Below are 144,179 nucleotides of genomic sequence, written 5' to 3' on the forward strand. Positions count from 1 at the left end.
CGTCCAGTCGCCATCGAAGTCATAAGAAACGGATTTTGTCACCTCAATGTATGTATACTGACAGCGTGATAAGGAGCATTAGGCAATAAGCACTATGTTGTTCTACAAATAGAACCAACGAATTAAGTGGACAAATCATCAAAATGGCAATATATTTATAGATTCTGCTCGTTGGATACAATTACTTTCTTTCCTTTTTATTTAAAAAGTTGTATATCTTGCAAGACATTTGTTCTGCTGTGCCCCTAAACGACTTATGACCTAGAATACGTACTTTGCACAGCAGTATCAATAGGCCATGCTTAAACTCTGATTACTATGATTATTATTGTGATTTTAATCACTATTTTATATACATTGCTGTTTGTATCGAATGAAAAAAATAAAATGAACATCATTTCTTTGAAAGAGAAATGGAAACCCTATTCTACATCTACATACATACTCCGCAATCCACCATACGGTGCGTGGCGGAGGGTACCTCGTACCACAACTAGCATCTTCTCTCCCTGTTCCAATCCCAAACAGAACGAGGGAAAAATGACTGCCTATATGCCTCTGTACAAGCCCTAATCTCTCTTATCTTTGTGGTCTTTCCGCGAAATGTAAGTTGGCGGCAGTAAAATTGTACTGCAGTCAGCCTCAAATGCTGGTTCTCTAAATTTCCTCAGTAGCGATTCACGAAAAGAACGCCTCCTTTCCTCTAGAGACTCCCACCCGAGTTCCTGAAGCGTTTCCGTAACACTCGCGTGAAGATCAAACCTACCAGTAACAAATCTAGCAGCCCGCCCCTGAATTGCTTCTACGTCCTCCCTCAATCCGACCTGATAGGGATCCCATACGCTCGAGCAATACTCAAGAATAGGTCGTATTAGTGTTTTATAAGCGGTCTCCTTTACAGAAGAACCACATCTTCCCCAAAATTCTACCAATGAACCGAAGACGGCTATCCGCCTTCCCCACAACTACCATTACATGTTTGTCCCACTTCATATCGCTCTGCAATGTTACGCCCAAATATTTAATCGACGTGACTGTGTCAAGCGCTACACTACCAATGGAGTATTCAAACATTACAGGATTCTTTTTCCTATTCATCTGCATTAATTTACATTTATCTATATTTAGAGTTAGCTGTCATTCTTTACACCAACTATTTGTTACTTCCTATGCAGCAAACATTTTACATTCTACGTATTTACAAACTAAATATACTGTGGTTTAGTTTAAACTGAGGGCTGTAGGAGGAACTGATTTTTCGTAGATCTTAAGCCAAAGAATTTGTTAGATGTAAATACGAAGCACACCAAAGTTACAGTACATTTGCTCATTATAACAGTCTACATTTCAAGCGTGCCGTATTGAGTTCTATCACCTTTTCGCTAGTGCCACACATCCTCACATTCTTCGCTCGTTTCCGAAGCCAATTAAGGAACAATTCCAGCAGTTCGATCTGTTGTGGCTTTTTTACTATTAGGTAGACAAGTAAGTAGACAACAGCTACAGATACCTCATATTTTAGTCCTCTCGATCAACATCTGCGCTTTGCTATCATCCAGTTTCAGACTATTAGCAATCGAGAGTTGACTGAGCGAAGAATATTGCACCGGCGCTACGAAGAACATCTCTGGTTCTGAAAGCCCGAGTCAGATCTGTGGCGTGAATGTTGGGGTCCGCATCTCTGACACTCGGCAGCACGTGCGAAGGTAGGTAGGTAAGATAATGCATTTCGCAAGCATGCCTCTTTAATGTTTTTCCTTTTTCTATTGCTTTTCAAATGTAGAACACCAAATAAATACTGAAAAAACGTGTAACAGTACTACTCCTGCAGATACTCGTAATTTTGGTTAATTTAAATCGATTAATGCTAGTTCCGCATTTAATTTCTTCGTAGTTTGTTTGTTATAGCAAACGACTCCACAACTATTAACTTCGAAAAGTACATTTTAAAGGAAATAGCGGTACTGAGGCAAATTTTTCGTAGCTTAGAGTGCTACCGAAGAAGTACTGTTTTATTACATATTTGTTAAGGCTATTTAAGGAACGCTGTATTACGATTAAAACCTTCTGATTATCGTTTATAAGAACATATAAACGTTAAACGACACACGTCGTACTTGCGCATGGAGCGCGTGTTATCGATCCGGCGTCCAGCAGACAAGCAGAATGGCAACTTTTGGAATGAGCGAACACGAGTGGGAGCGTATTATCCACGAAACGTCCGCAACCATAGAAGTGTTTCAAAAAGATATTCCTGTTTAGTAAGGGTTTCAGTAGCACAGTAATATCATCCATGATGATCCATGATGACAACAACAAAATACATGGACGCTAACGTGACATTATCGCATTTAACCTCCGGTCAGGGGAAAACAAAAATAAATTTATTCCCAGCGTACGCAGTAAAGCTTGTTTCGTATGCATATCACGTTAAAATACAGGTTTCCTGTAGCAGGTATTGCGTTGCTTTAAGTATTGCCTAGTACCGGTGTCATTGCAGTAGTACTCACTACTGGTAGTAAGGTTAGTCGCTCGTCACATTTCGCTTAACCGTGAGGCTTCAACGACTCAATTTCTTTGAAAAGTAAGGCTATTTAGCGTTTCGTTTTTATTTTCATGTGCGTATTTGTATTAGATACGTTTAATATGTCGATATAAAAAATATATACATTGTTATTTAAGTATGAAATCATCGCAACGGCTGAGATATCGAAAACCGAATGAAGTAACTCTCTAGCAAGAAATAAACCATTTTGTTTTCCTATAAGCAAATTTACTTTCTAACGACGCATCTCTCGACATTCTTATTGTGCAAATCGCACACAAAGCGAATTAACATTAACGGAGTATAGACGAATTAACTCTAGTTGAGGGATTATTTTAGGAAATAAGTGCCGTTAAGTGTTGGGTAACCAGCCAGCACGTGCCGAAGTAAACATGCTGTTTGATCGATTTACCGATTTCTCCCGACTGAGAACCGGAGCGAAGCGAGGCAGAGCGCAAAAAAAAAAAAACCTAAAGGGAATTGTAATTTACATACCGCTACTCCCAAGTCTCGGTTGGTGCCATCGGTGGTGTAAACAAATACTTGGCCAAGTGCGAGTGCTGAGGGTTCGTTACAAGCTTAGTTCATCCACCGTGGAAATCGAGAATCTCAATGATTTTTGCCTGTTATCGATATCGATACTGGCAAGATGTTGGTCCCGGGAATTCTAAGACCTTTTCTAATCTCTATAATAGTTCCTCAGACTACAAAATGAAGCGAGCAGGGGACTTCAGTTTCTATATGTAGAGAGAGAAGATTTAATAAAACTTTTTGATCTACTTGCTAAAACATGACTACAACTTACATTGTATGTTTCTGTGCAATAATATTCCTCTATTACGCTTTTCACCGATGATGAACGCAATGTACATTCAAAAGGCTAAAGTTTAACAAGTTTCAGATTTTTACTTGTACTGTGAAATCTTGCTTCTTGCAGAATTTCATGATTCAAGATCAACGGGAAGTAACGCTATAGGTTTTGATGACTGAGTTTGTCAGTAACAAAACATGTGTCATGAATCACCGAATCTTTTGACTGCGCTGACTTACAAGCTTAAATTTTTGACACCACCAAGAGACCATAGACCTTAGTATGTAACATAAATTTGGACTTGAAACGTCAAACTTTTCTTAAGAAAAAGGGTCTTAATAGGCGAACAGACAAACAGGCAGATGGATAAAAAGAAATGACAAAAAATGTTATGTAAGGGTCATATAATTACAGATGAGTAATTTTCGGTTTTTTTTCCTTTACCTGTACTGTGAAACCTTTCTTCTTGCCAAATTTCATGATTCTAAGTCATCTGGAAGCACACTATAGGTTTTGATGAGTGAGTTTTAGAGTATAAAACTGTGTGACGTAAATGGCCGTATCTTCTGACTGAATTGACCTAGAAGTTTAAGGGTTTTTCAGCGCCAAGGGTCTTTAGACTTTAATATGTGACTTAAATTTGAAGATGATGTCTACACGTTCCCTAGAAAAAGGGTTCTTAACATTCGGACAGACAGACACCGACAGACGGACAATAAAGCTATACTATAATGGTTCCGTTTAATCCGAGAACTGGCCTTTTGTGGGAGGTTAATAATATTACAAGAGGTGTAGTCGTGGTACCTAAGACAAGCTATACACTCTGTTAATCTAAGCAACTACGGCAGTTCTGGCAGACGCAAAGGATCACCCCGGCATGGTTCTGGTGGTAGGAAACATTTCCTGAAACTATTCGTATTTGAAATGAAGACTGAAATGAAATTGAAATGCGAGCGGTAAACAGTTCAGAGAGTATCTTCCAAAATTTGGTGCTACTGAAGAATGCTGAAGATCAGATTTTTTTTCCTTTATTGCATTTCGATTCGGGGGGCGGGCTGTCAGCAGCGTAATATGCTGCTTTACAGCTTACAGAAAAGTTAAAAACACAATGAGAATATAAACAAAAAAGGCGATAAAACGGTGACATTATGAAAAAACGGTAAAATGGCGGAAATTTGTGGAATTTAAAATATAAAAACACTGCGGTGACGATGCGGATGAAGACACACAATAAGTAGACAGGTACAAACAAACAAACACAAGGCGACAGTGTGGTTTCTGTTCGCACGAGATCAAAAACACAACTAGCGACAGTATGGTGGCTGTTCGCAACACTGACAGGGGACGCACAACACTGAACACTCACTTAAAACAGCTTTGTACAGGTGACACGACGGCTGATGATGGGAGGGGGGGGGGGGGTGGACAAGCACCGGTGAGGGGAGAAAGGGGGGAGGAGAGGAAAAAAGGGGTGACGCGAGAAGGAGTGGGAAAGGCAGTGGAGGGGAGAGCAAAAAGGACTCGGGGAAGAGAAGGGAGGCAGAGAGAGGGTAGACGGGGAAAAAACAGGATAGAAGGGGGGGGGGGCTGAAGATTAGATGGATAGTGCGAGTAAGTAACGATGACGAACTGAACCGCGTCAGAGGGAAAGTTTTGCGGCACAACTAGACTAATAAAAGAAGGTGTAAGTGGAATGGGCCCGTTCTGAGCCATCAAGGATTATCTAATGTGATGGTTGAGGACACAGTAGGCGGTAAAAAGTGTAGAGGGAGCACAATACGGTAAGTAAAGCTGACATAAATCCTAAAACTGGTAACGTATACTGTACGCAGCATGTCGTGTCTGCTCGCCACACTTCCGCCAAGCGATCAGCCGTCGGTGTTCTTGGATTTGATCTTACATAGACAACCAAAGCATTTATTTCTTGATTTCGGCATAACTTGGCAACATGAAGATGTTCAAAGAAACGAAACCAGTCATAACACAATAAATACGTAATAATGCGGCTGATGTAGTTTTCATTAATCATTACTGGTAAAAACCGCCACAGCATTTTACTATCGTAGAGTCGGCAGACCCCCGACAGCTGGCAGCACTGTTGCCAGCTTTAAACGGAACCACACAACAGCTGCAGGCGGAAACAATAGTCCTGTATGGAGCTGCGACAACACAAAGGCATTACCATAGAAACGTTTCGTTGACTGCTATACACGTGGTCCTGTTGGATGTAGTAGTAAGCTGTTCTCTTTCATCAACCTTTGAACTCACACAGCCGGTTATAGGGGAATCTACAGTGTAACGTAGATTCCGAACAAAGGCGCCGCTCTGCATTTTTCACAACACACATTACTAGAGAAGAAAGAAGTAATCGGCGACAGAAAACGGATTAAAATCGCTGTAAGGTAAGTAGCCATGCTGATGCTTCGAAGTGCACGTGAAAGACTAGCGTGGAGAACAGTATCAATCCCGCTTGTGGACTGAAGACCACAACATGGAACGGGAGTGCATGACATAATGCTGCCTTGAGGCACCATTGTATTAAAGAGCTATTAAGAATGCGACATTTTTGGTACGATTTGTACAATAACAATTAAGAGAACTGAGACGTAGGCAATAAGTATGCTCAGTAATGCTTTATAGACAGGTTTTATCTGAAGTGTTTTGACTGTAGTCGCATTTATTGTGATCGTACTGCTCCTCTCTTTGCGTGTCCGGTGTGCACGTGCAATTCTTTCTCATTGGAAAGCGGTCATCAAGCTAGGCACGTTTTCTTCTCAACGTATTTACTTTATAAAAGAATATTATTTAGGAAAAAAATACATTCAAGTTATTTCTCAGTAGTTGTACACGAAATTTAATTTTCAGTTGTTTTGTCTTGTGTCTCGACTACTACCATGATTTTTATAATAACTTAACACTGCTGTCCGTACGTCTCGTACAAATTTATTCGCTTGGCGGGGATCTAGTGAAGCAGGGGATACAACCCGTCGGCTTTGACCAATGACATCATACATTAGTCATAGTAATGTCTTCACTTCGAGGCATAGATAATAAAACAGATCTGTGCTCCGGATAAGCGCTATCATTGTACATTAAAATAATTATTCGTAATGATATTGATGTAATTTGGAGTATTAGTTTGTTATTGTAGAACAATATTTAGTGTCTTATTTTCATTATAGGAATGGATTTGTCTGTTTGTGGGTATGTAATTTTCGTTACTGTCTGTCTACGCGAGCTTCGGTTATTCCTCGATATTTCAGTGTGGTAAGTTCACTTTTCCATTTGCTTCTTTCACTGTATTTCACTATTTTGACATATTTCACTGTTTTATTCCACCAATATGTGAATTTTCGTGTTGTGAAGTACGTAATAGAAATTTCTCAGCTGTCGATCTTCTTTCGTTTCCCAGTACTAGTATCAGTGACACATTTTCGAATGTGTACTTGCTATATTACAGGCGAAACCCCCGACACAACTAAAATTTGTTTCCCGTCCTTCACTTCGCGTTTACACTGACGACACAACTAAAATTTGTATCCCGTCCTTCACTTCGCCTTTACACTGACGCTATGTACGTCAATCGGCGAGCAAGATAACAAATGTAACGAATGGGATACTATTAGCGTCCAAGCCCAGCTAGCACTCAAGCTTATTTCAAGGTGGATATTGAGTTTCCGTTCAGTTGAAAATTCAAGATTGAAAAATCAACCTGTTACACAGCTTGTTTCAAGGTGGGGATTGAGTTTAGGTTCAGTTGAAAATTCAAGATTGAAAAATCAACTTGTTACACAGTTTACATCAAGCTGTAAAAATTTAGCTTGAATTAAAATAATTTTCCCAAGCTTGAAATAAACTGTAATTTCCCTGGAAGGCTGTACAGCAGATGCGCGCGCAGCATAGCTTCCATAGACGTCCACGGGAAGCGCCACAAGCGTTTATAAGCCGTGACGTAAGGGTGTTGTCGTGTGTGACGTCATGACGGCGCGGCGTTTGGTTTGAGTGTGGCTGTCTCCAGTTCTGTTTTATCTTATTTTATTTACTTTTCTGAGCCTTGCTATGTTTACGGCCATTTTACCTTTGTGACGCGCGTTAATGGTTGTGGTTTGTTGACAAGTTTGTTTTATATTAGAAAACAGTTCGGTACGTTAATGTTACAAATGTTAAATATTACGTAACGTAAAGTTACGTTTACGGCCATTTTACCTTTGTGATGGGCGTTAATGGTTGTGGTTCGTTGACAAGTTTGTTTTATACTAGAAAACAGTTCGGTACGTTAATGTTACAAATGTTAAATATTACGTAACGTAATTAATTAGGTTCAATAAATTCAGATTAATATTTATATAGCTTAAAACAAGCTGTAAATACCAGGCTGTATTCCACGTGTGTAGATACAGCTGGAGCCAAGCTTGATAAGTCAAGCTTGAAATATAGCTTGAACTCTGCCAACTTTGATGTTTATTTCAAGCTAGAATCCAGCTAACAGGCTTGAATATTCCAGCTTTGATCAAGCTTATATACTTGAACTTTACAGCTGGAAACAAGTTTGAAACCGACTTACTGTGCTATCTGGGAGGCAACAAGAAAACTGTACCCCATAGTGATGTACGGGATACAAATTGTACATGTGTCGTCTTCTTGTCTCCGTGTAATTCAATTGAGGTACAGGTTGCAAATGTAACTACGTCTATTTCCACCTTTTCGTTTCCAGTGTACATATATAGAGGTCAACGGAAGTCTGGTATACATATATTACTTAGTAGGTCCTTCTGTCATCAGTAGTACTGATGTAACAAAAGACTGTTAATAATAGCGGAGACGAAATAAACAACACATCTACAATTTGTATCCCGTTTTCCACTTAGGGTTTGATACATCATTCAAGTGAAGAACAGGACATAAATGCTAGTGAAAACGAAGAAATCGACGTACGCTGAACTTGTATCCCGTACTGCACTTAAGCAATACAGTTCGAAAGAGTTTCGAGATACAACTGACACACATGTAACGAGATGTATTCTTTGCTAGTAATATATTTCATTCATTTCTTTCCATTGTATTTTGCGGAGAAATACTAAGATACAAACACGCGATATCGTTAACGTGGAAATACTACTGGCCCTTATATATGTGAAGTACAGTTTTTCCTCTCTTGCATTCCTTTGTTTCTGAACATTCTTCTCAGCTCTTTCATCTTTGTAATACATGCTCTCTGGCCAATTCTGACATCATTGGTCAAAGCCGACGGGTTGTATCCCCTGCTAAACTATACCCGGCGGCGCTAATTCGGATTACTTGTCTTGTCGGCGCGCGAGATTAGCCGAGCGGTTTAAGGCGCTGCAGTCATGGAGTATGTGGGGCTGGTCCCGGCGGAGGTTCGAGACCCCCCTCGGACATGGGTGTGTGTGTGTGTTTGTCCTTAGGATAATTTAGGTTAAGTAGTGCGTAAGCTTAGAGACTGATAATCTTAGCAGGTAAGTCCCATAAGATTTCACACACATTTGAACATTTTGAACTTGGCTTGTCGCCGGCCTCTTGTCACCTTTCCGTTGATGACAAGCTTCAAACGCATTGACTTTTGCGCGCTTTAATTTTTCCGGAAATCCTCTATTTTGCTGTATCGTTCCACAAACTCGAATTTTCTTTTCAAGTAACTTCTCTGCAAGTTCTACACTGTTATAACAATTATCCATGTAGAGGTGATGCCACTTTCCATAAGAATGTGTCAATAGTTCATCACTGTTCTTGCTAAAGGTTTTCCAGCGCCGGAATATATCTTGAATGAGTAAATGTATCCCGTATTCGAATCACACAGTATCCGAATGAGTATGCCATATGATTGTAAACTTTAAAATTCAACTGTCCACGCCAACGGTATCATTCCTTCATCAGTTGAGATGTTTTGACTTAGATTAAAAGTTTCTTTAAGCTTTTTGGAAAAATAAACAATTACAAATTGCACCTTGAAAAACCGGTCCGCATTATCCGGTTTATTGTTGTTGTCGGAAAAATGTAAAAATGATAATATTTGTCTGCATCGGTTTGGGGCATCGTTTTGTGAAATATCGGTGTGTCTATCAACAGATTCGTTGGCAACTATACTTAAGACCCAAAGAAACGGGTACACCTGCCTAATTCGTGCATGGCCCACGCGAGCATGCAGAAGAAGCACAACACGACGTGGCATGGACTCGACTAAGGTCTGAAGTAGCGCTGGAGGAAATTGACGCCATGAATCTTGCAGGGCTGTCCATAATTCCATAAGAGTACGAGGAGGTAGATATCTCTTCTGAACAGCAAGCTGCAAGGCATCCCAGATATGCTCAATAATGTTCATGTCTGCGGGGTTTGGTGCCCAGCGGAAGTGTTTAAATTCAGAAGAGTGTTGCTGGAGCCACTCTGTAGCAATTCTGGACGTGTGGAGTGTTGCATTGTGCTGCTGGAATTGCCCAAATCCGTCGGTATGTTCAATTGACATGGATGGATGCAGGTGATCAAACCGGATGCTTAAGTACGCGTCACGTGTCAGAGTCGTATCTAGACGTATTAGGGATCCAATAACACCCCAACTGCACACGCCCCACACCATTCCAGAGCCTCCACCAGCTGGAACAGTCTGTGGATTTTTGAGGTTGTCTCCATACCCATACACGCCCATCTGCTCGATACAATTTGAAACGAGACTCGTCCTAACGGGCAACATGTTTCCAGTCATCAAGAGTCCAATGCCGGTTTTGACGAACCCACGTAAGGTGTAAAGCTTTGTGTCATGCAGTCATCAAGGGTACACGAGTGGGCCTTCGGGTCCAAAAGCCCTTATCGATGATGCGTCGTTGAATGGTTGCACACTGACACTTGTTGATGGCCCAGTATTGAAATCTGCAGCAATTTGCGGAAGGATTGCACTTCTGTCACGTAGAGCGATTCTCTTCAGTCGTCGTTGGTCTCGTTCTTGCAAGATCCTTTTTCGGCCGCAGCAATGTCGGAGGTCTGATGTTTTACCGGATGCCTGATATTCACGGTACACTCGTGAAATGGTCGTACGGTAAAATCCCCACCACTACCTCGGAGATGCTGCGTCCTATCGCTTGTGTACCGATTATAACACCACGTTCAAACTCACGTAAATCTTGATAACCTGCCGTTGTAGCAGCCGTAACCGATCTAACAACTGCTCCAGACACTTGCTGTCATATATAGGCGTTGCAGACAGCAGCGCCGTATTCTGCCTGTTTGCATATCTCTGTACTTGAATACACATGCCTGTACCATTTTCTTTGGCGCTTCAGTATATATCCGTGCTCGCTTTTGTCTACATGAACGGGTTACTCTCAGAAACTACTATAGCGATTTTTTGATACTCGCAGCGGACTGACGCCACCGCCCCGACGAATACTGAGCGGCCGTGGAAGCTTTTGACTCAGGGCTCGCACTGTTAGGGGTTGCAGTCGGACAATACGCTCACGCCTTTAGACGGTGCAGTACATCACCGAGTGGCATGTGCTGCTTAAGACCTTTAATTTATATGATAGTAACGATATTCAGTTACCTAACGTTGTTCTCTGACTTTTATCTTAATCTTACTAAACAAAATTACCGACACCGTACGCCAAACATGTCATTCGGCCTATGTATTTAGTGCTACCCGTGCGAAGAAAGAGCGTCTCGCTAGTTTATATTATAAATATATATATTTACAGTGACTTGCCAATCCTTAAACCAATCGTCATTCCTCTGCAAGACTTCCTTTATTTTATTAAAATTATGTGGCATTGCGACACTCTCACAAATAACAACTTCAGAAAACCGTGAAGAAATTCCGAATTTATCCACTAGTTCATTTACACATACTGAAGAAGAAGAAAGGATTCCTGAGATACCCCCTGATATAAATGCGAAAGTGTTACCGGTGCACGATTTTATGCGCGAATTGAGCTCTCGTGTATGTCCCATAAATGTTCGATTGGGGTGGTCGGGGAGGGGGGGGGGGGGGCAAATCATTCGCGTGAATTGTCTAGAATGTTCTTCAAAACAATCGCGAACAGTTGTTGTGGCCCAGTGACATAGGTGTTCGTTATCCATAAAAATTCCATCATTGTTTGGCAACATGAAGTCTATGAAAGGCTGTATATTGTCTCCAAGCAGCCGAACATAAACAGCACCCAGTCCTTTCCGCGTGGACACAGCCCACACCATTGTGGAGCCACCACCAGCTTCGACAGTTTCCTAACAGATGGCTCTGAGCACTATGGGACTTAACATCTGAAGCATTCAGTACCCTAGAACTTAGAACTACTTGAACTTAACTAACCTAAAGACATCACACACAGCCATGCCCGAGGCAGGATTCGAAACTGCGATCGTAGCGGTCGCGCGGTTCCAGACTGAAGCGCCTAGAACCGCTCGGTCACACCGGCCGGCGCACAGTTTCTTAATAACTTGGGTATATGGCTTCATGGCGTCTGCGCCACACTCGAATCCTACTATCATCTCTAACCAACTGAAATCGGGAGTCATTTGACCATGTTACCGAGTTGCAGGCAATGTCGTGCAGTTAACAGAGGCACTCGCGTCGGTTGTCTACTGCCATAGCCCATTAACGCCAAATTTCGCCGCACTGTTCGAACAGTTACATTCGTCGTACGTCCCACATTGATTTCAATTGTTATTTCACGCACTGCTACTTGTCTGTTAGCACTGACTACTCTCCGCGTCCGACCATCCTGATTTAGGTTTCCCGTGATTTCCCTAAATCGTTCCAGGCAAATGCCGGGATGGTTCCTTTGAAAGGGCACGGCCGACTTCCTTCCCCGTCCTTCCCTAATCCAACCTCGCTGTCTGGTCTCCTTCCCCAAACAACCCAACCCAACCCAACTGACTACTCTGTGCAAACGCCGCTGCTCTCGGTCGTTAAGTGAAGGCCGTCGGTCGCTGCGTTGTGTGTGATGAGAGGTAATGCCTGAAAGTTGGTATTCTCGGCACCTTCGTGAACTGTGGACTTCGGAATAATGAATTCTCTAACGATTTCAGATGTCCCATAAATCTGGCTCCAACTACGACAGCGCATTCAAAACCTGTTTGCCGTCTTGCGGCCATAATCACGTCGGAAACCTTTTCACATGAATCATCTGAGTACAGCTGATGGCTCGGCCAATCCACTGCCTTTTTACACCTTGTGCACGCGACACTACCGCCATTTGTATAGGTGTATGTCGCTATCGCAAGACTTTTGTCACTTCAGTGTATATTGTGAACAGTGACGGTCCTCGATAGTGCTGAAGTTGCTTCAACATACGTCAGTTTCGTTCCATTAAAGAACACATGTTTGCCGGCCTCTGTGGCCGAGCGGTTCTAGGCGCTTCAGTCCGGAACCGCGCGGCTGCTACGGTCGCAGGTTCGAATCCTTCCTCGGGCATGGATGTGTGTGATGTCCGTAGGTTAGTTAGGTTCAAGTAGTTCTAAGTCTAGGGGACTGATGATGTCATGTTAAGTCCTATAGTGCTTAGAGCCATTTGAACCATTTTTGAAGGAGACATGTTGTGTTCCTATCTGTTCGGAAGTTGTGAACATCTTAAACCTGATGAGATATCCCGTAAGGTCGTAATTTGTTCACTAAGCGCCAGTGCGGAACTGCATAGAATGAGTTTTGAAAGTCAAGTAATACGTCCACGTCATCTTCTGGATCTCACAGACGAACTGAGCTTCACAAGACTGCTGTTTGCAGTATCCATGTTGTTATCACAGAGGTGATTTGAGTTCTCCAGTGTGGTCATAATATACAAATACAAAATGTATTCTATAATTACAGAAAAGATTGACGACATCGGTAGCCGCTCAAAGTTATGCGTTTTTCTCCGACGATCCTTTTTGGAAACGGGAATTATATGCGGGTGTTATTTTTTTTTTCCAATCCCTTGAAACACTTCATTGCTTTAACGATTTACGAAAAGCTTACGCCAGTTAAAATTACTGTTACAACCAAATAAGTCGTTGCTCTGTGATTATTAAATACTGTTGGCAAGATTACTACCTTTCGACAGAGCGCCGTTGATATTTTCTATTGTTATTAATGTGCGCCGTTGAATCACAATTTAAAATATAAAATAATTCGGAGCTAATAGTCTTACCCGCAGTAGGTTTACCTGGTACCTTACGGCCATCAACTGTTGTATCTGGGCTTGTTGCTTGGTTGATTACATTTTTCTAGTTTTATGTACATATGTACTGTTTAAAGATTTAAACAGTTCACTGATAGTGACCGGACCAAATATCTCACGAAATAAGCATCAAACGAAAAAACTACAAAGAACGAAACTTGTCTCGCTTGAAGGGGAAAACCAAATGGCGCTATGGTTGGCCCGTTAGATGGCGCTGCCATAGGTCAAACGGGTATCAACTGCGTTTTTTAAAATAGGGACCCCCATTTTTTATTACATATACGTGTAGTACGTAAAGAAATATGAATGTTTTAGTTGGACCACTTTTCTCGCTTTGTGATAGATGGCGCTGTAATAGTCACAAACGTACAAGTACGTCGTATCACGTAACATTCCGCCAGTGCGGACGGTATTTGCTTCGTGATACATATACATTACCCGTGTTAAAATGGACCATTTACCAATTGTGGAAAAGGTAGATATCGTGTTGATGTATGGCTATTGCGATCAAAATGCCCAACGGGCGCGTGCTCTGAATGCTGCTCGGTATCCTGGACGACATCATCCAAGTGTCCGGACCGTTCGCCGGATAGTTACGTTATTTAAGGAAACAGGAAGTGTTCAGCCACATGTGAAACGTCAACCACGACCTGCAACAAATGATGATGCCCAAGTACGTGTTTTAGCTGCTGTCGCGGCTAATCCGCACGTCAGTAGCAGACAAATTGCGCTAGAATCGGGAATCTCGAAAACGTACCTTATTTCTATGCACCAGGAATTGCATGGCGACGAATTTGAACGTCGTGTACAGTTCTGCCACTGGGTACAAGAGAAATTACGGGACGATGACAGATTTTTTTCACGCGTTCTATTTAGCGACGAAGCGTCATTCAGCAACAGCGGTAACGTAAACCGTCATAATATGCACTATTGGGCAACGGAAAATCCACGATGGCTGCGACAAGTGGAACATCAGCGATCTTGGCGGGTTAATGTATGGTGCGGCATTATGGGAGGAAGGATAATTGGCCCCCATTTTATCGATGGTGCAATGTATGCTGATTTCCTACGTAATGTTCTACTGATGTTACTACAAGATGTTTCACTGCATGACAGAATGGCGATGTACTTCCTACATGATGGATGTCTGGTACATAGCTCGTGTGCGGTTGAAGCGGTATTGAATAGCATATTTCATGACAGGTGGATTGGTCATCGAAGCACCATACCATGGCCCGCACGTTCACCGAATCTGACGTCCCCGGATTTCTTTCTGTGGGGAAAGTTGAAGGATATTTGCTATCGTGATCCACCGACAACGCAGAACTATTTGCTGTTGAGAGGAATGTTGTTTACGTATTGCCAAATGCATTGAGGTTGACGGACATCATTTTGAGCATTTATTGCATTAATGTGGTATTTACAGGTCATCACGCTTTAACAGCATGCGTTCTCAGAAATGGTAAGTTCACAAAGGTACATGTATCACATTGGAACAACCGAAATAAAATGTTCAAACGTATCTACGTTCTGTATTTTAATTTAAAAAACCTACCTATTACCAACTGTTCGCCTAAAATTGTGAGCCATATGTTTTTGACTATTACAGCGCCATCCGTTTGACCTGTGACAGCGCCATTTAGCGGGCCAACCATAGCGCCATGTGGTTTCTCCCTTCAACCGAGACAAGTTTCGTTCTTTGTAGTTTTTTCGGTTGATGCTTATTTCGTGAGATATTTGTCGCGATCACGATCTTTTTTTTTCTTTTTTTTTCCTTTATTGATTTTCAATTCCCCCCAAAGGGGGCGGGCTGGCAGCAGGTTAGTACGCTGCTCTACAGCCTACAGAGTTTTATTTTAAAAACGGAAGAAGAAAAGAAACAAGAAAAACAGGCGATAAAACGGTGACGTAAAGAGTAAAATGGCGGAAAAATGCGGAAAGTTAAAACAGAAAGCAAGAGGGGTTGGCAATGTTAATAAAAGACACAGGAATCAGACGAGTAGCATAGTACATACAGAATTAAAAAACACGGCGACAGTCTGGTTTCTGTTCGCAAGAGATAAAAAGCACACCCAGCGACAGTATGATGGGATTCGCAACACTTCCCAAGAAACACAACACGGAACACCCACTGTAAAACACTTACTGTAAAACGCTGGACGAAAAGGTCGGCACAAAGATGACACTCCTGAGCCAAAGGCACATAGGGGGGGGGGGGGGCTGGAGAAGGAACCAAGGGGGGGGGGGACCAAGGAGGGAGAGGACTAATAAAGGGGGAGAGGGGCAGGGCAGACGCGAGAGGGAATGAGAGGAGGCAGAGGATGGAAATGCAAAGGGACTCGGGGGAAAGAAGGGGGCAGAGAGAGGGGAGGTGGGGAAAAAAGAGGATGGAAGGGGGGGGAGAGGGAGCCCAGGAAAAGGACAGAGGAAAGGAGGGGGAGTGAGGATCAGAGTTGATAGGAGGGATAAATGGAGGGAGAGAGGGCATCATCCGGGAGGGGGAGTTCATGGAAGCCACCTTGGGAAAGGAGATGTAGGGTGTAGAGATGGAGGGCAGGGGGGACACAACAGTGAAGACGTGGCAGGGGGCGGGGATGGGAGAGGAGAGGAGCAACCAGGGGGTGAGGGGGTTCAAGACGGCGGGAGGTGTAGAGGATGTGGATATGTTCGAGGAATAGGAGCAGATGGGGGAAAGGAATGAGATCATAGAGGATCCGCGTGGGGGACGGGAGGCGTATACGGAAGGCGAGGCGGTGTGCATGATGCTCAAGGATCTGGAGGGACTTATAGAATTTGGGGGGGGGGGGGGGCAGATATCCAGGCAGGACTGGCATAACAGAGGATGGGACGGATTAAGGATTTGTAGGTGTGGAGGATGGTAGAGGGGTGCAACCCCCATGTCCGGCCAGAGAGGAGTTTGAGGAGTCAGAGGCGGTTGTGGGCTTTGGATTGGATGGAGCGGGCGATCACGATCAATAGACCACCCTATATATATATATATATATATATATATATATATATATATATATATATATATATTCTCAGACCTGTTGCAAAATTTGATTGTGTACAGACTAATATTTTGGTATATCCTTTACATACATTCTTCCGACTCAAGGGTTGGGAAGACAACAAACGTGTGTATTTATGGTTCCGCACCCAACCGTAATCCTGTACCCTGTACCTTGGGCTCGTTTTTGGGTTGAGAGAGTTGCCTATTCTGAAGCGCGCCCCTCACTCTCTCTGTCGGAGCCTGGATTGCTCAATCCCCCGGAACGTGGCCTAGCCCTCCCACTCCCCCTCCTACTTAACGATAAATCCAGGCTTGAGTAGGACTATATCACATATTTTGTGTTGAACCGTTCAGATATAAGGTACATCGCCTTCGCCCTGTTGAACGATTGTAGTTGGTATTCTATTCTGCTATCACTTTGTCTCGATATTTGCAAATTCGACGTTCGCTCCATGATTGAAAGAGGAAACCGTAGTGACACAATTTTAGAAGACTGGATTCACTGTTTCTGCCTTCCAGTGTCACACTCTGCGTCTGTCCCTCGGCGACTGAATAGACAGTGCTGATCTGTTAACTGACTTTTCATAAGAACTTGATCTGAAAGAAAATAGGATTTTTCTTCAGATCGGTAGGCAAGATTTTGCTTTTGCATTCAGTCGACAGTTTATTTTGGAATCGTTCGGCTTACTTTTTTTTATGGTTCAAATGGTTCTGAGCACTATGGGACTTAAGTTCTGAGGTCATCAGTCCCCTAGAACTTAGAACTACTTAAACGTAACTAACCTAAGGACATCACACACATCCATGCCCGAGGCAGGATTCGAAGCTGCGACCGTAGCGGTCGCGCGGTTCCAGACTGTAGCACCTAGAATCACTCAACCAGTCCAGCCGGTGTTTGTTAACATTTCTTTGACTTAATTTAAATTGTGATCATGCTCTCCTTCATTTCTGAGTAATTTTCTGACACAGCTATTGAAACCAAGCGGTCTTTCGTTCCCCCCTCCTGCTCCCCCCCCCCTCTCCCCCCGCCACCACCACCACCACCCGCCACCTTCTGACACACTTACTCGACACATGTATGTTTAAACTGTGTTGTGCAACACTATAGATTTTTATCCATTGGTATTCCACATCTTCGTCCCCAGAGGTCAGTGTTTGATTCTGACTACTGAGTGTGCAATCTGCTTTCCGTTACACATGCTAAGAAGAATATTTTTCTATCTTTGGCTGGCTCTGAGCACCATGGGACTTAACTACTGAGGCCATCAGTCCCCTTTCTACCTTTCTTATCATTCTTTTCACACGTGTACTAATTGATACCTTAACAGCCTTAGGCCCGTTTCATACTGGGACACTGGTGACGGTCTCCAATGACCGTCACCGACAGAGATACATTCGTTTGAACTGGAGCGTTCACATCGGGACACTACACTGCCTCACCGAGCCACTGTGACCCAGCAGTGACTCACCCTCGCCACAGGTGAAGGGCAGGGTCACTGTGTTCACGGCAATCACCGTCAGACATGCATTAGTTTGAATTGGAGTGTTCACACTGGGACACAGACCACAGACACAGCACTGCAGATTTACCAACATAAAGGCAGTCATTTCTGAGACAGTACCGCGAAACATTGGATTGGATTGTTCTGGGGGAGGAGACCAAACAGCGATGTCATCGGTCTCATCGGATTAGGGAAGGATGGGGAAGGAAGTCGGCCGTGCCCTTTCAAAGGAACCATCCCGACATTTGCCTGCAGCGATTTAGGGAAATCACGGAAAGCCTAAAACAGTATGGCCGGACCGAGTCCAGTGTGCCAACCACTGCGTCACCTCGCTCGGTCGCGAAACATTCATTATATGTTATACTGTACGCATTGTAGCCATGAGTTTAGATTTCATTAACACGGAAGATTTTATAAGTGAAGTAGAAAGTCGTCCCGCTATTTGGGACGTCAAAAGCGATGACTATAGGAACAAAGTGGTGGCTAGGAGGGTGGTAACCTTCAAGCACATTTGCATCCCTCGCCCCCTTTTCTTTTGCGTCTTAAGGTGTTCCGCCATATGGTCCAAAATAGAGTTAAAATATTATTCTTAATTACAATTATATTTGCGCACATGTGGCTACTACAATAATGAATTTTATTAATTTATTATAATATTATTGAGGTACAAGTTCCTGACACACTGTAATTTTAATTGTAAGTTCCAGTCAGTTCAGTGAATACAATAATGTGACTTCTTACAGTTAACATAGTAATAATTGCACAATACACATCATAAATACAATCCCAGATGAACAATGAGGCCTAACCACATTAACGATCACGTAACATTTCTAGCAATTACATTTTTTGCTGCTGCCAAGCCACTTCACCTTCAGGGCCAACGAAGTAGTTTGCAAAGTCATCTACATCTACGTGATTACTCTGCTATTCACAATAAAGTGGCTGGCAGAGAGTTCAATGAACCACCTTCAAGCTGTCACTCTATCGTTCCACTCTCGAACGGCACGCGGGAAAAACGAACACTGTTCGCAATATTTCCTCCACGGACTAAACGAGGTGACATGTCCTGCAATCTCTGAATAGTTAACGTATCCTCAAACGACATAATGAGTATAAAACAATCCTTTCTCCAGCCGATCATGTAGCAGTGGATGTACGTGTAATAAACATTTTGTCTTTATTCTCCTCCTCCCCCTCCGTAGAAGTACCAACAAAAGTTCCTCCTCGCTCGAGTCCATTTCACTAATTAATCAGTTGGCAATACCTGCGGTGTCTGACACTGATGATCCAGGAGTGTTCACCACAATTACCGGTGACCGTCACTGGCGACCGGTACCAGTGTCCCAGTGTGGAACGGGCCTTATGGTCTCTTCTTCCTCTTTTTTCCTGGTCTTATCCAGTATCTGTACGGCTTGGCATGTGAACATGGGTTTGGCAATGTTAGTGGTAGAGGTTGGCCTTCCAGCCCTTCCTGTCAACATCCCTTTTCCTGAGGACGGAATTTGTGTACCCCATCTGTCCATGTGTAATATTATCCCATGGGAAAGTGTGTGGACGTTTTCGAAATGTTTCCGAACCGAGCAACTGAGGCGGGACATGAGTACCAGCCCAGTATACGAGCTGTGTGAGAAAAATAATGCGACTCATTGTTTATCTACCAAAGTTTTTATTTTTTTCAAACAACAATACTGTCCCGTTCAAAGTAGTTCATTTCGGCAACTACACACCGGCGTAGTCATCGTTTCCAATCTTGGTAGCAGCGCTGAAAGGCTTGAACTTGTGCAGCCTTTAACATGTCGGTCACATTCTTTTCAATGTTCTCCAGAGTCCAAAAATGACGTCCTTTTAGATCATTTTCCAGTTTCGGGGAAAAATTTCGCAAGGACTCAGATCACGTAAAAACGCGGCCTGTAGGACATGATGAACATGGCAGTCTGACATGGAGCATTGCCATGATGCAACATCCACTTTTCCGCAATATCCACTCTCACCCGATTCACCCCTTTCCTCAGGCTTTCGAGGACAGTTTTGTAAAATACTTGTTTAACAGTTTGTCCTGGAGGAACAAGAGCATGCATAGGTTCGACGTTTTCGTCGGTTTTTGAAGCTGAATGTCTCCCTCGGCGAGGTTCATCTTCAACGTGTTCTCTGCCTTTCAAAACCGATTTGTGCCAGCGAAAAACTTGTGCTTTTGATAAGGAATGTTCTCCACAGGCCTGTTTCAACTTTTCGAAGGTCACTCTCGCGGGTTCCCCAAGTTTAACATGAAACGTGATGTCATAACGTTGCTCTAAATTCCACTGTTCCATTTTCGTAAAAACACAACTTCACTGTTAGCGCTCTCAGTATTCGCGTGGTGGCTGTAAGGAGTTGAAACTCGGACTGAGTATCTGGAAGGGATGAACACATCGGTTTACACAAGTAGAGCAACACAGCATTCGTGGGCTATCCGCCCGTGGTGTTTCCGACCCTTTTCAGAGGTTTCGCAGTTACTGTGGGACTTCCGACCAATTTTGCACCTTTGGTTCTCCGACCAGAGCCTCCCCCTTTGTTGATTTACGCCAGTCGTTCGCCAGCAGCGGTGTGTTGTCACCACGAGACTTTTGTAGGCCTAAGTTACATGAGTTCTACACACTGTGAGTGATGGAATTAAAGACAGCAAAGAGAGTGAAGCGGCGTCTTTTCAAGGATGGTCATCGCTACCAGGTGCACACAAAATGTGATGAGTATACGAACTGGTTGTGCGTGAATTTCGAACGGAGTAAATGCTAGGGCCGTTTAAAGTGTGCACATGGCAGAATCGTGGCTGAATAGCAACATTCTTGCCCACCTGACGAAGCAGATGTGCTGATTAAGAAACGAATTCGTAACTGCAAATAGAATCCACCAAGGAGCCGCAGTGAATGTTTCCCAAATTTTTTACGTTAAATTTCATGATTTGAAAGATAAAAGGTTTAGATTTCGTCGCAAATATGCCAAATTATGAGAACTCCAGGATTGGATTGTGTAAAACAAGATGGAAAGCGACTGGTACGACGCAGAACCCTGGCAGTAGTTCAGAGGTTCAACTGAGTGAAAATATTTTGAAATTAACTGAAGGTAATAGTTTTTTGAAAACTGACGATGGTTCTGTTCCTCGGAAAGCATCCCGGTTGCAATTTTCACTTCGACCAATATCTGTGTCAAAAAATACAAGAGCTGGGTTTAACGGAGGAATAAAGGGATGGATAAGAAGTCCGATTGTTTTGCTGCATTGTGCCGCAATGCCACGTCTTCCACCAAACAGTGTTGATGGAGTGTGGATCGTAATAATGGAGGAAATGCCCAGTGGAGAAAAGGTCCGAAATTCGCAGGTATCAGTGGATGGAAAATCCTAATATACCAATTGAAATGTTTTTAACCAAGGCAGAAGACCACGAATTTTGTCGAAGGCTGATATGGGAAACTAAATCACTCAATAAATCAAAAACATCCGAACGCACTTTCTAATAAATAAGCTGAAGAAAGAAGCAGTAAATGTTAAATTTGAAAATATAAAAGATTCTATTGGCCTTCCTCTTCCAAAACGTAGAAAAAGATACTTAGATTTTGACAAAAGCTTAAAAGACATCATAAGAATTTAAGAGGAGTTTAAAATCCATGGCTGTCTTATACACTACTGGCTATTAAAATTGCTACACCAAGAAGAAATACAGATGATAAACGGGTATTCATTGGAAAAATATATTATACTAGCACTGACATGTGATTACATTTTCACCCAATTTGGGTGCATAGATCCTGAGAAATCAGTACCCACAACAACCACCTATGGCCGCAATAACGGCCTTGACACGCCTGGGATGGCGTGTACAGGTACAGCTGCCCATGCAGCTTCAACACGATACCACAGTTCATCAAGAGTAGTGACTGGCGTATTGTGACGAGACAGTTGCTCGGCCACCATTGACCAGACGTTTTCAATTGGTGAGAGATCTGGAGAATGTGCTGTCCAGGGCAGCAGTCGAATATTTTCTGTATCCAGAAAGGCCCGTACAGGACCTGCAACATGCGGTCGTGCATTATCTTGCTGAAATGTAGGGTTTCGCAGGGACCGAATGAAGTGGAGATCCACGGGTCGTAACACATCCGAAATATAACGTCCACTGTTCAAAGTGCCGTCAATATGAACAAGAGGTGACCAAGACGTGTAACCAATGGCACCCCATACCATCACGCCGGGTGATACGCCAGTATGGCGATGACGAATACTCGCTTCCAATGTGCATTCACCGCGATGTCGCCAAACACGGATGCGGCCATCATGATGCTGTAAACAGAACCTGGATTCATCCGTAAAAATTACGTTTTGCCATTCGTACACGCAGGTTCGTCGTTGAGTACACTATCGCAGGCGCTCCTGTCTGTGATGCAGCGTCAAGGGTAACCGCAGCCATGGTCTCAGAGCTGATAGTCCATGCAAACGTCGTCGAACTGTTCGTCCAGATGGTTGTTGTCTTGCAAACGTCCCCATCTACTGACTCAGGGATCGAGACGTGGCTGCACGATCCGTTACAGCCATGCGGATAAGATGTCTGTCATCTCAACTGCTAGTGATACGAGGCCATTTGGGATCCAGCACGGCGTTCCGTATTACCCTCCTGAACCCACTGATTCCATATTCTGCTAACAGTCATTGGATCTCGACCAACGCGAGCAGCAATGTCGCGATACGATAAACCGCAATCGCAATAGATTACAATCCGACCTTTATCAAAGTCGGAAACGTGATGGTACGCATTTCTGCTCTTTACACGAGGCATCACAACAACGTTTCACCAGGCAATGCCGGTCAACTGCTGTTTGTGTATGAGAAATCGGTTGGAAACTTTCCTCATGTCAGGCCAGCCGTTGTGGCCGAGCGGTTCTAGGCGCTACAGTCTGGAACCGCGCGACCGCTACGGTCGCAGGTTCGAATCCTGCCTCGAGCATGGATGTGTGTGATGTCCTTAGGTTAGTTAGGTTTAGTTAGTTCTAAGTTCTATGTAAGATACATTGCAGGGAGAGTTCACACTTGTGCAATTCAGAAAAGCTTGTGTTGGTAGGAACTATCCGACCAAGATGTCACTGGCTGTGAAGCAATCATTAAAATGAAAAATACTGTGTTGGGAAGTGTATTCAGCATCTGGGTGAGTCAGCTGTTTCTTGGCCACAGTTTGTCAGTGGTCACTCATGCAGACAGGCAGCTTGTTGGTTGCTATGCCCATGTAGGACACAGCACAGTCATTGCAGCTTAGCTTGTAGATCGCATGACTGGTTTCACAGATAGCCCTCCCTTCATGGGATAGATGGTACTTGTAACTGGACTGGAGTAGGTGCAGTGGTGGGAGGATGCATGGATCACATCTTGCTTCTGGGTCTGTTGTAGAGATGGAGCCATGAGGCAAAGAATTAGGAGTGAGAGTTGAGTAGGGATGGATGAGGATACTGTGTAGTTTCAGTGAGACCCTGGATGTATTTTGAGAGAAAATGCTTGTCACTACAGATGCAGTGGCCACTGGTAGCTAGGCTGTATGGATGGGACTTCTTGGTACAGAATAGGTGGCAGCTGTTGAAGTGGAGGTATTGCTTCTTTCTCCTCTCTTACTCCAGTTCACACACACTAGCCTCACTACTCTAGTCACATCTGCTGTCCATCTTCTTCATACATGTCTACCCATTGACCTCCATCCCACATTATGGGCTATTTATTTATTTTTACCTTTGATCTCATTGTGTTTTCACGTCGATTTCAGTTTGTTTTCGCATTTCTCTACCGACCTACTCACTCACGTTCCATCTTGTTTCTTCATACTTAATCTGTTCAGACCTTTTTGTGATTTTCCCCACCTATCATGACGTATTTTCCGGACGTTTTCTCTTCTATTTAAGCGTTATTTACGAACTTTTAGGCGTTTTTATCTTCCTTCCTTCTGCACAAATACGGAAAATTTTCCTTATTCCTAGCCAGAATCCACTCCCACATACTATTCCTGCATTGCTGCCTGGCTCGTGTAATTCCCCCAAATGGCCTGACCATCAAATTACTCATCTCTGGCTGCCACTCTTCCATCCACAATAACCTTCTTCTGTTCAGATTCCATCAATCCTTAACCCTCACCAACATAGTCCTGCAAAACCATATAAATCAGGCCCAAACGTCCCCACAGTACCTTCTTTCCATCCATAAAATTGCTGTACAATCCAAAATTCCTGTATCCCATCTCACACACTGAAACTTTTGCCCTCCAGAACTAGAGCATCAGGCACAACACCACCTCAAAAAAACCCTCCAGCCTGTTCACTTCCTACTCCTGCCTTGGATTACCACCTTTATAACAGCATCCAAACCTCCCACACATCCCCTCATTGCTGACAAACTCTGCCTCACAGACCTACTATACTTACCCCACCATCAAAATCTCCCTCCCTCCACCATAAAAGATCCAGAACCTAAACAGACCCAAAACTCAATCATGAACCTTTCCTGCAAAAGCCTTAGTCCCACAGAAATATCAGTTCTTTCCAAAGGCCATACCTTTTGCCCCACTCTGAAATTCTGTCATGCTGGACTTGTAAAAGACCCTCTCTCTTTCTCCCAGTCACTACAGTGGAAACACTTTTTCACCACCAACCCTACCAACCAGACACAATCCAAAACCAATATTGAACCCCTTCTAACTCAGCTCACTCGTCCATTCAACCATGATACACCTCCACTGCCCCAAGTCACTCGCTCTTGACTTCCCAGAATTTCTTAATCTCAAAGCTTGCTTCACCATCATTCACCAAACACCTCAGCGTACAAGCTAACCTTACATCCACAGAAAGAACTGGTATCCACCACCTAAAAACTGATCCCAATCTCATAATTCTGCCTACTGACAAAGGCTCCAACACCATTTCTTTGAACTGAAAGGACTTCCTGGTCGAAGAACTCCACCAGCTGTTAGATTCACCCACTAATGAACCCTGCCACAGTAACCTCATTTCAGAAATCCAGCAGGATCTCCAGTCTCTCCTCAAATCTAAAGCCCATCCCAGAACATCTCCCTGGAGTTTATCTCTCTCCCCATCCCTACCACTCCCCGAACTCCTGCCTTCTACATGCTTCCTGAAGTCTATAAACACAACCACCCAACATGTTTATTGTGGCTCAACACTGTGCCCCCCCCCCCCCCCCCCCCACCACCACCCGATAGAATCATTTACCCATAACCTACCTGCCTACATAAAAGATACCATTCATTTTCTCAACTGACTCTCCGTTCCTTTACCACACTGTGCCCTGCTCATCATTACTGATGCCCCCTCACTTTACACAAACATCCCTAATGTCCATGGCCTTTCCACTATTTGAACACTCCTTTTCCCAATGCCTGATGGATTCCCAACCTACAGTCTCCTTCCTGGTCACTGTGACCAACTATATCCTCACCCACAATGACTTCTCCTTTGAAGGCATCACCTACAAATAAATCCAGGATACAGCAATAGCACCCGTATTACACCACCCTAAGGCAACCCATTCATGGGCCATCTAGAGGAATCCTTCGTAACCACCCAGAATCCCAAATCCCTCACTTAGTTCAGATTCAGTGATGGTATCTTCATAATCTGGATCAATGGTGAGGACATCTATTAGCATTCTTCCAGAACCTCAACACCTACTCCCCCTTTCATTTCATCTGGTCCTCCTCAACCCAACAAGTCACCTTCCTCGTTAGTGACCTCCACCTCGAAAATGGCCACATCAGTACCTCCACATCAGACCTACCAACCATGAGCAATTCCTCCACTTTGACAGCTGCCACCTATTCCATATAAAGAAGTCTGTTCCATACAGCCTAGCCACCTGTGGCCATTGCATCTGTTGTGACGAGTATTCCCCCTCAAAATACATCAGTGGTCTCATTGAGGCCATCCCAGACCATAATTACTCTCCCTACCTTGTTCGGAAACAGATATCCCCTGCCTTATCTCACCAGCCACCCACCAAGTCCCAAAGTCCTACTGTCGAGTCACAGAGGAGCATTCCCCTCGTGACTCACTACCACCCAGGACTGGAGCAAATGAATCACATTCTCTGCCAGGATTTTGATTACCTCTCACCAAGCTCTGAAATGAGGAATGTCCTAAGCACTATCCTTCCCAATAATCCTGCAGTGGTATTCCATAGCCAACTGAACCTACACAATATCCTCATTCATCTCTACTAAACCACTGCTCCCAAGCCCTTGCCTCATGGCTAATATCTCCATAATAGACCCAGATGCAAGACCTGTCTCACATATCCTCCCACCTCCACTACCTACTCCAGTCCCATTACAAGCATCATCTATCCCATTAAAGGCAGGGCTACCTGTGAAACCATTCATCTGATCTACAAGCTAAGCTGTAACCACTGTGTTGTGTACTACATGGATATGACAATCAACAGACTGTCTGCATGAATGGCAACCAACAAACTGTGGCCAAGAAACAGCTGAATCACTCAGATGCTGAACACACTTCCCAACACAGTATTCTTCATGTCAATGACTGCTTCACAGCCAGAGCCATCTTGGTCGTTCCTACCAACACCAGCTTTTCTGAATTGCACAGGTGTGAACTCTCCCTGCAATGTATCCTACATTCCTGTAACCCTCCTGGCCTCAACTTTCATTAGTCACCATCCTTCACTCACCTATCCTTTTCTCTGTTCCCACCCCATGGTGCACAATTTTCACTGCAGTGGGCACTTTTTAATGGTCACTTCTCCGGCATTTTCTCATTCATGAGGCTGCAAATGCATCAGGGCATGACAACAGTAGGGTGTGCCCACTGCAGTGGGCTGTGTGCATTTCAAACCTCAGGACTCATTGAAAATGCCAAAGAAGTGACCATTAACATCTGGCCACTGTGGTGGATGCTATGCGCCACAGGATTAATTTTCCAGAGTCAGCTGTTGTACAGATTTAGTCATGATATCACACAATGTTTTGGGTGTTAGACTTGTTTTTTCCTGTTTAGATGCAAACCGTGACATGCTCTGGTTCCATGTTCATGTATTGAGCTGTTTGTGTTCATACGGTGAATATTTTTTCTTATGTACATTATATTCTGCAGTATATATTCACAAGGGACAGTCAAAATTTCTAGCATCTAAAATAACTCAGCACAATACGCTTACTGCTGCTATATGTCATTATTCACTCAGCCTTTTTCCATACCCGAGACACAATCTGTGTGTTCCCAGCACTTATTCCCCAAAACACTATCCCATAAGCGAGGACTAAATGTATTTATCCAAAATAGGTCACTTGGAGGCATGAAATGTTGCAAACTGGAGCAAGAATTCAAAGCCTATAACAAGGTGTAGATACTCTACTTGCCAAAACCCTCAGATTTTCTGCCCATTTCAGCTGGCAGCCTATATTCGTCCAAGAATTTGGTCTGATTTACACTTTCTGGTACAGAGTTGACTTTTAATGTAGCACCGTTGTGTATTTTATTTAATTGGAAGCTCATACAGTCTGTCTTCTTTATATGTAGTGTCACTTTATTGTCCAGTGATCATCATTGAGAGCATCATTGGTTTTTTGTCAGCTGTGCTTGTGTTTCATGTGTGATCAGCATGGTGCTGTCACCTGCAAACAGTATTTTTTCTGCAGATTAACACTCTGTGAGAAATCATTAGTATAAGTTAGAAAGAGGATTTGGGCCCAATTCATTCGCCTGGGTAGTCCTATATTAATATATTTTGAGCCTGGTAAGTGTTTTACTAGTAATCTTCTTGAAGTACATGTAATTTCAGCTCATTTCTCTCTGTTTTCTATATAACACTCACACCACTAATTTCTCACACCTCTTATTCCTAGTATTTCTAGTTCATGTGATAGGATTCTGTAGTCAACAATGCCAAAAGCTTTTGACAGACCCAAGAAGGTGCCAGATATGTGTTCAGTGTCGTCCAGTGTTTCAAGGACAACATTTCTTAACTGTTCCATAGTAGACTCTGTACCTTCTTGTGGCCTGAAACTGAACTGTTCATTGCAAAGAAAGTTATGTTTAGCAACCTAGTACATTAATCTATTTTCATAATTGACACTTTTTATAACTTTGATTTTGTTAGTTGTATAACATCCTTATGGTACCTTCAACATACTTCAAATTCACCATGATGTGGTTGATGTACTGTTTGAATTTTGTTGTGTCTACTATTTTATATCAGTGTAAGTAAGCAGTCCCAAGTTGCTAGCAGTATAGGCTTTTTTTTCACACTTTGTTTATCTCACTCATTCCAAATAGTTAACAGACTGTGGTATATCTTAAAGATTGTGTACACACATAATAGCACTGAATAAGATGTATTATTTACAGAAAGATGGCCTATGATGATGTTCTGCAACACCTTGGAGATTTTGGACCATATCAAGCACGTATTTACCTCTTACTCTGTCTCCCAGCTATATCATGTGCACTTCACAAACTAGCTGGCGTGTTTCTGCAAGCAAAACCTAATCACAGGTAATGAGATAATATAATGTCCTTCATATTATGCAGATGCTACATTATACTATTTGCATCATTGTGGTTTCTTCTTTTATAATTGTAACCTAATTTCTATCTCACATCATTCTAAGTACGAATACATTGCCAATATGTTATGATTAATGTGGAGTGAATTATCCATAGTCAAAACTTCAGTGAGTTCCATGCATAATTTATAAATCATGATCAATATTTCAATCATGAATCTAAACCACTGAATGAAAGTGTCACACTGTTGATTCCATTGCTGAGGGCAACTAAACAACAAGTGGATCAGAGAGAAGAAGTTCATTTACTGGTTATAACAGCTAAAATTGTTGAAATTCAATTGGGTGAAGTTCTAGTTTTTTTTAAATGTACTTTTTTATATTATTTAGTGAACAACATTTCACACTGCAGCCATTCTCAACATTTTCACAGTGGCTTTTGCTTGCACACATTTTTCACAGAACATACTATCTCAGTTGCATGAATTTAATTACTATTTTAAGCATTGCTGCTTGGCTCCTGCTGTGCTAGATATCATGGGCTTACTGCAAAAATCTGTTAACTATATTTTAGAAAGTACTGAGAAAATTGAATTTTTAGTTCCTTTTTTAAGTTACAAATAATTGTGTCATCACAGGAATTATTCCACTGCAGTAATTAACTAATTGATTTATTGGTTCATCCTTTAAATCTTTCCAGATTGTGTGATACAGAACGGACACACACACACACACACACACACACACACACACACACACACACACACACAGTAATTATTTCAGCAGATACATGAATTTTAGCTATATCCACAAAGGTTCTTGAAATAATGATGTTTTGTAGAAAAGCTTAATGCATGACTGGCCAGTTAAATGATCATTTTTAATAAATAACAAAAAATATAAATATTGATGCTCTTATATGGTTTTGACAAACATCATTCAAGGTTTTTTTTTTTTCAATTTGTGCACAGCTGTATCGAAAACAAATCACTAAGTAAATGGAATCAGTATATCCAGTCATTTTATTAGATCACTAAATGATTATAAAAAATGAAGAAGCTATTTTTTTCCTGCACTTTATACATCTGCATCACTATTGTCACTTTCTTCTATACCAGGTTCAGGAACTGTGTTGGTGGCTGCAGTTGAAGTAGGAAGAGACTTATACTAAGTACAAAATTCCTCAGGAATGACTCCATTTTTGCATCAATGTAACAGTCACTTCTTTTTCTTTCCACTTATTGGCAGAATCTTAGGATGAAGATCTTGTAAGTCAATATTTCCATATTTAAAGGATGTCGTTTACCAGATGTATGTATTTCCTTATAATCTGATGAGTGGTTGTATCTGTACTATCACTCTTGCCTTGAATTTTTGGTAGCAAAAACATTTCACTTTTAGCCCGTTAACTTTATTTCTGAGACTGTCACTACTTCTGTTTTTAATGATAGATGCAGAAAGTTTAAATAAATCCTTGAATTCTGCATATTTCAATTCATGTACTGCATAAGATGAACCTTTCTTGTTTCAAAACCTTTTTGATCTTGCTAGTCTGAATATGTGTAGTCAGTCCTGCAGGTTATAAAAAAGTACATATTTCTTTGCACATTCAGTTGTGCTATGCATGTGTCCACTTCCATGAATGTATGACAATATTCAAGAAACTTATTTTAAATAATGTGTAAATTTATTGTATGAACCAAGTACAGAAACAACGCAGCTATGTTTTGATTCCTGTTCTAAAAAGGTGTCAGAGAAGAATGAAATGTGTTTTAATTGAATCAACTGTGGGTTCTTGATGAAACATTGTTAATTAACTAAACAATATTATTAATGTTATTGCACAACCTAGATTTCGGGTTATAAACCCATTTTCAAGTACATTACTGATTCCCAAAGATGATAAACATCGATAAACATTATGACGAGGCAATGATAATCTCAACTTCTTAGGTATCGATCCATAGCTTAATGTACACTTACATCAATGACCATCTTTTAAACAAATTACATCCGTTATTACACATTTGCCAATTGTACTACAATGACCAGACTAAAGTTATGCATCAGCTAAGATATTTTTAACTATGGTGGACTGGGACCCAAAGTTTTTCTTCTACCCTGGGGTTGTGATCTCATCTAAAAGAGGTGAATAATTGAATTAGGTTTGCTCATTTAATAATAGGTGTGGGGATATACACATCTATTTTTTAATTTCTAAAATTTCTAATTGGTCGAGATTGGCCGCATTTTCCTCTTTGTGTAGGACTTCTACATCTATTGTGTATTTGTGATTATTGTTCAGGCAATGTTCTGCATAGGCTGAATCAGGCTTCCTCAATCTCCAGCTTCTGTGGTGTTCCTTAAGCCTGGTATTGATTGACCTCCACATCTGTCCAATGTAGCAAGACTGACACTCTCGGCATGTGATTTTATAAACACCACATTTTGTGATAGCTGGTTGTTTTTCTTTTGCATGGTTTACCAAAGCTCCACAAACCAGAAGTGCTAATCCGTCCAGTCGTACCTGCAATAGGTGCTCCAGTACACAAGACTGCCACGAGACTCAACATCATCTTGAAGAAGAAGCTGAGCTTCAAAGGGAAATATAGCATTAAGAACAGTTTGGATTTAGTTAACAAGTTAATAGATGTTAAAGTTCCAACAAATGCAACATTAGTCTCTTTGGATGTGCATAGCTTGTTCACATGTATTCCAGTGCGAGACTGTATAGATATTGTGTCACAATCGTTGTATTCACACAACATAACTCTAGAAGATCAGCTGAGCATTGCTAGTAGAGTGGAGTGTTGTTTAAATCAAAATTATTACTGCTTTGAAGGGAGCTGTTATCGGCAAATAGATGGTCTGACAATAGGCTCACCTTTATCGCCCTTACTATCAGAAATGTCCATGGACAAGTGGGAGACTGATTTTATGAAGAGAGAACCACTGGCGAAACATGTTGATAGAGATATGTAGATGCTATTCTTTGTATGTGAAAAGGTTCCAACAGAAAACTCCATACATTTGTGGAAAATATGAACCAGTAAGTTTTAATTGTAATTTCTGTAAATTAAACATCGAACAGTGTGTAGTTTCAGGGCCTATTATTGTAACGATATATAAGGGCCCGATTTTTGGTCATGAGACAGTCAGTCCGCAGCAGAATTTCAGACAAGAAACCTGTGGTGGTTACAACAACAACAACGCTTTAACTTCACTGTGAAATAAGTGTTACACTATTAGGCTGTGTGTTAAAACAATGACAGTGTCTGCTCCATACATACCTTTCTATTCTTCAAGAACAGTGAACTTTGTGGTTAGGTTTTTACTGTTCGTAGATGTTCAATAGTAAACTATTGTAGCAGTATGTGAAGGTTTGCCTGCAAACTATTAATGATGCTTATGGAAAGTTTGAACAATAGCACACTGGCCATGCATATATAATTGTTAATTTTTTGGGGGTTGTGAACAGTGAAATTAAAACATTGAAACACAACTGTGTGTCTGTCAGCTATATCATTTACAGTAGACAGTAGTTGCGCTTCCGCCCCCTATTTTTTCAGCCAGTACTTCGACACCGAGGACAATCAACGAAGAAATAAGAGAAGCAAAACCGTCACAACCCCAACACCATTGATAAAATTTTAGGTAAGAAGATGAAGAAGCAAGCCATGTTCCTACTGCTCCAATGACAAACACAAACAAACAGGTAAAGAAATGGTGCAGATTACCTTTTATAGGGAAAACATCTAATAACATAAGTAAAATCTTAAAGGCAAAGGGTTTCTGTGTGTTTTTCTATGTACCTCAGACAATAGGTGTTTTCTTGTTTAATGCAAAAGAAAAACAACCAGCTATCACAAAAAGTGGAGTTATAAAATCACATGCTGGAAGTGTCAGCCTTGCTGCATTGGGCAGATCGGGAGGTCAATCTGTACCAGGCTTAAGGAACACCACACAAGCTGGAGATTGAGGAAGCCTGATTTAGCGTTTGTAGAAAATTGCCTGAACAATAATCACAAATACACAATAGATGTACAAGTCCTACACAAAGAGGAAAAGGGGGCCAAACTCGACCAATTAGAAATTTTAAAAATTAAAAAAATGGATGTGTATATCCCCACACCTATTATTAAATGAGCAAATGCAATTCAGTTATTCACCTCTTTTAGATGAGATCACAACCCCGGGATAGAAGCAAAATGTTTGGCCCCAGACCATCATAGTTAAATATATCTTAGTTGATCCATAACTTTAGTCTGGTCATTGTAATATAATTGGAGAATGTGTAATAATGGATGTAATTTGTTAAAAAAATGGTCATTGATGTAAGTGTACATTAAGCTATGGATCAATACCTAAGAAGTTGAGATTATCATTGCCTTGTCATCATGTTTATCGACGTATTATCATCTTTGGGAATCAGTAATGTACTTGAAAATGGGCTTATAACCTGAAACCTAGGTTGTGCAATAACATTAATAATAAATTGTGAAACAAAGAAATGTCTTTTATATCTGGTCAAATCTGTTTATTGTATTTCATAACGCACGTACAGATTTCTGAGCTACCCCTAGTTCCATTTAGTTCCGTCCAGACAAAGCAGAATGCAACATTTTGCTCAGAAAGTTCACAGATAGTGAAACTGTATGCACATATTTTGAGACTATAGTACATTTGACTGACTTCGCTTCAAGGTGTTTGTAAGACAGGTTGTAAATCAAGTGTGGAACATGTAAATGTCTTGTTTGCTTTACATTTTTCTGTATCAGCAACTTTTGTTTGATTGCATTCATTTTTCCTTGCAATATGCTCATTTCCAAGCTTCATTTTCTTTATTGTTCTTTGCTTTCTCTTAACTCACATGTTTTTGACATTGATCCTTTTTAGGTTTGTGTGAGGTGAGATTGTTGTTGTGACAAAATATTATTTCACTTACTGGTTTGAAATCGTTTCATTCTTCCTCATACAGGGCATACATTTTAGATATCCTTAGTCTGGGGTCTAAGTACAGTCATTTTATGGATTTCCTAGAGTAGTGAGACTCCATTGTAAGAAAGTCTTCTATGTGTTCTTTAACTCTGCACATCATTTGGTTTACTTTTTCTATGTGGAATTCTTTTGCCTATGAAAAGTTCACTCTCTACCTTTCCTTTATATGCAGTATCAATAACATCAGCTGAAACATGTAAGGTTTTAATAAAGAAGATTCTGACTTTTTTATTGTCTTTATTTAAGTAGTGAATCTCAGAATTCTTACATTGTTTCATTGGCTGATCTGTACTTCATCTTTGTGCTGGAGCTAGACTCACAGTGTTACCAAAAATAAAATCTTTCTTCCTTGTATAATTGCAGTCCCAGAAGCTTCCACAAAAGGAATTCCTCATTTCATCTGAAAAAGAATCAGTTTTATACTTTTTAATTGTGTTCTTCTTCCATGTCTTGGGATCACTTTTATTCCATTTCGTTTATTTGCCACTGTTGTTCTCTTTTAGGGCACTGATTTCTTTAATCATGAGATTTGTACTGTCTGCATCACTGGAACATGGTTCATAGTCAGGATCCTTGACAGAACAATCAGAATCAAAATCATTGTCTTCAGCACAAAACCTGACCACTTCACTAGAATGACTTCCACCCCGCTTATCTGATACAGTTACTGCTTTGGTTTATCTTGTGCTGCTGTCCATGTGGGGACTTCATCATATACCCCGCTTGCATCATTTTTTATGGTTCCAGTTGATGCACTTGGAGTTTCAGACTCATTTCCTTAAAATAAAAATATGAAATAAAATTACTTCATACATTTTAAAATATCAGTGTACTGGAAGAATTAAATTCATGTTTAGAGTATCATTTTATTGCTTACTTGCACTTTCATCTTCATTGGGTATCATTTTCTTGGCCAATGGCACAATCAGGGCACTTCTTGAAATTTCTTTTAGAAGTAGACTCATTGTAGGAAACTGGCACAATGCTACTGCACTCACTGAACTCACAGCAGCTTCTGCTACAATGGGCATTTAGCTGTTCATGCACATTAATTACAGTAATCAACAATAATACTGATGTCACATTGTTGAAGTAATGTGACATTATTACAGGCCAACAATGAATCATGAGTGCTGTTGCCATCTGTTGACAATAATGTTAAACACATATTTACAACAGTCTGCTAACAAAATGTATCCTTGATACCTTTCCAGTAATGAACAATGATATTTATGTCATACTGTTTGTGTAATAATATGTTATTGTACACCAACTTCATATCACTTTTCTAGTAGTTGAAGCTAAGAAACAAAAGCATACCACAATCTACTTACAAAATTATCTCCATTTTATCGCATATCTTTTTCTGCTGAAAGCTATTAAGTGCATTTGATGGATTGTTGTTGTTCAAATAATTTCACTGACACTATCAACAAAGTACAGGAAAAATCATTTAAGTGTACCTGAATGATTTGTGCTGTACAGAATATTTAACTGTGCACTTAACAGATTTCTGCCTCATCTGTTGAACTTCTTAGCATTTAACTAGTTTCTCCAGATGAAACACAATCATTTTCTGATACAAACTGCATACGCAACCCAAAAATGACAAAATCTGCACTTAATGGGTTTTTGCAGTGAGCCCACAATATCTTGCAAAAGCCCTGAATCTCTGACAAATTTAGTAGTGTAGCAAGAAGTTTTCCCAGAATACTTAAAATGGAGCAAGGTAATGCCTGTGTTTAAGGAGAGGGTAAAGGATACCCAGGAAAATATAGACCCTGTTCTGTCTAAAATAGTAGATACAGTAATTAACAATAGAATGATAAACTTCATAGAGAAAAAAATCTTAAAACAGTGGTGGCCGGCCAAAAACTTGGCTCACAAACTGTGCCCTGTCTCACATGCCACAGCACTCAGACTGGCAGAATACTTCCCCCCACTGGCATGCGACACTGTCTGAGAGGGAGGAAGTGGGAGAGGGGAAAAACAGTGACCACATCGTATTTAAATGGCACTGCAGTTGCATTTCATATGGCTTGGTTTGATATTTATTTCTCAACAACACAGATAACAAAAAAAGTAATTTTCAGTATTATTTAATGATTTTTGGTGCACTGAAGACATAATATAATTTTCATGTGGTACAAACTGTCTGCATATGGACAGATTCAGGCAGTTTCACAGATTTCTGCACTCAGAAAGCCATTTAATTGTGACTTATTCAGTTTCATAATTGAAAAACGTCTTTGACACATATATGTTGATTGAAATATGGCAGCACTTTTGTAACCTCGTTACAGAGATGTGGAAACTCTACCTGAGGAAAACAAAATAGACATCCTGGACAGTTTTAATGTAAAAGGATTTGTCTTCAAAATGAGAATTACACTGCAGATCAATCAGTTGCACCTGCACATGCATGGGGCACTTTCAAATGAAATGGCATACTGTCTTGGAGACAGTTCAAAAACAGATGTGACATTGGCAGTATCCTCAAAATGTTTAGAAAACTATTGTTCTGGTTCTCTCAATGCTACAATGAATTCTTCAGATCAATTTTTTTAACACCAGTGATCTTAGACAGCTGGAATGTGTTTGTCAGAATTTGCCCCTTCTATTATGTGATTTTCTTTGTAAATGCATCTCCATCAACCTGGAAATAAGTTTTTCCACACTTCAATGTCTTACTATGGGCAGTGCTCAGCCAAGTCCACTTACAATTCAAGGTCTGCAATCCATTCTGGATGTTTTAATTTTCATTCCTGCACTCATTTTTTCATAATTCCGGAATAGAGGGTTTCAAATCAAGAAAGCATTTCAGGCATTCCCCTTGACTTAACCAGCATACTTCATAGTAGTATATAAAGTCTACATACCCTTTGTTCATTTCCACCAAAAACTGTTGCAACTGAAAGTGGAATATTGAGTGTGACTTCAGAAATTTTATTATTCATACCACCAATTTCTTCATGTGTTCCATGCCTGTAAATTTATCACAGAGTGCTTCTTGATTTATGGAACAATGAATCGCATCTGTCAGTCATTGTAATTTTTCACTCTTTCATTGTCTTTAAATGCTTTCTACATGGTATCATAATGTTGTTTCACAGCATATTTGCAGTACTCATCAATTATGCAACTGCATAATAGGCCTTTAGAATTCTCATCCTTCTCTTCTGCATTCCCATTCATTTTCAAAGGCAGGTGACAATAGATTGATACACTCCCTCTTTTTGTGCAAGTAGCACTGGACTTGTGAATGTCCTTCATACCACAAACAAATGGTGAAGCATAAACAGCACTGACACCATGATTCTGCCAAATCGAAGAGGATTTTGCTGACCAGAAAATGCCACACCACAATACTAAATGAAATGTTGTGAAGAGTTGAGCAAAGCTGAGACAGGCCAAGCCTCAACCTCCCTGCAGCCTGCACATCCTACTCACATGCAGTTTGGTATGCCGTGGCCAGCTCTGTCTTAATAAATGGAGCACAACATGGGTTCAGAAATGAGAAAAATGGAAAAGTTCATAACACATAAATGAGATTCTGGAAGCTCAGAAGAAATTATTAGGTTTATACTTACATCACTTCTAAGCTTTTTATTGTGCCTGCCACAGAATTGTTCTAGAGAAACTGTGCTGCTGTCGTATAAAAGGAAAAGATACAGATAGTACAATACTTTAGTGGGAAACAGGTAATAGTGAGTTGAAATAAAATATTAATCTGGAAGTACAGAGAAAAATGTTGGTATTCAAGAGGTCAAATATGCAGAAGTGCTGAAATCAAATTTTCACTCTGCAGCGGAGTTTGTGCTGGTATGAAACTTCCTGGCAGATTAAAACTGTGTGCCAGACCAAGACTCAAACTTGGGACCTTTGCCTTTCGCTGGTAAGTGCTCTCCCATCTGAGCTACCCAAGCACGGCTCACGCCCTGTCCTCACAGCTTTACTTCTGCCAGTATCTCATCTCCTACCTTTCAAACTTCACAAAAGCTCTCCTGCAAAACTTGCAGAACTAGCACTCCTGGAAAATGCACTAGTTCCAGGAGTGCTAGTTCTGCAAGTTTCACAGGAGAGCTTCTGTGAAGTTTGGAAGGTAGGAGATGAGGCACTGGTGGAAGTAAAGCTGTGAGGATGGGTCATGAGTTGTGCTTTGGTAGCTCAGATGGTAGAGCACTTACCCACAAAAGGCAAAGGTTCCAAGTTCGTGTCTCGGTCTGGCACACAGTTTTTAACTGCCAGGAAGTTTCAGGACTTACACTATATGTCTTGTATAAATGGTTTCTTAGGAGAAATGTTTAGTATTCAAGGATCTGACAGGAATGATCATTCAGAGCAAAAGCCCTAGCAAACATGGACCCTAAAATTCATAACTTAAGAGCTATGAGCACTTCTTCATCTAAAAATTATTCGATTCCATTGTGGCAGGGTGCCACACCAACCAGTTTCGAATTATTCAGAATAAAAACAGTCTTGGTTGTGAAATTATTTAATATCAATGATGTGTTTGACCCTTTTGGGGCATCATATTCATTTTCAATACTGTGAAACAATTCTCTTCTATAGCAAACTCTATGACTTTCATAGTTTGAGAGGATGTTGTATGGAGGTTGTATGGACCAAAAAAAGATAAAAATGTCTGCAAAACAGGCACTCTAAAGTGTGTACTTTAAAGAGTTATGAGCACTTGTTCTTCATCCATATCATATCTTCCATTGAACTAGTATTCACTTTAGAGCCCATGTTTACTAGACAGTTTGTTATTGTCCATACTATTTCTTCCCAAAATATGGAAAGTGAAGAGCTTGAAGTAGAAGTGGTTTCTTTCACAGTATCAAAGATGAATCTTTCCAGAATGAGGAGACCCTTCAGAACTAGAAACCCACCAAGAATGATCCAAAATGAGCAGTTGCAGAGACCAAAGCACATCACCACCAACATTTATATAACCAGCTAACAACTAAAGAATGGGACAAAATGATCTCCTGACAGGCCCAAATGTTGTGTACAGCAGGTCAGGATACTATAGATTTGTACAAGATAAGAATGATCGGCAGCTCCATGACAGTATAATGTTTCTGGAAAGTTGGCACGATTATTTCTGTGAAATACACAATACTGAATTACATCACCCACCAATACAAAAAGGCAATGTTATGACTGGACCAGTTCCATGTATCATAACAGATGAGATCAAATGTGCCATTCATAACATGAAAAATGGAAAGGCTCCAGGCCCAGATGCCCTTCCCAGAGACATAGGGAAATCGAGGGACTTAAGGGGGGTAGGACGTCAAATGGGCCGACATGGAGCAGGAGAGGCATCACATGACATTTTAATTTCCACTGTCTATACTTTTACAAATAAATTCATAAAACTTTGTCAGCATGACCAGGAAGGATTTAGAATTCACACTCATAACAGTGGAAGTTCGATAACATAATGAAGTAATTTTTTTTACATGTGAAATTTCATCATTTTTTTCTCTTACTAATGGCAGCATTTGTTGCTATAGGTACACTTTTCTTCACAAGTAAAAGAGATGGTTTGATGAATTTTGCACAGCATACAAACCATACTTAAAGGTGTATGAAACTCTAGAATTTTCCAAATCTATTAATAACTGTGGTAAAAATTGAGGTAATTAACTACAAAATTTGTGTTTTTTCTAAACATGAAGTTTAAAATACAACAGATCATTCGTTTTTTCATAAATTAAATAAATTCTAGAGTTTCATGCACCTGTAAGTATGATATGTATGCTGTGCAAAATTCATTGAAGAATCCCTCTAGCTTATGAAGCAAAGTGTACCTATAGCAACAAATGCAGCCATTAGTAAGTGAAAAAATTATGAAATTTCACACGTTAAAAAAAATTATTTTGTTATGTTTTCGAACTTCCACTGCAATGAGTGTGAATCCTGAATCCTTCTTGGTGATGCTGACAAAGTTTTATGAATTCATTTGTAAAAGTATAGACACTGGAAATTAAAATGTCATGTGATGCCTCTCCTGCTCCATGTCGGCCCGTTTGACGTCCTACCCCCCTTAACAAAAAAATGAGCACCTGGTTGGTAGAATTCCTCAACTCCATCATTCACTGCGGCCATATACCTACCGAATGGTTGTGTAGTATCACACACAGTACCTATTTTTAAGGGCAAGGGTGACCGCATCGAATGTACTAACTACTACCCAGTCCCTGTCCTCTCCCACCCTATGGAGATATTTGAACATTTCGTAGTGACATGCTACAGAATGTAATCCAGCTCTCAGTAAATCAATGTGGGTTAGTGAAGGCATCTAATTGAGTACCACAGCAAATGATTTGGTACGCTCTTCACAATCATCAAGCTTCTCAAACTTACATAGACTGGGTAAAAATGCTGTACAAAAACACTATCATCGAGGGGTGATCCTCTGTAGGACTGACTGGAAGCTTTCCTGTGACAGCTGGCATTCATCAAGACTCAGTTCTGTCACAAATGCTTACCATAATAGACTCACAGAGATGTGTACTGTGGGCAGTGCTATATGCTGATGATACCTCAAAATAAACCCATCTCCTCAAACTGTACAAATCGCTGGAGCTCCCCTCAGCATGATGGACACATTCTGGTTCTGCACTCTCAACTGCAGAGTGATGGTTATGTGAATGAGGATGTGCAAACAGAATCAGAGTAATTAGATTCAGAGATGTCTTGATATTCTTTCTGATAAGAAAATGCCAATCCACATGAAATCAAAGATATACCACAGAATAGTGAGGCCAGATGCATTATATGGTACCAAGTATTGGCCCACACCTATAAGTGCTAAGCATTCGCTAATTTTCATGGAAATGTGGATACTGAGAAGGTCATTAGGCATTTTCCTGTTTGACCATATCAACAATGCAATGATCTTACAATCAGCTGTAGAGGCTCCAGTCAACGAGAAGATGCAAGAATGGAGACTTCGGTGGTATGGACATATCGTACAGGCACTACCTATTTCATTCATCAGCTCAGCCTATCATCTCACTGGTCAAGGACAGAGACAATGTAGAGGACCTAAATTATGGTGGCTAGATGCTACAAATGCCGATCTAAGATAAAGAAGCCAAAATACACAGAAAGTGTTTGACCATAAGAAATGATGTACATTGACCTAAAAAGTGGACTCCACGTCAATGGGAAGGCAGTAGGAAGAAGAAGAACGAGAATAAGGAGGCTGAAGATGAAGAAGTTCTCATAGCTCTTGAGGTATGCATTTTAGAGCCCATGTTTACCAAACACTGTTGCATCAAATGATCATTTCTCTCATATCCCTCAATACTGACCGTTCCTACTGCGACACCTTGCATAAATGATTTTCCCATTGCAGTAAGTGAAAAAGTGATTGTGAATGCCAACAACACAGCTTTACTGCAATGACTTGATAAATGGTTTGGAAAAGAGAACCTGTGAGAACATATAATGGCAGAACGGTATTTTGCAGGAACTAATCTAGTGATCAACAGTAAGAAAGCAACATGTACAAAATTTCAACAAATGGAGCTGTCAGCTCAGAAGATTTCATTCTGATCATTGGGGCTGCAGACCTAGAAGTGGGCTGCAATAGGTTTCTGGGTACAGAGATGGGCAACTTTCTGACATGGGAAATCCATACCAATAAATGAGTATAAATTCATTCTTAATGAAGAAAATATCCAGTGTGGAAATGAACAGCACATGCACACATTCAGAGAATTTTAAAACTTCAAAAGAAAGCCAGCTGGTACACAGCAAAACTAATACTGAAGGCTCCTGCAAAAACAAATTTAAAGAATTTAAAATATTAACTGTACTAGGTCTGTACATATATGAGACAATACTTCTTTTGGTGATAAATTGTACAGCACCTATAAACAGAGATTTTCATGACCACAATACAAGAACTAGAGAAAATTACCATATTGGCAGCAAAAGGCTGAAACTGACAGACAGGTACCCTAGAAAGGCAGAAAGCTTATTTTATAACAAGATGCCACTTAGTATAATGGAACTGCACACCTTCAAAAGAAACCTGAAGGAACATGTTGTATCTGGATATTTTTATAAGCTGAAGCAATATTTGCAGGCAAATTCATAAAAAAAATGGGAAATTAAAACTGGGAATGGTGTAAATCACTTCTTCAAGTGTAAACCAGCTTCATGAGGAGGGAAAAAAAGGAAGACCAATGTAGTGCTGAAAATACAGAAAAAGTGAAATTGTACACAAAGTGGAAAACTGTGTTTCCTGATACTGTATGTCTTAGTGCAAACATGATTTAAAAACTTTATTTTCATTTGGTATAACTGCCTTAATATTTTAAAAAAATAGTATTCTAGTCTGTATAAATGTGTTAGCATATTTCTGCAGTATGACATAAATATATAACTTTGTCTGCTTTTATTGTCAGCAGGATTACAGAGTTGTGTTTGCGTGAATGTGTGTGTGTATGTGTCTAATTCAGAAGAAGGCCTTTTGACCAAAAGCTTACTTTTTTGACAGTCTTGTTGTTGTACCTATCTGTGACTCAGCATCTCCGCTATATGGTGAGTAGTAATCTATCCTTTTGATAACATCATTAATATTTTTTATTGTTTGTATGTTTTGTTGAAGACTGTTAAGGCTGTCTAACATCCAATGCTACTTGTCACAATGGTTTCTTTTTATTAGTGTCACCTAGTAAGTGTTCCTTTTGCCACGTCAGAATTTATATTGTGAGTGCTTCCTGCAGATATTTTTCAACTAATCAAGATATTCTTCAGGCAAGGAAATCTGTTACCTGGATTATTATCAAATAAGTAACCTCCACCATTGCTTTCTAGGCTAAAGTTATATCTGTTCCTATTTGGGACATCTGATTCAGTATATTTAAATTATCTGTGTTAATTAGTAATCAAAATAGAAGTGGCATTTGGATGCGGCACACATATTTCTGTCATACACACCACACTGTACATATCTGTTTGAACTCATTAACTATGTTGTAGTAGGTACAAAAATTTTTAGACATTGTACATAAAATGACAATATTTTATTTGTATTTGTTTCTTCCTTTAGATGTTGGCTTCCTTATGAAGAAAACAATGCCAGCTATAATTTGTCAGAAAAAGAATTAAACCTGAGTATCCCAAGAGATGAAAGCACAGGAAGCTGGTCATCATGTTACAGATTTGATACAAACTTTTCAAGTGAATATTTTGAAAACAATATTCCAGCAAATTGCACTGTTGGCTGTGACAAGTGGATCTATGATACAACAGTTTACAAAAGCAGTGTTGTAACTGAGGTTTGTCAAATGAAAACATTGACTCAGCTGTCTGATTAATTTTACGATTCCATAACAATTTACTTTAATTGGCAGTTTGACCTGGTTTGCAAAAATGCGTGGTTGAGAGCAACTGCTGATGCACTTTTCATGGTAGGCGTTTTACTTGGTTCAATAATCTTCGGTGAACTTTCAGACAGGTAAGAGCTCACTGTTATAATTGAGTTTAAGCAACTGTTTTTTCTCCTTAAATGGATCAAGTAGATGGCAATTTCCTTAATTTTGGCCAATGAATTAATACAGCAGTCAATCAGAAATTTATGGATGAGCTGTTTAACTCCTAAACCATGCATACAAGAAATAGTTTTTAGGTTCTTTTTATGTTATTAAGCCAGCTACAGTACTGAATTTTATTTCAATGTTCATTTGTGGATGTATAACAGTGATAAATAGTCACTTCTTCTATAAACATGTAGCTTCTACAGCTTTCTCCTAGTATGGCTTTAGACCTGTGGTAGAATAATTGAGGATTTCATTAGAAATGTTGTGAGAAAATTAGTACAATAAATGACCAAAGTTAAACAAAAACTGACATTTAAAACTTTTGTCTGTCATCTACTTGATCCATAAAATTGCTAATCTAGTTAGTGCAACCTGTGCAATGTGAAACAGAAAAATACTGTTATTACAGCAAACATACTGTTTGGTATAGTTGATATATTAATTACATTGATCAAGAAATTTAGTTGCTGAACTAAAAGTTTTATGAAACTTTCCCTTAGGTATGGGCGTAAGATAATCTTCTTCATCTCACTTGTTTTACAAGTTATTTGTGGTACAGTAGCTGCATTTTTGCCTGATTACATTAGTTTCATGATTGCAAGGATGCTGATTGGAGCTTCAACATCAGGTGTTTTCTTGGTAGCTTATGTTATAGGTGAGTTGTCATTTGTTCCAGGAAGTATACAACAGAGTTTCTTTTTTTAAAGACAGAAAAAACTTCATATTTATAAACAGATATACTATTGAATATTCCATGGAAATAAATTTCTGCCATTATCAAGAGTGGCTAGCACCTAATTGAAAAGAATAAAAATGATAAAAGAAGAAGGCTAGTTACCAACAATACAACTATGCAAATGACAGATAATAACTCGGCTAGGGATACTTCACCAGGCTGGGATATAATCACCTGTGGATGAAATCAGTAGTATTAGATTGTTGCACTGGAAATAGCAGAAGTGGTAAGCAGTTAGTAGGTACATAAACAAGGGCTTTGACTTTATACCTCGGCTTTCAAACTTGTATTCTTCTTCGGAGCACACACAGAACCATTTCAGACACATAGCTACATTCTCACAAATTCTCTCTCTCTCTCTCTCTCTCTCTCTCTCTCTCTCTCTCTCTCTCTCCCTCTCCCACACACACACACACACACAGAAAGTTTGAAAGTTTAGCTATAGTGTGCAACTTCTTGTTTATATACCTGTCTTCTGTTTAACATTTCTTCTGTAAGATTATCATGTATCTTCTTTTCTAACATTGTTTAATAATAAGTTCCCTCTGGCATGCGCTTTTCAGAATGATGCTGAGGAGTGATGACATAATAGAAAAATACATCAAAATGAGAGTAGTATTATCCTTTGAAAACTCGAACTACCAGATTTATACATTCTCTCAGTGAGCATTAACTTCCTCATTTGTTATATTGCTCTCCTTTATAATTTCAGTTTCTAAGCTTCTTAAGCTATTTTGTTTGATGAGAGCATTGGTGTAAAATGTGGTTGGTAAATGAGGTATTACACCTTCCCGGTGCATGTTTTTTATAGCTAGTTTTTATACTTTTTTACAATGTGGAAAAAATAGTTCTTGAATTTTTTTACTATTTATTTTCATATTTATTGCAGTTCTTAATTAAAAGCTCTGAGAGAATGGAGTAGTCAGTTCTCAAGATTATCATTGCCTACATATTTTTCTTCTTCAGCCATTTACTTTCTAACATTTGATGTAGTAAGTTATAGTGTTGATTTTCCATTGTTTCCATAGTTACAGTTACTGACATTTTTTTAAAACATGTTATTTCATATTATGTTACTTTACATAAATATAAACTCTTTTAATCAATATTTTCATTACTTCCTGTAGCAATGGAAATGGTTGGTCCAAGCAAAAGGCTGTTTGCTGGTGTTGTTTGTCAGTATTTCTTCACAATAGGTTACTTGTTGACTGCTTTGCTAGCATACTTCATCAAAGACTGGCGAATGTTACAAATTGCACTTTCACTACCTGGACTTCTGTTCTTAAGCTACTGGTGGTAAGTAGATTGTTATTAATATAAACTGTGGTAATGGTCATTTTAAAATTGTAATAATAATGTAATTTCCACTCTTTAGTGATGCACACCTTTTTGAATTTAATTGTGTAAGAAGTTCTTTTTCTGCTCAGCAGTTTGAGATGACTGACATTTATTATAACATTCTACAACATATGTCATATGAGCTGGCAAAGCTATGGACACTTGGAAAAACATTACAAAACAGTTACTATGTTTCACAAATAATTTTCTATATTCATGTGATCTAAGTGTTTGATAGTGAGTCCAAATTATAATATCATATTCATGTGTTTTTTGTCAGACTAAAAATAAGTTTACAAAATCACAGTATTTGAGAAAAAATATTTCTCTGATACACACTTCACACTTGTTTTGTCCCTGTTAGCATGTATATAATAAATTTTTGTGTTTATGCAGTCATGCATATGTTGTCCTGCATATGTTTATTTTTTCATAAAAATAGAATTATGACATTCCTGAATACAGAAATTGAGGATCATCCTTTTACTGATTTATTTCTAATAATCATTGTGTATTTAGCATCATTTATTTCCACATACTTAATGAGAAATATTCAGTTTGGAAGGAATGTGATATGCATGTTCTTGTATAATTGAGTTTTTATCTCATCATCATATTTGTGTAATAAGTGAACATAAATCATATGAACAAATGAATAGTTTGTTTTTGCAACTGTGAGCACAGTTTTAGTGTACATAAATTAGGCTGTGGGCAGTAACTAAGAGCTGATGCTCCCTATATTTTATTTATTTATTTGTCATCCATCTTTAAGCATTACAATAATGCAGTCAATGTCATCTTTTATGTACATATATATTTTGGTATTCTATGTAATACCTCTGAATAAACAATATTAAATATACTGAACTTTCTTCAATTTATTATATACTTTCTTCAGAGCACATACAATAAGCATACATCACAAAACAGTATCCAAAGAACTCAGGCCTTAAACAAAGATTTTACTTTCTATCCTAAGTTCATAACTTGATTCAAATTGATTTGGACATTAGCCCCCCACCCACACGCAAACACACTCCTACCTCAACCCCCCACAACCTCCCCTCCCCCACCTCCATTTTTGGGAGAGCTGTAGCCTTTTTAACAACATACATAGGAGCAGAATGAAAACTGCAACTTTTAAGAACTCTTTAAGAAACCAGGAGCCTCTGGTACCTCAGGGTATTGACATATGACATTTATACCTGAACAAGTTTCATTAACATGAAGTATACAGGGTTATTCTAAATGATGGACCTATTTTCAAAAATTTGTAGGTATTCAAGTACAAATCCAAAATGAGCAAGCTTCATACCAATGAAAAGAGGAAGTTTCAAAGTTTTTGGCAGGCGGCAGCAGGCGGGTGGTGATGGTTTCAGGAGCAACCGTTAGAGTTCACACGGCAATAGGGCTGTCATTCTGTTTCTGTTTCACCACTCTGAACGATCTGCAGAACTGGATCACTGCTGCAGTGCACTCAGTAACAGCAGATTCACTTTTGCATGTGTGGGACGAGTTTGGTTACTGCGTTGATGTTTACTGTGCAACCAACAGTGGTCACATTGAACATTTATAACATTTATCACGTTTCTAATTATTAAATAATCAGCAAATTGATATTCAACACTATGAAAAAAACTTTGAAACTTCCTCTTTTCATTGGTATAAGGCTTGTTCATATTGGATTTGTACTTGAATAAATATGAAGTTTTGAAAATGGGTTCATCATTTAGAATAACCCTGTATTTACATTTGAATGAGTTCCAAGCATACTACTGCTGTCCTTGTTTGACATGAAAACGGTTCCCAAATTGCTATCACAATAGGGTGGCTTTAAGTGCTCGACTGATATGGCATTTGGTTTATCATTTCTGTTGATCATAAATACCTTGTTGTCATGCTGTAATATCCTGAAAGGGCCATAATAGTGTGGGGTAAGGGGTTGCCTGGCAGCATCATTGTGTGGCATGTCTTTGATACCTTGCATACAAAAACAGACTTAGTCACATGGCTAGTAGAGTTTTTTGGAATCAGCATAAGTCTTTTTAAAAAATCAGCCAGTTCCCCTGACTGCAATGGAAGGAGTTTAGATAGTGAAAAATATCACCAGTCACCTTTATTGATTCATCACAAACCAGCTGTGCTGGGGAATGTTACATATCCTCCTTAATACTAGTACGCAATCCCAATAAAATGAAAGGCAATGCCAAGACTCAATATTCTGGGATGAATGCTAGATCTGTCTTTAAGGTCTGGTGTTTACACTCTATCATCCCATTACTGGAGTGATGGCAGCTCAGCTCATAGTAATGATAGTCTTGAACCATAAATATGCAATAGCTCTGTGAGCAACTGGCATTCAGATTCATGTCCCCTAACTGAACTAGTGATCTTCAGGTTTCCAAAATGGGCAAACCACACAGATACCAAAATGTGAGCAATATAAATATCCTGTACAGATACAGCCAATGATTATATTGGTCAGTCATTGTGACCCCTTCAGAAGGGGGAAAGGGGGCAACAGTGTCGACGTGCAATTCAGAAAACCTCCTGGAAAGTGTGGGGAAACCAGCAACAAGAGCAGCCATATGTCTATTAACTTTGCACTTGATGCGTTTCTTCACCCAACTGCTGCAACACTTCCATAACACGGGTCAGACAACTTCAACTGCAGTTAAATGCACAGTCACTCTTACCCCTGGGTGACCCAAAGAGTGAAATGAATAAAAACAATTAGGTACCACTTTTCAGGGGTAAATGGGCGTATTTTTAGCCCAGAAATACCACATCCAATACTGTTTGCAGAATCATACAGGCCTAGGCGTTTCAGTTGTAAACCTGTTGATTCCGGATGCAGCTGCAGTTTGAGGAGGTGTGGGTCCGTGTTCTGGTATGCAGCCACTTTTATCCAGTCAGTAACAGTATTCACTACACAGTTGTGGGACAAACAATCTGTACCACATTGTCCTGACCAGAAAGGTGCTGAACATCTGTATAAAATTTAGCTATGAAATCAACTTGATAAACATGTTGTGGAGAATTTAATTGTGTGACATTTTTGGAAATGGAAGTCAATTGTTTGTGGTCAGTGTATATAGTAAGTCTAGTTATCAAGCCAAGGATGAAAATGTTTTACAGCAAGAAATATGGCTAGCAGCTCTCTATCAAAAGCATCCGAAGATTGTTGCTGTTTTGACAAATTTTTAGAAAAGAAAACCAGATGTTTCCATGCTTGAGAAGTACATTGTTGCAATATAGTGACTACAGTGATGTGACTCACATAAAAAAAGAGCAGTGGGAACATAAGCATTGGGATGAGCCATCTAAGAAACCTGAGCAAGTTTCATTTTGAAGTCCTAAAAAGCTGTAGCAGTGCTATCATTCCAGGAAATCTTTCTGTTGCCAGGAGTGTTCTTTCCTTTTAGGAGGCTGTAAAGAGGCTCTTATACTTCAGCCACCATGTAATGGTGTTTGCAATAATAATTTAACTTGCCTAAGAAATGGTTGAGTCCTTCGAAAGTCTTAGGAAGAGGTATGTTTTGAATATCAGGAACCTTATCAGGCATAGGAGAAATGCCTGTGTTAGGCATCTTGTAGCCTAAGAAAGGAACCCCTTTCTTCATGAAAATACACTAATCAACATTAATCATATCACAGTCCTCCAACCTTCAGAGCATTGAATGTTTCAAATGGTCCTCACGAGTAGCAGAGAAAATTAAAATTTTATTGACATAGCAAAAAAGTGAATGGAAAACCCTGAAGAACTTCATGCACAAACCATTTCCATGTTTGGGCTACAGTATACAGTCCAAAAGGCATAATATTGTGTTTGAATAACCCAAAAGGTGTAGTAATAGGAGTCTTAATTGTGTCTTCGAGGGCCACAAGAACCTGTGCAAGAGCCTTAGTTTTGACAAGATCAGTAAAAAAAGACATGCACCCAACAAGTTACTGGTAAAATCAAATATATTAGTGCCAGCGTACCTATCAGTGATTGTATAAGATTTCAGAGCTCTTAATCCTCACAGAGCCTCCAGTTTCCATCTTTTTTTCTGGCCATCTGTAATGGAGAAGACCAAGCACTCTTAGAGTGAGAAACACAACCATCATTAATCATCTTATCAAACTACTGCTGAGCAGCATTCAGCTTTTATGGAAGCAGGTGATGAGGTCCACTAACCCCATTAACCACTGGCATAGTTTTGATGTGATGGAGAGTAGAATGGCAGTGCCTATCTGTTGTGAGTGTTGTGTCAGTCAGTGCTGGAAAATGCTTCAGTAACAGCTGGGTGAGGTCATTAGCCACCATCCAATCAGCCTCAGGCGAGGGAGTGAGGGTGGGAGATCTTCAACCTGCAAGGCAGTGCTTCACAGAACTGTCATAATTTCTGGTGTGACCACTCCAAGGCCATATTCACCTGCTTGCCCGGTCTCGCAAGTGCTGATTTTGCTCTTGAATATAGGCCATTGCATCATTGTCTTCATGCCACATGCCAAGACATTTCTCAACTTGGGCCCTGCATGTGGAGTTCTGTGCATTCAATTCTGAAAGTTGTCATGTGACGTATACAGGAGAAAGCAATGTCTTCTTGTGTAAGTGTGCATTCTGCATGTGGACAAGTGTGGCTCCAGGGTGCATTGTACCATTGGGGGAGACATGTTTGGTCTGGAAATCTTCATGCAGTCCACAGTGCAGACATTGTGCCAAACATGACCCAATGTGGTAGGAAGTTGAGCACATGAAGGTTCTTTCATAAGAGACTTATTCATCAAGTCAGGTACCAGAGAAAAATGACGCAAGAAATCAGCACCAGTAATAGGCACAGAAACACTGGGAACAACATAAGTCCAAGTAGGCAAAAAATCATCTTCCATTGCCAATCCTGATGTTTGTTTGCCAAAGGTATTGGGAGTGAATTATTAGCTGCCATTGAAATAGGTATTTCAGTAACCTGTTTAAAACCACTTGCAGTTGGAGGAATAACACTAATGTCTGATCCAGTATCAATCAAGAACACAGCTTGTAATAACTTGTCTTTAATGAACAATCTTGCAGAACCAGCAACATCAACAACTGTGGCATCTGAGCAATATTGTAGGCGCTGTAAATGAGATCAATGAGTATGTGTGGCTACTGACACTTGTCGGTCAAGTCCGGGTATGAGCAGAGTTTGGCACAGTGCCTTGTTGCTACCCTAAATCACTTATAATATCAATATCACCAGCAAGCGAGGTGGTGCAGTGGTTAGCACACTGGACTTGCGTTCAGGAGGACAACAGCTCAAACCTGCCTTCGGGTCGTCCTGATTGAGGTTTTTCACAATTTCCCTAAATTGCTTCAAGCAAATGCCTTATGGTCCCTTTGAAAGGGCACAGCTGTCTTCCTTCCCCATTCTTCCCTTATCCAATGGGACCGATGACCTGTTTGATCCTCTCCTCTATATTAACCAACCAACCAATACCACCTATGGATATGTAGAAACTTGCTTCTTGCATGGGCAGTAGACTCAAAATTATGTCCATTTAAATTAGCATTTAGGTGTGCAACATTGTTCACCAAACTCTCCACATAGTGCTATATTGGTTTTCTGTGACGGAACTCTGCATGGCCTGTAGCATACATGCACAGGTCATGACTGCCATCCATAACCTCTTTAATGGCAGCACACTTGTTACCATCACTGCATGCAATAGCACTTGTGTTAGCATTCTTGGCCATTTCATCAACAGGCAGATCAGTAAAAGCCAATATAGCTGCCCTGACATTTTGTGGGAGCTTGCTTCATTACCTGTGTTACGAAGTAAGCAAGGAATAAAAATGGCCTCAACTTGGGTAAACCATAATTGTGCCCTTGTAGGCCAAAAATCAGGCAACATGATGTTGAAATTTCTGTTGCAGTCACTAGTGATTCGTGAAACATATTGCTAGACATGGCTGTTGACAAAGGCTCTGACTTCATGGACATGTTTGTAATGTTATACATTATGCTGCTCCAAAGATGTAAAAAGACACAGCAGACTCACTCCGTATCAGGATCAACACTATCACTATACATTATATTCAAGAGATTCACATATTTAAATTTAATCTAAATGAAATTTGATTAGTACTTAAGACCCCTTTTAGGGCAAGTTTTGAACTCTTCTATTGTATAAAATCCTTTTTCACTAAGCAATTTCTGTGTGGCATTTTTAAACATACTCAATGGCACATTGTGTTCCTGTGCTGGCAAAATGTTAAATAGTTTGACTGCCATATAATTGTAAATACCTTTTTTTCTTAAGTACAGTGATTGTGATGTCAATCTGCTGTTTTAGACATGTGTTAAGTTGATGGACAGTTTGTCATAGTTTATGGCTATCTGGTTTTCCTTTGTATTATTAGACGATTTAGTATAAAGAGGAATGTAACTGCTGGTATTTTTAGTTTTTTGAAATATTGCCTACAAGACTCATTATTTCTGACTCCACAGATGTATCAGATTGCCTTCTTTTGACAAATAAGAACTTTGTTTTGCTCCAGCTGAATTGCAATATAACAAAATGGCATATGTCAAGTGGCCATGGGAAAAAGGCATAGCATGCATTGAGCAATAGCTTACCACCATCACAAGAGCTTAGTTTACTTAACAGATACTGTATTTAACACTTGTTAACCCAGTATAGGTATGATTGGTATGATTCTTCCATGTTAATTACAAGTCAAGATGGATCCCAAGAAATTTAGCTGAAGCACAGTCATTGCCACCATCTTTAATACATAAGCAATGCATTACACGTGGTATATAAGCATTGCATCACATCTGTGGTATTATAAATGACATGCTTCTTTCTTACAAATTGAACTTCTTAATGCTTCCAAATGATAATTAATGATTTTTATCACCAGGATATATATGATATCATTTATCATTTAAGTTTGCAAATAAGAAAAAATACCATGTAATACACTCGTAAAGAATGATCCTATGTGGATATTTAGAGACAAACATCATATATAGTGTTGTCCAGATTTAAGTTTCATGTTGATCAGCAGTCAGTGGTGAATTACTTGTGAGAAGTGCATTATGTATTTTATTGATTCAGTTTTACAAAATTTTCAACTGACAAGTGTTTTGTATTCTTTTATTCTCAACAAGTATGATTTGATAGTATCTCAACAATAGAAAAATATGCATTTTACACAAAACATTTTCAGTTAACTATTCTGAATCATATTTACATTAAAGAAATGAGCTTATTTAGAGAATTTAAATGCCACTGAAAGAAGAGCAACTGAATCAGGATAACAGGGAAATAAATGACAGGAACACAGAAAAACAGAAATGGTGGGTGGAGAGGTGCAAAATAAATGGAAACATCACTTAAAAGCAACTGTGTACTAGGAATGGGAAAGGGCCTGGAAGGAACACTGAACTAACAGGTGTAATTAAATGATAATAATGAATTCTATGAAATTTCAGGTCATCTTTGGAGTAATGTCCTTTTCTCCACAGTTTAATAAAAATATACACTATGTAGTCCAGCCAACAAAGAAAAATTGGGGGAAAAATCATGTAGTTGCAAATTTTTGTACACCGGTAAGACGAAGCACCATGAACAACATATTACAATACCTGACCAATGGGGTATGAGCATTGGGGTGGGGGAGTGTTGCACATAAAGATCATTTTTTTATGTTTTTCTTGAATAATTAAAAAACTGCAGCTTTTATCAAAAATGATTTCCTGTATGAAATTAAGCTACATCAAATTACCTACAAGAAAAGTCCTGTTTGTTTTTTCTGCATGACAAATAGTTTCAGCAATGGCAGGGGATGGAAAAATGACAGATTATTAATAATAGTGTTGTAATGCTGTAAAATCAGTGTTTAATTTTAAATGAAATGCATAAAGACAAATATTAAATGTAGGTACTGCATCTAAGCCCAGTAGAGCCATTTTAAGATAAATTGTGTTCTGGGGTTGTAATAGGTTCTGTTTGTGTGTGTGTGGGGGGAGGGGGGGGGGGGGTAGTTGCGTGAGAGAAGTCAGGTTGCTGGAATGTGGTCATGCACCTTCTTCCTCCATAAACCTGCAAACTGAAGAGTAAGCAGGTGATTCCCCACTCTCTCTCCCCCACTATGTCACAGAAAGCAACTATAGGTGTTTCACAAAATTATACTGACCCATCTGAGTGTGTCTTATGAATCACTGCCAATGCAGTGCACAGACACACTTCATGGACTACAGATATGAGTGAAGAGTTTGGTTTGTGACAGATATGGGTGGATAATAGTATTTCACTCTACACATTGTTTTAAACTGCTAGAGATGAAATAGCTTCTTAGTCATTGTATACAGCAGTCGTAGCATGCTTCTAGGAAAGGCAGCTTCCCCCACAATGGGCACTGCCTGCTTTTCAGTTTACAGAGAGACTATATCTCCCCAATGTATCCTGTCCATTTCTCTTGTGTCAGTAGACAAAATAAATTCAGTGAGATCTTGTTTATATAGTGGAGTTACTTTCAGTTTATTAAGTTAACTGGGCTATTATGTAAGAGAGCTCAACAGCAGTAGGTATCAACTATCTACCACACTAAAGATCCTATCCTAAGTGTAACAAGCTGTCAGTATGTTTTCCATAATGTTGATTTCATTGTCCCCATTACCAGTGGTTGGAATACTTTTCACATCATGAGGGATATTAAATGCATCTCACTAGCCCCAGCTCTACCAAAATCTGAAGAGGACCAGCGGCTAAAATTCACTTCCTCAGCAACAGAAGTAGATCACATAGATGTTATGAAACTTCAGTCACAAGTCAAGCAATGCATTACAGCAGATTAGTGTCCTAGAACTGAACATTATCAATCCATTCCATCAGACATATTCAAACATCTTTGCAAGATATACTGTGAATGCTTGATAAGAGACTCCATTCAGTGCAACCTACTCTAAAAGTGCCAGGATCCCTGAATGAAAGAGATTTATACAGTCTACCACTAACAAAATTAATCTTGGGAGAAATGAAGAAACTTTCTGCTCATTCATTAATTCACCGCCAAGTGACTACAATGTGGTTATATGGCTTTACAATATACTGTAAATGATAGACAGCAGCAATGTGCCAGTCCCTTTCCCATCAACACAAAGGGCCACTAACAACATCACATTTACAAATTAAATACTTCTCAGCCATTGTTCATAGGAACGTATTTACATAAAAACTCACTTAATTGCAAAAAATACTCAGTTAATAAACTGAAAATAACTTCCCCACATAATCAGGAGCTCAATGAAGTTCTCTCTACTCATATACAAAAACTGGACAAGCAATGCTGCGGACATGTAGTTTGTTAGTAAACTGAAAAGCCAACATAACTCATGGGAGGGAAGTTGCCTTTTCCAGAAAAATGCTAGAACTGTCATACAGAATGACTAATGATCAGTTTCCCCTCTTGCGCAGAACAATATGCAGAGATCTACATTGAATCTGCCCATGTGTGTTAGTATTAACTCATACTTATATTCCAGGTCACACAATTTTTTTGGAAAATAGCCCCCATTCCCTACCTCCAGATGTGTCTGTCCACTGTGTCGCCAATGATTCATAAGACGAGCTGCAGAAGGTTTGGTATAACTTTGTGAAACACCCTATAGTTGCTTTTTGTAACTTAGTGGAGGAGTGAGAGGTGGAGACTTGTCTCCTTGTTCTTCAGTTTGCAAACCTACAAATGAGAGAAGTGCATGACTACCCTCCACGAACACCCCTTCCTAAACACTCCCAGAACACAATTTCTTCTTTAACATGGCTCTACTGCACTGAGATGTGATACACAGACTTATTAATTTTTCTTAAGCCACTTCATTTGACATTAAACATTAATTTTATATTATTAAAACAGTATTTTTAATAATTTGTGATTTTTCCGTCTCCTGCTATGTGGAAACTACTTGTCCAGGTTGCAAAACAAATATGAAATTTCTTGCAGGAAATTTACAGAAGTTTAATTTTGTGCTATTTATTTATATCATGTTCTGGTAAACATGTTGTGAATATGACAGAGGAGTTTTACAAGTGTGTTGTGGTTTCATTTTAAGTAGTACTAATCAGTTTAATATTGTGTACTACATAGGTTCTATTACAAAAAAGTAAATTTTGCAGATAAATGAATATTACAGAAAAAATAAATATTATAGAATATAAATACTTTTACAGTAATAGTTACACATAGTCACAAATAAGGATTTGGGGTTGTATCTGAGAGCTGCAGATACATGGGTATTGTTGTTGTTGTTGTTGTGGTCTTCAGTCCTGAGACTGGTTTGATGCAGCTCTCCATGCTACTCTATCCTGTGCAAGTTTCTTAATCTCCCAGTACTTACTGCAACCTACATCCTTCTGAATCTGCTTAGTGTATTCATCTCTTGGTCTCCCTCTACGATTTTTACCCTCCACACTGCCCTTCAGTGCTAAATTTGTGATCCCTTGATGCTTCAGAACATGTCCTACCAACCAGTCCCTTCTTCTTGTCAAGTTGAGCCACAAACTCCTCTTCTCCCCAGTTCTATTCAATACCTCCTCATTAGTTATCTGATCTTCCCATCTAATCTTCAGCATTCTTCTGTAGCACCACATTTCGAAAGCTTCTATTCTCTTCTTGTCCAAACTATTTATCGTCCATGTTTCACTTCCATACATGGCTACACTCCATACAAATACTTTCAGAAACAACTTCCTCACACTTAAATCTATACTCGATGTTAACAAATTTCTCTTCTTCAGAAACACTTTCTCTGCCATTGCCAGTCTGCATTTTATATCTTCTCTACTTCGACCATCATCAGTTATTTTGCTCCCCAAATAGCAAAACTCCTTTACTACTTCAAGTGTCTCATTTCCTAATCTAATTCCCTCAGCATCACCCGACTTAATTCGACTACATTCTGTTATCCTCGTTTTGCTTTTGTTGATGTTCATCTTATATCCTCCTTTCAAGGCACTGTCCATTCCATTCAACTGCTCTTCCAAGTCCTTTGCTGTCTCTGACAGAATTACAATGTCATTGGCGAACTTCAAAGTTTTTATTTCTTCTCCATGGATTTTAATACCTATTCCAAATTTTTCTTTTGTTTCCTTTACTGCTTGCTCAATATACAGATTGAATAACATCGGGAGAGACTACAACCCTGTCTCACTCCCTTCCCAATGACTGCTTCCCTTTCATGCCCCTCAACTCTTATAACTGCCATCTGGTTTCTGTACAAATTGTAAATAGCCTTTCGCTCCCCGTATTTTACCCCTGCCACCTTTAGAATTTGAAAGCGAGTATTCCAGTCAACATTGTCAAAAGCTTTCTCTAAGTCTACAAATGCTAGAAACTTAGGTTTGCCTTTCCTTAATCTTTCTTCTAAGATAAGTCGTAAGGTCAGTATTGCCTCATGTGTTTCAAACACTTCTACGGAATCCAAACTGGTCTTCACCGAGGTCGGCGTCTACCAGTTTTTCCATTCATCTGTAAAGAATACGCGTGAGTATTTTGCAGCTGTGACTTATTAAACTGATAGTTCGGTAATTTTCTCATCTGTCAACACCTGCTTTCTTTGGGATTGGAATTATTATATTCTTCTTGAAGTCTGAGGGGATTTTGCCTGTCTCATACATCTTGCTCACCAGAGGGTAGAGTTTTCTCAGGACTGGCTCTACCAAGGACATCAGTACTTCTAAGGGAATGTTGTCTACTCCCGGGGCCTTGTTTCGACTCTGGTCTTTCAGTGCTCTGTCAAACTCTTCACGCAGTATCATATCTCCCATTACATCTTCATCTATATCCTCTTCCATTTCCATAATGTTGTCCTCAAGTGCATCGCCCTTGTATAGATCCTCTATATACTCCTTCCACCTTTCTGCTTTCCCTTCTTTTCTTAGAACTGGGTTTTCATCTGAGCCCTTGATATTCATACAAGTGGCTCTCTTTTCTCCAAAGGTCTCTTTAATTTTCCTGTAGGCAGTATCTATCTTGCCCCTAGTGAGATAAACCTCTACATCCTTACATTTGTCCTCTAGCCATCCCTGCTTATCCATTTCGCACTTCCTGTCGATCTCATTTTTTAGATGTTTGTATTCCTTTTTGCCTGCTTCATTTAATTCATTTTTATATTTTCTACTTTCATCAATTAAATTCAATATTTCTTCTGTTACCCAAGGATTTCTACTAGCCCTCGTCTTTTTACCTACTTGATCCTCTGCTGCCTTCACTACTTCATCTCTCAGAGCTACCCATTCTTCTTCTACTTTATTTCTTTCCCCCATTCCTGTCAATTGTTCCCTTATGCTCTCCCTGAAACTCTGTACAACCTCTGGTGTAGTCAGTTTATCCAGGTCCCATCTCCTTAAATTCCAACCTTTTTGCAGTTTCTTCAGTTTTAATCTACAGTTCATAACCCATAGATTGTGGTCAGAGTCCACATCTGCCCCTGGAAATGTCTTACAATTTAAAACCTGGTTCCTAAATCTCTGTCTTACTATTATATAATCTACCTGAAACATTCCAGTATCTTCTTTCATGATTCTTGATCCAAGTGTTAGCTATGATTAAGTTATGCTCTGTACAAAATTCTACCAGACGGCTTCCTCTTTCATTTCTTAGCCCCAATCCATATTCACCTCTATGTTTCCTTCTCTCCCTTTTCCTACTCTCAAATTCCAGTCATCCATGACTATTAAATTTTCGTCTCCCTTCACTACCTGAATAATTTCTTTTATCTCATCATACATTTCATCAATTTCTTCATCATCTGCAGAGCTAGTGGGCATATAAACTTGTACTACTGTAGTAGGCATGGGCTTCGTGTCTCTCTTGGCCACAATAATGTGTTCACTATGCTGTTTGTAGTAGCTTATCCGCACTCCTATCTTTTTATTCATTATTAAACCTACTCCTGCATTACCCCTATTTGATTTTGTATTTATAACCCTGTATTCACCTGACCAAAAGTCTTGTTCCTCCTGCCACCGAACTTCACTAATTCCCACTATATCTAACTTTAACCTATCCATTTCCATTTTTAAATTTTCTAACCTACCTGCCCAATTAAGGGATCTTACATTCCACGCTCCGATCCATAGAACGCCAGTTTTCTTTCTCCTGATAATGACGTCATCTTGAGTAGTCCCCGCCCGGAGATCCGAATGGGGGACTATTTTACCTCCGGAATATTTTACCCAAGAGAACGCCATCATCATTTAACCATACAGTAAAGCTGCATGTCCTCGGGAAAAATTACGGCTGTAGTTTCCCCTTGCTTCCAGCCGTTTGCAGTACCAGCACAGCAAGGCCATTTTGGTTAGTATTACAAGGCCAGATCAGTCAATCATCCAGACTGTTGCCCGTGCAACTACTGAAAAGGCTGCTGCCCCTCTTCAGGAACCACACGTTTGTCTGGCCTCCCAACAGATACCCCTCCGTTGTGGTTGCACCAATCGGTACGGCTATCTGTATCGCTGAGGCACATAAGCCTCCCCACCAACGGCAAGGTCCGTGGTTCATGGGGGGGACATGGATACTATACATTGTAATTGTCTCAGTTTATTGAACTCCAGGCTCTGATGAAATAGTATTTATAGAAAAAATGAATACTTTAATAGTGCAGTTGTCCAAATACAAACAGCATAAGATTATAATTGTAGGTGATATTAAAAAAGGATTGACAAATGTTTTTCCAATGTTCCTACCAGAGGTTAAGTCCGTAGCGGAAAAGACATGCCCTGCTGTAATCAAAAGACATTGCACTGGCATCAAACATAAGCAGAATCATATCGACAAGTGGTATTCATTCATTCATTTATTGGTCCATTTGATTCATTACATACTTAAACAGTACACTGAATATAGGACAAGTCAAAATTGCGAAAGGAGCAGAAATACACACACACACACACACACACACACACAGAGAGAGAGAGAGAGAGAGAGAGAGAGAGAGAGAGAGAGCATGACAAAATTAATTACAGATAACAATCATAAATTACAAGTGACAAATATAGCAATTTGAATTTAACCATTATTACATAATCATTCCACAACTTGACAAACTCAGGATACTACTATTAATTGTAAAAGGTGTGTCTCATAAAAGTGACTGGGACAAGTAAAATAACACAAATATGAGAAAACTCTACACAACCAAAATAAAAAATGCTATTGCAGTGCAAATGATGAGTACACTTTAAATTACAAAAGTAAATGTAAAACAGTCTGGAATGTCATCAAAGGGAAAGTTAATGACATCAATAAAGAAAATGGTATGGGTATTGACTGTGGTACATTCAATGAATATTTTGTAAATATTTCCAGCGCTACCACTCCACTCAGCAACTGTACATTATGTGCAGAAGCCCTGCTAACTCTTGTAAAACAAACAAGTCAGAAATTTACATAGACCCTAATCACTTTAAACTTACTTTTTACTTTACTTTACACATGGCTAAGGCCTTATCGACCATACACCTGCTCTACGAGCCTCTTCCAATTATTTCTATCCAGGGAAATTGTTGTCCAATCAGAGTTGATGCCCATCCTAGCTGCATCTTCCCGGATATTCTCCATCCACCTAATTCGAGGTCTTCCTCTTCTTCTCTTTCCTTCTAATTTCTTAGTGGATGCTATTTTGGGTAGTCTGTTCTCTGGCATCCTTGCTACATGACCAGCCCAGTTCAGTCTTCTCTTCTTTAACATTTCCACAATGGTACTATGTTTGTACAGCTCCCGTAGTTCTTCATTTTTCCTTATCCTCCACTCCATGACATTTTCATCGAAGATTGCTCCAGCATTCATAAATTGATACACAAACTAAGCAATTCCAAAACAGAAGACTATTTTGGACTCAGTGATTACTTAATAAAGTGTATAGCAAAGAAAATAAAAATTCCACTTCTTTCACTATCTAACAAAGCAATAGATGAAGGAGTTTTTCCATAATGTCTTAAGCTCACAGTTACATTACTAGTGCACAAAAAAAGGTGATAGAAACCTCCCAGACAACTACAGATCTATTTAAGTAGTACCAGTCATATCCAAGATAATAGAACGTTGCATGCATAAACAGATATACGGCAAAGGAACAAACTTTTAAATGAGCAGCAGTTCAGATTCAGGTCTCATCCATCACTTTAAAAGTAGTTGAAGCTTTGGTGAATAATGTTTATGAAGGTATGAGACAAGGCTATCCATGTCTGGAATGCTTATTGCTTTAAGCAAAGCATTTGACTTAGTGTCGTATGACATAATCCTCAAAAAGTTAGAATCTTATGGCATAGAAGGTAACTCACTCAGTTTATTCAAATCTTATTCAAGCAATAGGTTACAGCTTGTGTATCCAAATAAGCAGAGATCAGCGATACTCCCAATAAAAAAGAGGACTATAATAAGACTCTATTCTTAGGCCTTTCCTGTTTATTTTCTGCAATAATGAATTTTCAAATTATATAGAATGTAAGAATATACTGTATGCTGATGACAAGACATTAATAACCATGGGGAGAATTTACAAAGTGTACTAGCTAACAACAGGAAAATGATGCAAATGACTAATTACTGGTGTCATGCCAATCAGCTGTGTACATACCAAATACAAACAGAAGAAATAATTTTTAATCTGAAGGTATCCAAAAATGAAAATAAAACAGTGAAACTACTTGGAGTATTCATAGACCAAAAACTCTCTTGTGAAGAATGTGCAAATTAACTGTGCCACAAACTGGCTTGTATACTTTTTATTGTATAAATTAAGAAACAGTATGAGCAAACAGTTGTTGCTCTGGTCATATTTTGCTTTCTTCCATTCTCGTCTGCTGTATGGGATATTGCTCTGAAGCAAATCCCCAGGAGCTAAATGTATTTTCTGATGGCAGAAGAAGACAATTATATATTTAGTAGAAGTACCACACAGGGAGTCCTGCAGAAACCATTTAAAAAGTTTCAGCATAATGACATTACCTAGCCTGTATATACACACATTAAAAAATGTTATGCATCACCTTGGTTCCGAGGGTCCCGGAACCTGTACAGAAAACTGGAGTACATCTACATCTACATGGATACTCTGCAAATCACATTTAAGTGCACGGCAGAGGGTCCATCGAACCACCTTCACAATTCTCTGTAATTCCAATCTCGTATAGCACGCAGAAACAACAAACACCTATATCTTTCCATACGAGCTCTGATTTCCCTTATTTTATCATGGTGATCATTTCTCCCTATGCAGGTCGGTGCCAAAAACATTTTTGCATTCGGAAGAGAAGGTTGGTGATCGGAATTTCATGAGAAGATTCGATAGCAATGAAAAACACCTTTGTTTTAATGATGCACAGCCGAAATCCTGTATCATTTCAGTGACACTCTCTCCCATATTTTGCGATAATACAAAACATGCTGTCCTTCTCTGAACTTTTTCAATGTACTCTGTCAATCCTGGATCAACATAAACATCATTTCCGGCCTTTCTATCACCCATGTAAACCATACATTGTATGTTGTAACACCATACAACGAGACATTCAGAGGTGGTGGTCCAGATTGTGGCATACACCAGTACCTCTGATATCCAGTAGCACGTCCTCATGCATTGACGCATGCCTTTATTCACCGCGGCATACTGTCCATAAGTTCATCAAGGCACTGTTGGTCCATATTGTCCCAGGTGTAGATCCCTCTGAGTCGTTGATGGATCACATCGTCCATAAACAGACCTTTTCATTATATCCCAGGCATGTTCGATAGGGTTCATGTCTGGAGAACATGCTGTCCACTCTAGTTGAGCGGTGTCATTATCCTGAAGGAAGTCATCCACAAGACATGCACGATGGGGGCACGAATTTTCATTCATGAAGATAAATGACTCACCAGTATGCTGCCAATATGGTTGCACTATTTGTCGGAGGATGGCATTCACATATTGTACAGCCATTACGGCACCTTCCACGACCACCAGTGGCATACTTCGGCCCCACATAATGCCACCCCAAAACAGCAGGGAACCTCCACTTTTCTGCACTTGCTGGACAGTGTGTCTAAGGCATTCAGCCTGACCAGGCTGACTCCAAACACATCTCTGATGATTGTCTGGTTGAAGGCATATGTGACACTCATTGGTGACACTCTAAAACCTTGGAAAAACTTGTTGCAGTTTTGAGTTATTTGAGAAAAACATAAAAATATGTCCTTTATTACACCCCCGCCCCCTCCATCCATCCCAGTGGTCAGAATTTTTAGTATTTTGTTCATGGTCCTCCCTCCTATCAATGTACAAAAATTTGTAACCACATGGATTTTTCTCCTATTTGACTTATTTTGATCTCCATTGACAGGGCTAATGAAACAGTCTTACACAGGAAAAGTTTCAAACTTCGCATAATAGTGAGCTATAGTGTGTCAAACTTGTGAGCTGAACTCAAAAGAGATCACTGAATGGAAATGGTGGCAATACACACATTCTGCACTACATTGTTATATAGTGAAATACTGAAGAATTTGTGCTATATACATACTATCAGTTCTTTGGAGAACTTTGAGGTACTGGCATTTCTCATAAAAGTTCTATGTAATGCTAAAAATCATGTGTTTTCCAGAGCAGATACTATGTAATTCCTCCAAGTCCAGAGCAAGGTCTCTACAAGAGGGTCATAGATTTGTGCAAAATAATTTATTGTATATAATATGAGTTAGTATGAATGCTTTATGATCTGCTAGAAGCTATATGAATGTTTTTAGGCTGCTTATAACATATGTTTATCTTTTTTTATTTTTAAATAAATGCTGTGGCATTCTTTAAACTTGGCCATTTGATAGTGACTTTACAGTTTTACTATAATCTGCAACAAGTTTTAAAACTTGTGGGACATTTTAGGTTCATCCCAGAGTCAGTGCGGTGGTTACTTGTGAAAGGTCGTTGTGCTGAGGCTGAGCAATTACTAATGAAAGCAGCTGAAGAAAACAAAGTTAAGATCCCAGAAGAACTCTTGAAGGATTTGCTTGACTCTAATGCCTTGTCTTGCGCAAACGACCATTATGATGGAAGCCAGCCTGAAAGGAAGCCTTCCATTTTTGATTTATTTTTGTATCCCAACTTGCGAAGAAAGACTCTGAATATTTTTTTCAACTGGTAACAATATTTTAAAATACGACCTAGACACATAAATCTAGTGAATAAACTGACAATTCTTATGTACAGACACTCTGTTATTGTTGCTAATTCTCTTTATGTAACATTTAAGTTAGTGGATTTAAACATAGGATGTCCTTTTGAAGGTTTGTTAACAGTGGCACTTACTATGGCCTGTCCTGGAACACATCTAACTTGGGAGGCAATGACTATCTCAATTTTTTCATATCAGGAGCTGTTGAAGTTCCTGCATATACCTTTTTACTTTTGACATTGAACAGATGGGGTCGTAAAACCATACTGTGTGGCTGCATGCTTACCGGAGGTCTTGCTCTGTTGCTCACAATTGCAGTTCCATCAAGTAAGTTACATAAATTATAAATTTAAAAACTTGAATTAATTAAAAATAGGGTGTTTTTTAATTCATGATTTTTACAGGTAACTTGGTTATGAAATTAGTTAGTTAGTTTCAAATTCTATGGATCATTTGTGTAATACATTGTGATGATGTGGAGTGAGTCATTTTATATTCACATCCCAAATTATTCTGTAAATACGGCTTTGTGCAGGCTACAAGTACATGTCCATTTCATTTTGATTATGAAATACATTGTAGATCCTTTTTGTTCTACTGCCATCTATTTTCTTGCTTTATTTCTATGCTTCAAAAAATAAGTATAATGCTTTCACCCAATTTAGATAGGATGTTGGTTGTTACATGACTAAATAAATGCTTTCATTATTGTCATACTCTTTTATTGGTCCATTTTAATCAGTTATATACTTTTTTAATACATTGAATACATGACATCAGTTCTGAGAAAGAGAGAGATAATGTGGAAAATCCAGTTTATAAATTTCAAATTTCCAGTTATTTAAAGTTCAGTTTAAAATCTGAGTTGTAAATTGCAAATAACAACACAATTTAAATGCTAAAAGTTATATTTGAAGACAGAACTTTATAGTTACTTGAGAAAACAGTTTACATTTAATGTTTGCATGTAAATTTTAACACTTCCATGTTCTGAAGATGTAAAAATATATAAAAATTAGTCAGTGAAATGGAAAGCTGCTACCATTTTCTTGATCGATACTATAGCTTCTTGAGGCCACTGTGAATGATGTAGCTTCTATACCCATGACATCCTTAAACTTAAAATTATCATTTCTGTGCTTTCCATTCCTTTCTCCCAACCTGCTCTTTTTCAAAATTTGTCTTCCTTTCACATTTAATGTTTGTGTTATAGAAGGAAGAATTATGAAAGATGTGGAATTTTTGTTTTCAAGCTCCTCAGTAATTACAGGATCCTTGACATTTCTTTATTTCTTTCAAGAACACCAATTTGCCTTCAGGGTCTTCAGTATAAGACTATTAAAAATCATTTTGGCTTTTATATGGTGTTTGAACAGATTTGCCATACACTTTGTTGATAATAGTAAAAAAAATAGTAATAATCTTTATTTTCCCATAATAAGTTTGCAGTTTTGGACATTTTCCTTTTTTGTGCATCAGTAAAATCACACCACAAATATAAAGGACATATACAATAAAAGCACGCACAGAAGATAGCTCAAATATCTCTAAATAAATATTTACTATCAATAATATTCTTGAAATGCATACATACACACACACACACACACACACACACACACACACACACACACACAGAGAGAGAGAGAGAGAGAGAGAGAGAGAGAGAGAGAGAGATGGGGACCTATATACAGTTACAATTATAAATGTGCCTTTATTTAATTTAAGCTCACAGGCACATGCTTCTATATGTTTCTCTACACAAAACTTTTTTGTTTCTATATTTTTTGCACAATGATAACTGTTGCCATATATGTCAAAAGTTATCATTGTGCAAAAAATATAGAAACAAAAAAGTTTTGTGTAGAGAAACATATAGAAGCATGTGCCTGTGAGCTTAAATTAAATAAAGGCACATTTATAATTGTTACTGTATATAGGTCCCCATCAGGAAATTTTCATCTATTTCTGAAAAATTTGGACTCCTTGTTGTGCTATCTGTCAGACAGGGGGAAGCAAATTATTATTTGTGGAGACTTCAATGTAGATTCTCTGAAAGAGGGTAATAGGAAAAATGACCTTGAAGTATTACTCGGTTCTTTCAATTTGACACCCGTTATTGATTTTCCTACTCGGGTGGTAAAGGATAGCAGCTCACTGATAGATAACTTCTTTATAGACCAAGATAAGTTTAACCAGATAAATGCTCAGCCTGTTGAGAATGGTCTTTCTGATCATGGTGCACAGCTACTTACAATATATGACATAGCTCCATTCAGCAATACTAAACAGTCCTACAAAGTAGTACGTTCAGTCAACGATTTAACAATTGCAAATTTCAGGAAAAGCCTACAGCAGTTAGACTGGGATGAGGTGTACCGTGAACCTGATGCCAATTTAAAATATAATTTATTTCATGACATTTTTGTAAATGCATTTGAAAACTGCTTCCCCAAGAAAATAGTTAAATATACTCGTAAGAAACCTTGTAACAAACCATGGCTTACTAAGGGTATAAAAATATCTTGTAACCGGAAAAGGGAACTGTATCTGACAGCAAGAAAGACTAGTGACCCAGAAACTATCAAACATTATAAAAACTACTGTGTTATATTAAGAAAAGTTATTAAAAAATCCAGAAGTATGTGTATCATGTCTGAAATCAGCAACTCTGATAATAAAATTAAAACAATTTGGAATATTATTAAAAGAGAAACAGGTCAACCAAGAGCACAGGAAGACAGTATTACCATCAAATTGAATGAAAACTTTACAAACAAAAAGTCAGAAGTTGAAAATATTTTTAATAATCATTTTCTAAATGTTGTGGATATAGTAGGATCCAGGTGTTCATTAGAAGATGCTAGGCTGTTCATGGAAGAGGCCATACCTATGCAATTTGATACAATTGAAATCTCACCCACTTCTCCCTCTGAAATTAGGAAAATAATAAACTTGCTTAAAAGCAAAAACTCACATGGAATTGATGGCATTTCCAGCAAAATACTAAAAGCTTGTTCTCAACAAATAAGTAAGATTCTCAGCCACCTGTGTAATAGTTCTCTGGAACAGGGCATTTTCCCTGATAGACTGAAATATGCTATTGTTATACCTTTGCATAAAAAGGGGGATAGATCTGATGTCAACAATTACCGTCCAATCTCGCTTCTAACAGCTTTATCCAAAATTTTTGAGAAAGTAATGTATTCAAGAGTAGCTTCACATATATGTAACAATGAAGTACTAACAAAATGTCAGTTTGGTTTCCAGAAAGGTTTTTCAACAGAAAATGCCATATATGCTTTCACCAATCAAATTTTGAATGATCTGAATAACCGAACACCACCCATTGGGATGTTTTGTGATCTCTCAAAGGCTTTTGATTGTGTAAATCATGAAATTCTGCTAGACAAGCTCAAGTATTGTGGCATGAGTGGGACAGTGCACAAATGGTGTAATTCGTACCTAACTGGAAGAGTGCAGAAAGTTGAAATAAGTAGTTCTCATAATATGCAAAGATCAGCACTTTCCTCAAACTGGGGAACTATCAAGAATGGGGTTCCACAAGGGTCAGTCTTGGGTCCTTTGTTGTTCTTAATATATATTAATGACTTGCCATTCTATATTCATGAAGAGGCAAAGTTAGTTCTCTTTGCTGATGATACAAGTATAGTAATCGCACCTGACAAACAAGAATTAACTGATGAAATTGTCAATACTGTCTTTCAGAAAATTACTAAGTGGTTCCTTGTAAACGGACTCTCACTGAATTTTGATAAGACACAGTACATACAGTTCCGAACAGTGAATGGTATGACGCCATTGATAAATATAGATCTTAATCAGAAGCATATAGCTAAGGTAGAATATTCCGAATTTTTAGGTGTGTCCATTGATGAGAGATTAAATTGGAAGAAACACATTGATGATCTGCTGAAACGTTTGAGTTCAGCTACTTATGCAATAAGGGTCATTGCAAATTTTGGTGATAAACATCTTAGTAAATTAGCGTACTACGCCTATTTTCACTCGTTGCTTTCATATGGCATCATATTTTGGGGTAATTCATCACGGAGGAATAAAGTATTTATTGCACAAAAGCGTGTAATCGGAATAATAGCTGGAGTCCACCCAAGATCATCCTGCAGACATTTATTTAAGGAACTAGGGATATTCATAGTAGCTTCTCAGTATATATACTCTCTTATGAAATTTGTTATTAACAACCAAACCCAATTCAAAAGTAATAGCAGTGTGCATAACTACAATACTAGGAGAAAGGATGATCTTCACTATTCAAGATTAAATCTAACTTTGGCACAGAAAGGGCTGAATTATACTGGCACTAAAGTCTTTGGCCACTTACCAAATAGTATCAAAAGTCTAACAGATAACCAACAAGTATTTAAGAAGAAATTAAAAGAATTTCTGAATGACAACTCCTTCTACTCCATAAAGGAATTTTTAGATATAAATTTAAAAAAAGGCAAAAAAAAACAAAAAACATAAAAAAAATAAAAATAAAAAACACAAAAAATGAAAAAGTTGTTATATTAACTTAAGTATGTTGTTAAATTAACTTAATTATGTCATGTATTGGAAAATTTGACTCGTTCCACATCATTACGAAATATCGTATTCATGATCCATGGAACTAGTATTAATCTAATCTAATCTAGAGAGAGAGGGGGGGAGGGAGGGAGTTGAGAGAGAGAGAGAGAGAGAGAGAGAGAGAGAGAAGAAGGAGGAGGAGGAGGAAAAAAAGACAGAAAGACCCCAAAATAATGGATTTCAGAGGTCTTTAACTGAGTATAAATATCTTTTAATTAGTAACTTTAAGATTTCCATGGAACTACTTAATGGTATTTTGGAGTGTATTAAAGAAATGTCTTCCAGCAGCAAGTAGGCTGTCATCCATATCCATTTTATTAAACAGTATCATATGGTAATCATCTTTGATTTGTGATAGATGTCGCTTCATCTTGAGGTTGAAGGTCTTTTGCCTGTGTTTGCTTCAACAATAACATATGTTTTTGGGTGGGGTTTGCCTTTAGCAAAACATGATTTTGTTTTTTGTTCCAGACATGTTTCACTGCAGTTGCAGCATCATCAGTGGGCTTTTTTTTATTATTGTAGCTTCTTACCACATGGTGTGGTTTTCCTGCTGTATTACATTTTACAGTGTCTGTTTTTCTTAACAGTTTATCACCTGCAATGTTTCTTTTTTCATCATCTTCTTCATTGTCAAGTTCTGTGCATTGAGTTGTCACTGCCGCTGTCACTGTCACTGTTTACCAGCTGTAATAAACACTGTAAAAATGTAATACAGCATGAAAACCACACCATGTTGTAAGAAGCCAAAATAATAATTAAAAAAAACACTGATGATGCTGCAACTGCGGTGAAACATGTCTGGGACAAAAAACAAAATCGTGTTTTGCTAAAGGCGGACGCCACCCAAAAACATGTTACAGGTGTCTCTATTCACTGTGCTATTTTCTGCCTTGTCTTTCATGAACATAATTATCTTAAGGACACACACAGAGTACACATTTAGGTAATTAAACTACAATTAGTGAAATAGTTCATACATGTTTGATAGTTACTTAATTAGCATTTATTTTCTACATCCTGGAAGATCTCCTCATTATGGATCAACTGGAATGAAAAGTACTTTTAACCTAATCTAATCTAATCTTTGGAGTCTGAAGTCCCTAGGCATATAAATTTCAAGTGCCCACCATTTGTCTCAATCCTATATTGCAGATGTGAGTGAATTAATCCATAGTAGATGTATTTCAGGACAGACATGTATCTTTGGGTCTGCTAGTTTATCTCACTCAATGAAACTCATTACTGATGCCACACTTAAAAGAAGTATGCAGTTTTGGGTTGCATAAGGGCTTGTGAATAATATATATTTTTTAATTCAGATAAATTGTTCTTACTTGAAGGAAAAAGTGCATTAGCTCACTACAAAACTAATGACACCTTATATGTTGTTTTCCATATCTATGTGCCACACATCCATCAGCTGCAGATGAGTGGCTGCCTTTCCCCTTTTTTGTTTACAACTTCTATCTTGGAATTTCCATTATCAGAACAGAAATGTAATGTATTCATTCTGCAACTGATCCAGCAGTGTTTTCCCGTGTCTTGTAACAGATGCAGTGGAAGGAACATACACTATTACTGGCAGTCACGGTGACTGTGCAGAACACATCCAATAATGTTGTTAACTTCCTCTGTAATTGGGTTTGCTACTGCAGACATGTGTCATTGTACTCAACTCAGAAGAAGCCTATATGTTAGTCTCACTCTCTCCCTTCTGTCTCATCATTAAAAACAAGATACCCCACTGTGTACACATTCATCTCAGCCACAAATTGTACACAGTTACACACCTGACTTGTTGGATGTGATAACTACCAACATGTCATTCAGTAAGCAGAATGGTACTACGTAATGATCCACATGGAAATTAGTAAAATGCGTTAGCAATATTGTTGTATTTGTGAGCTATTTTTGTACATGTCCATTACATTTGTAGTATGATTCTATAAATGTACAAAAAATGAAAATGTCCAAATTACTGTGGGCAAATAAAGAGTATTACTGTTTGCATTACTACTATCACCAAAATGTGTAGGAAATTTGTTACAATCAGTCATTATTATAAAATTCCCCACAATGCACTTTTGTTTAGATCATGTTCCCTTTTGTTGTTTTTTCATTGCATGTTTCATGTGAGCCTTCTTTCTCAACTATAATTTCTTACTCTCACTTATTCCCAACTTTCATCTTTGTCTGCAGTATTGATTTCTTGATGCGCATGTTCTTTTGTGTGTGTCTGCTGACATTACTGATATTTCTCCTGTAAGTAATTACTGCCCAGAAATATTGTCTTATTATTTTAAAAGGTATACATTGACACACTTCAGTTTTAATTCACAATATTAAATGGCATAGTATGTATCATTCCAGTTTTAATTCCTAGATACAATTTGTAGTTTCTGATGTTGAATTGAATTTTATTTGATCCTGTAGGATTACACTGTGCATAGTGAATGTACACAGTAAAAACAGAAAACATCTATGGAGTAATCATTTTGGTTACACTATCAAGCATTCTCTAGATTGTCGCACAGATGACAAAATGGTAGATATCGAAATAGACGACAGAGGGATAGAGAAACAATTAAAATCGCTCAAAAGAGGAAAGGCCTCTGGACCTGATGGGATACCAGTTCGATTTTACACAGAGTACGCGAAGGAACTTGCCCCCCTCCTTGCAGCGATGTACCGTAGGTCTCTAGAAGAGCGTAGCGTTCCAAAGGATTGGAAAAGGGCACAGGTCATCCCCGTTTTCAAGAAGGGACGTCGAACAGATGTGCAGAACTATAGACCTATATCTCTAACGTCGATCAGTTGCAGAATTTTGGAACACGTATTGTGTTCGAGTATAATGACTTTTCTGGAGACTAGAAATCTACTCTGTAGGAATCAGCATGGGTTTCGAAAAAGACGGTCATGTGAAACCCAGCTCGCGCTATTCGTCCACGAGACTCGGAGGGCCATAGACACGGGGTCACAGGTAGGTGCCGTGTTTCTTGACTTCCGCAAGGCGTTCGATACAGTTCCCCACAGTCGTTTAATGAACAAAGTAAGAGCATATGGACTATCAGACCAATTGTGTGATTGGATTGAGGAGTTCCTAGATAACAGGACGCAGCATGTTATTCTCAATGGAGAGAAGTCTTCCGAAGTAAGAGTGATTTCAGGTGTGCCGCAGGGGAGTGTCATAGGACCGTTGCTATTCACAATATACATAAATGACCTGGTGGATGACATCGGAAGTTCACTGAGGCTTTTTGCAGATGATGCTGTGGTGTACCGAGAGGTTGTAACAATGGAAAATTGTACTGAAATGCAGGAGGATCTGCAGCGAATTGACGCATGATGCAGGGAATGGCAATTGAATCTCAATGTAGACAAGTGTAATGTGCTGCGAATATACAGAAAGATAGATCCTTTATCATTTAGCTACAAAATAGCAGGTCAGCAACTGGAAGCAGTTAATACCATAAATTATCTGGGAGTACGCATTAGGAGTGATTTAAAATGGAATGATCATATAATGTTGATCGTCGGTAAAGCAGATGCCAGACTGAGATTCATTGGAAGAATCCTAAGGAAATGCAATCCGAAAACAAAGGAAGTAGGTTACAGTGCGCTTGTTCGCCCACTGCTTGAATACTGCTCAGCAGTGTGGGATCCGTACCAGATAGGGTTGATAGAAGAGATAGAGAAGATCCAACGGAGAGCAGCGCGCTTCATTACAGGATCATTTAGTAATCGCGAAAGCGTTACGGAGATGATAGATAAACTCCAGTGGAAGACTCTGCAGGAGAGACGCTCAGTAGCTCGGTACGGGCTGTTGTTAAAGTTTCGAGAACATACCTTCACCGAAGAGTCAAGCAGTATATTGCTCCCTCCTACGTATATCTCGCGAAGAGACCATGAGGATAAAATCAGAGAGATTAGAGCCCACACAGAGGCATACCGACAATCCTTCTTTCCATGAACAATACGAGACTGGAATAGAAGGGAGAACCGATAGAGGTACTGAAGGTACCCTCCGCCACACACCGTCAGGTGGCTTGCGGAGTATGGATGTAGATGTAGATGTAGATTATTCATTATAAATATCAATAAATGCAATATTAAGTTAATGGGCTGTCTTTAATACTCTAAAATTATTTTTTCACCATATAGTCTTATAGTTTCTTTGTAAAGTAAGTATCATGTATACTCTCATGCATGTTTTAGGCAGACTTTTTATGGTAACAGAGTCCTGAGGTCATTTTTCAAGGACTGTCAGTCAGTGGGGTATGCTTTGTATCTCATTCTGCCTTCATGTGTTGCAAGTGTGTACACTAACAAATTTAATCTGCTCTGAGCTGTTATATGTGATGTATATTATTGTTTTATATGTGTACGGAGTTGTAAAAATTGAGATACCTGAATTTATGACGCAGTATCTGCATGTTTCAGAATACCTTCTTCTTAAAATGATTCTATTAGCTTTTTTGTAACATGAACACACTTTTTGTTTCCTGTATTTTGAGTTGTGCCACAACGATTTCCATACTGTAGATATGGTTGCATGGCTCATAGAGTCCATGGTATATTGTCTCAGAAGCTAATTGTCTGTATGGTGCAATAATTGCTTTGTTATGAATGTGGCACAGTTGAGTTACTTGCATATGGAATTAATATGCTGTTTCCATTTCAACTCACAGTCCACAGTAATACTGTTGTCCATTGCGACTGTGGTATAAAAAGAAAAATATGTAAATAAATAAATTTGTACTCTGAGATTCCGAACTTATAAAGCTAATGTTTCAATATATTAACAATAAAGACAACCAGCACTTTTAATTTGATCATCGTTAAAACTAAAAGCAATTATCAAGCCCTTTTCTATAAGCTGTCCCTGTTTCCTTCCTGCCTAACTCTCAATATGGCCCAGCATAATCTGAATGTAGTTTGTAATTTTGATATTTTGATGTTGGCCTAAGTAGCATTAGTGCATTGTGTAAATAAAGAAAGGTATCAAGACTATATTATAACATTTGAAAGGAGTAAATAAACAGCAACAAGAGAGAGAATGAAAAATTCACCATTGAACAGAAAACAGAAAAACAATGAAGGATATGGATTTCTTAAAGCAGCTGATTGGAATAACAGATAGGTTACGAAACATCTGAAATGAGCAATAAGCAGCTGATAGTGCATGTAAGACTGCTGCCAGCACTTTTGTTGTTCTTTTTTTTTGGGGGGGGGGGATGGGTTGAGAAGTAATTCAATAAACACTAATCAGTAATAATAATAATAATAATAACAATAACTAATAGCAGAATAGGACACATGGCAACAAATGCAACTATTGGCAAACTATTTGAAATGTGTGAATAGTCTGACATGTAGCACAGTAAACCAAGAAGCGTAAACTTCCAAGAAAAGTGAGCCCCTGAGAAAATGTACAAATAGAAGCCAAAATTTTTAAATTTCATGACCATTCAGATCTTCATTGTGATTCTCTTCTTGTTTTCTTTTTTTACAACCATTGTCATGCCACCTCTTTTGACTCTTATTATTTATGTGAGTAAAACAAAATAAATATTGTTTTCATAATTTTATTAATCTTGGGAAGAAAATGCATTGTTTCTAATTTTCTTCCTTCTTGTGTGCTTTGTATTTGGCCAGGCTATTCTTGTTTGGTTTTCATTTGCATGTAAGAAGGTTTAAGGGACAATATAAGATTTTGTTTGGAACTTAAACTCATAAGCTAGCATACCCCAAGGTGCAGTACTAATTATTAGTGTTAACAAATATATTCATGTGAACAAAAGAGTGATGTGAACAAAATAATTTTTTGTTGTGTGTGCATGTGTGTGATAAATATTCTTCAAGGGATGCCTAATAGTATAACTAAGATATGTCCATTTGCTTGAATAAAAAAGGCACTTAAAAACTCTCTCTCACAGGAATGTCTTGGTTGATGATCCTGCTGGCTATGACTGGAAAATTGGCCATTACAGCATCTTATGGCACAGTCTATGTCTTTTCTACTGAGCAGTTTCCAACTGTAATACGCAATGTTGCACTTGGGGCTAGTTCAACATGTGCCCGAGTAGGAGGCATATCAGCACCGTACATCAATCTTCTAGTATGTAATTCAGCTGTTGTACAATTAAGCAAATCTGTTTAAAATTTTTGTAAAGTAAAGAATTATTTACATCTGAACACATTTTCATATGTTTTTTGAAATAATATAAATTGTTTCTGTGACAGGCTGAGTACTGGCAACCTTTTCCATTGTTAATATTTGGTTCTTTGGCACTGATGGGAGGTTTGATGGCTCTAGTTCTCCCAGAAACAATGGGAAGGAAACTGCCGGACACCATAGAGGAGGGAGAGAGATTTGGTCGGTGAGTTAAATGTTGTGGACAATCCAAAACTTAAGGTTTCTAATAGTTGATAAAAGACCATTCTAAAGAAAAGGAGAGGCAACATTAGGAAGTTACATTGAAAATAACAAGTTTATCTGTATGCAGATCAATGTAATACCAAGATGTAGCCCATCAACTACTGTTGATGTTCTGATTACTGACATTATAGCTGAACACACTTTACTTACTTTCTTGAGCAATGTATTATGTACTGTTCTTATCTATAAAGCATAAAACATGCAATGTAATTGTGCTATTACTAGGATGGTTGTCTTCTCTCTCTACAACAACTAGTTAGAGTAGTAGTTAAAACATGTAACTCATATTCAGCAAGAATGAGAGTCATATCTCCATCTGGTTATTCCAATTAAGACTTAGAACAGTTAAACTTAGTACAGTTTAATGAATTAATTGTGCAGGCCATCTAAAAGGTCCACAATCATTAGCTTTCCAATTTCTGACATTAGTTGTTAGCAGTTTTTGCCCAGTTGCAAGCTCAGTTTCACAGAACATGGTATAATTACAGTTTGGAAAAAATCTGTGGAACGTATCATAGTTTTCTAAATGAAGGTTAAGAGTAAGGTGCCCTGTGTTGCTGACCAAGTTTGGCTGGCAGCGTTTTTTACAGAAGCCTTACTCAGCATCTCAAAACTGCTGTTAAAAATACAGTTCATGAAAAAACAGTCAATGTTAAAGAATAAACATAATTTTAATATCACAGAGATCATATAATTTATTTCTCTAGTTATAGATATTGTAGGAATATTTTAATATATTGTTAAGTTGGAGACCCTGGGTGTTCTGAGCATTTTTATGATTGTAGTAAAATAACTTTATATGGTAATTTGTACAAGCAGTATTGACCTCTCAGTGTATGTTTGTTTTGCTTTGCAGGGACTTCCACAGAGCAGAAGAAAATAATGGTGTTGTTATGAGTGAATCAAGAACTCCAATTAAGATTGACAGCTGAAAGGAAAAGAAAGGAATGTGAAATTGTTACCAGTTTTTAGTAGATGTTGAGAAATTAAATATACATTTCCATTTTGTATTCAATGTTGTTAATAACAGTTTATGTGATTTTATTAAGCTACTGCATAATAAAACTTTTATTTGTGCTATAATCCCTCATTTCTAGTTCTGCAGCTATATGATCCGATTTACTTACTAGGATGTGACTCTTATCTAGGATGGTATGGCTCTCTGGCCATTACAAGTGTTTTTGATTCGCTGTTTTTTAAATTAATACCAGCAAATACTAGGATGACTTCTGCATTTGTACATCAGACACTCAAATGGGACAAAACTCTAAACAAGTGTGGTGTGATACAGATATTCAGATTGCTGTTCTTCAAGATAATATATTTAAACGAACATGACTTCAGAAATGGGACAGAGCATTACAGCACATTACCAGGTGTGGTTTCTTTGTTTTCATCCATCCTGTGACCTAAAGATTAATATGGAATCAAAACTGTGCTACAGGAAGTACCAGTATTTACAGAAATGAATATCAGTTTAAGTGATAGAAAACTTTTAATATCAAGATGGAATTGAATCCTCCACATGGCTGCTAACCATCCCTTACAAGCTTATAACTTTACATGGGCTGAATGACATTTGCCCTTTGAGCCGTCAAGCAACAGCATATATGATACTGGTTACATGAACACTGAAAATGTCAACTAACAATACATATCAATGGAGAAGGGAACTTCATTAATCATGAAAACTTGAACTTCTGCAGATGGCTTAGAGAAACATAAAGGCAACATAAGTTGAGTCTACTGTTCTTACTGCTGTTGGGTGCATCATGCATATTAACTGCCACCAAGGAATCACTTTTATAATAATACAGCTCATTATATGTGCCTCTTGTGTCATTCCTGATACTAGGATATGAGTGATTTCTTCCTGTCACTGCATATCTTGTTTTTTGTTAAACTATTCCCATTTTTTTTTCTTTCAATAAGTAATCACCACTTCCAGAACAATCAGATTCTGTGTCTGGTAGTTTCATTTATCCAAACTTGCTATATTTTGGGTAGGAATAACCAACTATGTGGAGTATCAAGTCTAACACTCTTGACCAAAAAACTGAAAATTATTTGGAAATAAATTCATTTTTTTTTCTTAACACAAAATTGTTGTTTAGAATTCAGTTTTTTAATTTTGTATAATTATACGGATGCCTATCTTAACCTGAGGCATTCTTCTGTTGGGTTTTCTAAAGTGTGACAGAATTTTCTTTCTTAATAAGCAACAATGTAACCACATGTAATTCCATCCATTATTCATAGGGAAGCTGTACCTTTTCAACAAATAACAATATTAATATGTTGTATTGGAACTGATACAAAAATGTGAATGACAAACTTTATTTGGCATAATATTAACATAATGGGTCGTGCATAGACTGCACTTTTGCCATGAAGGATAGTGAAAAGCTAATATGACAAACATAGTGAGGTTGTTAATTCATCAGAGTGCATAATCTGTGTGTGTAATGATGGTATGACTATCTGACCCCTGTGCCTCTGTTGACTTATTGCTCAGTGTCAGAACTCAGATCTTCATGTACTATAACAAGAAAGATTGGGTGGGATTTTAAGTTTCAAGACGAGAAGCAGTGATTATTTCTGAATCCAGTCATACAGAAATTTATACCTATTTATAACTAAACTGTAGTGCAAAACATAGTCACTAATTGAAACTTCCTGACAGATTACAACTGTATGCTAGACCGAGACTCGAGTTTCGCAGGAGAGCTTCTGTGAAGTTTGGAAGGTAGGAGATGAGGTACTGGCAGAAGTAAAATTGTGAGGACAGGTTGTGAGTCATGCTTGGGTAGTTCAGTTGCAAGAGCAATTGCCCATGAAAGGCAAAGGTCCCAAGTTCAAGTCTCAGTCTGGCACACATTTTTAATCTGTCAGGAAGTTTCAGTACACACTTCGCTCCAGAGTGACAATTTCATTCTGGAAACATCACCCAGGCTGTGGCTAAGCCATGTCTCCACAATATCCTTTTTTCCAGGAGTGCTAGCTCTGTGAGTTTCACAGGAGAGCTTCTGTGAAGTTTGGAAGGGAAGAGACGAGGTACTGGTGGAAGTAAAGTTGTGAGGAGGGGTTCTGAGTCATGCTTGGGTAGCTCAGTTGATAGAGCACTTGCTTGCGAAAGGCAAAGGTCCTGAGTTCAAGGCTCGGTCTAGCACACAGTTTTAATCTGTCAGGAAGTTGCATATCAGCACACACTCTGCCACACACTCTGCTGTAGAGTGAAAATTTCATTCTGGATAGTCACTAATTGCTCTTCAGTTGTGTGCTGACTGAAATACACTGTGAAGGCAAGAGATGTTGAATTTAAAGTTCTTATTACTGTAATAAAATTAAAGCAGAGTAGTGCTGATATCATTTTGCACATCACTGTAACACACAGATATCTGTTTATGGTGACAGAAATGTTTATAAAAGAGACCAAAAAGTCACAACAGTGTTTGTTGGAAGATGATGTAGAATGTAAGTATCACCACTTACACTCATCTAATAGCGTTCATACTGTCAGCATGCACAGCTTCAGGTAATCATGATCTGTGAAGCACATTTTTGGCTGAGGATGTCATATTAATAAAATACTGCCTAATTTTAGAACTTTGCCGAAATCAACAATTTTTTTTTTTTTTGTAAACAAGTTATTTTTCCTTCTATTTATTTTTATACAGTTTTAAACTTCATTTAATATGTTAAGCCTATAATTGTTGCCATTAGAAACTAGACACTTTCCTTGAGTCATCCTTGAAATAAGATAGCAGTCATATCAGATTTTATGTCATATAATCACATAGAGTAAACAAGAAAAAGCAGCAGCAATTCATGAGTGCACTATATTAATACACGATATTTTATTATTTTAGGGAGTTAGTGATGATGATATCTCTTCATATTCTTGGTATACTGCAGCGCAAGTTTACTGGCAAATGGCTCAGTGTTATTCTCTCAACCAACATCAGTAACTTAAACAGTAGATGCTCTGTGTTGTTAATTGAAGAAAATAAAAATGATGAAGTGGAGAACAAGAGACTGTTCAAAACCTATATCGCTCATTCATTTATTTAGTCATTCATCATGTTACCTGCAACTTTCAAGGATGTAGAATGAGTCAAAGTATACATCAGCAAAAGACAAATAACTCATAAAAACTCAGAGAAGGAAAGTTGCTACTCACCATATAGCAGAGATACTGAGTCACTGTAGTTTCAGCTCTCTGAGACCGCAGACGTGTGTGTAAGTTGCCTTTGGTGAGTGTGTGTGTGTATGCGTGTCTACTGCTGACAAAGGCATTAATAGCCGAAAGCTATGATTGTGTGAATCTTTTTATTGTGCCTATCACGACTCAGCATCTCCTCTATATGGTGAATAGTAACTTTCCTTCTCTGGTATTGTTATATTCCATCCTGGATTTTCCATTGTTTCATAAAAACTCACAAATTACTATTGCATTTAGTGCTACTCATATGAATGATATTTAAATTTACTCAAGCACATTAGAAAGGCGCTACTTTGAAAAAAGCTCCCATCTATTCAGTTTCTACTACAAGCTGCTGTTTATCTGTTATTAGTGGCTAAATATTTATGAGATTACAGTGGTATTTTTCAAAAAAAAAATCTTATTTTGTAAATAGTGAGACCTATTTACAGTACATTGCTACTTGTCATATAGCTTTATAATGAACACTGCTACTTGCTATGCAGCTAACAGAACTTTAGAATCCCTGAATCTAGATATGTAGACTAGAAATAGTGGCTGCTATAGTGTGTTCTCAATTTTTTGTCGTGCCGATAGGAATTACCAATTTTTAGCTTTATGTTAAGAAAGGAGCTTGTTGAAAATCTTCCCACCAGAATATATAACTCCACTCTGAAACCTAGAAAAGGAGGTGAAGTCTGCATCAAAACTGTTTGTGTCTTGTATTTTTACAGTATAAATCACAGTTCAGCTGAATCTGATATTTATGACCAGCAACAAAAACAATTAATGTATTGCAAAGCAAGTGTAAGAACTCCATTAAAAGGCTTCTGCAAGATGTACAGAGCCAAGTAGCTAGGTAGATGGTGATGGTTAGTGAATGAGACAGAACTGGTGGTTTTCATTGAAGCCAAAAAATTATATTCCTTTGAGTGGAAATTTGAGTGTGAGGTTTTTGTGTGATTCTTTTCTTACTGATGTTGACTTTGAAAGTGTTCCTGTTTTGCTGTTGTGAAAATTATTGGCAGACTCTCAAAGACAGATGGAGGCAGTATATGAACTGTTAGCATTTGTACATATTCCAGTACAATGGTCAGATTTTGGAATCTTTCTGAAAGTAGCTATATAACTACAGGACTCTTAATAATTGGCTTCTTAGCTGTGAGAAGTTTAACCCTGTTTCATAGATCACAGCAAGGCTGATGACCCTTATTTAGACGGATTTTACTTGTGGAACAGTGCAGAAAACTGACCAGGTTCCACCAGTAAATGTTTCCAATTAAATCTCTGTAGCAGTATTTTGTGTAATTTGTCTTGTGCACCACACATCACCAAGACCAGACTTTGCATGATGCCACAGAAAATCTGAAACACAGACAAGAGCAGTATTTCTAGTTTTAGTGAAGGACTTGGATAGGTGCTGAAACAATACAGTGATGTTCAGTGCTCATCCTGTGTGATAGTTCAGCAACTCACTCCTCAGTGTACTTATGACTATTGGCAATTTTTCTGGCAGGAGGCCTTCATGAATCTGCTAGACCATTGAGTGGTGGGTCAAAACATTTTAATAAATATTACGCAATGTGCACTTTGGTTGAAATATTTCAGAATATTCATGATGTAATAGGCCTACAGTTTGTGGTTTGCACAAATAGTTCATTTCTTCTCAACTCTGTCTGTAAGTTCTTTGCCATATCATATTATGGTGCAAAAAGGACAGTTTGCTGATGGTTACTGGATCTGTACAAAATACAGGATATTATAGCACTTTGAAAATGGAACAGAAATGTTTGGTAAACTAAATGAGAATCCTTGGAGGAAAGATGAAGTAGTTCTCCGAGTCGGTGTAAACTCAGTCTCTGCCCTGAAAAAGGTTGTTGCAACTTGGCCAAAATGGCAGTACATTTTAGTACACTCTAAGACAAAAGTAAAACAACACACCACAAGGTAATTATCCAAATGGAACAAAAATCAGTAGATATGATGTATGTGTACAGACAAATGATTACAACTTCAGAAAAAATTGAAGAAACACTCACAAAAAACAGCTTCATAAATTGAACAAGTCAGTAATGTGTTGGTTCATGTCTGATGCTTATGTCAGCAGTTATTCATCTTGGCATTGATTGGTAGTTGTTGGATGTGGTCTTGAAGTATATCGTGCACAATTTTGTCAAGTTGGCATGGCAGATCATCAAAATCATAAGTTGATTGCATGGCCCTGCCCATAATGTTCAAAATATTCTCAATTGGGGACAGATCCAGCGACCTTGATGACCAAGGTAGCGTTTGACAGAACAACAACAAGCAGTAGAAACTCTCGCCATATGTGGGCAGGCATTATTTTTCTGAAACGTTAGACCAGGATGGCTTGCCATGAAGGGCAACAAATCAGGGTGTAGACTATCATTGACTTACTGCTGTGATGTGTGATGACAACCAAAGGAGTCCTGTGAAAAGAAATGGCACCCAAGACCATCACTCCTGGCTGTTCGGCCATATGTTTTGTGTTGCACCTGGATAGGCGGTGTGTGGATCTCCTCCTGTAAACTGCTTCTGTAATATAGGCCGAGAATGAAGGAAGCGAGTAGGAGCAGGGGAGGTGAAGCACTTCGGTACTGCATGTAACTTTAACACTTTTAATAGAATCAAAAACACAAGCAAATATCAAATGTATATATAACTTTGGCTAGGATAAGCACGTAGGTGTGAAGCCATAGTCCATGTCTAATCCTGTGAAGTTAGGATGACTGTTCTGTATAATCTCAAAACTAACAGATACTCATTGCTGTCCAAACTTTAACTGAGCGTAACTAATACAAAGTCTCAATAGCAAGCTAGACCACTCAGGAGTAGAAGCGATATTTCCAGGCATATGCTCTCGATGAAAATGGCCAAAATCAAGACGGCACTACTTGAGCTCCACAGCGTCAGCTAGAGGGCGCTGTGGTTGGCATAGTTAGTCTTCTCTCCTGGTGCCAACTTGACGAGAGTGTGCATGTACATTGTGGCATCTTAGCTATCGATGCCATAGTATGGAGGGCAACAGTCAGGTTGATATCCTTCTGCTGTCTCGGGCGTCACCAGGCCCTACTTTGCTGGTCATTGGGGCTCAGTTCAAACAATTTTGCTGCAGTCAATGATATTCCGGGCCAAAGACGTTTCTGGACAGGCCTGGACGGTGGTGGAGTACCAGCATGACTGTCAACCCATCATACAGTCTGACAACTGGGAGTGATGGTCTACAGTGCCATTTATTTCATAGCAAGACTCCCTTGGTTGTGATCTGCAGCACCTTACAGCACAGTGGTAGATCGACGATACTCTACACCCCGTTTTATTGGCAAGTTATCTTGGCTTATATTTCACCAAAATAATGCCCTCCCGTACATGGCAAGAGTTTCTTCTACTGCTCTTCTTCGTGCTTGCCAACGCCACATTGGCCAGTAAAGTCGCCGGATCTCTCCCCAACTGAGACAGTTTGGAGAATTATGGGCAGGGTTGTCCAAACTTCTCGGGATTTTCACTATCTAACGCACCAGTTTGATGGAATTTGGCACGATGACCCTCAGGAGAACATGCAACAACTCTGTCAATCAATGTGAAGCAGAATAAGTGCTTATATAATGGCGAGAGGTGGACCAATGCGTTCCGATTTCTGTCCCATTCGGATAATTCCTTCGTGGCGCGTCTTCTTCTTCTTTTGTGTGAGACTATATTTTAAATGTGTTAATCCGCGGCAATATACTCGAAAGGCTTTTAATGAGCCTGCTAGGCAAATTCAGAAACTCTATATTCGAGGAAGAATCTACGATTAATTTGCTGCAACCATGCTGGGTACATATCACGAGAATGACTTAAGAGAAATCAGGAAGTGTGCAGAAGCATACGGAAAGTCTTTTTCCTCATTCAGTACGCAAGTGGAATGGGACTGAGAATCGCCAATATTGATAAGTACCGTCCGCCATGCACTGTATAGTGGCTTGCATAGTATACATGCAGATGTACGAGGTGTAGGAAAAAATGCCGAGCAACGTAGCACTTTGAAGAAATACTGAATAAGGAAGGAAAGAAGGAAGATCGGGAACAGTCTCGTCGACGATGAGGTCATTAGCGACGGAGCGCAGGTTGGGACTGGGGAAGGATAGGGAAGGAATTGGCTGTACCGTTTCGAAACAACTAACTAAAATGGTTCAAATGGCTCTGAACACTATGGGACTTAACATCTATGTTCATCAGTCACCTAGAACTTAGAACTACTTAAACCTAACTAACCTAAGGACAGCACACAACACCCAGTCATCACGAGGCAGAGAAAATCCCTGACCCCACCGGGAATCGAACCCGGGAACCAGGGCGTGGGAAGCGAGAACGCTACCGCACGACCACGTGCTGCGGATTGAAACAACTAACTCATATGTACAATGGTGTGTACCCTTTCAAAAGAACAAGCTAATGAACAGCCTTAACTGATTTATGGAAATTGCGGAAAATCTAAATTTGGATGTCCGAACAGGCCACCACTGTCCGCCGAATGCGGATCCGGGGTTTACACAGCGCCACCTCGCTCGGTGAGACATCGGGGAGATACTCAGGAGGACTGGTTTTCAAATCTCAGTGTCGTAACTGAATTTTTCCGTGTTGTCCCACAAATCTCCACAGCTGTATGCCAGGATGATTCATGAAAAAAAACACCATTCTTCGCCCTTCATTGTCTAATTGTTTTACTGATCCGCCTTTAACGACCCCCCTTCTTCTAGTTCTTTTAGCGCTCAAAAGCGTGTTAAAAATTCGACAGCTCCCGTATGATTATATAAAAAAATGTGTTGTTTTTCTAATTATACGTTTAGGCTACCGTTTTCCTTGTAACAGCCTGCGACGACTGACTGCTGATTACGTGGACAAACGGTCACTGGAAAATTAATATAAATGTTCCCTGCACTGTGGCGGAAACTATCCGGAATTCCCAATCACTGCACGAACACTTTTCGTTTCCAGTCGTCTTTCTGTAACAGATCTAAATATTGTAACTCTTCAGGCTTTCCCGGCGATCTAATGACATCTTGGGTTGTCGGGTGTTCTGCCGGATATCAGCGTCGTACTTGCACCACAGAGGAAGCGCCTGCAGCCGTTGGTGGAGGGGGAAGGCCATAAGCATAAATACTGGACCAGGACCACTCGACGAGCAGTATCAGGTCGCACCTGATGGAGGTCACGAGCTACGTGACCGAAATATCGTGCAAGTACGACGCTGATATCCGGCAGAACACCCGACAACCCAAGATGATCTAAATATTTTTTTAAATGTTTCTATTTATTTAATTCTGCAACAAAACTGCAGTATTGTTATCTAATGTCGATCTATAATACAACACTAATCGTGGTTTGCGGAATATGTATGTAGGTCTACATTTTTTATCTCGGTCAATTTCGATTGAAAAAACGGGGAATTTGTTACGGAACATCGTGGAATGTTCCCGCTTCAGCCCCTATTGTTTCTTCAAATTTGGACTGGTGTGGCCTATACGTAGAGAGCTGTCGGCGAGTTCTTCTTTTGGCGGAAAACCAGAGCATCGCAATATTCATAGGCGCTTGCAGAACGTCAACGGAGGGAGACCTGTTGGTGAACAAAAGCGAGGAGAGTCGTTGGGCGAGGTGTCTGTCATCATAGCAACAAGGTCGTACAAATCTATCCGATCTCCCACGTGCCAGCCGGTTGCACACAGTTGGGACTTCTGCAATGTTGGAACGTGCGGACACACCCATTTGAGGTGATCGATGTATCACAATCGATCACCTCGTTGCAAAGAACAACGAAGGACCATCTGTGCGATAATCGTGGCAATTTTTTGCCGAGAATCGTCACAGGCGATCAGTCATGGGTTCACCACATTGAACCAGAAACAGAGTGTATTTACACTCCTGGAAATGGAAAAAAGAACACATTGACACCGGTGTGTCAGACCCACCATACTTGCTCCGGACACTGCGAGAGGGCTGTACAACCAATGATCACACGCACGGCACAGCGGACACACCAGGAACCGCGGTGTTGGCCGTCGAATGGCGCTAGCTGCGCAGCATTTGTGCACCGCCGCCGTCAGTGTCAGCCAGTTTGCCGTGGCATACGGAGCTCCATCGCAGTCTTTAACACTGGTAGCATGCCACGACAGCGTGGACGTGAACCGTATGTGCAGTTGACGGACTTTGAGCGAGGGCGTATAGTGGGCATGCGGGAGGCCGGGTGGACGTACCGCCGAATTGCTCAACACGTGGGGCGTGAGGTCTCCACAGTACATCGATGTTGTCGCCAGTGGTCGGCGGAAGGTGCACGTGCCCGTCGACCTGGGACCGGACCGCAGCGACGCACGGATGCACGCCAAGACCGTAGGATCCTACGCAGTGCCGTAGGGGACCGCACCGCCACTTCCCAGCAAATTAGGGACACTGTTGCTCCTGGGGTATCGGCGAGGACCATTCGCAACCGTCTCCATGAAGCTGGGCTACGGTCCCGCACACCGTTAGACCGTCTTCCGCTCACGCCCCAACATCGTGCAGCCCGCCTCCACTGGTGTCGCGACAGGCGTGAATGGAGGGACGAATGGAGACGTGTCGTCTTCAGCGATGAGAGTCGCTTCTGCCTTGGTGCCAATGATGGTGGTATGCGTGTTTGGCGCCGTGCAGGTGAGCGCCACAATCAGGACTGCATACGACCGAGGCACACAGGGCCAACACCCGGCATCATGGTGTGGGGAGCGATCTCCTACACTGGCCGTACACCACTGGTGATCGTCGAGGGGACACTGAATAGTGCACGGTACATCCAAACCGTCATCGAACCCATCGTTCTACCATTCCTAGACCGGCAAGGGAACTTGCTGTTCCAACAGGACAATGCACGTCCGCATGTATCCCGTGCCACCCAACGTGCTCTAGAAGGTGTAAGTCAACTACCCTGGCCAGCAAGATCTCCGGATCTGTCCCCCATTGAGCATGTTTGGGACTGGATGAAGCGTCGTCTCACGCGGTCTGCACGTCCAGCACGAACGCTGGTCCAACTGAGGCGCCAGGTGGAAATGGCATGGCAAGCCGTTCCACAGGACTACATCCAGCATCTCTACGATCGTCTCCATGGGAGAATAGCAGCCTGCATTGCTGCGAAAGGTGGATATACACTGTACTAGTGCCGACATTGTGCATGCTCTGTTGCCTGTGTCTATGTGCCTGTGGTTCTGTCAGTGTGATCATGTGATGTATCTGACCCCAGGAATGTGTCAATAAAGTTTCCCCTTCCTGGTACAATGAATTCACGGTGTTCTTATTTCAATTTCCAGGAGTGTAGAAGAAATTACTTCAGCGTGTTCGTCGCCGCAAAATGCAAACTTACTTCTCTTTCTCCATGACAAGCCAAGGCCTCACGCAAGTCTGTGCAACCGAGAGGAGTTCACAAAACTCCAATGGACTGTTCTTACCCGTCCACCACACAGGCCGGAGCTCACAGTTTCCAAATTCCATTTTGTTCGACTCAGTGAGGGGTGGGCCCCACAGCAAGCATTACGTGGACGATGGGGCGAGTGGTACCATTCAGGCGTATAGGTCCTCCCAGTAAGGTGGCGTAAGCCTGTCGCATTGAACTGAGATCGTATTGAAAAATATGGTGTTGTAGTCAAAAGAGTGGAGAATAATATGATGTACTGGAAGCGTGAATAAAACCAACCTGCTTTCAGGGGAGAAAATACGAGGGTAATCCCAAAAGTAAGGTCTCCTATTTTTTTTATAAGTACATAGACCTGTTTATTTCCACAATGGTTTACATCAGTTTACAGCTTGAATATTTAGCTATTTTTCGACATAATCGCCATTTCTGTCGATGCATTTTTGTAGACGCTGTGGCAGTTTTTGTATGCCCATGTCAAACCAGGTCGCCGCCATGCTGTTCAGAAAGTTACGAACGTCTTCTTTCACCTCGTCGTCGGAACTGAATCGCTTTCCGGTCAAATGTTCTTTTAACCTAGGGAACAGGTGACAGTCACTGGGTGCCAAGACAGGACTATAGGATGGGTGGGTGATTAGGTTCCACTGAAACTGTTGCAGGAGAGCAACGGTTTGCCGAGCGATGTGTGGGCGAGCGTTTTCATGGAGAAAGTGTACGCCCGTGCTCAACGTTCCTCTTCTCCGGTTCTGAATTGCCCTTTTGAGTTTTTTCACAGTCTCACAGTACCTGTCAGCGTTAATTGTGGTCCCAGTGGGCATAAAGTCGACCAACAATACCCCTTTCCGATCCAAAAAAACGGTCGCCTTGACTTTACAGGCAGACTGTGTTTTGACTGAATTTCCGCGGCTTTGGCGGAGAAGGATGCCGCCACTGGCATGATCGTTGCTTGGTCTCAGGTATAAAGTGGTATGCACAGGTTTCGTCACCCGTGACAATTGAGTCCAGAAAGTTGTCCTGTTCGGCTGCCAGGCGGTGAAGAAATGCGCGGGAAGCAACTCGTTGCCACATGTGGTCCTCAGTCAGCATGCGTGGCACCTATCTTGCGCACACCTTCCAGTAGTTCAATGTTTCCGTTAAAATTCTGTGATCGGTGCTTCGGGAAACCTCGGGAACCAACGAGCAGAGATCATCCAGGGTGATCCGTCGATCTTCACGCATGCTTTGCTCAACCTTCAACACTGTCTCCTCAGAAATTGACGGTCTTCCGCTCCTTTGCTCGTCTTGAATTTCGGTCCGACCAGCTGCAAACTCTCTACATCGCTTACGAACATTTTTGACATCCATGCACGGCTCACCATACACTTCCGTGAATTGGCGATGGATTTCAATCGGCGCAGTGCCCTTTTGCGTTCAAAAACCGAATAACTGCGCGCAATTCGCACTTGGCGGTAACATCCAACGGGAGCTCCATTCTCAACGGTTGCCAAGCCAAGACTGAGCGTCTCAGCGCTGCGTGCGCATGGTTACACACAGAGCATGAAGCACTCTTCGTAACAGTGTGACCAACTGCCACGCAAACAGAGTTCTGTACTTATAAAGAAATAGGAGACCTTACTTTTGGGATTACCCTCGTATGTTGCATTATTGACTAAACGCCCCTAGCAGACCTAGATTGTGGTAAATATTAAAATAATTCATCCTTAAAATCATTGCACAGTGTTGAATGTATTTTCTACAGCAACAGTAACGTGTTACAAAACTCACCACTTAATCCCTTAAAAGCAGGAACTAAATAAATGTCGTGTGGCTAGGGCCTCCCGTCAGATAGACCGTTCGCCGGGTGCAAGTCCTTCGATTTGACGCCACTTCGGCGACTTGAGCGTCGATGGGGATGAAATAATGATGATTAGGACAACACAACACCCAGTCCTTGAGCGGAGTAAATCTCCGACCCAGCCGAGAATCGAACCGGGGCCATCAGGATTGACATGAGTAGAAACTAGTACGCTGATACTCAACGACACACACACACACACACACAAGTATATTTTTAAAGCGATAATGCGCCCTGGCAACACAGACAGTGCTATATTACCCGAGCAGTTTCGTCCCCGAGTCAGCCACCGATAAGTCACTTGTGGCAGTTAATCACGTCCAGTTGCAGCTATAGTTTCGGTTAATCTGTAAGCCATATCCGGACTTACGAAATCGGGGACGCGCCGAAGTGAGTGTAAGTAGTGTAGTCTCCGTTTCGCCATTCCTCTGATACCCAGGGCGGTGTTGTAAGAACGGATGCACAACACTTTCCGGGCCTGATTGTCGCTGTTCATAAATGTGCACGTTACGATCATCCACCCACAAAACGATCGTAGCTGTCTTCGTCACAACGCACCAGGTAAGTATGCTCACTACTCTACTTGCACCGCCTTGTCAGTATTTTCCGTCTTCTATGATTCAGTTTGACATATTTTCCCTGTCATACTGGAGGACAAAACACTGAACGGAAGTTATTAAATTTACAAGCAGTATCAATGTGTTATATTTCGTAAAGTATAAAATATAAGAAATTAAGCAGTATACCGTGCTTGGACAGACTGGTTTGAAATCGGAAGAGGAGTAAGACACGGTTGTTGTCTTTCATTAGCTCTGTTTACAACATACATCGAATATTTGATAATGAGGACGCTAGAATAGAAAAGAGAGGCATAAGCGTAGGATGCTGGAAGGTCAACTGCATCAGATTCGCTGATCTCGTGATATTACGTGCTGATAAAGCAATATTGTCTCAAAGAGCACTATCCAGACTTCGAGGATTGTTAGAGCACGGAATGAAAATAAACACAAAGAAAACTAAGTTGACGAAAGTGCATCATAAAGAAGATATGTAAGTGAGAGCAACATAAGGTCGAACACAACACGTTGCGCAGTGTAGGGCCTAGATATTTGAGGAACATGCTGATAACTGGACGAGTCAAAAAGAGATAAGATCAAGAAATGCAATAGCATAGAAAGCTTACCAGAAAAGGAAAGACGCTTATTATGCAGCAAACTGGGCTTGGAATTACATGAAAAAAAGAAAAAAAACTGTTGATTAAATGCTTTGTGTGAAGTGTTTTCCTCTACTGCTGTGAACGCTGGACGTTGAAGAAGACAGAAAGAGACTAAGGCGCCCATTGAAAGGGGGTGGTGGGGGCTAGACCTGGCGATATGTATGGAGTATTTTTAATATTACTCAAGATGAATGGCGACCTGTAAGTAACCATAAAAAGTTCCAGTTTCGACCCTGTTAGAAACATACGTCATACCAACGTTGAAAACATATCCTTGGAAGAAAAACACCTGAGTAAACTATATTTTTGCTTTCCCCTCTCTCCCCCCTGCCCCCCCCCCCCCTTTGTCCCCAGATGTTGTCGCCATTGATTCGAGATGTAAGTCTAGAGCAGCATGAAGAAAATAAAATGGTTCCAGAATGAGATTTTCACTCTGCAGCGGAGTGTGCGCTGATATGAAACTTCCTGGTAGATTAAAACTGTGTGCCCGACCGAGACTCGAACTCGGGACCTTTTATCAAAAATGGTTCAAATGGCTCTGAGCACTATGGGACTCAACTGCTGTGGTCATAAGTCCCCTAGAACTTAGAACTACTTAAACCTAACTAACCTAAGGACATCACACACATCCATGCCCGAGGCAGGATTCGAACCTACGACCGTAGCGGTCGTGGGGTTCCAGACTCTAGCGCCTTTCACCGCTCGGCCACTCCGGCCGGCGGACCTTTCATCTTTCACGGGCAAGTGCTCTACCATCTGAGCTACCGAAGCACGACTCACGCCCGGCACTCACAGCTTTACTTCTGCCAGTACCTCGTCTCCTACCTTCCAAACGTTACAGATGCTCTCCTGCGAACCTGCAGAACTAGCACTCCTGAAAGAAAGGATATTGCGGAGACATGGCTTAGCCACAGCCTGGGGGATGTTTCCAGAATGAGATTTTCACTCTGCAGCGGAGTGTGCGCTGATATGAAACTTCCTGGCAGATTAAAACTGTGTGCCCGACCGAGACTCGAACTCAGGACCTTTGCCTTTCGCGGGCAAGTGCTCTACCATCTGAGCTACCGAAGCACGACTCACGCCCGGTACTCACAGCTTTACTTCTGCCAGTATCTCGTCTCCTACCTTCCAAACTTTACAGAAGCTCTCCTGCGAACCTTGCAGGAATAAAATGGATTTACAAAAATGAAGACTAATAAACTACTGGATAGGATGAAGAACAAATAACTCTCCCAAATCCTGTCAAGAAAAGGAAAGCAGATTTGATGGGACATATAACGTGAGGAAAAGGAATTCTAAGAACAGCTATCGAAGGTACAGTTGAAGTACAGAAGAAAACAGGAAGGAGCAGAAGAAAAACAGATGAACTGAAAAGAGGAAGGAACCAGATTACGAAATGGTTGGCCATAAACAATATCACATGGCGACGGCAATTGTTTCAAGAAACTGCCAATAGCAGAACAGCTTTTGATGATGATACTATTTAAGAAACGAAGGACAAATTTGTACGTATAAAAGATTAAGCTTGCTATGACGTAACTGCTCACTCTGAAAAACGTTACTGGGAAACATACATTATGTTTTCAAGAGTAATATTGATGTGTTGGCAAATGTGCCAACACCTTGTAGATAGAGGAGGCCGAAATGCACGCTATCTAACGCAGACGGGCGTGAATTCTGGGACAGGATAAGTAATTGAATGCTAATAAGAAAAGTACGTATCTAAGTTAATACTCAACTTTAATGCATCCTTGTGGTACATCGCTATTGACGATACAAGTGAGACTATCTTCAGATACGGTTAATGGCGCCTTGCTAGGTCGTAGTCATGGACTTAGCTGAAGACTATTCTAACTGTCTCTCGGCAAATGAGAGAAAGGCTTCGTACGTGTAGTCGCTAGCAAAGTCATAGTACAACTGGCTGAAGGCACAGTCTGGTTCACTGATAGGACCTGATTGATTATTGACAAGTTACTATCAAAATTAATGCAACGTAGGCGCGTCACCAATACTCGGCGCCAACTTTTGTTGTGTCTAGACAAGACAGTCTAGACACAGGGTGATCATGCGAACCATCTTTGTGAGCAAGCACAGCACCGATCCCGAAATCCGATGCATCTACCATCAACAAAAGGGGTTTCTGGGGATCGAATGGCGTAAGGCAAGTATTTGAAAGCAACGCCGATTTCAATTGGCGAAAGGCGCGTTCGCATTCCGTCGACCAGACGAACGGAACACCTTTACGGCGTAAGCGATGAAGCGGAGCTGAAATGGAAGAGGCATGCGGAATAAAGTTATGGTAGTAATTTATTTTTCCCAACACACTCTGTAGCTGCTTCAAATTCTGCGGCGAAGGCAAGTCCTGTATGGCACGGAGGTGCTCTGGACTCGGATGTATGCCTTGAGCATTGATTACATGTCCCAGATATGGCAAGTCACGAGCCGCACAAATAGTTTGTAAATATTGCTGAAACAATGCAGGGGCGGATGCACACCCGAATGGCAGTCTTTTGAATCTGTACAATCCAAGATGCGTGTTAACCACCAATACGCGCTGGGATTCTTCGTCCACCGGTATTTGCAAGTACGCATCTGCTAGGTCCAACTTTGAAAAATATTTTCCCGGGCACAGTTTGTCAAAAAGATCTTCCGGGCGGGGCAAAGGAAAAGTAGCAGTCACTAGTTGTGGATTCACTGTGGCCTTGAAGTCCACGCAAAGTCTCAATATTCCGGAAGGTTTTTGCAAAATTACTAAGGGTGAGGCCCAGAGAGAAGCCTGCACACGTTCAATCACACCTCGGGATTGTAAATCGTTTAATGTTCTTGCGACCTCATCACGCAATGCATGGGGAACATTGCGCGCTCTGAAAAATTTCGGCTGCGCGTTGACTTTTAGTTCCAAATGTGCTTCATAGTTCTCAGCGCAACCAAGGCCCGGTGCAAAAATGTCTGCAAATTCCTCACATAGACGAGAAACACTGTCATACGAAGAAATTTTATCTGCATTGGACACCTATTTCAAAGAAACAGTCAATGTCGTTGCAAAAAGGTATACGTTCTTTCGTACAAAACGTACGGCCGGTCAAACTAATCGGGAGTGGGTTGCAACTTTGCAAGGCCTTACTAGGGATTGCGCTTTTGAATGTGACTGTGGCCTTCCTTATTCAGATACTATGGTGCGTGATGCAATAGCACAGAACTTTCTGATGTTCGCATAAGGGAACAGATTTTGAAACTAGTCAATCCCTCCCTTCAACAAGTGATAGACATATTGGATAGGCAAGACACACTTGACTTTGCTCAGGAATCATTTGAAACTTCGCCAGCTGTGTGTCGCATTAACTGGCCCGCCGGGCGCGCTGCAAGGAACTGTAAACAGCCTTCGCGCACGTCCGCACAACCACGTGCCCCGCGAAAGCGAGCAAAGGCAGTGCTGAAATCATGCCCGCGGTGTGCAACTAGACATTCGCGTGAGAACTGCCCGTCACGCCAAGCTATTTGCTTTTTCTGTAATAAGAAAGGACATGTTCAAAGTGTTTGCCAGAAAAAGCTTCGATCGGACACTACCAACTATTCCAGGCCCTTTGCTTCGCGCCGGAATCGAACCAAGCACACTCAGGCTCGGGAACCTTCGCCCATGGACATTCATGTAGTTAATGCCACTCCGCCCAGTGTTCCTCTCTCTAACTGTGATTGTGTTTGTCCAACAAAAAGTGTGCGTCGACGTCGACGACAATCCCGTCACGTCGCCAGTGATTCTGTCCCAGTGTCTGTTCAAGTTGCACAAAACAGTCGCTCTTGTCGTCAGCAGGACAATAAACTTTTTGTAGATTTGGACTTTGCCGGACAAGTGATACCCTTCCAGCTCGATACCGGAGCTGCAGTTTCATTGCTCAATCACGCCACGTACAAACAACTGGGCACCCCGCCGTTGCGTGCCGCAAATGTTCAGCTCACTAGTTATTCAGGACAGCATATCCCTGTGTTAGGACAGTGCAGCCTTCTTGCAACATACAAGGGACAAACAAAACTTGGTCATTTTACGTTCTTCGTTCTTCTGCTGCAGTGAACTTGTTTGGTTTAGATTTATTTCAATTGTTTAACTTATCATGTTTCAGAATTCGCGCCAGTCGGCGTGAGTTGACGCGTGCCCCTTCGGTAACCTCACCCTGTGTCTAGACTGTCTTGTCTAGACACAACAAATATGTACGCCATGAATAATCCAACGGATTGCCTTTAAGTCGATCTCTTGGTGTAATTAATTCTCGCTGCATTCAGCGCTTACTTGTTTCATTCTTTATATCTTGCCACAGCTACACGATCCCCACAATGTTCCAAACATTCATTAAATGTGTATCATCTGACGATGAATCGCTAGACAATTCGAAACCAGCCATGATAAATAAAAATTGAAGAATCACAGAAGTCTACTATTTGCAATTATTTCTGGAGACTGTTATTATCAAAGGCGCAGAGTTCCACATTCACAGGCCGGCCGGGGTGGCCGATCGGTTCTAGGCGCTACAGTCTGGAACCGCGCGACCGCTACGGTCGCAGGTTCGAATCCTGCCTCGGGCATGAATGTGTGTGATGTCCTTAGGTTAGTTAGGTTTAAGCAGTTCTAAGTTCAGAGGGACTGATGACCAAAGAAGTTAAGTCCCGTAGTGCTCAGAGCCATTTTGAACCACATTCACAATGGATAAAAGTGTCATAGCAACGAAAACATATTAACGTATAATTTTTAGATTTCAAAAAAACGTTGAAGTTTATAACGCAAAATTATAACCACGATTACCAGAAACACCTTGAATTTAGTAGGGATGCAAATTCTGAAGAGAACCACATGTTACAAGTACCTTCGCCCCTCGAGAGCGGCGTCAAAGTGCGCTGAGTGCAAGCAGCGAAGACGAAATTTGGCGCAGCAGCATTATAAAAGTGAGGGGAAAAGTTCGCAGATGACTTCTAACATGAAACAGAGGCAAATGTGAGCATGGATACGAAATTTAACTCACGATTGCTTCAAACACCTGTTAATTTTCTTCCATACGGCGACTTTAAGGTGTAATTTTGGATGATATTTCGAATCTGATGTGTGTGCGTGGGATATGTCATTTCTTCGATGATCATTTCGTGTACGCCAAATTTATCTATCTTGAAAATATAAAATTTTAGGAAGTGTATAGCAGTTCTACTAATCGCCCGCATCTCGTGGTCGTGCGGTAGCGTTCTCGCTTCCCACGCCCGGGTTCCCGGGTTCGATTCCCGGCGGGGTCAGGGATTTTCTCTGCCTCGTGATGGCTGGGTGTTGTGTGCTGTCCTTAGGTTAGTTAGGTTTAAGTAGTTCTAAGTTCTAAGGGACTAATAGCCACAGCAGTTGAGTCCCATAGTGCTCAGAGCCAGTTCTTCTAATCATGTTACGCACGTAACGGCAAAGACATTGGCCTAGAGAATGGTGTCTACAATGCCTTTCCCGCCGGAACTCTTGCACGGCTAATAGTCCTGCGTGATTGGATGCTTCTCCCAAAGTATCAACACGGATTCAGGAAAGAAGGCCACTTCTGTGAAATATAGCTAGCTCTCTTCACACACGAACAGTAGTTGCTGGTGAACAGATAGATTCCATCTTCTTAGATTGAAAGGAGGATATAAGATGAACATCAACAAAAGCAAAACGAGGATAATGGAATGTAGTCGAATTAAGTCGGGTGATGCTGAGGGAATTAGATTAGGAAATGAGGCACTTAAAGTAGTAAAGGAGTTTTGCTATTTGGGGAGCAAAATAACTGATGATGGTCGAAGTAGAGAGGATATAAAATGTAGACTGGCAATGGCAAGGAAAGCGTTTCTGAAGAAGAGAAATTTCTTAACATCGAGTATAGATTTAAGTGTCAGGAAGTCATTTCTGAAAGTATTTGTATGGAGTGTAGCCATGTATGGAAGTGAAACATGGACGATAAATAGTTTGGACAAGAAGAGAATAGAAGCTTTCGAAATGTGGTGCTACAGAAGAATGCTGAAGATTAGATTGGTAGATCACGTAACTAATGAGGAAGTATTGAATAGGATTGGGGAGAAGAGAAGTATGTGGCACAAATTCGGGAGGACGATGGTTCAATCCTGTCCCCGGCCATCCTGATTTAGGTTTTCCGTGATTTCCCTAAATCGCTTCAGGCAAATGTCGGGATGGTTCCTTTGAAAGGGCACGGCCGATTTCCTTCCCCATCCTTCCCTCACCCGAGCTTGCGCTCCGTCTCTAATGACCTCGTTGTCGACGGGACGTTAAACACTAATCTCCTCCTCCTCCTCCTCCTATGTGGCACAACTTGACCAGAAGAAGGGATCGGTTGGTAGGACATGTTCTGAGGCATCAAGGGATCACCAACTTAGTATTGGAGGGCAGCGTGGAGGGTAAAAATCGTAGAGGGAGACAAAGAGATGAATACACTAAGCAGATTCAGAAGGATGTAGGTTGCAGTAGGTACTGGGAGATGAAGAAGCTTGCACAGGATAGAGTAGCATGGAGAGCTGCATCAAACCAGTCTCAGGACTGAAGACCACAACAACAACAACAGATTTTAAAAGGCGTCACCGGTTACTAACGAAGAACAATCGTACGAATTACGAGGGCCTTTTTCTTAAAAAAAAATATCTGATCGTTCGCGAAAAGAAAACCACGCAAAAAATCAAAAATGTTTTATTTTCAACATTTAGCTATATTTTCCATCCATTACTCTACATAGTCGCCGCTCCGACTTTGACACTTGTCGTAGCGTGATACCAACTTTCGAATACCTCTTCGAAGAAGGCAGCCGCCTCTGGTTCCTGCCAATTCTCTACGCTGGTCTGCAGTTCTTTGTGTATGTCAAAATTATGTCCTCATAGCCATTAGCTATGAAGCAGATGAAAATCACATGGGGACATATTCGGGCTGTATGTAGAGATGGGGGATCCGCTCTTGAACTAATTCATAGAATTGAATCTTTCAAAGGAGTGAACAATCAGTGATTCAGAAAAAAAGAACGGTAGCTCCAAACGTTTCCCACGGCAGAGAGAGAGAGAGAGAGAGAGAGAGAGAGAGAGACGGAGCATATCAGCAGCGCCTCTGCTGGTCAGAGCACAGTGCACGCCACACAACACAGCCAGCGCCGGCCTCTGCCCTGCTTCTACCTTGGCTGCCTGCATTCTGCAGTGCCCCATTGGATTTTGTGTTTCACATATTCCGTGCCGTCTCTGTGCATCGTCTGCCGCATGCAGCCAGTGTCTGGCGCAGCTTAACTTCGCATCGCACTCCGTCGGCGATCGTTTCAGTCGCACGTCCTGCCCTCTGGGCAGTTGATGCGAGCAACAGGACAGAGAGCCACCTAGCGGATAACATAGGAACTACTTGCAACAACCTGCTCGCAAGGGAACGGACGATTTGTTTTGGAGCGGGTGAGTTCACCGCTCCCCCCACCCTCGGAACTCGCCCGCTCAATGCTCACCCCACCGTCTCGACTCTAGCCAGAGCTTTGAGCAAAGCGACTCAGGTGTCACTCTGGTCTCTGCGGTCTCAGCTCACGCAGTAATACAGCTCGCTGCTCGACCTGCTCGACTCAGCGCCTCTGCATCGGAGTTCGTCCCTACTGGATATTGTTCTTCGTAGTAATACCGCTATGTATATTACATTATTATGTTATGTATACATCAATTGTTTTTATTTTATTTTTATTTGTTTAAACTGATTAGATTAGGTTCCTGATGACTCCTCTTACTATAGGATTTTTATTATGGACACTCGAATTTACGCTTTAATTACGAGCGAACCGATAAACGTATCGCAAAATGTGATACACCAATATTTTCCATGTTTTATTCTGCGTAAGGCTATATGCAGCACTTTCGTTTTACAGTCAAATTTATATTTTTTTTTCATATTCTGGTACGGATTTTGCGATTTTAGGCATCTTCGGAAGGAAACGTTCACTTTAAAAATATATGGCTTGCGATGTATTTGTATGAGGTTAATGAAATTTTAATACATTATAGCAAAATATATTGTTAATGTAAATCTCAAGTTACAACATTTTCCGATCACCCAAAAAACCACGATAGTGCAAAATAAATCAATAATCAAAAACTTTGTCATATCGTGGAAATTTCAATAAACAATACAAAATTCTTACTGATTATCTGTGTTACTTCAAAATAGGATCAAATAAGATCAAAATACAGGTATAGTACTGGAATAAACCAAGTTTAAAGGGCAATGTGCCTTCCATTTATTTTTTATTGTAAATGAGTGGTGAGTCATGAAAAAGAGCTAATTCATTTCAGGGAGTGAACAGTTCTGATCCAATCTCTGAAAAGAACAGTTTTGCCGATATCTAGCTGTATGGCGAGCGACCAAGCGCTTCCCATCGAAAATGCTGTAGGAACGGCTTTGTTGCGTCTGCAGTGTGCGGCCGAGCACTGTCGTGAAGAAGGAAACTGTAGGATGACAACATTCCTCTTCGTTTGTTCCGAATTGCCTGTTCCACTCGCTGAACAAGGTCATCGGTTGACACTGCCTTCCTTCCTAGACCGCCTGCATCATGTGTGGCTATACATCCTGCTTCAAAGTTCCTACTCCACTGCCGCACTCTGCTCTCATGTACCACAGTTATGTTACGTGTACTGATGAAATGAGGCGGAGCACCTCAGGATGAAGAAATCGAATGACAGCATGCACTTCACACCTGACGGGAGGCTACTGCTCTAGGCGTGTTTACGGGCTCCTGTGCGCTCAAAACTGAAAACTGCTATTGCCGCGATCGACAGGCAAGCTAGAGATACGGAGTAGCACAACTACGCAAAGCTTCATTGGACACTGTGGTTTTTATTTCACGATTTTCACGATTGATCGTATCTTGACAATATATACAGGGTGAGTCACCTAACGTTACCGCTGGATATATTTCGTAAACCACATCAAATACTGACGAATCGATTCCACAGACCGAACGTGAGGAGAGGGGCTAGTGTAATTGGTTAATACAAACCATAAAAAAATGCACGGAAGTATGTTTTTTAACACAAATGGAACCCCCTAAGTTTTGTTAGCACATCTGAACATATAAACAAATACGTAATCATCACCGTTTGTTGCATTGTAAAATCTTAATTACATCCGGGGATATTGTAACCTAAAGTTGACGCTTGAGTACAACTCCTCCGCTGTTCGATCGTGTGTATCGGAGAGCACCGAATTACGTATGGATCCAAGGGGAACAGTGATGGACCTTAGGTACAGAAGAGACTGGAACAGCACATTACGTCCACTTGCTAACACCTTTTTATTGGTCTTTATCATTGACGCACATGTACATTACCATGAGGGGTGAGGTAAACGTACACACGTGGTTTCCGTTTTCAATTACGAAGTGGAATAGAGTGTGTCCCACTGGAAACGCGACGACGTGTGTGGTATCAGCATGATGGTGCACCTGCACATTCCGCAATTAACACTAGGCTGACCCTTGACAGGATGTTCGACGGGCGTTTCATAGGACGTGGAGGACACATAAATTGGCCAGCCCGTACTCCTGATCTTACACCTCTGGACTTCTTTCTGTGGGATACGTTAAAGGAGAATGTGTACGTGATGTGCCTACAACCCCAGAGGATATGAAACAATGTATTGTGGCAGCCTGTGGCGACATTACACCAGATGTACTGCGGCGTGTACGACATTCATTACGCCAGAGATTGCAATTGTGTGCAGCAAATGATGGCCACCACATTGAACATCTATTGGCCTGACATGTCGGGACACACTCTTTTCCATTCCGTAATTGAAAACGGTAACCACGTGTGTACGTGTACCTCACCCCTCATGGTAATGTACATGTGCGTCAGTGAAAAAGACCAATAAAAAGGTGTTAGCATGTGGGCGTAATGTGCTGTTCCAGTCTCTTCTGTACCTAAGATCCATCACCGTTTCCTTTGGATCCCTACGTAATTCGGTGCTGTCCGATACACACGATCGAACAGCGGAGGAGTGGTACTCAAGCGTCAACTTTAGGTTACAATATCTCCGGATGTATTTAACATTTTACAATGCAACAAACGGCACTGATTACGTATTTGTTTATATGTTCAGATGTGCTAACAAAACTAACGGTGTTCCATTTAAAAAAACCTAGGTTTGTGTTAAAAAACATACTTCCGTGCATTTTTTTATGGTTTGTATTAACCAATTACACTAGCCCTTCTCCTCACGTTCGGTCTGTGGAACCGATTCGTCAGTATTTGATGTGGTTTACGAAATATATCCAGCGGTAATGTTAAGTGACTCACCCTGTATATCCCTCGCATCTTCGCAAATATGTGGTCGACTCGATGAATTTTTGAGTAATAGAACCCAGTACGTTACAGCAGATGACGAATGTTCCACAGAACCGAAAGTAACATCGAGTGTATCCCAAGGAAGCGTAATAGGATCTCTAATGCTCTAAATATACACAGGCTATGTATTGGATAGGATTAGCTGTCCTCCCGATACTGTTGCCTACAAGAAATATTGTCATTGGACGTTCGTAATGAGTGTTGAAAGACTAGGCCAAAATTTTTTCTTGGTGTACTGAACAGCAGCCCTCTTTCGTCGTAGATAAATGTAAGATAATGACGACAGCAAAGAGGAAGAGTCCTATAGTATCAGATTACAAGATTAGTGGCGAATATCTTGAGACTACATTTCGTACAAGTGTAGTACTAAGAAGCGATATGGAATAGGAATATCACATATAATCATACGCGTTTTAGACGTAGGTTTGTTGGAAGGGTTCTTGGATACTGCAGTACGTCCTAAAGGAAATTGCGTACAAGACGCTAATGTGACCAATTCTAGACTATTGCTGCATTGTTTGGAGCCCTTATCACGCAGACATGATAACAGAAATCGAGCTATTTCAAAACCATGTTACTAGGATCTTAACTGATCGTTGTAATCGGTACGTAACTGAAATTCTAGGGGAACTTACATGGAAATCCGTGGAACAAAGACAACGTAGTCCTCGCGAAACCCTCGCGAGTAAATTTACAAACCTGTAATTCAAATAGATTGTGCGACATTTATGCTGTCACCATCGTATGTCTCGCGTATGGTTCATGAAAATAAGACATGTTAGGAGGCTTGCAAAGGCGTGTAGACAATCATTTTACTCACGTTCAGTACACGAATGAAATCGGATAGAAAAACAATAATATTTGTACAGGTACCCTTCCAGAGATAAACACCACTGCCTGACAAAAAACTCGGGTGAGTGCGAATAGGACTCGTGCAGTGAGGGTCCCGTACAAACTTAATTATGTATGTAGACAGTTCACCCCTCCCGCTAATCGAGAATTAGGACAATTTTTTCTGTTATCGGTAGCGATACTGGCAAGATATCAAAATATTTGATATAAACACATCAAAAACAGTTTTGCACCACCTCGATCCACGCACCTGTACAGAAAATTGGAATAGAGATCAGCGTAAACATCATTTCCGCTCTTTTTATTGCTCATGAAAACCACACATTGCATGCTATACCACCAAACAGCGAGACCTTCAGAGATGGTGGTCCAGATTGCTGTACACACTGGTACCTCTAATGCCCAGTAGCACGTGCTCATGCATTGATGCATGCCTGTATTCGTCATGGCATACTATCCATAAGTTCATGAAGGCACTGTTGGTCCAGATTGTCCCACACCTCAACGGCGACTCGGCGTAGATCCCTCAGAGTGGTTGGTGGGTCATGTCCGTAAACAGTCCTTTTCAATCTATCCCAGGCATGTTCGATAGGATTCATGTCTGAAGAACATGCTGGCCACTTCAGTCGAGCGATGTCGCTATCCTGAAGGAAGTCATTCACAAGATGTGCGCGATGGGGGTGCTAATTGTCGTCCATGAAGACAAATGTCTCGCCAATATGCTGCCGATATGGATGCACTATCGGTCGGAGGATGGCATTCACGTATCGTACAGGCGGTACGGCACCTTCCATGACCACCAGCGGCGTACGTCCGCCCCACATAATGCCACCCCAAAACAGCAGGGAACCTCCACCTTGCAGCTCTCTCTGGACAGTGTCTCTAAGGCGTTCAGCCTGACCGGATTACCTCCAAACGCGTCTCTGACGATTGTCTGGTTGAAGGCATGTGCGACACTCATCGGTGAAGAGAACGTGATGCCAATCCTGAGCATTCCATTCGGCATATTGTTGGGCCCATCTGTACCGCGCTGCGTGGTGTCGCAGTTGCAAAGATGGACCTCGCCTTGAACTTTATGAGTTAAGTTGGGCACCATGCAGCCTATTGCACACAGTTTGAGTCGTAACACGACGTCCTGTGGCTGCACGAAAAGCATTATTCAACATGTGGCTGAAATGCCTGGGTTAGCAAGCCAGAGTGGATTAGGTTGTGGAAAGGGGCCAAAATGAGTTCCTGTCATTTGCACTCAACATACAAACTTTATTTATCAACACACATTATTACAAAAACTTTAATCGACCTCCTTTGATTAACCTTAGATCGGCTGAAGGCCACATTCAAAATCCAAGTCCCAAGGCCTAAGCAAAATTGAAATACAAGATTCTTCTGGATGTTTCACCCAAGAATATTTTCTAAATCTTCAGTCTAATCGGCTGAAGGCCTTAGCAATTTAATTTTAACGGAACTAGGCTGGAGGTCGCATATTAAGGAATAAGAGGAGTTTGAAAAAGGCAGAAGGCCTTATCTTAAAACATTTCGTTTAAACTAAAGAATAACAATTTCATGCCTTAAGGGCAAGACAAGGACATTAATTTAAGAGATATTAATACTCGGCTTAAGGCCACACATTAACACAATAATTTAACGGCTTAAGGCCTTAAAAGATTTGATGTAAAATTCAGCTGAAAGCCCCATATAAGGAATAACAATCTTATGTCTAAAGGGCAAGATGGGAACATTAATTCAGGATACATAAAAACTAGGCTGAAGGCCACACATCGACCAAATAACTAAAACTCAAACAGGGAAGTTACTATGATATAGGCACGGAACGGCGCTCAGAAGTTTCCAAGGGTCGGCCTGGAATTGTAACACTAACGCCCGTTTAGACGAGACAGGCAGCCTGACCCACAATCTCTAAATCGGAAGGCAACGCAACCGACAGACAGTCGACGAACCAACCAACTACCTGATTTCGGTTACCAGACCAAAACCACTGCAACCAAAATGCCAGCGAGGCGAAGAGACCAGTAACACTCGTCTTCAAATATTGGTTTGTTAATAAGTCACGGCACAATAACTACTGACATATATGAACATCGCAACGGCTGTGGAGTTACACGCCGTGGCGGACAGCATCAACACGGTAAGAAAACACTCACTCCCTGCTCTGTCGGAACCGACCAACTGGCTACTGCAGCACGCAGACAGGTTCAAATGGTTCAAATGGCTCTGAGCACTATGGGACTCAACATCTTAGGTCATAAGTCCCCTAGAACTTAGAACTACTTAAACCTAACTAACCTAAGGACTTCACACACATCCATGCCCGAGGCAGGATTCGAACCTGCGACCGTAGCGGTCACGCGGTTCCAAACTGACGCGCTTAGAACCGCACGGCCACACCGGCCGGCTACGCAGACAGCATTACAGCATATAAGGCATTGCTCAGTCGAACTGACACCGGGTACACAGTGTTGCACGAAACACTGCCACAAGAAACTCGAACACTCGTAAAACGAACCACTGATGAACAACTCGAACAAATCACAGCGGACACACACACCAAACCGAAAGACGGTCCGTGACGAAACTCATGTCGCCAGACCAGACGACCGACTAACAACCAACCAAGGTCGTTGCCACTCAAACCGTGTGTGTCAGCAACGGTCGGGCGAGTCTAGACTGTCCGGAGCTCACTGCAGCTCCAACCCGACTCAATCCGATGTCCGTGCGGAACTCGGAGACACAGTGATCCGGGCACACTGGCTCGGTCCAATCATGCAGAGATAACTCTTGCCCATTGGCCACGACGTCTCCGCACAAGATGGAACCGAGCCACGTCCAGCATGATGACCCAGTGACGAGGCCCGGAAAAGGTGAAAGACGAAACACACGTCGCCCAAAGAGGCGACCAACTGAACGACCAACCAGCGGTCGATCCCGCTGCCATCTCCGTCCGTCGGACAGTTCATCCTGCGTCGCGAGCGGTCGGCGAGTGCTGGCTGTCCGGGCCTCCCTAGCGCTCCGTCCTCGACTGCTGCCACGTCCCGACTGCACTTCTGCCGCGTTGAGCTCAACGACTGCCAAGTCCGAACTGCCACACGACACACGACGACCGGGAAGTAATAGCAGTCCAGCAAAGATAATACGGCAGGGCAAATATCGATACGTGCTGCTGCTGCCACTCACGGGCAGGCAAGACAGTAATCCAGTGACACCAGTAATTGAAATAAAAAATGACGAGGCGGCCGTACGGTGAAACGAGATGTTACATAATAGATTGCATGAACACGAGCCACGCACGACTCAGTGGTGTTTCTCAGAGCCATAATCCGTAGGTAGTGGTCATCTACTGCAGTAGTAGCCTGAGTGAGGCATGTCATTGACAGTTCCTGTCTCTCTGTATCTCCTCCATGTTCGAACAACATCGCTTTGGTTCACGCCGAGACGCCAGGACACTTCCCTTGTCAACAGCCCCTCCTGGCACAAAGTAACAATGCGGACGTGATCGAACGGCTGTGTTGAGCGTCTAGGCATGGTTGAACTATAAACAACACGTGCTTTGTACCTCCTTCCTGGTGGAATGACTGGAACTGATCAGCTGTCGGTCCCCCTCCGTCTAATAGGCGCTGCTCACGCATGGTTGTTTACATCTTTGGGCGGCTTTAGTAACATCTCTAAACAGTCAAAGGGACTGCGTCTGTGAGAGAATATCCATAGTCAACGTCTATGTTCAGGAGAATCTGGGAACCTGGGTGATGCAAAACATTTTTTGATGTGTGTAAATGGACATATCTTTCGATTTCGTTGAGGTAGAAGCTTAAATTTTTTGCACTGCCAAGGGACCATAGATCTTGATATTTGACATAAACTTCAAACGGATACTTCTACCTGTTCCTGAGAAAAGGCGGTCTTCAAACGGACAGACAGACATTCGGATAACACGATAAATAATTTTCTTTGTGTGTATAATCACAAATTAACAATTTTTGGATGTTTGGCTTTACCTGTGCTGTGGAACCTTACTGTCCACCAAATTTCGTGATTCTAGGTCAACGGGAAGTAGACTATAGGTTTGATGTGTGAGTTTGCCAGTTTCAAAATCTGTGAGATCAATGACTTTATCTTCTGATTGCATTGGTGTAGAAGCTTAAATATTTTTAGACCGCCAAGGAACCATAGAACTTAGTAAGTGACATAAATTTCAACTTGATGCATCTACCTGTTCCTAAAGAAAAGTATTTTTAACAGTCGGAAGACAGATAGACGGACAACAAAGTGATGCTATAAGTTTCCGTTTTTACCGACTGAAGAGCCTCACGGGTTGATAGGGTATGTGACACTACTTCAGTGATCACAAAATCGAATCAAATTTACAATGAGCCCACTTATCGGTATGACATTGCACTCGCTGTGACCTGGATGCATGCACTGATTCGGTTGGCGAGGGTGTCATAAAACCGTTCTATTCTCTCCTGAGGCAAACTGGCCTACAGCTGCTCTAACTGGTCCTTGATATACCGTATACTGACAGTGAGATGGAGCTGATGTTTGCGTTGATTCTAAAGATATTCTATCGGGGCAGCTATTGGGATCTTGCTAGCCACTGGAGCACATCAGCTTCACGCAGACAGTTCATAGACACACGTGACATGTGTGAACGAGCGTTATCCTACTGAAAAGTGGCACAATGATACTGTCGCCTGTGAGGTAACAAATGAGGACGTGGGATATCTGTGATGTACTGTTGTAGCACCAGAGTTCTCTCACGTATTACCAATTGTGAGCTGAGCTCAAATCCCATGACTTTCCACTCCATAACGCCAGGAGTAAAACCGCTGTGCCTCTCCAAAGCATTGGAAGAATGAGACCTCACCTCAGTTCGGTGCCCTACTCGCCGACAAAGGTCATCTCCTCAGTTCTATGCCATACTCGCCGACAGAGCTCATCCGGAGTAGTGTAGGACCGCTATTCGACGCTGAACATAATGTGTCGCCACTGATCAACGGTCTATGCTTCCACGTGTCAGCATCATTCCAATCGCAGCCATTTGTGTTGTGGTGTTAACGACAGCCTATGTGCAGCCTACATGTGGGACAGAAATTCCCTAGGCCTGTTGCTGCTAATCTCCAAGCAGTGGTGCGAGAAGATGTTGGAAGGAGTCCATTATTTGTTCTCAGATGGTAGGCACAGTACGACGATTCTCCCTTCTGGTCAGACATAGTCACCTCTACCTTGTCGAGTAATAAATTTGGCATTTGAGAAATCTTTCACGCAGGAGGATCGTACAAACATATCGCCGTTTGAGTCTCGTACAGATTCCCGTATGGAGGACATAGTGATAGACATCCCTGGGGTTGTGAAGCAGCTGAATGGGTTGAAAATAAATAAATCGCCAGGTCCTGATGGGATTCCAATTCGGTTTTACAGAGAGTACCCTACTGCATTGGCTCCTTACTTAGCTTGCATTTATCGCGAATCTCTTGCCGAACGTAAAGTCCCGAGCGACTGGAAAAAAGCGCAGGTGACGCCTGTATATAAGAAGGATAGAAGGACGGATCCTCAAAGTTACAGAGCAATATCCTTAACGTCGGTTTGTTGCAGCATTCTCGAACATATTCTCAGTTAGAATATAATGAATTTCCTTGAGACAGAGAAGTTGCTGTCCATGCATCAGCACGGCTTTTAAAAGTATCGCTCCTGCGAAACTCAACTCGCTCTTTTTTCACATGATATCTTGCGAACCATGGATGAATGGTATCAGACGGATGCCATATTCCTCGACTTCCGGAAAGCGTTTGACTCGGTGCCCCACTGCAGACTCATAACTAAGGTATGAGCATATGGGATTGGTTCCCAAGTATGTGAGTGGTTCGAAGACTTCTTAATAAAGAGAACCCTGTACGTTGTCCTCGCTGGTGAGTTTCATCAAAGGTGAGGGTATCATCTGGAGTGCCCCAGTGAAGTATGGTAATCCGCTGTTGTTTTCTATCTACTTTTGGATAGGGTGGATAGCAATTTGCGGCTGTTTGCTGATGATGCTGTGGTGTACGAGAAGGTGTCGTCGTTGAGTGACTTGGACAGGATTTGTGATTGGTGTAAAAAATGGCAGCTAACTCTACATGTAGATAAATGTAAATTAATGCAGATGAATACGAAAAAGAATTCCCTAATGTTTGAATACTCCTTTAGTACTGTAGCGCTTGACACAGTCACGTCGGTTAAATATTTGGGCATAGCATTGCAGAGCGATACAAAGTGGGACAAGCATGTAATGGTAGTTGTGGGGAAAGCGGATAGTCGTCTTCGGTTCATTGGTAGAATTTTGGGAAGATGTGGTTCATCTGTAAAGGAGACCGCTTACAAAACACTAATACGACCTATTCTTGAGTACTGAGAGTTTGGGATCCCTATCAGGTCGGATTGAGGGAGGACATAGAAGCAATTCAGAGGTGGGCTGCTAGATTTGTTACTGGTAGGTTTGATCATCACGCGAGTGTTACGGAAATGCTTCAGGAACTCGGGTGGGAGTCTGTGGAGGAAAGGAGGCGTTCTTTTCGTGAATCGCTACTGAGGAAATTTAGAGAACCAGCATTTGAGGCTGACTGCAGTACAATTTTACTGCCGCCAACTTACATTTCGCGGAAAAAACCACAAAGATAAGAGAGATTAGGGCTTGTACAGAGGCATATAGGCAGTCATTTTTCCCTCGTTCTGTTTGAGAGTGGAACAGGGAGAGAAGATGCTAGTTGTGGTACGAGGTACCCTCCGCCACGCACCGTATGGTGGATTGCGGAGTTTGTATGTAGATGTAGACGAGTATGGCTGTCCTCATGTTCCTCTGCAGTCCAATATCAGGCTGCAGTCCAACATCAGGCCGCAGTCCAACATCAGGCCACAGTCACAGGGGATGCACCACAAATCTGGATACTGCAGGATTCGCCCAGCTGGCCAAATGGACAACCACAATGAGGCTCCTTTCAAACTCTGTAAGCCGCTGATAATGCTGTCTCTCACGTTACGCAAAATCTCTCACGCTGTTCACGCTTTTTTTATACTCCACCAGGCCCAATAACAATACTAATGCACGCTGGCGGCCGTTCTACCTGTCACAGATAGTTGCAATTATTAATTATTTACATAACCGCTGAAGGTGTGCACATGTACGAAGTTACATTGACATCCGACCACGTCTTCTGTCTTCTGGGTGCCTCATTTTCTTGTCATGTGGTGTATGAATATGTATAACTTTGGACGCGTACGTGGTTCCATGATGATGGATATCCAACCCAATATGCGCATGTTGCTCATGTAAACCTGCAGCAGTCGTTCTCTGTGACAGCGTTTCTTAGCTGCCGTATTGTGACACAACTGGTGTGTCGCCAATATATGTCTGGCGTGTGGCGAGATTTTTAATGTCTTCTCATCTTCTGCAGGTAAAATATCTAGAACATAAACCGCCAAACCGTTTCTTGTAGTAGTAAATTTGTATTTCATAATCGTTCCATATTTACAAAACATATTTTGTGTACATTACGTTTTCCTTTTTGCAACTGGGAAAACAAACACATGCAGCGGTGCCGCGAAAGTCTGAAACGTACTTTGCTGTACACCAAAGGGGAAAAGATTGAGAAACGCGGCTCTGGGTGGTGTATAAAAAGCGAAGATCGTGTTTCACAACAGCTCGTTCACATCTTTCCTGTAGAGATGGGCAAAACTGTTCTTTTCAGAGATCAGATCAGAACTGTTCACTCCCTGAAATGAACTAGCTCTTTTTCATGACTCACCACTCATTCACAATAGAAAATAAATGGAAGGCACATTGCCCTTTAAACTTGGTTTATTCCAGTACTATACCTGTATTTCGATCTTATTTGATCCTATTTTGAAGTAACACAGATAATGAGTAAGAATTTTGTATTGTTTATTGAAATTTCCACGATATGACAGTTTTTGATTATTGATTTATTTTGCACTATCGTGGTTTTTGGGGTGATCGGAAAATGTTGTAACTTGAGATTTACATTAACAATGTATTTGGCTATAATGTATTAAAATTTCATTAACCTCGTACAAATACATCGCAAGCCATATATTTTTAAAGTGAACGTTTCCTTCCGAAGATGCCTAAAATCGCAAAATCCGTACCAGAATAAGAAAAAAAAATAAATTTGACTGTAAGACTAAAGTGCTGCATATAGCCTTACGCAGAATAAAACAAGGAAAATATTGGTGTATCACATTTTGCGATACGTTTATCAGTTCGCTCGTAATTAAAGCGTAAATTCGAGTGTCCATAATAAAAATCCTATAGTGAGAGGAGTCGTCAGGAACCTAATCTGATCAGTTTAAACAAATAAAAATAAAATAAAAACAAATGATGTATACATAACATAATAATGTAATATACATAGCGGTATTACTACGAAGAACAATATCCAGTAGAGACGAACTCCGATGCAGAAGCGCTGAGTCAAGCAGGTCGAGCCGCGAGCTGTATTACTGCGTGAGCTAAGACCGCAGAGACCGGAGTGACACCTGAGTTGCTTTGCTCAACGCTCTGGCTAGAGTCGAGAACGGTGGGGTGAGCGTTGAGCGGGCGAGTTCCGAGGGTGGGGGGAGCGGTGAACGGCCACCAGTCACCTGCTCTGAGACAAATCGTCCGTTTTCTTGCGAGCAGGTTGTTGCAAGTAGTTCTTATGTTCTCCGCTAGGAGGCTCTCTGTCCTGTTGCTCGCATCAACTGCCCAGAGGGCAGGACGTGCGACTGAAACGATCGCCGACAGAGTGCGATGCTAAGTTAAGCTGCGCCAGACACTGCATGCGGCAGAGGACGCACAGAGACGGCACGGCATATGTGAAACACAAAATCCAATGGGGCACTGCACAATGCAGGCAGCCAAGGTAGAAGCAGGGCAGAGGCCGGCGCCGGCTGTGTTGTGTGGTGTGCACTGTGCTCTGAACAGCAGAGGCGCTGCTGATATGCTCCGTCTCTCTCTCTCTCTCTCTCTCTCTCTCTCTCTCTCTCTCTCTCTCTGCCGTGGGAAACGTTTGGAGCTACCGTTCTTTTTTTCTGAATCACTGATTGTTCACTCCTTTGAAAGATTCAACTCTATGAATCAGTTCAGAAGCAGATCCCCCATCTCTACTTTCCTGTGGGTAATATGAATTGCAAGTGACACCTGTCGAGACCAAAGAGTATCTCTTTGCAAGAATTCTTGCTGCCCGTGTCATTGTTCAAGCAACAAAGGGGTCGTAGGACTTAAGATTACCGCGACGATCTCATGCCTGAATGAAGCGGCTCGTGCCAAATTGAAGGCGGGGTAATTCTTTTGAAACACTCGGCTGGTTTCCTTCCTCAACCTTCCGGAGTCCAACATTATGCTTCGCCTCGTCCTCGAATCGACGTTAAATCCTAACATCCTGTTCCTTTTCGCCTCTTTAAACAAGTATTCTGTACGAAGATGAATAAAATTACTAAAAAATTTTGTCTACCAACGGTAAATTAGAAATTCTTTCACTTCCGCCTATAGCTTTCAACTCAGCTGTTTCCGGAACAGACATCCAAATCTCAAATTATTACATTTGTTCTTTCTCATCATCCATTAAAGTTTGTCATCACGAAAACAACCCGTGCAATTCAGCTACTCATGAGAATCTACTGTGATGGAGTTCAACAGGGCACAAATGCCCTTAAAAACTCCAGACGACTTGAACTAGCCATGAATGGTTGCGTAAGATGCGTGTAAAACATACGATTGTTTAACTGTATCAATCCATTCTACATTCAGTTAGTACGGATGCAACAGGATACTCATATAGGCGATGTGATTTTCGCACACTATCGGTTAATATTTTATTTTATTTTTTTATCGATCTCTTAATCACTGATGTACTGAATAGATCTCCTCACATATCAAATGCCTATCGTTGTTCCATAGCTACAATACCAGTTAGGATACGGGCGGCGCTTGCTGTACGTATCTGTGACTGTGCTTATGCATAACACTAGATCTTACTCCATTTCATCCACACGACTTTCGAACAACCTGCAATGTGACATGTGTTTCATCCAAAACTATTCCGCTTTTAAGAAGGGATTAAAGCTTTATCTGTTATCATGGGTGTAGTTTGCCTCTCTCTACGTCCCAGTTGTTTTCTTCTGTCAAACAGTGAATCAGTATCTGTCACATTCGCAGCACAGTTCGTGCTTTTCTCACGCCTCTCTTTCTGTTTCCTACCTTCTGTGTCAACTACCAATCTTATTCTGTTATTTCTTATGCGTCCTCTAACCAATCAACTTCTTCTCCACATTTGATTCCTTCTGCTCTGCTCTCATACATTTCTTTTAGCTAGCATTAGCTAGATTAGATGGGTAGATCACATAACTAATGAGGAGGTATTGAATAGAATTGGGGAGAAGAGGAGTTTGTGGCACAACTTGAAAAGAAGAAGGGACCGGTTGGTAGGACATGTTCTGAGGCATCAAGCGATCACAAATTTAGCACTGGAGGGCAGCGTGGAGGGTAAAAATCCTGGAGGGAGACCAAGAGATGAATACACTAAGCAGATTCAGAAGGATGTAGGTTGCAGTAAGCACTGGGAGATGAAGAAGCTGGCGCAGGATAGAGTAGCATGGAGAGCTGCATCAAACCAGTCTCAGGACTGAAGACCACAACAACAACAACAGCATTAGTCACATTCAACAATAAAATAATGAGGAAATTGGTTACCACAATGTTAATAAGACTAGCATTCTTACATTACATATACGTATTACCATATCTATTATTATCATTATTATTATTGGTGTTATTATTATTATTAGTAGTAGTACTAGTAGTAGTAGTAGTAGCAGCAGCAGCAGTAGCAGTGCAATTATTATTATTAAATAGGCAGAGCTTGGCATTGTGGCCAGGCTAACGTGTTCCTGTTTTATAAGGTGAGTAGCAATAAATGGAAGTACATACAAATACATGATTATAACCTGCAACTATTAAAGTACTGGGTAGTTATAATTAAAATGCAGTTACTCACGGAGGTTCAGTGTGGGCTGTAATTATCGTGCGGCAGCGAAGCTGCTAGCTGTTCTAATGCGTTAATACGGAACCGATTTACACTGGAAAAAAATTAGTTCCAATTTTGGCCACGAGGTGCAAATCAGGCGCTGTAGAGCATCTTGTCGATGTCTCCAGTTCTCATATTGAACAAATCATGTCAGTAGCGGTTAATAATAAAATCAACATTAAGCCTGTCTCACTAGTTTGACCGTTTCTTCCCAAGTCCCGTTCCTAACCCATTACGTATGTAAACATTTCTATACATCTTTTTGCATTCACAGCACCAGATTTGCACCTGGTGCCCAAAATTGGAACTAATTTTTTTTTTCAGCGTAAATCGGTTCCGCATTAACGCATTAGAAGATACACAATTTTCGCTGCCATACGATGATTACAAATCACACTCGATCTCTGTGAATAGCTGCACTTTAATTACAGTCAACCGGTATAATGCCGAACAGTTCGTTTAGCTTAGGATCAAAGTCCAAAATAAGGGATAAAACTGTCTCAACAAATAACTAAATATATTTTATGGAAAAAAAATCGTATTAAATTATTTACATGGGGACGCATACCGATTTATACTTGAATGCAATTTCCATCATCCTGCTCAGAAGAAAGACGTTTTGAACACGTTGGTACAAGGAGCAAAAACTGTTTCTGACGAAGACCACTTAAGGTCCGAAATTAATCATCTGATGTACGTGTTCCGAAAGAATGGCTATGATGCACACGATACAAAGGCAGCGTTCTCCAATAAAAAAGGAAACGTGAAAATGCTGCACACTCCCAGGATGAAACACCGATTGCAGTTCTTCCTTTTCGTGGCGCTAATTCCAGCAAAATAGGAAGAGTCCTGCGTAGACGGTGTATAAGACTGATTTTTCGTCCTCCTAAGAAAATTAAGATGACGCGCCCTGTTAAGGACAATCTCGGCCTCAGGATCCCTGGAGCTTATAATATCCCCTGTGGGTGTGGAAGAAATTATATAGGTCAGATCATTCGTACCGTTTCCGACTACTGTGCAGAACACCAATGCCATATTAAAAATAGAGAACTGGAGAAATCGGCAATTGCGGAGAACAGCATCACGAACAAACATAAAATATTGTTCGATGAAACAAAAATTCTGTCCCATGCCTCCACGTACTGGGATTCTGTCATTAAGGAGGCTGTTGAAATAAGAGTGAGCCAAAAGAAGTTTAACCGCGATAGCGCATACCATCTGAGCTGTGCATGGAAACGAGCGCTTGATGCAGAGAAGCAGCAGAGACGTTCCTTCCAAGGTTTACGTTCCAACGGAAGTGGTGGCGCCACCGGCGCACATATTGACACCGTCTGCGACAGCAGTACGTAATCGCCGACCAGTCACAAACCGACCAATCAGAAGCCGCCTACGAGCTATAAAAAAGGCTACCACATCAGCAGTGAATTCTTCTTCCTTTTTTTAAAAAAAAAGTCTGTAGGCTGTAGAGCAGCGTACTACGCTGCTGCCAGCCCGCCCCCTTCGGGGGGAATTGAAAATCAATAAAGAAAAAAAAAAAACAGCAGTGAACACCTTGACTAATTCATCGCTTGGTGCAACCAGTGGTTCCTCCGTATCAACCCCTCCAAGACCCAGGCGATCGTGATAGGCCGCACCACCCGCTCCTTCCGTCTCCGTGATTTCTACCTCACCATTTATGGCCGTCCTATCCACCTCACTCCTACCCTCAAATACCTTGGCCTCACCCTCGACCGCCACCTCACCTGGACTCCTCATCTCCTTACCATCCAAAACAAAGCTCACAACAGAGGACGTAGGGTCTGCGTCCTTCCACCATCCTTCACACCTACAAATCCTTGATCCGCCCCATCCTCTGCTCTGCCAGCGTAGCTTGGATTTCCGCCCCTCCCTGGTTCTATAAAGCCCTCCAAATCCTCGAACGCCATGTGCTCCGCCTCGCCATTTCCTTGAACACAGCCGCACACTATATATTGTCCGCCGCCTTGATCCCCCTCATCCCCTGGTGTCTCCCTTCCTCTCCACCCCCAACCCGTTGTCACGCCTTCACTGCTGTGTCCCACCCTCTCTCCACCTCCACACCCCCCGCCTCCTTTCCCAACGCAACTTCCACCATCTACCGCTCCTGGATGATGAGTTTCGCCCTGACATCTACGCTTCCTACCAACTCTAACCCCATCTTCCTGCCTCCTCCTCAGGGCTCCCTCTCTGGAGTGTTTTTAATACTGTGGCCGACTTTTAACCTGTGCATGGGCATTCAGTGTCTTCTTTGTGTTTCAAGAATCGCCAACTGTGTTTTTTAACATTATGATGACTTTTTTAACTGTTCTCCCATGAACGTCTCCCTGTCAGTGTAGTTTTACCTCCATTATCTCCCCTTACTCTGTTTTATGTTCCCCGTTTTTTATCGCCTAATATATGTAGCATTTTATTCTTGTTTTAGCTGTCATGTCACTCGGCTGAAGAAGGCGGATTGTACCGCTGACAGCCCTCCCCTGCCCATATGGGGCAGGGGAATGAAATCACAATAAAGAGAAAAAACCGTGAAGACAGTCAGTTGCTCCTGACGATGACGATGGAGGTAATCGTCGAAACTTCAGATTTTATCCCAAATTGACGCTGCAAGAAAACCGAGAATGTTTTACAAATTATTTACACTCTTCAGAAATAAAAGTCACTGTGTCCTCAACCCCTGTGCAGAGTCTGTGGACCCAGAGGGAACGTAAGTGGCACTAAAACCACTGCTCTTCTGGCTTTGAATCTGAAAATTTTTCTTCGCAGTAGATGCACTCTGTCTTCACCGGTGTCGCCAGAAGGAGTTTACTTACGGCTGGATTTCCAGCTCTTCACTCTCTTTTTTTACTGTCTTTCTATTTGGCTGCTTTCTGTTTTTCCTTCTTTTTACTTTCTTTTTCTTTTCTTTCTTTATTTCCCGCTTCAAATTCATTCTTATAAGGATTTGCTGTAGGTATAGCTGCAGAGCACATCTTTCGGCTGTTGCTGTACAGTTTTCTCCCTGACAAAGTGGCTAGAAACCACTGCCGAGATGGCCACTTTACCTGCACGGACGCCATTATACAAAAGCATTATACAAAAGCATTTTGCCTTCTAATAGCATGACCGAAATTTCAAGAACTAAAGTAGAATTATGAAGTCAAGATACTTTCAACACAATTTCATTAAAACTACTTAAGTCACATTCCTTCTCGACAATAAATACACAAACTGATCACTTACCTTACAGCAGTAAAACTAAAATCCACAAAAAAATATTATAGCTCTGAGGAATAGAACAGCCAACAACTTCATGAGACGAGTGGGTCCTCCAGGAAGAATAATTTAAAACATTTCCCGCGCCATGTCAGCACCTTATAGTCCCCAGGACCCCAACAGCAATTTTGCCCTCCAAGGCAGCTCTCCCGTATTGCTTATGTGCTATAATACAGTAATATTTAATTATTAAGAATGTCTAGTTCAATGTAAGAGAGGGCCTGGAGGACAAGTGAAATCATAAATAAATAAAAATACATTGGTGGTAACTGTTTTGAGTCGTCAATTATATAGATCAGCAAAGCAGAACTGCCCTTCACAATCTGTCGCAGGTTTTTCGTCGCAGCTGCCGTTGTAAGGAGGCGCCATGAAGTTTGGTCTGGTGTTCACCCTGTGTGTGCTGGTGGCGCTGGCGAGGCTCTGCCCACAGTGAGTTTCTGTTGCTTTCGTGTACGGACTGCGGAAAAGTAGCTCACTTGCTAGCCTCTAAGTCTAAAGACTATAACTTGACATCAATCCTGGTATCGTGGAATTTGATAACTTTGGACTTAATTCCACATCTACATCTACATAGATTGCAAATCACTTTTAAGTGCCTGGCAGAGGGTTCATAGAATCACCTTCACAATTCTCTATTGTTCCAGTCTCGCATAGCGCGAGGAAAGAACGAACATCTATATCTTTCCGTACGAGCTCTGATTTCCCTTATTTTATCATGATGATCCTTTCTCCCTATGCAGGTCGATGTCAACAAAATATTTTCGCATTCGGAGAAGAAAGTTGGTGATTGGAATTTCGTGAGAAGATACCGCCGCAATGAAAAACGCCTTTCTTTTAATGGTGTCCACCAGAAATCCTGTATCATTTCAGTGACAGTCTCTCCCTCATTTCGCGACAATACAAAACGTGCTGCCCTTCTTTGAACTTTTTCGATATACTCCATCAATCCTATCTGGTAAGGATCCCACACCGCGCAGCAGTATTCTAAAAGAGGACGGACAAGCGTAGTGTAGGCAGTCTCCTTAGTAATCTGTTACATTTTCTAAGTGTCCTGCCAGTAAAACGCAGTCTTTGGTTAACCTTCCCAACAACATTTTCTATGTGTTCCTTCCAACTTAAGTTGTTCGTAATTGTATTTCCTAGGTATTCAGTTGAATTACGGCCTTTAGATTTGACTAATTTATCGTGTAACCGAAGTTTAACGGGTTCCTCTTAGCACTCATGTGGATGACCTCACACTTTTCGTTATTTAGGGTCAATTGCCAATTTCTGCACCATACAGATATCTTTTCTAAATCGTTTTGCAATTTGTTCTGATCTTCTGATGACTTTATTAGTCGATAAACGACAGCGTCATCTGCATACAACCTAAGCTGGCTGCTCAGTTGTCTCCCAAATCGTGTATATAGATAGGGAACAGCAAGGGGCCTATAACGGGCAGAAATCACTTCCGTTTTACTCGATGATTTTCCGTCCGTTACTATGAACTGTGACTTCTCTGACAGGAAATCACGAATCCAGTCACATAACTGAGACGATATTCCATAAGTGTAAAAGCTCGAGATCGAATCTTTCTTTCCCTTTTTTAAATAAAAAAAGAAACTAAACTCCGTCTGAACAGGCCTTGGGAAGTCCAACGGTACCGACCGGCCGCCGAGTCATCCTCAGATCACAGGCGTCACTGGATGCGGGTATGGAGGGGCATGTGGTCAGCACACCGCTCTCCTGGCCGTATGTCAGTTTCTGAGATCGGAGCCGTTACTTCTCAATCAAGTAGCTCCTTAGTTTGCCTCACAAGCGCTGAGTGCACCCCGCTTGCCTACAGCGATCGGCAGACCGGATGGTCACCCATCCAAGTGCTAGCCGAGCCCGACTGCGCTTAACTTCGGTGCTCTGACGGGAACCGGTGTTACCACTGCGGCAAGGCCGTTGACCTCTTTTTTAAATAGTCTTTTCATTTCATAAAAGTTGTCAGCAGAAGGAACCAGAATTTAGTCTTACAGTTTTGAAATTGGAAGTAGTTAAAACAAATACTACGAGATCAGCAACAAACAGATGATATTATTGAAACGAATAATCTACGCAAGTTGATAACAGTTTGCACGACAAAAGTTATAGCGTTGATGCTCTGCTGAATGATGATTATGACGATGACTTTCTGGGAGCTTCGAAAGTCGCGATCAGAAGCTTTATGACAAGCTCCGGGTAAATAGGTGCAGAGTATGGGGGCGAAAGTGAAATAACGTTGTACACTGCCGGAATAAATGTAATATCCTCAAGGACAAGGTCATTTTATTGACAATTGGGCTGACAAATACTTAGTCATTGAAGGGGTATAAGATAAATTCAGACCAAATGAAACACGCGTCACAGTAAAGGACGCCCAAACAGTCACATCAATACAAAGTACCGCCCCCTTCCCGCCAACCTTTCTCTGGTGGCACGCAGGAGTGTATTCTCGCATGCAATCGACCAAAAGCGCCGAATGTCTTCACCAAGATCTGATGGTTCTACTGGCCAGGGCATTTATGTAAACCATCAAGAGCACGTTGCGTCGGGATAGCCGTATGTGTAGGTGCATTGTCCTGCGGAAAAGCACATCACTCTCCTGTCGAAGAAATTGCTATAGCACACTGATAACAGACTGCGCAACGTAGCGGGCACTAGTTACTTGACCCTGCAGAAACACCAAATGTGACGGTGATTTTTAACTGATGGCCCCCATACGATGTATGCGAATTCACTCTGGAATCGGCAGCTCACCAGGTCTACACCATACAAGTGGCCACCACTTGCATACGGACGGAACTTGTTCTCTTAACTAAAGACTACAAAGCGCCATTTCAGTCTTCAGTCGACTCTTTCATAATACCAGAGTAGCGGTGTCGCGGTGTTAGCGGCAGTCTGGCCAGAGGCACACGTGATTATAATGCTGCTGTAAACATACGGTTCTCAATGGTGCCTGATGACACAGCAGCGGCATCATGCCTCTGGATTTCGTCCCTGTATGATATTCGGTCGGCCACCGGTTCTCGCACAATGCGTCGATCTCGAGGTGTCTTTCTACTAAACGGCCGTTCAAAACCTGACCTACGCGTTATAGAGTGTTCCACAGACCACATACAGGGCTATTACAAATGATTGAAGCGATTTCATAAATTCACTGTAGCTCCATTCATTGACATATGGTCACGACACACTAAAGATGCATAGAAAAACTCATAAAGTTTTGTTCGGCTGAAGCCGCACTTCAGGTTTCTGCCTCCAGAGCGCTCTAGAGCGCAGTGAGACAAAATGGCCACAGGAGCCGAGAAAGCGTATGTCGTGCTTGAAATGCACTCACATCAGTCAGTCATAACAGTGCAACGACACTTCAGGACGAAGTTCGACAAAGATCCACCAACTGCTAACTCCATTCGGCGATGGTATGCGCAGTTTAAAGCTTCTGGATGCCTCTGTAAGGGGAAATCAAAGGGTCGGCCTGCAATGAGCGAAGAAACGGTTGAACGCGTGCGGGCAAGTTTCATGCGTAGCCCGCGGAAGTCGACGAATAAAGCAAGCAGGGAGCTAAACGTACCAAAGCCGACGGTTTGGAAAATCTTGCGGAAAAGGCTAAAGCAGAAGCCTTACCGTTTACAATTGCTACAAGCCCTGACACCCGATGACAAAGTCAAACGCTTTGAATTTTCCGCGCGGTTGCAACAGCTCATGGAAGAGGATGCGTTCAGTGCGAAACTTGTTTTCAGTGATGAAGCAACATTTTTTCTTAATGGTGAAGTGAACAGACACAATGTGCGAATCTGGGCGGTAGAGAATCCTCACGCATTCGTGCAGCAAATTCGCAATTCACCAAAAGTTAACGTGTTTTGTGCAATCTCACGGTTTAAAGTTTACGGCCCCTTTTTCTTCTGCGAAAAAAACGTTACAGGACACGTGTATCTGGACATGTTGGAAAATTGGCTCATGCCACAACTGGTGACCGACAGCGCCGACTTCATCTTTCAACAGGATGGTGCTACACCGCACTTCTATCATGATGTTCGGCATTTCTTAAACGGGAGATTGGAAAACCGATGGATCGGTCGTGGTGGAGATCATGATCAGCAATTCATGTCATGGCCTCCACGCTCTCCCGACTTAACCCCATGCGATTTCTTTCTGTGGGGTTATGTGAAAGATTCAGTGCTTAAACCTCCTCTACCAAGAAACGTGCCAGAACTGCGAGCTCGCATCAACGATGCTTTCGGACTCATTGATGGGGGCATGCTGCGCCGAGTGTGGGAGGAACTTGATTATCAGCTTGATGTCTGCCGAATCACTAAAGGAGCACATATCGAACATTTGTGAATGCCTAAAAAAAACTTTTTGAGTTTTTGTATGTGTGTGCAAAGCATTGTGAAAATATCTCAAATAAGTTATTGTAGAGCTGTGAAATCGCTTCAATCATTTGTAATAACCCTGTATACTACGCGCCCAACACGTGCAGCAATCCGGGACTCGCATTCTGAAGGACGCCGGTTCAAACCCACGTCCGGCCATCCAGATTTAGGTTTTTCGTGGTTTTTCTAGATTGCTCCAGGAAAATGCTGAGATGGTTCCTTTGAAAGGGCACGGCCGATTTCCTTCCCCATTCTCGACACAATCCGAGCTCGTGCTGTGTCTCTAATGACCTCGATGTCGACAGGACGTTAAACTCAATCTTCCTTCAGCGCAGCTGTCTGTCGGTACGTCCCTCCAGCTTCCTGCCGGTCCACAATACGACCATTTTCAAATGTCTGAAGCTGTTCAGCAGGCGTACGTACTCGTTGGTGGAGCATGGTTGTACCATAGAATGAATATTGCAAACATTGTTCGCTCTATATTCAGCACAGTTACTGCCTGCAGAATCAAAACAAAGAGTGCACAAACAGGCCTCTTGAGCGCCATCTGATCGCCCGGGACAAATGAATCACTAACGGCTGTAACCCCTCAATATGTACGTATTACACCCTCACAGTCCTCGAACACAGTCCTCGAAATTATAGTATTTTTTCAGCAGTTTAGATGGGGATCTGATGTTAGGAGGAATGACTGTGCGGAACATTTGCGAGGTTTGTGATCATACATCAGTATATGGTTGTTTCCGGAATGAATATTTCGCTCTACAGCGGAGTGGGCGCTGCTCTGAAGTTTCCTGGCAGATTAAAACAGTGTGCTGCTCGTGTACTCGAATCCAAAATTTGCCTTTCGCGGCCTCTCGGAAAATAGAAGTAATAATAAATGTGAATCTGTGAGGGCGGGTTATGAATTGTGCCTGGGTGGCTCACCGGCCAAGAGCAAACAAAAGGCAAGGCTCCACGTTTGAGTCCCGGTCCGATGCACAGTTTTAACTTTTAATCTACCAGGAAGTTTCGATATTTGACTGTGTTTGCGACGGGGATGGAAGTGGTAGTATTAGGGTGTATGGGACTGGGATTAAACAAGAGGACCTAGACGAGAAAAAGTAATGGGAGTGGTTTTAGGAGCATGTGGCCGTGTCATTTAGATGGAGTAAGGAATGGATCGACAGTATTATTCATCGAAGGAAATGCAATCGCACTAAGAGGTGAATAGTTTGGAAATCAGTTGCGACAAAGTGAATTGTGTCTTTTAAATAGTAGGAGTGCGACACAGAGAGTTGTTTGGTTTGCGTTGAGTTTTACGGGGAAGTTTACCAGGTATAATAGGAGAGGGCTAAGACATTGTTTCAGGAGGTAATTGGATTTATAATGGGGTAGGTGGTTTTTGTATGTAAGCCTCGGGCTCGGGTATTGTGTTAGTCGAATTTACTTATTTATTTATTTATTGCATTTATTGGATCTGAACTTGAAGAATGTTGGCTAAAATGGCTCTAAGCACTATGAGACTTAACATCTGAGGTCATCAGTCCCCTAGACTTAGAACTACTTAAATCTAACTAACCTAAGAACATCACACACATGCCCGAGGCAGGATTCAAACCTGCGACCGTAGCAGCAGCGCGGTTCCGGACTGAAGTGCCTAGAACCGGTCGGCCACAGCGGCCGGCCCAAGAATGTTATTTTACACGTGAAACGGTCAAGTTGTCGATTCTCTTGGATGCCGCGTTTAATCACGCCAAAAAAGTGTGCCATTCTGCAGCAATGGCATACAATTTTCAGTAGAACCACTAAAGAAAAGTTGCTGACCTTCACAAACTACAGACATGGTTGAAACGGGGGTTTCAGAAGGATCCGCAAGCATTTTAACGAATAACAGAGTGGTAAAATACCTTTTGTTATCGACAGATGTGGCTGGGTACAAGCTGCATTGTTAAGAGGTGCAAAGTGCGCCATTGGCTTTTCGGTAATTGCACCGTCACTGGAAGTAAAAAAAGCCACGAACACATCCTGGCTAGGTGAAGTCTTAGATGTTAGCTACAAGATGCGTTGTGCACAGAGGACAGTGACTATATTGCAAAGTAATCAGCTTGCATTACGCTCCTGTTACTCGCTAGGCATGCAAACCATACCTCAACTGCTCTCTCCAAGCAAGCGGCAACGCCTTGGTATGTTCCACGTGGAAAGTCAGTTTCACATTCTTGTTCTCCCTGAAAATGATGTGAGAGGAAGTAGTGAGAGCCACGGCGTGCAATATATAGCATTAGAGCCAACCTACCTAATATCGTGTAGGACACCGCGAACACGCAGAAGTGCCGCTACACGACGTGGCATGGAGTCGATTAATGTCTGAAGTAGTGCTGCAGGGAACTGACACCATGAATCCTGCAGGGCTGTCCAAAAATTCGTAAAACTACTATGGGTGGAGATCTCTTCTGAACAACACGCTGCGCCAGACACTTGCCGATCGCTGCGCCGTATTCTATCTGCTGAATACGCATGCCTATATCAGCTTCTCTGGCGCTTCAGTGTATTAGTTCAAAAATGGCTCTGAGCACTATGGGACTCAACATCTTAGGTCATAAGTCCCCTAGAACTTAGAACTACTTAAACCTAACTAACCTAAGGACATCACACACACCCATGCCCGAGGCAGGATTCGAACCTGCGACCGTAGCAGTCCCGCGGTTCCGGACCGCAGCGCCAGAACCGCACGGCCACCGCGGCCGGCCAGTGTATTAGTGCATACACAAATAATATAATAGTTAGGTAGACACAATAATATGAAAATCATAGCAAGATAAATATTTCACATGATGAAACACAGGCGATAGGTGGCGGTCGCAGGATTTCGCTATTTGGCTGACGTATGTCTCTCCCCACTACGAGCTTTCGTATAAGCTCAGCCGAAAATCTCCTTTTATTTTTTTATTTTGCCATTTGGTCTAATCATCCTGTCTGTAGGCTGAAATCATCATGTTAAATGATAGTCTTATGTTTCCAGCGAATAAAATAAAATACTAGAGATGTAAAAGTGAAATCAAACGTCTTTCACGGAGCCACCTAAAATAAAAACAGGCATAAAACATATCTAAATACTAAACAAAATGAAACCCCGTCCGAAGAAGCCTCTGAAGGCCCATCGGTACCGACCGACCGCCGTGCCATCATCAGTCGATAGGCGTCACTGGTTGCAAATATGGAGGGGCATGTGGTCAGTACACTGCTCTCCCCGCTGTAAACGTTTAAATGTGCCGTACGAGGTGCATTCAAGTTCTAAGGCCTCCGATTTTTTTTCTCCAGACTGGAAAGAGATAGTAACATGCGCATTGTTTTAAAATGAGGCCGTGTTCATTGTCAATACGTCCCAGAGATGGCAGCACCGTAGGCAGACGGAATTTTACCGCCAGCAGCGAGAATGAGAAATGTTTTAAATACTTAAAATTGCGACGTTTTCCTTACTTGAACAGCGTGCAATCATTCGTTTTCTGAATTTGCGTGGTGTGAAACCAATTGAAATTCATCGACAGTTGAAGGAGACATGTGGTGATGGAGTTATGGATGTGTCGAAAGTGCGTTTGTGGGTGCGACAATTTAATGAAGGCAGAACATCGTGTGACAACAAATCGAAACAACCTCGGGCTCGCACAAGCCGGTCTGACGACATGATCGAGAAAGTGGAGAGAATTGTTTTGGGGGACCGCCGAATGACTGTTGAACAGATCGCCTCCAGAGTTGGCATTTCTGTGGGTTCTGTGCACACAATCCTGCATAACGACCTGAAAATGCGAAAAGTGTCATCCAGGTGGGTGCCACGAATGCTGACGGACGACCACACGGCTGCCCGTGTGGCATGTTGCCGAGCAATGTTGACGCACAACGACAGCACGAATGGGACTTTCTTTTCGGTGGTTGTGACAATGGATGAGACGTGGATGCCATTTTTCAATCCAGAAACAAAGCGCCAGTCAGCTCAATGGAAGCACACAGATTCACCGCCACCAAAAAAATTTCAGGTAACCGCCAGTGCTGAAAAAATGATGGTGTCCATGTTCTGGGTCAGCGAGGGCGTAATCCTTACCCATTGCGTTCCAAAGGGCACTACGGTAACAGGTGCATCCTACGAAAATGTTTTGAAGAACAAATTCCTTCCTGCACTGCAACAAAAACGTCCGGGAAGGGCTGCGCGTGTGCTGTTTCACCAAGACAACGCACCCGCACATCGAGCAAACGTTACGCCACAGTTTCTTCGTGATAACAACTTTGAAGTGATTCCTCATGCTCCCTACTCACCTGACCAGGCGACTAGTGACTTTTGGCTTTTTCCAACAATGAAAGACACTCTCCGTGGCCGCACATTCACCAGCCGTGCTGCTATTGCCTCAGCGATTTTCCAGTGGTCACAAAACAGACTCCTAAAGAAGCCTTCGCCGCTGCCATGGAATCATGGCGTCAGCGTTGTGAAAAATGAGTACGTGTTCAGGGCGTATACGTCGAGAAGTAACGCCAGTTTCATCGATTTCGGGTGAGTAGTTAATTAGAAAAAAAATCGGAGGCCTTAGAACTTGAAAGCACCTCGGATTAGCTTCAAGTTTCTGGATTCTTACAAGTAATTGTACGAAAGAATGTGTGTACTGTGACACTGTGGTAAAAATACAAAACTTCTTTACAACTGTGCGCAAGACAACTGTGAGTAAAACACCATGTTATTCATTTGGAACACACTTGTGCATTGAAAGCTTTCGTTCTTAAAGATGGATTACCCGAGAATACTGTATAACTTTGTACGACATTATTATTTTTCTTGTGTCTTTATAGCGCATTGGCGCAGCGTTTCCATAGTTATTGGCATGGTTACAATCGGATTTGGCGTGGTTAATTTAAGGAGCTGGCGGATGCCGTTCCTGTCACCACCTCGTTACCCTCCTAGATGGAATATGCGTATCCCAACTACCTGTGCGTAGCACTATTCATGTGAACGTAAGCGAAAGTTTTTTTTCATATGTTTGCGAATTGTCTAATTGAGGCGGGACTGGGGGTACCAACCCGGTATTCACCTAGTGGGATATCGGTAACCGCTTATAAACTACATCCAGGTTGGCCGGCACACCTACCGCCGTCGTTAACTGCCGAGTGGATTCAATCCAGGACCGGCACACCTTCCTGTACCTGCTGCCTGTTTACTTCTGGAGTGTCTTGACAGAAGGGAACGTCTCGAACGGAGTCTCCAACATGCCACCTGCACGGTCGAACAGTGGGCCATTGTTCTTTTCACAGATGAGCCCCGATTTGGTCTGGAGAGTGATTCTCCACGGATTCGCACCTGGAGGGCCCATGGAACACGACTTCGGGGCCCAAACGATGTGCAAAGAGACCGATATCTAGGAGGATCCCCAATTGTGTGGGCAGGGATTATGTTGACCACCCAAACACCCCTTCATGAAATTGTACGGGTGAATCAGCAATAGTCAACTGCTGTCAGGTGCGGTGAGGAGATCTTGTGATCTCATGAGTGTTCGTTGTGAGGTGCTGTGGGCCCAGACTTCGTACTGATGGACGAAATCGTCGACCTCATAGAGCACGGGTGGCTTATGTTTTTTTCTAAACGGAAGATATTGCATGCAGGGTGTGGCCTGCTCGCTCTCCCGATTCGAGACCCATGGAGCATGTCTGGGATGCGCTAGGGAGATGAGTTGCATCACGTCAGCAACCACCAACCACTCTCCAAGACTTGTGAGCAGCTCTGCAGGAAGAATGGGCGTTATTTTCTGGTAAACCTTCCGGGATGTAAGGTCGTGGTCCACGAAACTCTTCAGCTCCTAACGTTTCGTCCAGAGCTGCACTGGACATCTTCAGAGGGGTGTTTCTCCTCCGGTGAGCCTTGCCGACTTCATGCCGACTTCATGCTACGAATGGGCGTTATTGCCTCAACATGAGATTGATGAAATCATTCACAGCGTGGCCATCGTTGCCAAGCTTGGTGCCAGAGGTGGTGACACCCCATACTGAGCACATTAACCAGTTGTCTGAATGTGCGTGCAAAACCGTGAAGTTAGAAAAAAACCCAACATTTTTGTCTACCGTTATGCACGTTGCAGTTGATTACATTCTTATTCTTTACATTGTTTCTAATTCACTATCACCTGTTTATACTGTTTTGTCGCAAAATAATAGCAACCTTGCAAAATTTCCGTTTGTTGCTTTAATTTTGGACAACAGAGTGGTTTTGGAAATTTGTGGTAAGGTCTTATGGGGCCAAACTGCTGAAGTCATCGGGCCCTAATCTTACGCAATACTTAATCTAACTTAAACTACTTACGCTAAGGACAACACACACACACCCATGCCCGAGGGAGGACTCGAACCTCCGCCGACGGAGCGGAAGGGGGGGGGGGGGCACATGGACCGTGACAAGGCGCCTGAGACAGCGCGACAGCAGTGTAGTATCAGTAATACAAGTCTGTTTACCTTATGTACTTCTATAGCTACGACATGTATGTCAGTGATAACGTTTGACGTAATCGTCAAATTGAGTAAATATGGAACTGGCAGGTCTAGGAGCTACATTACTTGTCTTTTGTTATTTCTAAGATTATATGTGTAATGGAGAAATTAATATTAAAAAAGTATCACCATTCTTCATAAAGCAGGAAAAGGCAGGTTATTAAATACATATTCTAGAAGAAATTCAAACAAACATCCATATGACTAAACAGTCGGACAACATACCTAATGAAGAACGGAGTTACAGAATAAGATGTATACACAAAATTTAAACAGTGTTTTAATCAAATAATTTTCGTTTGGAGGCTATGTCTTGCTCGTAAAATTGTGTAATTTGACACAGTATGTAGGATTATTTTGCAATTTTATACCTTTCGTATATTCTATCCTCATACACCAATCGTCAAAAAATTGTAGTTTGCGTATATGAATCCATGTCAGATATAACAAAAGACAGGTAACGTAGACTCCTTGAACTCCTTGACCTGTCAGTTCCTTATTGACTCTGTATGACACTTATGTCACACGTAATCAAGAATTATCATGTCCGCAGCTCGTGGTTAGTGGGTTGTGTTGCTGTCTCTGGATCAAGGGGTACTGGGTTCGATTCCCGGCCGGGTTGGGGATTTTTCTCTACCCGTGGATTGGGTGTTCCTGTTGTCCTCATCATTTCATCAACATCATCATTCGTGACAATGGCTGGACTGAACTGTGTAAAAATTGAACTGTGATAAAATTGGGACTTTGTTCTGGCGCCGATGACCGCGCAGTTGAGCGCCCCACAAACCAATCATCATCAATAATTGTCACTGCCTAAGATCTGAGAGTAGTAACATACGTGACGAACTGGGTACTATGTAATAGGACAGATTTCATATTCTATCTTATTAACTGTAACTGACATACATGTCATTTCTATAGAAGAATATAATGTAAATAGACTTATATTACTGCTACTATATGTACAGTTATTTTGTAGAAATCGATGAGCATACAGTTGTCTGTTCCTCTGTATCAGATGCAACTTATGATGGGTTACAAACCCGAAAACGGATTTTGGCAAACAAAACACTTCTAGCGCAACTCATGGTGTGTAGAAGATGTTCTATAATAAATATCCGAAAGCTGCGGAACACCAAACATGCAAGATTTTTAGAAACGTAAATGGGGGCAAGTAATCAAACTAAATGCAAAAATTACATGTTTGCAGCGCAACCTTTCTTACCAACTTGCTGTGTTTGGCCCACTGTCGAGTGGTTGAGACGCAAGGTCGTGTTGTGGTCTTCAGTCCGAAGACTGTTTTGATGCAGCTCTGCATGCTACTCTATCCTGTGCAAGCCTCTTCATCTCCGAATAGGTACTGCAACTTACATCCTTGTGAATCTGCTTACTGTATTCATCTCTTGGTCTCCCTCTTCTCCCCTCTCCAGACTTCCCTCCAGTATTAAATTGGTGATCCCTTGAAGTCTCAGAATGTGTCCTTTCAAACGAGCCCTCCATCTAGTCAGGTTGTGGCACATATTTCTTTTCTCCCCAACTCTATTTAATACTTCCTGCTTAGTTACGTGATGTCACCATCTAATTTTCGGCAATCGTCTGTAGCACACGATTTCAAAAGCTTCTTCTTCTTGACTAAACTGTTTATCGTCCATGTTTTCACTTACATATAAGTCTACACTCCTTACAAAAACTTTCAGAAAAGACTTTCTTAGTTATTTTACCGGACAAATAGCAAAACTCATCTTAATTCCCTCAGTTCACCTAATTTAATTCGACTACATTCCATTATCCTTGTTTTGCTTCTGTTGATGTTCATCTTATATCCTCCTTTCAAAGCACTGTCCATTCCGTTCAATCGCTCTTACAAATCCTTTTCTGTCTTTGGCAGAACTACAATGTCATCGCAGACCTAGAAGTTTTTATTTCTTCTCCATGAACTTTAATTTCTTCTCCAAATTTTCCTTTGGTTTCCTTTACTGATTGCTCAATGTACAAATTGAATAACATCGCCGATAGGCTACAATCCTGTCTCACTCCATTCTCAACTGTCGATGCGAGGTAGTTAAGAAAGGATGTTACATGTTATCAAGGCACGCCAAATAATTTTTACTGAATGCTGCACTGCACCTCAAACAAAGGTACGTGTACTTCGACAGTCACCAAGTCTCTGTAAAGAACGGTCGGTACTTTCTAGTGATCATTCAGTTCCCCAACGACAGAAATCCGCTGCATAATCACTAAGCCTAACGAGAATCGCTGTGCGAATCTTTGGAAAATTTATTTCTCCTCAGGTATTCTTTCAGTTTGCCGAAAGGATTGAAATCGTACGGTGCAAGCAAGACGTGGACTGTACGGTCAATGCTTCCAAACCTCCCTTCGAAAACGTTGTCAAGCTTGTGTTGTGCGCGCCGTGTAGGCCTTGTTGCATTGCCGTCCAAGACAACAATGCCTTTGCTTAATTTTCTGCGTTTGTCGTTCTTTATAACGTTGCGCAGCGATATCAGTGTTGCGGAGTACGGATCGGCTTTAATGGTCGTGTCCTCTGTGTACGCAAACAATTCACAGTCGCAGAATACAGTGGCTATGTCCTGCCTTGCTGATGCTGCAACGTTGCATTTCTTCCATGGAGGATAGAAGATGCACATAGACGTTCTGTTTCTTGCTGGTGTAGAAAGAAGCGGTTTAGCGACTCACTGCTTTCCACGAAGTGACTGTCTAGAGACGCCGGAAACTTTGCGCCTGTGTATGCAGATGAAAAGTGATCGCGAAATCCAGCATGAGCTCAATTGCCCTTGTTGGGCGACTGCCGCAAATCAGTTCCTCGGTTGCCTGGACATTGTCTCTGTGCTCGATGTCGACGGCCTTCCTTCCCGATCAGCATCACTCACGTCTGTGCAGTCCTGATCAAATTGTTGGAGCTATTTCACTACCGCTGGACGCGACATCGGAGCTGGTCCTTGCAGCGACAGAATGCCATGGTGAGTCTGCATGAAATTTGACGTTGTGTCCTCAAGAATCGTTGTGTCCTGCATACTTAACTTTGAAATATACGAGAGATGGAACTTTAATAGTGGCAACTTATTTATTCACAACCGATACATAAGAGTTACATGTTTTCACCTGTTACTGTCCTTCAAAGCAGTCGACTGCGTTGTGTAGGACCCGTTGCCAGCGATGTGGAAGGCGTAGTATGCAGTTAGCAGAGCCTGTTCTTTTGATGGTGCGAATGGAGCGGTCTACTGCCTGTCGAACCTCTGGAACAGTTCTGAAGCGAATGACACGAAGTGGTTCCCTCATCTTCTGAATCAAATCAAAATCACAAGGACTTTAAGTCCTGGGAGTATGGTGGATGGCATAGTAATTCCCGGTCCCATCGACCGAAGAGAGCAACCAAAGTTTGCGATGTATGCGCCCACACATTGTCGTGCAAAATGATGGATGGGTTGCGCTGAAAGTGTCGCCGCTTCTTTCGCAAAGCTGGTCGCAGGTGATGCTCCAAAAACGAACAGTAATACTGTGCATTAACGGTCTTCCGTGGAGGAACGTAATGCGTAAGGATAACACCATCATAGATGTACACCATAATCACCATAAATTTCACCATACTGGGGCTCTGACGCACTTTCGACTTTCGCGGCGACCCATAATATCGCCATTCGTTGGATTGGCGTTTCAGTTTTGGCTCGTACGATGTGGCCGATGTCTCATCCAGTGTTATGATACGGCTTAGGAATTAAGCCTCTCCTTCGCGCTCATAGCGCTCCAAGTGCGTCTGAGCAGCGTCGTAAAGCATCCATTTCTGCATTGCCGTAAAGTCATGCGGAACCCTGATGCAATTTTTCTCATGCCTAGGCGTTTCTTCAGGATGCGAAGCACAGTCGTATGCGCTAATCCGGTTTCGTGGGCAAGCTCGCGAATCGTATGGCGTCGATCACTATCCACGAACCGTGCGGGTCTAGGCGCTGCAGTCCGGAACCGTGGGACTGCTACGGTCGCAGGTTCGAATGCTGCCTCGGGCATGGATGTGTGTGATGTCCTTAGGTTAGTTACGTTTAAGTAGTTCTAAGTTCTAGGGGACTGATGACCAAAGATGTTAAGTCCCATAGTGCTCAGAGCCAGCCACTATCCACGAACGCGGCTACAGCACGCACTTCTTGTTCAGAGACGCTGGGACTACCTGCCACAATTTGCCGACCTTCGTTGAACGCTTTTACCCAACGTGCCTCTGTTCTGTACAGCAATGCCGATTCCCAGCACGCCTCTTGAAGACCTCTGGCACATTCAATCTTGATACAACTCCGTTGTTCCTGTTTCGAAAACATAGTGACACCGTTACGTTGGACCGCTCGCTCACAAGTGACTTCCTTTCCCTCGACTGTACGCATGCCGGTGGCGTGGAGCGGGCGCGTCCATTTGCTTGGAGGTAAGGTAGGTATGTCAACAACGTGTGCTAAAAGCAACAATAGCAGATTCCATTGCATAGTGTCTCCACAGCAGTGTTGCCACTATTTAAGTTCTAACCTACGTATCTGCACTGCGCTGAAAATGTTAGCTGTTCAACCCGAGTGCCTTGTAATACAAACTTAAACACCACTCAGCCACTAGGCGTTAGGCATGTTCGGATTAGGAATGGGAAAAACCGACCTATTAGAACTGATACCGGTTTTTTAATTCTTAATAAACGGTATTTTTCGGTATTTCTCAGGTCTCGGTTGTAACAGGTGTGCGCGACCGCTACGATCGCAGGTCCGAATCCTCCCTCGGGCATGGATGTGTGTGACGTCCGTAGTCAAGCTTGTCACAGAATACAGTGGCTATGTCCTGCCTTGCTGATGCTGCAACGTTGCATTTCTTCCATGGAGGATAGAAGATGCACATAGACGTTCTGTTTCTTGCTGGTGTAGAAAGAAGCGGTTTAGCGGCTCACTGCTTTCCACGAAGTGACTGTCTAGAGACGCCGGAAACTTTGCGCCTGTGTATGCAGATGAAAAGTGATCGCGAACTCCAGCATGAGCTCAATTGCCCTTGTTGGGTGCTCAGAGCCATCTGAATCATAACAGGTGTTTTTTTTATTTTTTACTAATAACCGAGTAAAAAAATCAATTAGCCATAACAGAAGTGCTACAATTTTTCGCTTTTAAATTAACTGTGTTTTTAAAAAGGTAACTTTTATTTGTAAAATCTGCATTGGTTTGAAATGGGAAATGCGATCAATTTTAATAACAATGCGGACAGAAATGAGCAACGAACACACGGCATAAGAATTGGTACAGCACTGATGAACAATGATGTCCATCTTGCCTTGTATCGTGGTGTAGGCGTGTACGTGCAGCCTGAAAGACTTGTTCCCCTTCTGGTCTGTACAGTAGATCCTCGATGTCGTCGCCGGACATCCGTTGCATCGCAGAACGGCACCAACCCTAGTCTAGAAATATTCTTACGAAGTGATGTAGTAGTGAATTACAATGCTTCATTTGCTTTAAAATATTTGTCTGATATTTCTATGAAATAATAATAGAGGAAGAAATTATGGTAACCGTAATAAAAACTAAACCATTCACTCATAATATACAATGAAAATAGAAAATAGCTGATGTGCTACCTGTGTCCACGTAATATGCCTTTATCTACTTGTAGCTCTTGAAAACGAACAAATTAACACGAGGTTCAAATGGTTCTGAGCACTATGGGACTTAACATCTTAGGTCATCAGTCCCCTAGAACTTAGAACTACATAAACCTAACTAACCTAAGGACATCACACAGATCCATGCCCGAGGCAGGATTCGAACCTGCGACCGTAGCAGTCGCACGGTTCCGGACTGAGCGAATTAACACGAAAAACGGTGTTCATCAACCTCAGCTTTCACCCTTTAGAACTGACTATTCGTGATGTAGCTCAAATAGTAGTATGATCGCCGATTAGAACATGGTTTTTAAGCAGAGTTTCATAAAAACAGAATCAATATGAGAATACAGGTGACTTTTTTGTAGAATTCAACCACTCATCACTTTTCGAGAAAGCTGCGAACGATGGATGGATTACGTGTTCTTTTATTTGCCTATTTCGTTTAATATTTTGATTCTATGTCTGAGAGATTTAAAATTTTTCAATCTTTGTTCGATTTCTATTTATTACAGTAAGTAACAGGAATAAAAACCGAAAAATAGCTATTTCAGAAACAGGCTATTTTGAGCGGTTTTAAAACTCACATTAAACTGGCATGGAAAAAACTGATATAACCGAAAAAACAGTTGTTTCAGCGATAACCGGCATTCCTGGTTCGGATTGCCTCCTACAAGGCAGCAGAGGGACGGTTTATGACGTGGAACGTATTGTCGACATATGGCAAGTTCCTTCGGCCGTTATTGCCAGTGATGCCGCTACTTCTCCGTTTGGCCTCATAAGGCTGGACTTCGTTCCAGGCCTTCTTACCTCAGAAAAATCTGGGGAGGTACCGAGAATCGAATGCGAGTCCTTCCATATCGAAGGTATCGACCATTCAGCTAAGGAGGCATTCGATGCCGATTTTGTTGTTAATCGAAGTAATTCCATCGATTCACGGTACTTTCTGTTGATAACAGTAACGGCCACTTTAGTCTTCGTCTTCAGTCTTTGTGATGTTACAAAATAAAAGTGATGTTGTTATTCAATGGAAAGTTGGAAATTGAGATTTAGCTTACTGTTTTATCAATCACAATTGGCGTAAGAATCATGGATTGACCATTGTCATAAAATATTGCATTATGAGATGTGAATAGTTTTTACTTGCAGTTTCGCGTGGCTTGAAGCAGTCACAACTAGCGTGCTATTGATTAAGAAGTTGCGTTATCGTCTTTCTAATTACTTCATGATCGTAGATACGATCATACCCGGTTGTGAAGTTATTGTTATGACAAAACAATTTCCTAAGGGACCAGAAAGTTCTTAAGGACGCAAAAACAACTGTAACATCACACAAAAGGGAAATTCACTATTAAAGCTGATGCTAGAAGACGATAAAACAGTTTTCTTTTTATCAATGTAACACGCACATTGGACTGCTGATCTTGGTGTCTGTAATATTAGAAAAATGCATAATTAAAATGAAAATAATACTGAGGAGATAATAGAAATGAGCACTGCTAAATGATTCAGTATTCCCAGAACAAATATTTATTATAACTAAAACATATATCGTACCTTAAGCTTAATTCTACAATGACGGTAGATTTTTATGTCCATATCATGTCCATTGAGCGCTCTTTTATATAGCCATTGTCCTTTCGAGTCACCCGTGCGTCGTCACGATAAGTTTTAACAGTTCTTCTTACACTTCACTCAAACTTAGACGGAACACGTTTTTATTTATTTAGTAAAAATAATTAGATCAGACCGCCACAAATCTGCGTCCGTCTTACTCGAGAAAAACAGTAAAAGTCTTTTTAGCGCTCAAGGCCTCATTTGTTCTCCAGCGAACAAAATAGTGAAGGATCGCATATCTATCCGTACCTTTCTGTTTATATTGCCGCCCAAAGACGACGAATTACATTATTTAGAAAATTCCACCGTCGCCATGCGACGCCTCATTATACATTAATCATTATTTATGAACAAGTATTTGCCTTCTGGCTGAAAGTATTAACTACTCGTATTTGCTGTTTTAATTAAGTCAAAAATAGCGAATATCACATCTTGCATTCAGTACTGCTCGGTTCTGTCTCGGATTTGCTTTTCCGGCTGTGTTTGTTGCACGTTCTACATCTACATCTACATCCATACTCCGCAAGCCACCCGACGGTGTGTGGCGGAGGGCAATTTGAGTACCTTTATCTGTTCTCCCTTCTATTCCAGTCTCGTGTTGTTCGTGATTTTATCCTCATGGTATCTTCGCGAGATATACGTAGGAGGGAGCAATATACTGCTTGACTCCTCGGTGAAGGTATGTTCTCGAAACTTCAACAAAAGCCCGTACCGAGCTACCGAGCGTCTGTCCTGCAGAGTCTTCCACTGTAGTTTATCTATCATCTCCGCAACGCTTATGCGATTACTAAATGATCCTGTAACGAAGCGCGCTGCTATCCGTTGGATCTTCTCTATCTCTTCTATTAACCCTATCTGGTACGGATCCCACAGTGGTGAGCAATATTCAAGCAGTGGGCGAACAAGTGTACTGTAATGTACTTCCTTTGTTTTCGGATTGCATTTCCTTAGGATTCTTCCAATGAATCTCAGTCTGGCATCTGCTTTGCCGACGATTAATTTTACATAGTCATTCCATTTTAAATCACTCCTAATGCCTACTCCCACATAATTTATGGAATTAACTGCTTCCAGTTGCTGACCTGCTATATTGTAGATAAATGATAAAGGATCTTTCTTTCTATGTATTCGCAGCACATTACACTTGTCTACATTGAGATTCAATTGCGCGGGACTGCTACGGTCGCAGGTTCGAATCCTGCCTCCGGCATGGGTGTGTGTGATGTCCTTAGGTTAGTTAGGTTTAAGTAATTCTAAGTTCTAGGGGACTTATGACCTAAGATGTTGAGTCCCATAGTGCTCGGAGCCATTTGAACCAATTTTTGATTCAATTGCCATTCCCTGCACCATGCGTCAATTCGTTGCAGATCCTCCTGCATTTCAGAACAATGTTCCATTGTTACAACCTCTCGATATACCACAGCATCATGCGCAAAAAGCGTCAGTGAAATTCCAATGTTATCCACAAGGTCATTTATGTATATATTGTGAATAGCAACGGTCCTACGACAGTCCCCTGCCGCACACCTGAAATCACGTTAACAGTTATACACAGCAGATTTACTGACGATGACCGATATGCACCTCTTTAACATCCCCAGCTGTCACGCCATTCCACTCCCACTCCGTGACGCACCCGTTATCCGTACTGCAGCAGGTGTCAGCATGAAACCCCGAGTGTGTAAGTTACAGTCTTCTGACAAATGCGCCACTCGGTTGCGTTGTGGTCTCAGCGTGGGACAACAAGCGAGGTCTGTCTAAAAAGTATCCGACCTTTGATTTTCCCGCGCAAAATAGAGACGATAGCGTGGCGCCACTGTACACAGTAAAGGAAGAGACCTTTCTGCGCATGCGTGAATTTTGTTCCCGTCTTCCAGCGCGTCAGTCGCTGCCTGTCAGACGGTGAATGGGGAGCTACACAACGTGTTCGTCGGATTTCCGATTCTCTCAAGATGACTGAACGTGTTGAGCAAAGATACTTCATCAAATTTTGTCAAAAGCTTGGTGATTCTCAAATCGCAAATAATTCGTAAGATACAGCAGGTGTTTGGAGAAGATGCGATGGGTGTAACACAAATTAAGGAGTGGTTCAACCGATTCAAAAATGGCCGCACATCAGTGGAGAGTGGGCAGCGTTCTGGCAGGCCCCAAACCGCTCGGAGTGCAGCTGTTGTTGAGAGGGTGCAAAATTTGGTGAAGACAGATCGTCGTTTGATCGTGTGGGAGATCGCCCAAGAGGTTGGAGTGAGTAAAGATTCTGGACATGAAATTTTGTGTGATGATTTGAACACCCACCGAGTGGCTGCGAAATTCGTGCCCAAGTTGTTGTCGCCGGAACAAAAAGACCTCCGTTTTGACGTTGCACAGGACCTTCTGGACACCACCAACACTGATCCTGGGTTTCTGAACATTGTGATAACTGTAGATGAGTCATGGGTGTACAGGTACGGGTTGGGTTGTTCTGGGGGAGGAGACCAGACAACGAGGTCATCAGTCTCATCAGATTAGAGAAGGACAGGGAAGGAAGTCGTCCATGCCCTTTCAAAGGAACCATCCTGGCATTTGCCTAGAGCGATTTAGGGAAATCATGGAAAAGCTAAATCGGGATGGCTGGGCGCGGGATTGAACCTTCGTCCTCCCGAATGCGAGTCCAGTGTGCTAACCACTGCGCCGCCTCGCTCTGTGTGTACGACTACAACCCAGAAACAAAAAGACAGTTGTTGCAATGGAAGTATCCCAAGTCTCCAAGGCCGAAGAAAGTGCAGCACGTGCGAAGAAAAATCAAGGTGATGCTGACTGTCTCCTTTGATGTCCATGGAATTGTGCATCACGAATACGCACCGGAGGGACAAACAGTGACAACGGAGTACTATCAAGATTTTCTCGAGCGACTCCGTGTCACAGTTCGGTGCAAAAGACCAGACTTGTGGACAGCGAAAAACTGGAAACTGCATCACAACAACGCCTCCACACATTCATCCCACTTGATCCAAAATTTCTTGGCCAAACATGGAATTACAGCCATTCGCCGACCTCCCTACTTTCGAGACATGGCTACTTGCGACTTCTAGTTATTTCAAAAACTGAAGAAGCCACTGAAAGGATCCCTTTTTGAGAGTAGAGAAGAGATAATGCGGAACACGACACAGTGCTGAACACCATTCCAAAAGAAGATTTCCATAGGTGTTTCCGGCAGTGGAAGGATTGGTGGACTAAGTGTGTACAAGTGCAAGGGGCCTACTTTGAAAGGGATTAGGGTCCCAACCTCGTCAGGTATTCGAAATATTTTTTCTGCCAAAGGTCAGATACTTTTTAGACAGGCCTCGTATGTAACTTGTTTTCTGAAGTACCTACATTCACTCTAGGACGTCCATTCAAATTCAGCTCCCTGGTCGCGTCCATACCACACAGTCACTACAACGGCCAGAGCAGTTGTCTTGCTGTGGCCCCGCATCTCTGACTGATCCCACTGAGATGGGAAACGGCAGTTGAGTTCTCTGTGACTTTGGCTTGTGTTGTGTTTGGCAGGGCGAGCAGCAACGATCGGGTGTGGAAGCGCGCCATGGAGCCGCCGAGCGAATCGAGGCAGACGGGCAGTAACTGTCTGCCATGATGCGTTACTTTCGCCGCCTCATCCCGACGCAGCAGCACAGCACCTAGGCCTCCTCCAGTGGGCCAATTCTCACGTTCACAGTGTAGTGTATTAACATTTTGAATAAATTAAACATTTATCGCTATATGGAGCTCTGTAATTAATTAGCTATTTTCCCCTCATCCGTGGCTGAGAGTGCGGTTGCACACCGCTGTAGTGCGCCACTAGTCTGCTTTCAGAGGGCAAGGACACAGTAAGAAGAGAGTGACCTGTTAACCAAATCCTAGCGGCAAACATCAGCTGTTGAACAGCAAGTGGGAATGAAGAACGTTGGAGACGCCATATTGGATTTCGTTGTTTTTTGTATTATGACTTGCATGTTGTGTGAAGGTAAGCCGTTTCAAGACAACAGTCAGTTGAAGATTTATCACACAGACGATGCTCTTGGTACGATTTCTTGTAACTCAATGTCAATTAATACACATCAGCAGTAAAAGCTATTAGTAGATCGTAAGATGAACCACACAGTTGTTGACAGTTGAATTAACAGATTCTGGGGCTTTCATAATTGTAATAGAAGCATATTGTGCAATATCCGATGTTATTTACATATAAGTGTGGTCTCTCTCAGGAACGAATTTGTTCGATTTTGTGGTTCGAGTCTGATTAAAAAACGAAAAATTAAATTACTGATACGAGTGACACGAGCACCAACGACGTTTGCGTTCTTGCTTGTCACAGACACTTACCTGTTTGTTCCGAATATGTCGCGATTTCCGAGTGTGTTTAGAGAGGAACTTCAAGGTACAGCTTACATTGCTGACAGTGAAACGACCTGCAATGATGTTTACATTCCATCTTGTCACAAATATTTATCTCCAAATATTTTGGGATTTCTGAGGAAGTGGTTAAGCAGGAACCTACGTGTGGTGTATTGTAGCAAATACAGTATTCATGAGGAGGTCGAGCAGAAATGATTAGTAATATATTAAAACTTCAGCGTGGTAAGTACTTAAATTTGGTAACTATTAGTGTCTTCGCAGATTACATGTATTTGATACTGTTGCTGACACAACATTTAACACTTCATTATTGCAGAATGATTGTTTCAGATCAGATTACAACGGTCTATTACTTCATATATAGGTCGGTTTACTGTTCTATTTGCACGCAACTGGATCTGTGCTATGACGATACTTTCGTCATAAACTGCAGCCCTGCAGCCAGGTGACTATAGTTTTGGTGTTCTCGTACAGATAAGTCATTTTAGATTATGATAACATTTAATTTACTACTGATTACGTAGTAAATAGGTGTATTAGTGTGCGTTTTTAAGCGTACCATTAAGGGTTTCATTTTTCTTTACGTAATATAGCAGAAAACGCAGAAAGATCGTGCAGTCGGGTTACAGTCGTATTTTCTGTTTGCGTTTTGTCGCAGCAAATCTATAGAAATTCGTTTAATTGTTCTTTACTCTCTCCAGCAATTTAACTGTGCCGTACCTCTTCATTATTCAACTCACATTTCCGGAAAGTAGCGTAAAGTTTAAGTTACTGTTTGAGAAACTTTGCACTGCTATTTTTGTTTGCATACAGGTGCGTATAGGCCAAATTTGTGGAAGCATAGTTTCATGTTTAACTTAATTTAACTGACTTATTCTTAATAAACTATTACGTTCATCACGAGTGAAAAGTGCTTGACTTAACTTGCCGTAGAAATGTTATGTCGGGGCTTTGGTGTGATGGGTGCTGTAGTTTTTTCCATGTGGGTGACTGTAGTGGTGTGGGAATAGGGAAGTAAATGAGACTCATCAGTGGTTTTGTAGGTTATGTGGTTTAGATAGGAATATACTAGAATAGGAGGGGATAATTGCCACCCTTAACGCTGAGTTAGACAAGGCCAGGGGACAAAAAAAAAAATGGCTCTGAGCACTATGGGACTCAACATCTTAGGTCATAAGTCCCCTAGAACTTAGAACTACTTAAACCTAACTAACCTAAGGACATCACACACACCCACGCCCGAGGCAGGATTCGAACCTGCGACCGTAGCAGTCCCGCGGTTCCGGACTGCAGCGCCAGAACCGCTAGACCACCGCGGCCGGCACCAGGGGACATTTTGACAGGTTAAGGACGGAGAAGGGTAAAGAGAGGTGGGAAATGGCAACAGGCAACAGGAGGAACAGACTTAGAACTTCGTCTGACAGCTTCGTGGTGAATGTGTAAAATAGATTTGGCCTGTTGTTTCAGTTAAGAGGCTGGTGAGTCTCTAGCAGTTGCAGGTGTAGACAGGGCACAACAAACTTTCAGCAGCAAATTGAAAAGTAAGAATGCAGGGAAATCAGTAAAGAGAAAGAAAGTGTTGTTGTTAGGCAGTTCCCGCGGAAGAGGTGTTGGCCAACTTTTGCAGGATAAACTAGGATCAGAATACCTGCTCACCAATTTTTTTAAAAATCTAGTGCTGGTCTGGAGCAGGTGACAGAGGATTTAGGATCACTTTGCATAGATTTCACTAAGGAAGACACTGGTTATAGTGGGTGGGCCAGGTAATAGTATTGACAGAGATCCTAGGCACAGTATAGAGTATAACCTGGCAAAGATTGCATCAGTATCAAAGCATACTAATGTTGAGTTTGTATCTGTTCTTAGGTGCCATGACTGACCTCATCTGAACTCTTCTGCCAAGAGAGTTAATTTGGAGTTGGAATGGCTGCTTATCTCAAGTGCAGGGTCATACATTGGTGTGGTTACTGTTGATTCTCTCAATAGGTGGGATTATACTAGGCATGGCCTTCACATTAACAGGAAAGGGAAGGATAAACTGGCTGGGAAAGTAGCAGGAAAGTTAAAGGGGGAGGCACTGTCATGAGTGATAAAATACCAGTGGTTATAGGGTTCAGAAAAGACCCCTTTTTAGGGTAGGGAGGACAGAAAGAAACCAAGTTTTAAGAGAGGTTAAGATTGAGAAAAACCTTCTGTTTGAGAAAGAAACCCAAAAAACATAATTCTAGCTTATTGCATAAGCATAAACAGTTGTTGGCTAAGAATTTTCAACAATCAGCAGAAATTTCAACTCTACCCAATTTTAACTCAGTCAACGTGAAATGTCAGCTCTCTTTATTACATCAAATTCGAGGGCTGAGAAACAAAATTAATGAACTAATTGTTTGCTTAGATGAATTAGAGTCCTCAAACCCAGCTGACATAATCTGCCTCCCTGAACATCATCTGACCACTGGTACAGAACTTTTGAGTGTCACAGGATTTAGGTTAGCATCTCACTGTTGTAGAGCAGAAATGGAGAAAGGAGGAGTTGCCACATTCATCAGTAACTGCCATAAATTTAAGAACATATGCATTCATAAATTTTGCCCAGAACAGCATCTGGAAGCGTGTGCAACAGAAGTAGAATCTCACAAAAATCCTTGATGAAAGTGTATATTGAGCACGTTCCTTGATGAAAGTGTATATTGAGCACGTGCAGGTAACTTTAATCTATTCATAAACCACCTTGAAGCTGTACTGTCCCATTTAACAACAAAAAACAAAGAAATAGTGGTTGCTGGTGACTTCAATGTAGATTTCCTTAAATACTATCCCAATAAAAACTTTCTTGAGTTACTAACACTATCATTCAACTTAATTCCCACTGTAAAGTTCCCCACTAGGGTAGCCAATTGTTCACAAACAGCCATTGATAATATCTTTGTAGAAAAGTCCAACAAACAAAATTATATTACAAAACCAATAGTAAATGGCCTCTCAGACAATGACATGCAGTTCCTTCTGCTAAATGTTAATACTGCACACGAAACTACGCTGCTGCTACGGTCGCAGGTTCAAATCCTGCCTCGGGCATGGATGTGTGTGATGTCCTTAGGTTAGTTACATTTAAGTAGTTCTACGTCTAGGGGACTGATGACCTCAGATGTTAAGTCCCATAGTGCTTAGAGCCATTTGAAACATTTTTTGTTAAAACTGAGCTCAAGAGGATAATCAATAAGCCAAAAATTGATTATTTTAGGACACTCCTCAGAAACACTCACTAGAGTGATGTTTACAGCGCTCATGGTATGAATGAAAAATATAACTTTTGCTAATAAAGTGCTTACCTTATTTGAACACTGTTTTCCCCAAAACTAACCAAGGTTAGAGCAAAGTCTACAAAGAAGCCATGAATTGCTCAAGGAATAGAGCTATCTTGTAAAACAAAAACTGTATCTGTCAATCCAAAATGGTTCTGATGTTGATGCTATGGCACATTACAAGAAATACTGCAAAATATTAAAGACCGTAATATGGACATCAATGCAAATATATTACAAGGAAAATACAGTCATATCAAATAACAAAATATAGACAATATGGGATATAGTGAAGGAGGAGACCGGTAGAACCAGATATGAAGAGGGACAAATAGTTTAAGAGTAAATGATACATTGGTGACATGTGCACAGTATTGCAGAACATTTTAACAAACATTTTATAACTGTTACTGAAAAGATGGGGTTATCAGGTTCTGTAGATGCTGCTATGGAATACCTCAGACCAGACATTTCAAGTAACTTCCATAATATGAATTTGACCTTCACTACCCCAACAGTAGTAACATCCATCGAAAAATCTTTAAAAACAAAAACATCTACTGGATATGATGAAATATCAACAAAGTTAATTAAATAATGTGATTCTGAGTTAAGTAACATATTAAGCTATCTGTGTGACCAGTCATTTATCAGTGGAATATTTCCTGAATGGTTGAAATATGCTGAAGTCAAGCCACTGTTTAAGGGAGATAAAGAAATAGCTTCAATTTTCTGTCCAATTTCACTTTTGCCAGCATTCTCAAAATTTTTAGAAAAGATAATGTACAATCGGCTTTATAACCATCTTATCACAAATAACATACTGTCAAAGTCGCAGTTCAGATTTCTAAAGGGTTCTGATATTGAGAAGACTATCTACACTTACAGTGAAAATGTACTTAATTCAGTAGACAAAAAATTGCAGGCGACTGGTATATTTTGTGATCTGTCAAAGGCATTTGACTGTGTAAATTACAATAGCCTTTTAGGTAAATTAAAATATTATGGTCTAACAGGAAATGCTGCAAAATGGTTCAAATCTTATGTCTCTGGCAGGAAACAAAGGGTGTTATTAGGAAAGAGACATGTATTAAGCTATCAGGCATCCTCCAACTGGGAACTAATTACATGTGGGGTCCCACAAGATTCCATGTTAGGACTCTTATTTTTTTCTTGTGTATATTAGTGATCTTTCATCAGTAACATTGCCAGATGCCAAGTTCGTTTTGTTTGCCGATGATACAAACATTACAATAAATAGCAAATCAAGTGCAGTCTTAGAAAGATCGGCTAGTAAAATATTTGTGGACATTAATCACTGGTTCCTAGCCAATTCTTTGTCACTAAACTTTGAAAAAACATACTACATGTAGTTCAGAACTTGTAAGGGTGTCCCACGAGTATGTGCCTAACATATGAAGACAAGCAGATAGAAGAAGCGGACAGTGTTAAATTCTTGGGACTACAGCTTGATAATAAATTCAACAGGGAGGAACACACTGCAGAACTGATGAAGCGTCTTAACAATTCTCTATTTTCAGTGCGAATTGTGTCAGACATAGGGGATATAAATATGAAAAATCTGGCATACTATGCTTACTTTCATTCCATAATATCATATGATATTATTTTTTGGGGTAATTCATCACGCCAAGCTAAAGCTTTCCAGTCACAAAAATGAGCAGTAAGAGTTATATTTAGTGTGAACTCAAGAACATCCTGCAGAAGCCTTTTTAGGGAATTAGGGATACTGACTACTGCTTCCCAACATATTTATTCTTTAATGAAATTTGCCATTAAAAATATATCACTTTTTCAAACCAATAGCTCAATTCATGAAATCAGTACTAGAAATAAGAATAATCTTCAAAAGGATTTAAGGTCACTTACTCTTGTAGAAAAAGGTGTGCATTATTCAGGAACACTCATTTTCAATAACTTGCCAGCAGCCATAAAAAACTTAACAACCAATGAATTTCAGTTTAAGAGAAGCCTAAATGATTTATTGCTGGCCAACTCCTTCTACTCCATTGATGAATTTCTCAGTAGAACCAACTGATTTGTATATACAGGGTGGTCCATTGATCGTGACCGGGCCAAATATCTCACGAAACAAGCGTCAAACGAAAAAGCTACAAAGAACGAAACTTGTCTAGCTTGAAGGGGGAAACCAGATGGCGCTATGGTTGGCCCGCTAGATGGCGCTGCCTTAGGTCAAACGGATATTAACTGCGTTTTTTTTTAAATAGGAACCCCCATTTTTTATTATATATTCGTGCAGTACGTAAAGAAATATGAATGTTTTAGTTGGACCACTTTCTTCACTTTGTGATAGATGACGCTGTAATAGTCACAAACATATGGCTCACAATTTTAGACGAATAGTTGGTAACAGGTAGGTTTTTTAAATTAAAAATACAGAACGTAGGTACGTTTGAATATTTTATTTCGGTTGTTCCAATGTGATACATGTACCTTTGTGAACTTATCATTGCTGAGAACGCATGCTGTTACAGCGTGATTACCTGTAAATACCACATTAATGCAATAAATGCTCAAAATGATGTCCGTCAACCTCAATGCAAATGCAATACGTGTAACGACATTCCTCTCAACAGCGAGTAGTTCGCCTTCCGTAATGTTCGCACATGCATTGACAATGCGCTGGCGCATATTGTCAGGCGCTGTCGGTAGATCACGATAGCAAATATGCTTCAACTTTCCCCACAGAAAGAAATCCGGGGACGTCAGATCCGGTGAACGTGGGGGCATGGTGAAACATTTTGTAGTAACATCGGTAGAACATTACGTAGGAAATCAGCATACATTGCACCATTTAGATTGCCATCGATAAAATGGGGCCAATTATCCTTCCTCCCATAATGCCGCACCATACATTAACCCGGCATGGTCGCTGATGTTCCACTTGTCGCAGCCATCGTGGATTTTCCGTTGCCCCTTAGTGCATATTATGCCGGTTTATGTTACCGCTGTTGGTGAATGACACTTCGTCGCCTGTGGAAGGTACATTAGCTTATTTGTTTCAGATGTAAATATTTGTCGTGTATTATTGTTTTTCTGACATGTTCTACATCCTGGAGGTTCTCCTCACTACGGATCAATTGGAATGAAAGTAAATCTAATCTAATCTGATAAAAAGTGGGAGTTGATTTTATAGAGACTGGTCTGATTACAAAGAGACTGTGCTATTACAGGGATACTGAATTGAGCGGCACTGTGTTTGACATAAATACCTTTCCGACTGCGGTGGCATAAGGAAATATCTGGGGGGGGGGGGGGGGGGGGGTCGCGTTTACGCCGACGTCTTCGATTCATTGCTGCGTCCGGCAGCGACTGTCTTTACTTGTGACGCTCTCGTGACATACCAACTTTTGCATGTACATCTATATCTTCATAGATGCCCCGCAAGCCATTGTACGGTGCGTGGCGCAGGGAACCCTGTACCATTACTGATCATTTCCTTTCCTGTTCGATGCGCATATAGAGCGAGGGAAAAGCTACAGTCTACATGCCTCCATATGGGCCCTAATTTCTCATATCTTATCTTCGTGATCCTTAGGCGCAATGTAAGTTGGCGGCGGTAGAATCGTTCGGATGTCAGCTTCAAATGACAGTTCTCTAAATTTTCACAGTAGTGTTTCTCGAAAAGAACGTCCCTTTCCTCTAGGGATTCCCATTTC

General features: G+C 41.2%; 1 protein-coding gene across 3 annotated transcripts; it reads left to right on the top strand.

Annotated features, from left to right (window-relative positions):
• Window positions 1-1,664: 1,664 nt before the first annotated feature.
• Window positions 1,665-75,555, top strand: LOC126154582 (organic cation transporter protein-like). 3 transcript variants are annotated; one of them, XM_049916164.1, is made up of 11 exons: window positions 1,665-1,706; window positions 28,415-28,561; window positions 42,647-42,875; window positions 42,951-43,054; window positions 43,637-43,791; window positions 45,000-45,168; window positions 63,102-63,356; window positions 63,503-63,717; window positions 73,941-74,122; window positions 74,248-74,384; window positions 75,300-75,552. In XM_049916164.1, the coding sequence occupies exons 2-11, from the start codon at window positions 28,419-28,421 to the stop codon at window positions 75,373-75,375; spliced, it is 1,665 nt and encodes a 554-aa protein (XP_049772121.1). In that variant the 5' UTR covers window positions 1,665-1,706; window positions 28,415-28,418; the 3' UTR covers window positions 75,376-75,552. The 3 variants fall into 3 exon arrangements, with proteins under 3 accessions (XP_049772121.1, XP_049772138.1, XP_049772146.1); XM_049916181.1 differs by having other exon boundaries at window positions 1,671-1,710; window positions 75,300-75,553; XM_049916189.1 differs by lacking the exons at window positions 1,665-1,706; window positions 28,415-28,561 and adding an exon at window positions 29,796-29,840 and having other exon boundaries at window positions 75,300-75,555.
• Window positions 75,556-144,179: the final 68,624 nt, after the last annotated feature.

The sequence above is a fragment of the Schistocerca cancellata genome, chromosome 1 (genome assembly GCF_023864275.1).
Source record: "Schistocerca cancellata isolate TAMUIC-IGC-003103 chromosome 1, iqSchCanc2.1, whole genome shotgun sequence".
Classification (NCBI taxonomy): domain Eukaryota; kingdom Metazoa; phylum Arthropoda; class Insecta; order Orthoptera; family Acrididae; genus Schistocerca; species Schistocerca cancellata.

Bases quoted from the DNA above. Each gene is read 5' to 3' on its own strand.
- LOC126154582 (XM_049916164.1), top strand. From the start codon at position 28,419: ATGGCCTATGATGATGTTCTGCAACACCTTGGAGATTTTGGACCATAT. The intron at 42,876-42,950 runs GTTTGTCAAATG...TTTAATTGGCAG, and splicing joins AAAGCAGTGTTGTAACTGAG to TTTGACCTGGTTTGCAAAAA. The intron at 74,385-75,299 runs GTGAGTTAAATG...TTTGCTTTGCAG, and splicing joins GAGGGAGAGAGATTTGGTCG to GGACTTCCACAGAGCAGAAG.